The 112,324-nt window shown below is 37.6% G+C and overlaps 10 protein-coding genes across 10 annotated transcripts; 4 read left to right on the top strand and 6 right to left on the bottom strand.

The window, feature by feature from the left end:
• Nucleotides 1-728: 728 nt before the first annotated feature.
• On the bottom strand, nt 729-6,240 carry nudcd3 (NudC domain containing 3). Its single transcript, XM_067432862.1, has 6 exons — nt 5,879-6,240; nt 4,518-4,780; nt 4,036-4,168; nt 3,742-3,885; nt 2,203-2,391; nt 729-1,373 (listed from the first exon to the last, which is right to left on the bottom strand). Exons 1-6 carry the CDS (start codon nt 6,074-6,076, stop codon nt 1,263-1,265), a joined length of 1,038 nt encoding a protein of 345 aa, XP_067288963.1. The 5' UTR covers nt 6,077-6,240; the 3' UTR covers nt 729-1,262.
• A 604-nt stretch (nt 6,241-6,844) lies between these two features.
• Nucleotides 6,845-8,740, top strand: mrps24 (mitochondrial ribosomal protein S24). Its single transcript, XM_067433358.1, has 4 exons — nt 6,845-6,913; nt 7,129-7,197; nt 8,050-8,161; nt 8,340-8,740. The coding sequence occupies exons 1-4, from the start codon at nt 6,875-6,877 to the stop codon at nt 8,621-8,623; spliced, it is 504 nt and encodes a 167-aa protein (XP_067289459.1). The 5' UTR covers nt 6,845-6,874; the 3' UTR covers nt 8,624-8,740.
• Nucleotides 8,741-9,770: 1,030 nt separating this feature from the next.
• gnsb (glucosamine (N-acetyl)-6-sulfatase (Sanfilippo disease IIID), b) lies at nt 9,771-22,053 on the bottom strand. The gene is made up of 13 exons (XM_067432648.1): nt 21,728-22,053; nt 20,805-20,864; nt 20,525-20,728; nt 19,333-19,398; nt 18,907-19,005; nt 16,790-16,957; nt 13,772-13,854; nt 13,574-13,692; nt 13,393-13,496; nt 13,199-13,300; nt 11,912-12,022; nt 11,709-11,816; nt 9,771-10,851 (listed from the first exon to the last, which is right to left on the bottom strand). Exons 1-13 carry the CDS (start codon nt 21,890-21,892, stop codon nt 10,702-10,704), a joined length of 1,539 nt encoding a protein of 512 aa, XP_067288749.1. The 5' UTR covers nt 21,893-22,053; the 3' UTR covers nt 9,771-10,701.
• Nucleotides 22,054-22,953: 900 nt separating this feature from the next.
• On the top strand, nt 22,954-34,794 carry polm (polymerase (DNA directed), mu). The gene is made up of 12 exons (XM_067433564.1): nt 22,954-23,002; nt 23,243-23,489; nt 23,780-23,957; nt 24,034-24,132; nt 24,209-24,379; nt 24,755-24,826; nt 24,973-25,093; nt 27,051-27,183; nt 27,840-27,942; nt 28,075-28,368; nt 29,194-29,277; nt 32,656-34,794. Exons 1-12 carry the CDS (start codon nt 22,969-22,971, stop codon nt 32,740-32,742), a joined length of 1,623 nt encoding a protein of 540 aa, XP_067289665.1. The 5' UTR covers nt 22,954-22,968; the 3' UTR covers nt 32,743-34,794.
• Nucleotides 34,795-35,060: 266 nt separating this feature from the next.
• Nucleotides 35,061-46,247, top strand: ved (ventrally expressed dharma/bozozok antagonist). The gene is made up of 4 exons (XM_067433565.1): nt 35,061-35,903; nt 42,525-43,273; nt 43,978-44,237; nt 45,232-46,247. Exons 2-4 carry the CDS (start codon nt 42,988-42,990, stop codon nt 45,562-45,564), a joined length of 879 nt encoding a protein of 292 aa, XP_067289666.1. The 5' UTR covers nt 35,061-35,903; nt 42,525-42,987; the 3' UTR covers nt 45,565-46,247.
• A 1,590-nt stretch (nt 46,248-47,837) lies between these two features.
• Nucleotides 47,838-50,526, bottom strand: h2az2b (H2A.Z variant histone 2b). The gene is made up of 5 exons (XM_067432947.1): nt 50,387-50,526; nt 49,625-49,702; nt 48,781-48,894; nt 48,499-48,628; nt 47,838-48,397 (listed from the first exon to the last, which is right to left on the bottom strand). The coding sequence occupies exons 1-5, from the start codon at nt 50,387-50,389 to the stop codon at nt 48,336-48,338; spliced, it is 387 nt and encodes a 128-aa protein (XP_067289048.1). The 5' UTR covers nt 50,390-50,526; the 3' UTR covers nt 47,838-48,335.
• Nucleotides 50,527-54,518: 3,992 nt separating this feature from the next.
• Nucleotides 54,519-58,996, top strand: purbb (purine-rich element binding protein Bb). The gene has a single exon (XM_067432592.1). It carries the CDS (start codon nt 54,686-54,688, stop codon nt 55,577-55,579), a length of 894 nt encoding a protein of 297 aa, XP_067288693.1. The 5' UTR covers nt 54,519-54,685; the 3' UTR covers nt 55,580-58,996.
• Nucleotides 58,997-74,937: 15,941 nt separating this feature from the next.
• Nucleotides 74,938-77,047, bottom strand: LOC137062439 (interleukin-1 beta-like). Its single transcript, XM_067433302.1, has 3 exons — nt 76,943-77,047; nt 76,673-76,850; nt 74,938-75,418 (listed from the first exon to the last, which is right to left on the bottom strand). Exons 1-3 carry the CDS (start codon nt 77,045-77,047, stop codon nt 75,264-75,266), a joined length of 438 nt encoding a protein of 145 aa, XP_067289403.1. The 3' UTR covers nt 74,938-75,263.
• An 8,644-nt stretch (nt 77,048-85,691) lies between these two features.
• LOC137062011 (interleukin-1 beta-like) lies at nt 85,692-88,978 on the bottom strand. The gene is made up of 7 exons (XM_067432758.1): nt 88,695-88,978; nt 88,527-88,571; nt 88,294-88,372; nt 87,984-88,161; nt 86,564-86,728; nt 86,238-86,374; nt 85,692-86,137 (listed from the first exon to the last, which is right to left on the bottom strand). The coding sequence occupies exons 2-7, from the start codon at nt 88,565-88,567 to the stop codon at nt 85,910-85,912; spliced, it is 828 nt and encodes a 275-aa protein (XP_067288859.1). The 5' UTR covers nt 88,568-88,571; nt 88,695-88,978; the 3' UTR covers nt 85,692-85,909.
• A 5,636-nt stretch (nt 88,979-94,614) lies between these two features.
• LOC137062009 (interleukin-1 beta-like) lies at nt 94,615-97,889 on the bottom strand. The gene is made up of 7 exons (XM_067432757.1): nt 97,718-97,889; nt 97,549-97,593; nt 97,316-97,394; nt 97,006-97,183; nt 95,487-95,651; nt 95,161-95,297; nt 94,615-95,060 (listed from the first exon to the last, which is right to left on the bottom strand). The coding sequence occupies exons 2-7, from the start codon at nt 97,587-97,589 to the stop codon at nt 94,833-94,835; spliced, it is 828 nt and encodes a 275-aa protein (XP_067288858.1). The 5' UTR covers nt 97,590-97,593; nt 97,718-97,889; the 3' UTR covers nt 94,615-94,832.
• Between the last annotated feature and the right edge of the window lie 14,435 nt (nt 97,890-112,324).

Here is a 112,324-nt window from a genome sequence, read left to right as displayed (position 1 = left end):
CAGGTTGGAAACTGCTATGCTGCTTAATATTTTTTGGCAAACCTGTGATACTTTTTCAGGGTTCATTGATGAACAGCTAAACAATTTTATTCAAAATAGAAATATTTTCTAACAATGTAATAGCAATTTAACACTTCCATGGGGAATAAAAGTATCAATTTCTTTCAAAAAATGAAAGGAAAAAAAATTAATGACCCTAAACTTTTGAATGGTAGTGTATGTTGTTTTATATTTCTAATTTAGGTTAAAAAAAATAAAAAATAAAATACATTAATAAAAAATAATGTTTTGTTCATTAAAGAATACTGAAAAAGGTATTATAGGTTATAAAAATATTAAGCAGCACAAATCATCATATTAAAATGATTTCTGAAAAATCATGTGACACTGAAACCTGGGGTAATATCTGAAGAAAATGTATCTTTGAATCACAAAAAAATGAATTATATTTTAAAGTATATTAAAAAAGAAAAGCATTATTTTCAATTGTAATATTTCACGGTATTCGTTTTTTTCTGTTTTTGATCAAATGAATGCAGGCTTGATGAGCAGACTTAATGACTTTTAATCAACAAGTGTTTTGGGTTTATCATTTCAGTAAACATAGATTAACAAACTGTATGTTTGTTTGAGAAGTGTGATGGCGCCAGTATTTTGTTATCTAATGCAATGATTCTCACACATTGTCAGTGTCACACAGCATAACAATTATCAAAGAATCAATCACATTGAATGTTTGCAAAAGTTTTTAATTAGGCACAAACGAACAAAGAAATCTGATGCAAATAATGGAAATAACATCTATCAGCTGACACAATCTGAAAATGACAGAATTTCTTCCCCTTTTCTGAGCTTGAGCTGCTTAAAGACCCAGACCTTTAATGTATCTGATGAATCTTTCTTTCACTGTTGCTATTGTAGGTCACTGAAATAGCATGAAAACTATCAAATAATAAGCCCTGAATGGTCCGAAACTGGGCGAATGTAATGATCACAGACACACGCAGCCAATGAAAACCTCAGTCAACTGATTCCATAAAACACTAAAAAGTATAAATGATCAATGGCCCAATTTGCATGCCAAACACGAACAAAATACGAGACAATGATCAGTGTCAGCAAACCAGTTATATTGGCATGAATTGTGCGGTGCAGATACTGGTGATGTTCTTTTTGTAGCACCGCAAGAAAGCGCCACATCACTGTCCTTCAGCGTCTGTCACAGTAAGTGCTGACTTTACATCTGACATTGTCGTGTAAACTCAAAACTGGACAGCATTGGGTGGGATGTTGAACATGGAGGGGTCAAACTCCTGTCCTTTAAATGGAGATCCTTCAGCATCCCAGCCCTTCTTCAGCATCTCGTGGACTTTCTGAAATACAAAATAAAACATCTTTCAATGCAATAGCCACAATTTCCCAAAAGCATATGTTTTTTTGTATTGTATTGCATACTCACATACACTGATCAGGCATAACATTATGACCACCTTCCTAACAATATATATATGTGCATATAACTTATTTTACTTTTATTTTAAAAGTTTAAAACTTAAGTTAACTTTTAGATAATTTTTTTATGAATTTATACCCCCAAACAGGCGACAAAGTTTACAGACAGATTATGAAAAATGTAAAGATTTTATTTATAAAATTTCAACATAAACGTAATAAGATAATGCTTACCAACAACATTTTAAACATGCAAGCTCCCTCCAAATATTGTACATATGTGAAATATATCTACTTTTATCTGAAGGTGAGAAGATTTGCCATTATAGGTGGTCAAGTTGTTTATAAATGTTACCCGTGAGCTTAATGAAGAATGTATGAACAAAGTCACCAGATCTAAATATTTGCAACGTGAATTTCAACATGAAACCAAGAAGAGACCTACACTTTCCGTGCCTCTCCAGGAGGATACATCGCCAGTTATAGGGTTAAATCAATAATTCAAGAGATTTGTTTAACCCTAACGCAACAAGTGATGTTCTTTATGAGTGAGTCATTGAATCATTCATTCAACCCAATTCAAAATTAAATACTGTTTAAATAGACTGCAGCAATTCACTTTTTTTCCCAGCACCTCTAGTAAATTACATTATTTTGTTTAGTTGTCTATTCAGAATTGTGATCTCTGTTTTAAACAAAAAAAAATTGAGATTCTCAATTGATGCAGAATCGTGCAGCTCTAGTGCTCACCATCTCATGGCTCTGTGGTTTCCCCTGGAGCTTTTGGTGGTAATCAAACGTGAGGCGGTCCAGTACGGCATGCTCCTCTTCATCTACGGTTGCCATGGTGCGTTCCCGGTTGATCTGGTTCACATCGATCTCAGTCTCGCCCTTCAACACGGCGCTCCACCAAACTTCCCCGGTTTTACTGAGGGACAGCTGGAGGAAAAGTCTAAATGATCATCACGACTGTCTACAATTACTAACAAAATACACCAGATCGGTATCCATTTCACTCACCACAAAAATTACAATAAATATAATTATAATTATTTCATAGAATATAAAAATAAATAAATTAATTATATATTTATAAATATAAAAATAAATAATGTTTTTCCAAGTACATTTTTTTACGGATGCTTCTTTCAGTCATGGAATAAAATGTAAAAGATCATTTACTTTTTATCTCACAATTCAGACTTTTTTCCTCACAAATGTCAGTGAATATCTTGCAATTCTGACTTTACTCAGAATTGTGATTTTTATATCTAGCAAAATTGACTTTATAACACAAAATTGTGTTAAATGATCCTTCTGAAATAATTCTAATATGCTGATTTGCTGCTCAAGAAACATTTCTCATGATTATCAATGTTGAAAACTGTTGCAGCCTTGATGAGACTAAGAGACGTCTTTTAAAAACATTAAAAATCATTATCATTTCAACATTTTCACTTAAAGGAACACTCCACTGTTTTTAGAAATAGGGCTTATTCAACTTCTTTCCTACATTTAGATATGAGGGCAAATGCTTTTTTTTGTCTCAGTGCATGCTTTGTTTTAGTTTGGTAGGGTCGCCGCTAGCTTAGCTTAGCATAATGAGTGGAATCCTATGTTGCTAGCTAGCATGTCTTAAATAAAAGTGATCCAAAAAAACGAAACAAAAACACTTGGACGCAGAGACCGAGATATCTCTGCGCCCAAGTGTTATTTGTTTTTTGATCACTTTTACTCTCATCCTCACGTCCTCCGGCTGATAAGCCATCGCAATGTGTTGCGTGATATCTCTGCGCCCAAGTAGCAGTGCTTCGCCTGTGCTTCCCCATAATATAGTCCCAAGTCAACATTTGCCTAGGAAATCACCTAGTCTTAATCTGCATTGCTATTTGTATTCGTTGTGAATATGCAGGTCACAAAAAGTAATTAGGTGTTTTTTTGTGTTGTTTTTGGATCACTTTTACTCTGGACATGCTAGCTTGGCAACATAGGATTCCACTCATAACGCTAAGCTAAGCTAGCGGCGACCCTGCCAAACTAAAACAAAGCATGCACTGAGACAAAAATGCATTTGCCCTCATATCTAAATGTAGGAAAGAAGTTGAATAAGCCCCCTTTCTAAAAACAGTGGAGTGTTCTTTTAAAATGTTACAATAAATTGAAAACCAAGTGTTTATTATACACAGTCAGAAATTAAAAACCCACAGAAAAGTCTCAAAATCGCTAATAATTGTCTGATACATCAGTCTATCGACCTTTTAAATCCACTATCCAAAAAACAATGTGTACCAGAACGCAGCTGCCGGGCTCCAGACTCCACAGGGAATTCTCTGTGTTTATTTTGTGTGTGAATTCGCCCTCCATCAGGACTCTCTGAGATCCTCCCTCGTTCGCGGCCACACGTACCCGTCCCGGCTGCAGGTCCACAGACACCTGCAAGGAGAGACGGAATGGAAAGCAGACTGTTGTCAAATTCAGTTTGCTGTAATACTAGACAGCAAGATAAAATTCAATCTAAAGGACGATGCTGCCAATCTGTAAGACTGTAAGCATGATAAAATCAGAGGGCAGCAGGTTACACACCTGTCGGCCTTTAACGACGTTAGCCGGCACATGCACTCGAACTTCCACATCCGTGTAATCCTGCGACCAGGTGTAGCGGTCTCGGACGGCACCATTGTAACTGTCTGCATTGGACTGAAAGCTTTCCTGTCCACTGGAAACGCAGAACAGAACTGATTACAAGTTTGGTCAGATTTTTTATAAGAAGTCTCATGTTCCCCAAGACTGCATTTATTTAAGTGAATTTTCAGCATCATTCCTCCAGTCTTTGGTGTCACATGATCCTTCAGAAATCATTCTAATATGATGATTTGCTGCTCAAGAAACATTTATGATTATTATCAAAGTTGAAAACAGGGATTTTTCTAGGGTTATTTGATGAATAGAAAGTTCAAAACAACACCATAGAATAGATATATTTATTTGAAATAAAACCCTAAACCTTTGAACGGTAGTGTATATCAGTATTAGTATTGTCTGAGTAAATGAAAAGTCAAGCGTACGCTGTAGTGGTGTCAGAGTCTGTGTGTGATGCCGCTGTGGCTCCAGCTGCCATCTCTCCGTGTGTGTCTGCGCTCAGTGCTGAAGGTGCTGTGACAGGTGCGGACTCCTCTGTGCTTCTCTTCTCCTCCACAGGAGCTTCGGCCTCCTGCTCGGACTGAACCTCCAGCTCCTGTACTGCAGGAGGAGCAGCTTTCGTCTCCTCGACCGGCTTCATTGTCCTCTCTCTGTCCTGCTCAGCGAGCTTCTCAAATAACTTAAATGACTGATGGAAGAATGACAGTAAACACACTTACAGTAAACTGAACAGACTCTTGTTGCATATTATAAATAATATATATTTTTTATTAAATAAATAAATATTTTTATTTAATTTTTTTTTTTAGACTGCTACAGCAATTATGAAGTGGCATAATATAAATATATTAATATTTTAATAGTTTTTTATTTAATAAATCTTATTATTATTGTAATATTTTAAAAGACACTTGCAGAAATTATAAAGTGGCATGCACATAGATTAACAATTTAATTATTTTTAATTTAGTTGAAATAGTTATATAAAATTAATAATGTGGAATAATACATTTATAATTTAATTAAAATAAATAAATACATTTATTACAGAAATTTTAATATGCTGCATATTACAAATTATATAAATAATTTAATTTAATAAATTATTCTTTTTATTTTAATTCATTTGGTAGACTATTAAAAGTTACACAATATAAATAAAAAAGTAATATTTTATTTTATGAATTCATTTATTTGTAAAGACACAAACCGCAATTATAAAGCTGCAATTAATATATATTATTTAAATGTTTTATTAATTAATGAATTATTCTTTATTTTATTTATTTTTAAAGATAATAAGGGGACATAATATAAAAATATTACCACGTTTTTAATTGAATTTTACATTTATTTGTAACTAATGTAATGTTTTTAAAGACACAGCTATTATAAAGTGGCATCATATACATAGAATAATAATTAGATAACTTTAAAAAGAATAAAGTGAAAAATATAAATGAATCATTTAACTTTAAATAATTTAATTAATAATTTTGACATTTAATAAATAATATTTAATATCATTTTTTTACTACTGTCACACCCAAAACAAATCAAAACACTCACACAAGGCTAGCTGTCAGTCCCATACGTTACAGTAAAACAAGACCATACCATGTTTTTAAACTAGTAAATGACTAAATATCATAGTTCATCAATATAATCATTCAGTATCATGGCATTTCCAGCTGGTGCCATCGCTGTACCATGGTACTGCCACATTTGTACTTATTTATAAAGAATCCAGTCACTTTAATGGGTCAAAATAAAAGTCGTTCGGTACCTTGAACACCATGTTTTCAGCCACTCCGGGTGGGAAGCCCATGCGGTCCTGTGGGCCGCTGAGGAGGCGGTAGAAGTCCGTCTTTCTGTAGAGGAACCCAAAATAAACCTGCAGGAAATTCTGAATGTTTCCAACATGCTGCAGGATCCCTAACAGCGCGTTATCATACAACTCAGTCATTTCCATCGGAGAAGACATGGCTGAGTAGCTCAGCTTGATCAATTTTGACCTAAAGCTGTTTAATGTAGATGTTTGTTGATGAAAAACAAACGTAAAGCAACAGAGGACCCTCAGAGAACTTGTACAACAGCACAGCAACAACACAGATCTTTCGAGAGGACGCAGCTGCTTTGGCACTTCCGGTTCACCCAGTACAAAATAAAAGTTTGTTCAAAAATAAAGCGCTAGAAAACCCTTTTACATATATAATTATTTACAATATTTTATATATATATAATTATATATATATATATATATATATATATATATATATATATATATATATATATATATATATATATATATATATGTGTGTACAATGTATTATATAATTTTTATATATTAATACTGTATATATAATATATATTTGTATGTATTTGTGTGTACAAATATGTATTATATAATTTGTATATATTAATATTGTATATATAATATATACTACGTATATATAATATAAGAGTATAACATTATATATAGTATATTATATAAATAGTTCAACGTCAAATAAACATTAGTAGACTATTCTAATAATAGTTAGACTTAGTTAGATTTATTAGAATAACTATTCTAATAAATGCCCAATCTTGTATATATGTCTAAATAATTTTCAATATAATATTACATTAATATATTAATATTAAAGTATACTAGTATTTATTTAACGTTAAACTACATACATTTTCAATTATATTTAAATACACTAGTTTACAGGATAAAATGCTGCTCCAGTGCGGCAGGTGGCAGTAATGCGCCATATTTATATTTATCAGGCTAAACATGGCGACGTCCTTGGTCAGACAGACAAAATTGTTGTCGGTAAGATCTAATGTGTCTTTTTTAGCGTTTGTAACTAATGACCCGTTTCTAGACGTGAGGATTTTCAACATCTTATGTAACTGACGTAAAAAAATTAAAAGGCATTCTGATAAATAGAGATACTGGCACTGAACGTAATGTAGTATATAACGCATGATTTAGACCATATAATTAATAAGTACATGTTATTTATCAAATAGTCTGTGTGTTCCTAGATTGTGACCAGCCAGTTCAATTCTGCGGCATGTTTCAGGAACATTCACTGCACTGCAGCTTGTTTGAAGGTATGTGATCAGATCCAGTGCTTTCAACTAGGGTTTGTCTATTGTGTATCTTATTTATCCAAGAACATTTCGTTTAATTTATCTTCAATTTTTTTATAGTTTGTTTCGATTTCGATCTTTACTATAAAATATTTATATGAGCAAAAATACAACAGTAAAAACAGAAATATTCTGAAATATTACAAGATTTACAAATACAGACGGGGGGGGGGGGTAGATTAGGGTAAGCAAAACGAAAACAAAGTTTAATAAAGTATTCAAATAAAAACATTTTATTTACAAATATTAACAGATTTTACAACGTAATATTGCTTTTAGTTATTTTTGAACTGCTTTTAAGATAAAAAAGGCAAATTGTCCCCATATTTACATTAATGTACACTAAATTTAGCTAATAGAAGTAGAGTAATTAATTAATGTTCCTTTTGAAAACACACATCATAAGGAATGAATGAATGAATGGGGGAATGAATGAAACATTTTCAAAAACAACAAAAAATTGAAAGCTGGGCAGGATTTGATCCTTAATAAATAAAAGAAATCTGACCCAAAACAAGTTACTCCGAAATAAATTAAATGCATGCCAAAAATAAAATGTATCAATATTACAGATTGCAAGATGAGTTTTAAGAGAAATTTCATTGACTTTATCTAAGATTAAACATTTATTAATTAGTTACCACATTTTTTTCCACATCAGTCTAATCAACACAGCCATTTTAAAATGTCATAATAGTAGGTCTGCACACGATAGCTCCCAATGACACATTGAATATTATAAGGGAGAAGGAGTGAAACTGCAGTGTTTTTAAAAAGCATTTTTAAACCCAGAAGATCTCTCTTCTGTCACAGAACCGCGCAGCTCGTATTCGAGTGGGGAAAGGAGACCGGCCATTGACGTATGAGCAGGTGCATCATCCCCATCACATTGGCCACAAGAAGGGCTGGCTCTCACAACACACCAGTGAGTCACAGTCTTTATGTTACACATCCCACTCAAACAGTACGTGTTGAATTCCTGTTCGACTCCCAAAATTACGGACGCTACATGGGCTGGTAATACAGAGATTCATGGTTCAGTTTAATGTGTACTGTAGGTCACAAGTACATAAATACCAATCTTTGTCTTCCTCATCCCGTAGGTAATCTACAGGGTGAAGCTGGAGCGGCGGAGCGCGTGGTGGAGGACGTCTTCATCAGGCGCTTCATATACGGCACATTTCATGGCTGTTTAGCGGATGAGGTGGTGATCAAACGCAGAGGCAACATCCTGGTCATCTGTGCTGTGATGGTACAGAAACTCCTACCGAGTAAATTCTACTTTCTCATTGGCTACACAGAGACACTGCTCTCACACTTCTACAAATGTCCAGTTAAAATCGAGATGCAGACAGTAGAGGAAAAAGTAGTCTACAAATATCTCTAAGGCCAAATGTTGCAGCCTTAGAAAGTCGGTTATTGAAGGGGATAAACGTGTTTTTAGGTGTTTTACAATGTCCAAAAAGTGTAAATTAAGGCCTTTCATTTATTTAAATCATTAGTAAAAATATTCACATGATGGAAACATAAAAACAATTTGTAAAGATCAAATTATTTCTGCATTGCTTCATGCATTGAGTTTCTGTTGTTAATAAAGTTTTCACGCAAGAAGCAGTGAATTGTGTATTTTATAAATAGATACACACACATACATACTGATGGTGTAACATTATCATTCCTAATATGGTGTTGGCCCCCGTTTTGCCGCCAGAACAACCCTGATTCATCGAGGCATGGACTCCACTAGACCTCTGAAGGTGTACTGTGGTATCTGGCACCAAGATGTTAGCAGCAGATCTTTTAAGGTGGGACCTCCATGGATCGGACTTGTTTGTTTAGCACATCCCACAGATGTGGCCAAGTCAAAACCTCGAAAACTCATTGTGCTCCTCAAACCATTCCTGAACCATTTTTGCTTTGTGGCAGGAGCATTATCCTGCTGGAAGAGGCCACAGCCACCAGGGAATACCGTTTCCATGAAAGGCTCAAAGTAACATCCACATGGATGGCAGGACCTAAGTTTTCCCAGCAGAACATTGCCCAAAGCATCACTGACACTGCCTCCGCCGGCTTGCCTTCTTCATATAGTGAATCCTGGTGCCCCAGGATGGCACCGGCCATCCACGTGATGTAAAAGAAAAGTCATTTATCAGACCAGGCCACTTGTTCCATTGCTCCGTGGTCAAATTCTGATGCTCACAGGCCCACTGTTGGCACTTTCGGTAATGGACGGGTCAGCATGGGCACCCTGACTGACAGCCCCATACTCAACAAACTGCAATGTACCGTGCTGACACCTTTCTATCAGAACCAGCATTAACTTCTTGAACAATTTGAGTTTCTTTGAGGACAAAATGTTCACTTGCTGCATAATATATCCCACTCACTAACAGGTAGGTATATAATTATATTTTATATAAATAAATAATAGTACATTACATACATTAAATTAAACTTAATATAGATCACAGGTTATTCCAGTGCAGCAGGTGGCAGTAATCCGCTCTTACATCAAATAGACACTGCAAAGTTAATATTTTTATTTTTTGTAAATTTATTGATAGTTCAAAATTAGACATTTGTATCATACAAAGGCACAAACACTGCATTAGTGCAAAAAGGCACGATCATATTGTAGATTAAAATTGGCAAAATTCCCTTGAATAGCGGATCTTTCCCTTTATGAAGCAAAATTTCTTTTAAAATAATATCAGAGCAGGATTTCCATTGTGGCACATGAATATTTGCAGTTATGGATACACATATGGTTTAATTCACAGTATGAAGAAAACAACAAAACAACCGTGCATAACAAAAGATAATGGTCAAAAAAAAGAAGAAGAAAAAAAGCAGCTTTTAAAATGCAAAGGGTAAATGTTTTGATGATATTATATTTTAGTCATCAAAATGTAGTTTAAACATTCATTTACCATAAAAGTGCTCCAAAAAAATAACATGACGACAGTAGGAAGTAAGGAAAGCCTGAGGACAAGTAATCTTCCAGTTGAACTGGTTCAAGTCCTTAGAAGAGGTTTTCTTGGAGCTGTATTACAGCATTGAATCACGCTGTAGATACATTCACATTTAAAAGAGGGGCATGAGCGTGACTTCAACACACCAGGATTAAAGGGAGAGTTCATTTAAAAAAAATGAAAGTTCTGTAAACATTTACTCAACCTAATTCATTCGTTGACTTTCGTTCTTCCACCAATGCAAATCCACTTTCACTGTTTGGTAAAAATCTCTTTGTGTTCAAAAGAAGAAAGCAAAGGTTTGGAACAAACATAACGCTGAGTAAATAATGGCAGAGCAAGCATTTGTAAGGTGAACTCTCTCTTTAAGAATTTCAGGAGAGATCTGTGCAAGTTCAAACCCTGACACATCTTCACATTACCGACCTTGGCGTTCTGCGCTAGAGATGGGTTTTGATAGAAGGTTTGTGGTCCGGCCCTCCCTCCGGCACGGTTATTTGAGGTTTCGACAGCTGTCTCCTATGCAGGACTCCAGCTTGATCAGCCTTTCGTTCATGATCTGCAGAAGGGTAGGATCGACCTTCTTCACAATGTTCTCCAGCTGATGGGGATCTGCCGTCAGGTTGTACACCTCTACGAATGACTGCAGGAGGACATAGGGAAATTCATTGAGGCTGTGTCTACATTCATCCGGATACATTTGAAAATGTAAAAAAATGGTCTGTCATGTAAAATGAAAATGTAAAAAAATGGTCCTGTCAAAATGGTGTCCACACCGGAGGGCAGGTCTTGCCCTTCCATGTATGGTCTAAAACAAACGCAACTGTAGGAGCCTAGGATTTACACAATACATACTTAACAATACAACTTTAATGAATAATCTCACAATTATTCTTCTGTTTTAACACTAGAACTGCCACGGTGTAACATTTACCCATGGCTGTTTTTCAAATGTACATAACAGATCTCAATAAAATATCCAAGTTTCCCAGTCATTGACTTTTACTAAAATAATTTTTAACAACAAGGGATAATAAATAACACAGAAACAACCTATATAATTCCTTTATTTTTGCTTTTTTGGGCAATGTGTAGGCGTACTGTAAACAGTCACACAAGGCACGTTCAAATGAAGATAGCCTACTCATAAATGTTCATACTTTGGATTAATTATTAATTTTTGTTTAACAAGTTTCATAGCCCTAAAGAATGCAATAGTCAGGTTTCAGAAGTAAAAACGTTTTCTCTCTATGGGACCTGATTTTGATTGATTCATGAATATTTACAACACTAAACATTTTTCAATTTATTATTAATTCAGTGTGTATAGAGGTCTATGTTTGAATAAATATCTGGATTATATATGAGCCGCAGCTGCCAGGGAGTACATCAAGTAATAAAATGCATACTTCAATGTAAGTTGTTTTGGATAAAGGCGTCTGCCAAATGCATAAAAGTAAATCTGGATTAGTGTAGTCTACGTATCAGTGTAAAGCTCACCTCACTGTCTGCAAACTCACAGTACTGCAGGTTTCCATCCTTCAGAGTTCTGACGCAGGCGTACGTGTTGTTGAAGGCGTCTTCACATACACAGTCTGGGAAACAATGCTGGAAGAAAGAGGAAATCTTTACTCTGTATTCTAAGAATTCAGGAGAGGTCGATAGGAAAATGCTTCATAGGATATGATTCCCAAAACACATACAGCAAGTCCAGGGCCGAGTTTGGGGCAGCTGGGATCTTCTGAAGTATATCCCTCACCAGTGTACTCCACCAGAAAGAACGGCCGTTCGGTGCCATTGCGCAGCGATGGTGCCTACATAGAGAACATTACAAGAGAAAAGGCTCATTTTAGCACAAGAACGTGAATGATATTATTAGACAGTTCAGTTTTCATTACTGTAATCCTCATTATGAGAATTCACATTAAATATAATTCTCTTTCTCTGTATTGTAATGCAAAAAAGTCTCAACTATGGATACAAATTTGAAAATTAGCATAATAGCAGAAAGTATTGTTTTCCTCATTACTGTATTTTGTTTCTTTCTTGTAATGCAATATAAAAGAAAACGTGCTTAACTGTTGGAATCTTAATGGTCCTAAAACATGCTTGATTTTTTTTTCTTTATGCAGAATATCATTTATTTTTCTTTGCCATGCAATATTATGTGGATACGCTTTTAAAAGATTCCCTAGATCTTTACTATAAAATATTTATATGAGCAAAAATACTGTACAAATAGTAATATTCTGAAATTTTACAATTTGAAATAACTGCTTTATTTTGTAATAAGTTGTAAAATGTAATTTATTCCCGTGATCAAAGCTGAATTTTCAGCATCATTACTCAAGTCTTCAGTGTCACATGATCTTTCAGAAATCATTCTAATATGACGATTTACTGCTCAAGAAACATTTCTGATTATTATCAATGTTGAAAACAGTTGTGTAATTTTTTTTAGGATTCTTTGATTAATAGAAAGTTTAAAATATCAGAATTTATTAAATAGAAACCTTTTGTAACATTATAAATGTCTTTACTGTCACTTTTGATACATTTAATGAATTCTTGCTTAATAAAAGCATTAATTTCTTACAAAAACAAATCTTATTTTGAAATATAATGTATAATATAATGAAATAACACTGCATTGAGCTAGACATTGTAGTGAAAAGGTCATTAAAACATGCAACTGAGTAGCATAAAATGAATAATCGGTGTATAATGCGCAATGAAAAGAAACTCCTGGACCCAAAAATTGGGCCAAGCCGAAAATGGCTAAACGCCAAACTTTTAATTGTCTTAAACACAAATTATTGGGAGGAAAGTAGTTAAATTAAAGGGTTACTTCAGCGATTAGCATTAAGCTTTGTATAAGTAGAACCCAGTAGTATATTCAAATGAAGGCTTACCCAGAAGTGTATATACACAAAATAAGAATATAAATACACATGTACTGAAACAGGAAGTGAAAAACATGACCCTCTCACCATCTGCGGCAGGAAAGACTGTCCGTCCATGTTGACGGTGGAGAGATTTACTCCAGCGATGTCCAGGATAGTCATGGGAAGATCTATATTCATCACTGGAGACTAGTGGACAGTTAAAAATAGGTTACATGATTTTACATATAATAACATATCTAGACATATCGCTCAATAAATCAGTAATTCATTCCTCTAACCTGAAGTGTTTGGTTAGCTTTGATACCTGGACCACGAACCAAGAGCGGGATGCGAATGTCAAACTCGTACATTTGTCTCTTGTCAATGGGCAATGAGAACTGGCCTGAAATAGATTTTTAAAATAGGGTGTTATAAAGAGAGACAACAACAGATCGATAGAACCGTGGCTAGAGGACCCACCAGTGTGATAGCCGTGATCAGACGTGTAGAAGATGTACGTGTTGTCCAGTTCCTTCATTGAATCCAGTTTCTTAATCAGCTGTTCCACCATGTCATCCACTGACAGAAGCGTCTGCCACCTGTCAGAGATATTAAATACACATATCATATAACATTATATTATGTGATAAAACTTTTACGAAATCTGTATTTTTGTACCTCCTGCGGAATGCGTCATCAAGGTAGTCAATGGAGCTGTTTGGCATTGGATTCACAGGCTGCCGTAATAACCAATGTTTGTCCTGGGATCAGAGAAAGAGCATTTAAAACTCACGCTCACACTGAGGTCACAAACATCTGTACAGAGGAACCAAAAATCCTTTCACTGCATTCAGGGTTATCGTGGTTAACTACAACTAAACCATAAAAATAAAAATAAAACATTTCTGTTAGTTGATGCACTAAAATAACTAAAACTGAAATAAAGATTTATACACATTTAAGGCAAAAACTTAAAAAAGGCAAAAACTTATACAAAGTACAAACCACCAAACAAAATATCTAAAACTAAGTAGAATTTAAATGAAAACAAATATTAACAAAAACTATATTAGTATCACAATTACACTAAAATAAAGGACGAATCAAAATATAAGTTAGCCAAATGAAAATACAGACAAAACAAATTAAACATACATACACATGTATATATATATATATATATATATATATATATATATATATATATATATATATATATATATATATATATATATATATATATATATATGTAATATATGTAATATATATATATATATATATATATATATACATACACACACACACACACACACACACAGTGTATTCACATAATTATTTTTAAATATACAATTGATGCATAATATGAAATGTATACATTTTATTTACTTCTTATTTAGTTTTATAAATGATTCATATATTATTTACATGTATTATCGTGCTGTCTAATTGTGATTAATCGAATGTAACAAAAATTTTAAAATATATACTTATTTACAAAGTTTTATAATTATAAAAAATACTGTAAAACAGTAATGTTGTAAAATATTATTAAAATGTAAAATAACTTTTTCTGTTTGAATATACTTTAAAAAGTAATTCATTCCTGTGAATTTTCAGCATCATTAATATGCTGATTTGCTGCTCAAGAAACATTTACTGTATGATTATAATCAATATTGAAAACAGTTGTGTAATATTATACATTTACTATCTTTTATGTTAGATGCAATTTACAATTATCGATTTGACAGCACTAATTTATTAACAATGTAACCATGTAAAAAGATAAAACATGCTTTAAAGGTGCCCTAGAATGATTTGAAACAATATGTTAAATTGTTCTCTGATATCTACATATAGAGGGTATTTAAGGGCAAAAATTGTCCAGATACAGTTTTACAGGTCCATTTACAACCCTATAAATTGTCCCTAGGATGTAATGCTCTGTTTTTGCCTTATTTGGAAGAGTCATGAATATTAATGTTGAGCTCTGCTCTGACTGGCTTATTTCAGCAGCTCACAGCAGTTCAGCTGTTCAGTAAAGCGGCTCGTAAGTCCTGACAGAACACAGACCGACTGAATGACACTTTAAGCAGAACATCTCAAATGGAGATTGCTGAACTGCAGCTTACTTGTTTATTGGTGTTTTCAGATCATTCGCACGCGAGAAAGAGCTTGCTTTAGTGCAGTTGCCAGATTTCAGCAATTTACATCCCCCAAACAGAGCTTTTCTGTGAAAAAAACATATACTATCCGGTGTTTTACCTAAACATGTTCAATCTGGCCACCATATGCACGTGAGCTCTCTCTCGCGCGCGGATGATCTGAAAACACCAATAAACAAGTAAGCTGCATTTCAGCAATCTCCATTTGAGATGTTCTGCTTAAAGTGTCATTCAGTCGACATTTTAGACTTGTCTTTTTTCGTCAGTGATATTGCATGTTTATATAACGTTAGTCACAGTGTAGGCTACGCAGTGACTGTGATGTACTCTTAATACAAGCATGCAAAACATCATAGGCCTACTTCAGTTCTCAAAAATATAAATATATAACTTTTATAAATATATACTTTTACAACATGACGTTTTAACTTATATGGTGGAAAAGGTGACGTTTGCTACGGTTGTATTTTGTAATACAAAATAATAAAATAATATTACCCTTTGTCATTAGACACACTATTTAGTTTTGTATGGTACTTGGAGTTTCCTGTTGTTACTGTACTAGCATCTTGCGTTCTCTAGACAATGCGGTCTCTCTAACTTTTAATTACTCTAGAAACTTTCAATTTAATCAGAAATTGTTTAAACAGCTAGTCAATAAGTGGATAAATTACTTACTGCTTACAGGAATACAGTTAGCCCCTTTCTTCAGTTTAAGACGCCGAGCGAAGCTAGCTTGAAATGGGCCGACAAACAAACAAACGATCTTGAAATAAATTGTTGTGGCATCCGATTATAATAAACCTCAACCATGACTGTTGACATATGAAAAGTCCTCACGTCCCCAGCACAGCCTGAACATGACGTGTCATGAGAGCCGTTTTTGCTATCCTCCAGTGTCTTGTTTACCATCAGTAGATTCGGCCGTCAGTTCCGCCTGACAATACATGTTTGGACAGATGCAAATGTTGGGGGCGTGCATTTAAATGATCCCCAACGCTTGCGTCACGGTTGTGTTTATGTAAAGAATCACGTATTTTTCCGTGGTGTTTTTGATTCACAAGATTTACATAAGAAGTAGGAGGCAATGGTGTTTGAGACTCGGTATGTGATGTCCATGTACTGAACTCTTATTATTTCAATATGGCAAGGTTAATTCAATTTTTCATTCTAGGGCACCTTTAAAAAAAAAAACAGCACCATATAAAATACAACAATCACACCAATATTAGTTATAAATACAAAATAAATTTAGAATAAACCTGCTATGAATATTGTGATAAAATTGGCTGCAGAAAGTTATTCATATTTACATAGAGGTTAAATAAAATATTATTTATAAAAATATATATATAAATTACAAATCTTTTTTTCATATAAAATACTATTTATATGCCTTATTTAGACTTTTTTTCTCTAAGCTTAAAATATTGTGGAAAGACAATCTTGGTAAATCCAAACTCTCTCATCATTAATGCCTGCAGAACTTCCTCGTAACAGATGTCATGAAGGATGAAACTGAAAGTCGAACCTTTCCAGGCTTGTTGAAGCTCCCGTCACGTGGCGCTTTCACGTCACCGAAGTTCTTTATGTACTGAGGGGCGGCCGTCCACGGCGAATGAGGGGACGGCGGACACAACATCATGAAGAACGGATAATTGGGGCTCCGCTCCGACAGAAAATGCAGTGACCGATTCAACTAGAAATCCACAAAGACAGATATTATATATATATATTTTTAACTTTATGCAAACAAACCAACTTTTCCTTCATATTTTTATAACTGTATACTGCATATGCACCCTCTGTTCCTAAATATCCCTATAACTAAAACCATTTAAAAAAAAAAAACACTGTTACTTGAAATAAAACAAACATTATCATTAGACGTTACATTGTGCTGTTAAATCCATATTTTTTTATATAAAATCGTTCTATAGTCTTGAAATTATTTAAAGGTGTCGTGAACTGGCTTTTTGTCATGAACTGAGGTCAACTAATGACGTCTGTGTGGTTTTACATTCAAAAACATCATAACTAATAAGTAATAGGCTCTTTTCTACACAAGGCCATCTTCTGAACGCTGGGTTTTGATGGGCTGGAGACTTGGAAGTAAACGCCCACAGCTAGGATTGGATAAGATTTGCATATTTAATGAGCTTCAGCTCCGCTGTCAGTTCAGTTCATTAGGGAGGGATTGTTTTGAAAGCGGCGACCGTAGTGATTCTCTCACAGGGCTTCTTTATCAAACAAACACAATGATTTATTTCTCATTCACCCGGGATTGGAATTTTTTTTTTTAATTACTTGGCCTGCCGATCGGTGGACATAAGCGCAAACCGCACACACTCACACAAGTGCATGCGCACTCTTCAAATATCAAGTCAAGAGAGTGAACAACGCAGATCAAGAAAGGAATGTTATTTCACTATTTAAGATTCACAGGCCTGCCGACGGGCTAACATTTAGGTAGCCCATCTGGAAAACCCATAGCCCCGGGATGTTGGGCTTTGCGAGTCCTGGCCCATAACATGTTGTTACATGTCCAAGTCTGATCCCAAATTGCAAATGAACCAACAAATAAGGGATTCTCCAGCCTGTGACAGCATGCTACGGTATGTTCTGTTAGACACGTACACAAAATCACAACGATCTGTAACAATGCAATACTATTACATAACAAAACATGTTTTGCTCACATAAGTGTGTTGCACCATTCCATTCCGGATCCAATATAGAAGGCACAGCATTGTGTTTTAATCTTAATATGTCTACAAAAATATTCTTATATCGCGATTAACTTTATAATATAATAGGCTCAAGGGAAAGTTATTTATTTATTTATTACCCCTTTAATGCACTTGCATCAAAAGCACCTGATTCAATTACAGAAAAACTACTTTTCAAGGGTAGAGTAATTCAATTACAGTAATTAATTTCTTAGCCATGCATTACACCCAACCCAGCTAGAGAATCACTATTGTGAGTGGAGTTTAGTTTCCAGGACACCTGACCTTAGTTAAACAATAACAGAGCAAGTTTTAGTGTCAGATAGGCTATGAACCAACATTACAGCAAACAGTCAACAGTCATGAATCTCGCAGAAGTCTCATGACACACTGCTGTGTGAACGTTTCAACGTGTGGGGGCTCGATCTAACATGCAAAATTACACAGAAAGCAACGGTGTGCATATTACTCCAGATGAGGCAAACAGCTTGCCAATTGCAAGATTATTTAAAAAACCACTGTGTTAACTGATCCATCTCACACGTAAAACATGTTTAGCAGGTGATAATGGCAAATTCATTGGCTTTCACATTTACATGGTAGTAAATAGTTTCACTTCAGTACATAAGAAATACTGACAGTGGACTGTTAACATTTCATTGGATGTGACACAATGACAAGTTCCAACCTGAAGTCAAATTAAAATGGACTATTTACTTTCCAAACACACAATCCTAGTCTTACTGTAAGCTATTTTTGATTGCAACTTATTGAAAATAAGTAATAACTTGTCTTTTTCAGATTTTCAGTTTAAAACCTTACCCAAAAAAATAAAAGTCCCATCCATGTTATTCCTCACTGATCACATCACAGTATGGAAATAAAATTGGCTAGAAATAATAAAGAATTAAAGACTCACAACTAGGTCTGTGAGGTAGTCCTTCTCATAGTTGTCCCCATGTTTTTCCTCTTTTCCGTTCACAGAAAGCGTGTAATTGTAATACTGAGAGTTTCCCACCTGTGAATACACAAATTAAACCATGAGATCACACTGCATTTAACATCCGCAAAAAGAAATATCTGTCATTAAACAATCAGTAAAAGGGAGATTGAATGGTTAAAACCCGGATCTGCTTTTGAGGTGCAAGATGTGATGAAACCACATGCGGTGCAAGATGTGTTGAAACCTTGTCACATGACCAAACCATGCGTTCTGCATGAATGCTTGTCTATAGGTGACTGGAGCTATATGTCAGATTTACATACAGCTTCTCCCTACTGATCTGAATGCAGATAGAGTGAAACAGGAAGTAATGTGGGACTGTCGCTTTGGTCTGTGACTTACCAGTGCGTGCCATTGGTCCCAGCCGGGGGGCACATGAGCCACACCGCCTGCGTCTTTACTTCCGTACTGAGGACACGGAGAGGGATTTATGAAAACAGTGAAAATAGTAAAAGAATCTCACAACATTGGTCTAAACATGCTAGTCATACTTCCCCTCAAATTATACTTTTTTTATATATATTTTTACATTATTTCCATGACTATTAAGTACATCTAATCTCCCCTAATTCTCATAACTATAATCCAAAAAAAGTTTTTAAATATACATAAAAATATATTATTTCAATTGCAATGTATTTATAGATGGAAGCATTTGTTGTACTAGTGCTGATTGAAATAAAGTATTGTACTATAGCATTTTTGACTATAGAAATAAGAATTTGTGATTAAAATGTGACATTTTTATGATGATCAACACTTAAAGGAAAAAAATTAATGGTAATAAAAAAATTATCCCATTTCTCACTCAAATTTTTTTGTGAGATTTCCACAAATATGATAAAATTAGAAAACATTTTTTTCATGACAATAAAGCACTTTTTATTTACCAGTTTTCAGTATTTATACATTGTTGTATTTGTTAATGCTGATTTAAATAAAAATATTGCATTATATAGTTTTTTTTTTTATCATGGTAATCAGAATTAGCAACAAAAAAAAGGTCTGATAATAAAGTTTTATACATTTTCTTATTTTCATTTTCAGGAATTTTTGATTGCCGGTATTTTAGGTAACCAGGACAGGAAAAATACGAAATTTCTTCAAGCTCTTAAAGGGATAGTTCACCCAAAAAGGAAAATTCTGTCATCATTTACTCACCCTTAAGTTGTTCCAAACCTGTATGAATTTCTTTCTTCTGTGGAAAGATGATATTTCCCCCATAATATTAAAGTCAAAGAGGACCAACTGTTTGGTTTTTGACATTCTTCAGAATATAAGAAGAAAGAAACTCATACAGGTTTGGAACCAATTAAGGTTGAGTATATGATGACAAACCTTTCCTTTTTGGGTGAACTATCCCTTTAAGACTGCTGCTGGTTAAGAGCATTTCAAATATTTGAAGGATTTGCGAATATTTGAAGACGTTGTGGAGAGCTTCTGATATCATTGTTGGCAACTTCAAAGAACAAACATCATGCAAATAGGCCAGTGAGTTTTTACAGAGTACCAGGCAGGCGGCTCAAAGGCTAACCTGATTCAGGTATTTCCCCCCGTAGAAGGTCTGGTAGTGCATCTTAGTAAGGTAAACCGGAAAGGCCAAGGGCTCGCTCTCTTTCTGCCACGTCACGCTGCTGCAGTTACCAGAGATGGAGTTATTTCGGACCGAATGATTGTGTGGGTATTTCCCACTGAGGATGCTGCTACGACTGGGACAGCACAGAGGGGTGGCAGTGAACTAAACACAACAGGAAAGGAGAAACTTGTGATATTTGATCACCTCTATGGAAAGGTCTTTATGGCTTAGCACTCACTGCATTGGAGAAAGTCACACCAGCATCACCGATAAGTGCTTTGGTCTTCTTCATGGGTGTCTGTGGAAACAAAGAGTCAATGACACTTTTATAGTGGCAATATGATGCATCATCTGTAACACCTAAAATATCCACAGGATGTATTATTTCACACACTAATTTTAGCCTGATGAACTTAATGCTTAAAGGGTTGGTTGCATGCAATTTCACTTTTTTAACTTTAGTTAGTGTGTAATGTTGCTGCTTGAGCATAAACAGTATCCTCAAAGTTACAGCGCTGAAAGTTCAATGCAAACGGAGATATTGTCTTTTAAAGTTATGGCAGTTTATTGCCTACAAAAACAGCTGGTTTGGACTACAACAAGCTTCTTCCCGGGTTGGTGACATCATAAACCCTCGCTAGTCACCGCAGATGTGACTTCTGCCCGTAATGGGAAGGGGCGTGGCGTTTCCGGACAACCTGTGCTTAGCACTTCAGCCAATAAAAATACAGAAAACTACATTTGGCCATCTAACCAATCTAAGACCATTGTGTTTTTTGGAGAGATGGGCTTCATAGAAGCAGGAAGCAAATGAGCCGTTTAAAGGTCAGTGGAGACAGAGGTGTGGAATAAAGGTAAAATATAAGAAAAATATGGCATTTTAATTTTTTTTTAGTATTAAGACATGTCATACTGTGCCTCAAAAAAACAACCAAGCCTAGAAAAAAAACCACGGAACCACCCCTTTAAAACAATTCCAGGTTCATGACTATGTGTGTGTTTATATTTATACACATACATATACATTCTGTACCGTAGTATCAAAGTACCATTGTATTCCCATTTAAACCAATGTATTAAGTTATCAGCACAGCGGGCACAGTACTTTTGTTGTGCACGACCAATAAAAAACAAAAAAGAAGTGTACTTCTGTACACTTACCATTCCCCCCATTTCTACATCCTGGTCGTCGGTGAGAATGAGAATGACGTTGTTTCGTTTGACGCATTCTGAACACCTGAGAGTGCAGGTGAGAAGAGTGACGAGGAGACAGGTGGACACGACGCGCGCGCTGGACCTCCACTGACCGACCTGCGAGCTCGCCATGAGGCCAACGTCAGCCCAAAGTCAGCCCAAACCCTCGATGTGTCTGCCCGAGGAGAGACTGTGTTGAGCAGGCGAGGGATTCGCGTGGTGAACTGCAGCACACACGGTGGGACGAGCTGAGAAAGTTTGAGGAAGTGAGACACACAGTCAGTGTGTCATATGACTTCAGCCTGATATAACAGCTGAGCTGATACACTCACACAGTCACAGGTCAATGAAGTAATACAGTTAGAAAATAAATGTGCTCTTTTACTTAGACAAAGTTTGTGCCTGTTAAACGACTTTCTAAGTAGCTTCATCGTTGTAAAGATGTTTTATGAATAAAGCTCTGACAAAAGAAAATCTTTAATTATTTTTGTCTATTTAGGCTACATATGACACATGTAAGTTTATGCATAATTCATGACATTGTATATGCCAACATTACATACTTCTATTATTTTATTTCACATAATAAGAATTTGATATAACTCATGAGGAACAGTTCACTCTAAAATAAAAATGTTGTCATTGCTTATGCTCCCACAACTTGTTCCAACCCTGTGTGCGTTTCTTTCTTCTGCTGAACACAAAGGAAGATATTTTAAAGAATGTCAGTTACCAAAGTTGGTCACCCCATTGACTTCCATAGTATTTTTCCCCATACTATAGAAGTCAATGGGACCATCAACTGTTTGGTTACTGACATTCTTTAAAATATCTTTGTGTGTGTGTGTGTTTAGTGTCTAAAAGGATTGGAATAGGTTGAGGGACAGTAAACGATGACATAATTTTTATTTTAGGGTGAACTATTCCTTTGACAAAATACAATTTAAACAAACAAGACGATGCGCGTTTTATTGCAAGGACACGCCCCCTCATTTCCACGTGATTGTGTGTTATTGATTTATAATCGCATGTGGGTGACATGGTATTGTAAATACATTAGACGACCAAGAAAATCTTTTCTGGACCTTTAACATTTATTGTTATAATTTTATTAAATTTTTATTATGTTTTTAAATAAGAGTCGGAACTCTTTATGGGTGCACCAACATGTGCACCACTCAAAATAGTCCCCCTATACATAAGGGTCGATGTCCGTCTTCCGAGAGGTGGCGCTCGTGGAAGGTGGCAAGTGGCTATAATCTGACGTTACTTTTTAACTCGCATTAAATATGAAGATGTTTTGCGTTTTTTGGTGACGTTTGTGAACAACACGATTATGGTTTAAATACTTATTACCCATACCCACCGAGACCAATTAAAGATAACTTTCCGGCCACTGATGCTTTTTAACATTTACTTAAAAGTTTTCTCTTCCTGTGACTCTCACGTGATATCTTTTTCATCAATCTTGTGGAAATGCAGGAGGTTTGATTATATCTGCTGTGGTGGTAGATGAGGTTGTTGAAGCTGGCAGAAGGAGGATCCAACGTGTTTATATGATCCCATTAAAACGCAGGAAAGTATCTCTAATTGTAAGCCAACAGAATGACACCTGTAAATTCCCTCATGTTTCTATATTCATTTTGGAGAGAAAGATGGGGACATCTAGAAGAGCATTTCTTACCAGACTAGGACGGAGCAAAGGATTTCTTATTAAAGAAACCTACAGGTACGTTTACATTACAGGTTTACCATGTTATTGGCACAGCACTTTTTTGTAAGGGTACCATAAAACGAGTTATAAACATTTTAAATTTGATTAAAAATAAGTAATTTCTTACTGTTGTACAATACTATAATGAGCAGAAAATATATAATCATATAAACAAATTTTAGATATACTATACAATTTACAGTGTATAAATTGGGTGTTTATAAATGATAGATACCTTTTACATTTTAGGCTGCGTAAAGGATGATCGTATTTGTGGGTGGCACGTTTTTTTTTCTCTCTTACAGTTCCTCCATCACACATATTGTGTCAGAAAACAACAGCGGGGATGAAGTCCAGGCCTGGTTGGACAACCAAACAGGACGAGATTCTTCCAGTTCTGTCCATTTGTTGGACATCAGGTGGTTTACGGAGAGCATGGAGGCAGGACATCCCGTTACAGTTCAGGAGAGGCACGCATTACAGGTGCAAGAGCAGATCTCTTTTATTGACACATTACTTTAAAAAGAGCATATTAACTAAGTATGTAAATGTGTTGCAGGTTAACCCAAAACCCAACACAGACCCAACTGCAATGCTGATAAAAAGTTACGCCTGTCAAAGACGGACACCTTTGAAACACCACAATTCATTTCTAACAGTGAGTTATTTACTGCTTTCAGTTTATTCGCTTCCATTGAGCTAAAGATGAACAGTTATTTGACAATGTCCTGTAGGAAGCTCTTGAAATCTTATCTCAAAATGCTGAATATAATGACAATGAAGGACGGAGCGTCGCGTTTAGACGGGCAGCCTCAGTCCTAAAGGCACTTCCCTATCGAGTGAAGAACATGGAGGATCTGAGGTCTTTGCCCTGCCTGGGTGACCATTCACAGAGGGTTATAAAGGTGACAATTATGCTTTCTTGTAGCTTAAAGGGGATAGTTCAACCAAAAATGAAATCTGTCATCATTTACTCACCCTCAAGTTGTTCCAAACATGATGCATTTCTTTGTTCTGCTGAAGCCAAAAGAAGATATTTTGAAGAATGTTTGTAACCAAATTGTTTCTTGCCCCCATTGACTTCAATAGTATAGTATTTTTTTCCATTCCTATGAAAGTCAATCAGCTGTTTAGTTTCAAACATTCTTCAAAATATCTTTTGTTTTTCAGCAGAAAAAAAGAAATGAATAAAAGTATCTGCTGAATGCATAAATGTAAACTTCTCTCAAAAATCCATATTATCTAGATATTTCTGTTAAGAAGCTTATTTCACCATTTAGGAGATTTTAGAAGATGGATCATCAAGAGAAGTGGAATCAACAAGACGATCGGAGCAATATCAGGCCATGAAGGTAATAATGGATATGTTCAACAATAGCATACTATGTACTATTTTTGCAGAAATATTCTATTCTGACAAAAATGCCATTATAAATGAAATGCCTGATTTCTTACCTTTAGTTTGTGAATTATGACGTCACATCTTCCTTTTCTGCAGGCACTGACTGGTATTTTTGGGGTGGGTGTGCGGACGGCAGATCGCTGGTTTAGAGAGGGTTTGAGATCTCCTGATGATTTGGTTCGCACAGGACAACAGTTGAACCGTGCACAGCAAGCGGGTAATGCAAATTCACTCTGCTAAATTTCTAAAATTATATTCATAGATAAAGAAATATTTGTATCAAACAACCTATATAAGGTATGTGTGTGTTTCTCTCAAACAGCCTTTGATTGGTCATTATTTATATATAGAAATAATATAGCCATCAGAAGATGGTACACTGTGGTCATAAAGGGATGGATATGGTCAGCAACAGTACTCAGGTCAGCTGTGCTGTTTAAACAATGCTCAATTGGTACAAAAGTGCTCAAAAGTGTACTAAGAAAATATCCAACACACCGTGACACCACCAGCAGCAGTCTGAACCGTTGATACAAGGCAGGATGGATCCATGCTTTTATGTTGTTTTTGCCAAATTCTGACCCTACCATTTGAATGTCACAGCAGAAATCCACTTCGACTCATCAGACCAGGCAATATTTTCCAATCTTCTATGGTCCAGTTTTGGTGATCCCGTATGAATTTGGAGCCTCAAATTCCTGTTCCCAGCTAACAGGAGTGTATCGCGGTGTGTCTTCTGCTGTTGTAGTCCGCCTGCTTCAAGGTTGGGCATGTTGAGCATTCAGAGACGAGTGGTGCAACAAGAGATTTATTTGAGTTACTGTTGCCTTTCTATCAGCTGAACCAGTCTGGCTGTTCTTCTCTGACCTCTGGCATCAACAAGGCATTTTTGCACACAGAACTGCCGCTCACTGGATATTTTCTGTTTTCTGGATCATTCTCTGAAATCTCTACAGATGTTTGTGAAAATCCCAGTAGATCAGCAGTTTCTGAAATACTCTCAAATCACCTTTCTTCCCCATTCTGATGTTCAGTTTAAATTCATTAGATCATCTTGTTGGGGTAACAGTTTAGACCCGGAGACCAGATATGTTGAAAAGAAGACCAGGAGACATGCTGTTCAATCAAGTGAAGATTTACTGAAGAATAGTTTTCAGTTTCATCAGCAGAAGCCAGCTTCAAGTCTCACAAGGAGTTCGTAGGCTGCGCACCCTCGACCTGTCTATCATACATACAATTTCTCAACAGTTATACTGTTTTCAAGGTTTATCCAGTCATTGGATGATTCTGATTTGCTCAGAGAAAATAGACAGTCATGGTAAATTTCCACACATTGTCAGTTAATCAGGTTCACGTCTCCATAGATCACATGTTGACTTTTTCACCCCGAAATAAAGCACGTTGTGACCTTCCAGATCTGGAGCAGTCGCCAGCGTGTCCAGAACAACACACTGTCTCTCTTCCTAGGATGCCCTTTGTACACCTTCAATACTGATCTGTAACACTGAATCCTGCGCACATACACAGATACACAGTCTCTCCAAGGTTGGAGCTGATTAAGCTCCAGTTCTGATTGGAAATTTTCCCAAAACATACTGATAACATGTGCTTTCTCTCAGTGAGAGTACAGACCGTATTCACCATAATTCTTTAGTGTTTTAGTAAAAGAAAATATTAAATGAATAAAATATGACATAAAATGAAAGACCAATCCATATTTCATCTCTGAAATCCGGGCTAAGTGAGCAAGAACTGTTACCGCACTCGTGGCATGTTAGGAGTGTGTGATTTCTCCAAAATCCAAACACACACAAGTGTTTAGCGACACATCACACATCTCTAGGCCAGACCCTCAGTCACTCCGTCAGAGAACAAATACAAACTTTAGAAAACAAGAAACAATTAGTGGTTCTGTTGATTAAGTAGTAATATAACTGGAAATAAATAATAATAATATAGGAGGATGAAAATTGATTTAGGCTTTGATTATGAATTTAATTTTGATATACAGCTCTGAAAAAAATTAAGAGACCACTTAACATTTGATACATAGGTATATTGATGACTAAAAAGTCTACAAAAAAGAACATGTTGCATCGGTTGATGAGTTATGTGGTCCTTCAAAAAAAAACTTAAATCGAATTTCAAATGACCTCTGACCTCATCATTTTCAGGAGTCCAGTATTACGATGACCTCCAGAAACCCGTCACTAAGGCGGAGGCTGATGTCATCAGTGATATCGTAGAGAAGGCTGTATGCGCTGTGCTGTCCGGAGCAGAGATCCAGCTCATGGGAGGCTTCAGGAGGTCAGATCATGCCTTATTAATACTGTGTCTTTAAAGCATTTTTTAGAGTTCATGGCCATTTTAAGTCGTCAATTTTGTTTTATAGTGCTTTTCACAATACATATTGTTTCAAAGTAGCTTTACAGAAAATCATGATGCTAATGTTTATAATATCCTAATACAGTATATTTATGCTTTATAGTTGCATTTAACAGATTAGAGCAGGGTTGATAATATAGTCAAGCAGTAAAAATATTCTATATGGTATATATCGCTTTAGTTTACTGTATGTATGCAAATAAAGTTGGATTTACTATATATCTAACTTTATAAAGAACTTGATAATAATAAAGTTTATGTTTTGTGACGATATAAAACAATCAAACTGTTGAGATTTATTAAAAAATATATAGTTTATGTGAGTGTAATGTATATATGCAGATAAAGTTGGATATACTTATAAATCAAACTTTATATAGAGAGTTCAGCTATCAATTTAGTTTACATATTGTAGTTATATATAATATATTACTTTATGTGAATGTACTGTATGTATGTTGGTAAAGTTTAATCTTTTATATATCCAACTTTATAAATAGAGCTATTCGATAATAAAGTAGACATTGTTTTGATGAAATAAACAATCAAACTGCTGAGTTTTGCTGTTTATATTTAAGGGGGAAAGAAGTCGGTCATGATGTGGATTTTCTCATAACGCATCCAGAGGAAGGTAAAGAGGAAGGACTGATGCCTAAAATCACAAACTGGTTGGAGGAGCAGGTACTTGTGGCGTTCTTTAAATAGTTGAATGATCAAATCCATCCCTTTTGTCTGTTTGATGTTGTACATGTTATATAAATGTGCATTTTACTCATACAATATCTTTACAAAGGAACATGTATTTTACACCAGGGCTTACTGCTGTATCACAAGACGACCAGAAACTCTTATCTGGAAAAAATGGACGGTCCAGCTCGAGCTCCTAGTAACATGGATCGCTTTGAGAGATGTTTTTCCATATTTAAGCTTCAGGCGTCTGCTGTAAGCTGCAAATCGAATTCCAATGCTTCTGTTCAGGATGTCAGTACAGGAAGTGAAACTGAAAGAGCCAGTGAAGCGTCAGGCTGGAGAGCTGTACGGGTAGATCTGGTGGTCAGTCCCTACAGCCAGTTTGCCTTTGCTACTCTGGGATGGACCGGGTCTAAGGTGTGTGGCTTCCTTACTTTGAAATTTCACGTGTGTGTGTGTGTGTGTGTGTGTGTGTGTGTGTGTGTGTGTGTGTGTGTGTGTGTGTGTGTGTGTGTGTGTGTGTGTGTGTGTGTGTGTGTGTGTGTGTGTGTGTGTGTGTGTGTGTGTGTGTGTGTGTGTGTGTGTGTGTGTGTGTGTTATACATTTATATAAACACAAACATTCATTTTAGATGAGATATTTTGAGATTAATAAGTCAAAAAATATATATTTACAGAATGAAAGGAAAGGTTGAAGAGACAAAGCAAAAGAAACAGAAGTGACCAGCAAAATAATATGAACATATATGCAGGAAACTTGCATCCTCTTAAACTTATGTTATGGCCTAATAAGGAAAGGTCAAACAGACTTTTCCATTGTGTCATAGTTGGTGTAACGTCTAGGTCGGCGTGAGTGGTCAAATGACAGAGATAGATATATGAGGTGTTGTTTTGACACCTTTAAGACCTTTAAGAGAATACTGCAAATGGTATTATCTCATGTCTGGAGAGGTGGAAACAGACATATTTTGATACAAAGGTTCACTACGTAATAAAATCTGATGGAAAAATACACACATTCGATCTTACAGCACAGAAGAGATACCAAAGATCTTACATTTGGAAATATGTTACATTTTGACATACTTTACTGTGTACTATCTAACTTTAATGTGATGTTTTCTGGATCTCTTCATTGAAGTCCAATAATGTGATTGCTTAACTGTGTCATCACACCTGACATCAGTCTCGCAGTGTTTCGAGGTCAGTTATGTTCACTCATGATGTGCTGTTTGTTCTTCAGCTGTTTGAGAGGGAGTTGAGGCGGTGGGCTGGGCAAGAGAAGCAGATGTCTTTGAGCAGTCATGCCCTGTATGACAGCAAACAGGTGAGCCACATGGGCATGTGTCTACTAAAAGGACATCATAATAGCTATAGTATGTTAGAGTGCCCCTATTCTGCTTTTTCAGATAATAACTTTCATGTAGTGTGCAATATAGCTGTACATAAATGTAAAAGTGCGCGAAAAAATTGAGTTATTTACTCCTAGAAGAATCAATTCTAAACTGCCTGAAATGCGTCGTTAGTAATTCCAGTCTTACTTCCCTGCATGAACCTATGTAGGTTTGTAACTGATTTGCATAATGCCAGCCTGTGGTCTTCACAGGCTTCTCACAAACAATGTCTACTTTGACCTTTATCGTTGAGACTGGAAGAGTTTGATTTATATTGTCGACATGTTAAGACGCTGTTTTGTGATTCTGTGCTGATAATCCACTTCACTGCACTAATGATCCAAATGATTAGGAGTCGTGCTGGAATTGATGCAGTAAAATCTGTGTATCAGGTGCTAAAATTCAGTTATGTTAAAGGTGCACTATGCAACTTTCCGTCCGCTAGAGGGCGCCTATTCAAAACAAAGGTGTAGTTTGATGACGACAAGTTTGAGCTTAGCATCTTGGACATGTGGTCTTCACCTCACAGCCGGTGGAAAATAGGACTCGGGCAGAAATCACGTTGATGGATGTGGTTATTAAAGTTACTGTAGTGTAAAGCAGAGCAGGACCGAGTGTTGTGGAGCTGAGGACAGCTGCTGGAGCGATTGTTAATGAGATAAACAACACGTGCCTCGCTATCAGCGGGACTTTTATTATGACGGACACAGTCGCCGCGCTATTTCCACTTTTCCGGTCATGAGTATGAGGTAATGCAGCTCTGTTTATCATATTAGATACATTTAAGTGTGTTTAAAATGAGGTTATGACGTTACTCTGTGTGTTCGCTCAGCGGCTGCCGTAGGGTCACCCGTCCCGCGTAGCGTTTAAAGCCAAATTCACGCGTCCCGAAAAAAAGACCATGTCACGCATAATCAATGCTTGTTCAAAAATATTTGGTCGATCTATATCCTCGAAGAAGCCCAGGCAGCCAATCGAACATTACTCGACAGTTCAGCACGCTGCTGTTACCACACCCACCCCTCCTCAGTTGAACTGCTGACAAGGTTGTCATTTTTTTACAGTCTATGCAGAGCCATAGAAAAAGATGTTTTTCAACGGCTCTGAGTCTATGGTTGTCAACTTTGTTGTCATGACGGCGCACGCACGTGCAAGACACACTGGGAAGGAACTTTTAGATGCACGCTTTCCAACCAAAAATGGAGTCTGAGGCACCGCCATCATACAATTAAAAAGAGATGGTGTGGGTACAAGAAAGACTGGGGAAATAAATTTTTGTGGCTGAAAGGTGTTGAGGGGGATACCGAGAGGGCTTTTTGTGACCTTTGCAAAACGTCTTTCTCCATCTGAGGGGAAATACGATGTCAAACGACAGACTAACATGCAGACTTTACTAACATGCAAGTTCACCATCCTTCCTCCCCCTCTGGAGGACTAAAGTTGTGACTAAATCATTTTTTTAAACTGTTCCTGTGGTGTTGTGCAATTACAATTTTAAAGTGAGTAAATTGTAATGAAAAATAAATAAAATTAAATAGCTAAAGTAAATCTTTATTGGAAGTGCATCTGTCAATTCATTGAATGTTCAAAATATTATGAATCTTTATTAAGAAAAACAACATTTTACATTGGTTGATGAGCATACATCAGCAATTACATATGTTTAGGGGAATAGGGCATTATTAATATCATGTAAGGTGCTATGTGCTAGATATGGGTAAACCACTATCTGCCCGTCTGCCCATGGGGTGGGGCACCGCCGCGCCAGGCAGTGTCCCCCATTGTCCCTCAGAAACATACCCCTTGTCCCCCCTTGCGCCTATTAGCAGGTGGTCACCCTAGGCTACTGTGACACTTGTTGCACACTGCAATAAGAGTAAAGCGTTTCTACCAAATAAAACTGGAAACTGAGACTAACGCAGATAGGATGCAAATGACAGGCGACTTCCTCAAACGCTATGGTGAGACATCCCGGTTCCTTGGTTAAAATAGCAATTTTCTCACAATTTACCAATAGTTGGAATCGGAAACAAAATTAGGAGTCCTTAAAATAGCATATAGGGGCACTTTAACATATTTTGTGTAATTGGACATTAAATAAAATACACTATATTGCCAAAAGTATTGGGACACGACGGGGGTTATGGTGTGGTGTTGTTTTTCAGGGGTTGGGCTTGGCCCCTTAGTTCTAGTGAATCTCTTAAAGGAGTGGTTGCATGCGATTTCACTTTTTTAACTTTAGTTAGTGTGTAATGTTGCTGCTCGAGCATAAACAGTATCTGCAAAGTTACAGCGCTGAAAGTTCAATGCAAACGGAGATATTGTCTTTTAAAGTTATGGCAGTTTATTGCCTACAAAAACGGCCGGTTTGGACTACAACCAGCTTCTTCCTGGGTTGGTGACATCATAAACCCTCGCTAGTCACCGCAGATGTGACTTCTGACCGTAATGGGAAGGGGCGTGGCGTTTCCGGCAACCTGTGCTTGGCACTTCAGCCAATAAAAATACAGGAAACTACATTTGACCATCTAACCAATCTAAGACCATTGTGTTTTTCGGAGGGATGGGAAGCAGGAAGCAAATGAGCCGTTCAAAGGACAGTGGAGACAGCGGTGTGGAATAAAGGTCAAATATAAGAAAAAAAAAGTAAAAAAAAAAAAAAAGTATCAAGACATGTTAAACTGTGCCCCATAAACACAACCAAGCCTAGAAAAAAAACCCACGGAACCACTTTAGCATACCTTTACATTTTGGACAATTTTATGCTCCCAACTTTGTGGGGACAGTTCAGGGACGGCCCCTTCCCGTTTCAACATCACTGCGCACTAGTGCACAAAGCGTCGGTCCATAAAGACATGGATGAGCGAGTGTGGTGTGGAGGAACTTGACTGGCCTGCACAGAGTCCTGACCTCAGCCCAACAGAACACCTCAGGGATGAATTAGAGCGGAGACTGTGAGCCAGGCCTTCTCGTCCAACATCAGTGCCTGACCTCACAAATGTGCTTCTAGAAGAATGGTCAAAAATTCCCATAAACACACTCCTAAACCTTGTGGGAAGCCTTCCCAGAAGAGTTGAAGCTGTTAGAGCTGCGAAGGGTGGGCCAACTTCATATTAAACACTACGTCATTAAAGTTCATGTGCATGTAAAGGCAGGCGTCCCAAAACTTTTGGCAATAATGAGTACCTTTTGGCCTATATATTGTATAATTTATAGGTTGAATATGTCAACATTTAAATGTCTAACTGTAAAACTGCTCAACACTTTGCTAGAATAGCTACATTTACATCTCTTTCTGTTAAATTTTACAGAATCTGTATCTCAGAGCAAAGACGGAAGAGGAGATTTTTGCCTACCTGGGTCTGGAGTTTATTCCTCCATCTGAGCGCAATGCCTGAATCCAATCTATCCGTCTCCAGTTATCACTACAAATGTGCGAGTGCTTCAATCACAGAGCCACAGAGTCTCAGGTTTTAATGTGGTTCTTTTTAAATAAGGTAATGAGAAATAGTAATTATCTTTTATCAGATACTTGAATGTTTATAAGATGTCGTTCTTACTTTATACATTTTTTAATTAAATGTTTTAAAATGAAAATGTGTTGCTATTGTCTCCATGTTAGCGCTGCAGTAATGTGACGTGTTTGGATAAATGACCATTGGTGGTTTCTTTTTAATATCTTCTGCATATAGTGCACATATTGGTTTTGACTTGATTTTATCGTCTTAGCTGCTGGTGTGATTGACTACAATTTATATATACTTTTTGTATATACAATTTTGATAAGTTGTCATATACTAAACATATAAATATCCCACTGACATTTGTGGAGCTGTACGGAGGCTCTCAGTTTCTCAGAGAGAATATTTGATGCATGTCTACACATCATGTATGCAGATGTGTTTGTGGTTAGATTATGCCTGACATTATTCTAACCTCCTTTTTGTGCACCTGGTTCATTTTGACCCGCTTTTCCCGACCGCAAACATCGTTACGTGCTCATTATATATTTTAGAAATTTCTTTTTGAATACTGGGAGAAAACAGACAGCATGACTAAAAAAAATAAACACTCCTTCAATTCAGCAGCCATTTTGTTTTCCTGGCATTGCATTTCTAGCATTTCTAAGTAAAATTACTTAAAATTATCAAATTTAAAACTCACCAGAGCCTTCATGAAGGCTGAATTCAGTGGTGCCTACGCTTTGAAATGAAAGTTTCATAATTATCTGCGCTGACAAACAGTAAAAAAGCTGAAAGTATATAAATGTGTATTTTTCCAGTTAATTTCTTCTTTAATTAACCCCTTCTGTCAATACATAGTAGAAAAAAATATACGGTACTGTTTAAAAAGTTTGGGGTACGTATGCTTTTTTTTGTTAAAAGAAATGTATACTTTTATTCAGCTAGGATGCATTAAATTGATCAAGCTAAATCTAAAAAGGACATTTTTTATTTTATTCTACAAAAATAACTTTTCAACTTGGATGATAATCAGAAATGTTTCTTGAGCAGCAAATCATCCCATTAGAATGATTTCTGAAGGATCATGTGACTGAAGACTGGAGGAATGTTGCACATGAATACATTACATCTTAAAATAGTTTTCAAATAGAAAATAAAGTTGTAAAAATATTTCACAATGGACTGTTTTGACTGTATTTTTGATCAAATTAATGCAGTCTTGTCGAGTGTCCTCTTTCAAAAACATGAAAAAATCTTACCGCCCCCAAACTTTTGAATGGTAGTGTATGTATTTGAATATGCTGATCGTCTGTGATTGGTCTCCGAGAGGAAATGTTTCCGTTTTAACAGCTAACGGCAGGTGAAGCGAGACGGGTTTTGTCTCCGTATGTAAACAGACGTCTCTGTCTCTGTGGGGGATCTTTCAAGTATAAATTCACCTCCGCGTGTCTCCTTTCTTTCGGTGTTAATGGCAGCAGCATTTATTTAGCCTTTACAAAACAATCAAATGTGCCATGAGGGAATTAATCCATGCTTTTACTGTACATTTGCCTTGACAGTGCAGTTATCGATTATGGAGACGTAGAGTTGCTCTGTTTACGGTATAATCAAATGAATAATCTGCTTATTTAAAAGCATTTAATCATTAAAAGTCAAACCACATATTATATGTTTATTATAATAATTGTAATGCAACTGTTGCATTAAGATAAATTGTTTTTTATTTCCCAATATAATTTTTTTTTAAGTATGAATTTTGGTAACACTTTATTTTACAGCCTCCTTGTTACATGTACTTACCATAGTAATAACAGTAAATTATGCATAATTGCATGAAACTAATCCTCAACCAAACCCTAACCATACAGTAAGTACATGTTGTTAATTAATATAACTCAGTACTTCAATATATAATTACACTGTGACAATGACACCTTAAAGTAAAATGTAACCTGATTAGTTTTTTTCTTTAAAGGGACAGTTCACCCACAAATGAAGTCATCATTTAATCACCCTCAAGTTGTTCAAAACCTGCATGAATTTCTTTCTTCTGCTGAACACAATGAGATATTTGGAAGAATGTCGACACCCAAATAGTTAATGCAACCCGTTGATTTCCATAGCATTTCCCCGTTCTATGGAAGTCAATGGGCCCATCAACTGTTTGGTTACCAACATTTTTTCAAAGTATCTTCTTTTGTGTTCAACAGACATTCGTACAGGTTTACAACAATTGGAGGGTCAGTAAATGATGACCGAAATTACATTTTTGAATGAACCATCCCTTTAAGATTGTTTTTTAGACAGGATGCTATGGTAATGCTCCAGTATTGCCCCAGTGTAAATGTTATGATATATGAAAATGATTATCAGTCATCTTTTAAATCAACACTCAAAAAATACGACGAACAATGTTTTGACTTCTCATATTCTTTGCCTAGTCTTCTTTATGATATTTTGTTTTGATGTTCCGAGTCGCAGATGTGTGTTTTATCTCTGATGCTGTTGGTTCGCAGCCTCTTTAAGTGGCGCGTCTTCGGGTTTGACAGGACATAAACCGACGCGTTTCGTTTTATCTACCTTTAAGCTGTATTTTATGGCGGTTTCAAACCGGCAGACACCTTCTGCTAACAACATAATTGACCTCTAAATGTCATTTTAACTTCAAAGGGCAAGTCTAGGTTCACACCTCACATCAGCCTTTACATTACACTCTTAACAGGAAAAGGAAAGGCCCAAATGTAGCGTTCCCTCCTCCCTTGTCTTTCTCGGCGAGGACGCTCCTTTCAGTCAAGTGTCCATGATGTGAAAGCATTCACAAACATGGCGATCTGGCCCCGGCTCTTCAGTGATGAGCGTCGTAAGAGACGGGGTGGGAGGGTATCGGCAGTTATGCTCAATAGGGCTTAATGCCTCCTTCACACTTCCCCTCCCCGGTTCCAGGTGTGAAACAAAAGTGCCCTGAATGGGCCGGCGGAGCGTCCGGGACACCTCTGGCCTCCGCGAGGAGCAGATCCCTGGAGACGGCGGGGCAGCTCTAAACCTAATCAGACCTGATTTTCCAACCGGGCCGGTTCCGCGGGTCGTTCTTTGAGGTCAGTTCCTCTGATTGGAGTCAATGAGGGATTACTGGATGTGTTGCAATCAGGTTGATGGGATTAACCGGATTAGTGACTTTCATGGACATTCCCTGCATAACAAACAAGACCAGAACACACTAACATTAAAGTCATTAAACATCGGCCAATCACAATTTCATGTTATAATGTGGTGATTGACACCTAACGTACAATATCACAGAAATGTAGAAATAAACCGAGAGAAAGTAAACCCTAGAAATAAAAGATAATATTGGCACACTAAAAGAAGAGCAAGGTCCTATAGGATTAACAAATATTCTTAACATAAAGAAAACAGATTTGAGTAAAATTCAGGTTTTACCATGATATTTAATAACTTTATTATATTGTGTGTGTGTGTATATATATATATATATATATATATATATATATATTATACATATTATATACACCCACACGTGTTCAAAATCAGTCATGTATTTATTTATTTTAACAGTGACTGTTATTTATATATATATATATACACAAATAATAATAATGTCTCCAACTGAAATTTTTAAGTGGCTGATCACATTAAAAATGTTCAGTTGGCCTAATTTAATTTCTGTGAATTAAATTGCAAAATTTAGATGTGATCAATCACTAGAAATTTTTCAATTGGAGACATTACTTTTTTTTTAAAGTGTGTGAACTAAAATAAAAAAAAATTCAAAACATATATTTTAGCTTTTTGTCCTCTTTCTAATTTTGTTTAACTTGATGTATAACTCAAACTGAAATTTATTTATTTTTTAAATAATTAAATATTTTTTTAAAAACGAATAAAAAAACCAAAACAAGATTACTAAAACTTTAAAATTAAAATGAATACAGAAAATAAAGATATTCTAAATAATAAAACCAATAATAGCATCTCGATACTAAAATCACTGATGTATTATATTTAATATTATGTACAGTATATAACATTAAAATGAAAAGACTATATATATATATATATATATATATATATATATATATATATATATATATATATATATATATATAAAATATGTATTTGTTTAATTGAAACCTTAATAGATGTTATTGTATTAGATTTCAACATCAGCATGTTTCTAAATAAAGTACAGTGCACAAATCTTGTCAATAGACGCTCAGCATGAGGATAAAATCGTGTACAGATGTTGATGCTGGGTTTATTTTGTAGTGGCGCGATGCTTTTGGTGCCGGTGTTGATTTTGCACAGCTGGTTGTTTCACTCTCGGGCTCCTGCAGCTCTGCTGAGGAACAATACCTGAGCAGTCATAACAGAGCAGCAAACAGCCCTATTAGAGATGAAAGAGGCTCAATGAGGACAATCAAAGGCCGTCACCGCCGGGGGCCATTACTCTGAGAGACTGCCGTCTGTAGCAGCACTTCAGGCTGACTGTGAGGGAGGAGCGCTCCCTGACGGACACTTCCACTGATCCTCTCGAACACACACACATTACACCAACAGAGGCAGATAGACGCTTAACTGGACTCATCAGCACTAATAAATATGATAACAGAACAGTACTATGGGCTGAGGGTCTTCTCTTGGTGATCAAAACGTTTCTATCAATACAAAAAGCTGACAGTATCCAACACGAGCCTTATCAGACTGATAAGAAATGACATTTAAGAGAGGAGAGACTGCTGAAATAAATGTGAAAACGGCAACACATTACCTAAAATACCAGATTAAGAAAAAAAATGACACCTAACCTAAAAAAGTACCAGATTTAGACCTAATACATGCATGACAAAAAAGAAAAGAAATACATTTTAAGTAAATATATATAAATATAAGTACATGTATGACACATAACCTGAAAAAATACCTTATTTAATCACTGATTTATTAAATAAGGCCTTTTTTTCAGGTTGTGTGTCATACATCTGTTTGTTTGTTTATTTATTTTATTTATAAGTCATGCATTTACTTATTTATTAAGTAAAACCTGGAAAAAAATACCTGATTTAATAAATAATGCTTGACACATGACCTGAAAAAAATAAATACCTAATTTAGAACTATATATATATATATATATATATATATATATATATATATATATATATATATATATATATATATATATATATATATATATATATATATATATATATATATATATATATATATATTAAATCAGGTATTTCTTCAGGTTATGTGTCATGCATTTATTTATTTATTCATTTATCAAATCAGGTATTTTTTAGGTTATAAGTTGTGCATTTACTTAAGAAAAAAACAGATTTAATAAATAAATAAATGTATAACACACAACCTGAAAAATAGCTGATTTAATCAATAAATAAATAAATAAATGCACGGCATATCTAGAAAAATACCTGATTTAATAAATAAATGCTTAACATAACCTGAAAAAATATATCTGATTTAATGAATAAATAAATAAATGCACAACACATAACCTAAGAAATACCTGATTTAGAACTTAAAAATAGAAATAAATAAATGCATGAAACATAATGCAACTTGTATGCTTTTAAAAGAAAATGCTCTTGCAAAGATCAATCTTTGGCTGTGAATGGTCAATTCTGTACGGTTCTTTGGAGGCTAAACCCGTACATAGGGTCTTCAGTTCAGTGTTTTGGATTCTGATGCACACGTAGCTGAATCCAGGTTGACATGGAACACATTTCCCAGTCATCTCAATGGCAAAAGGTGTCCCAATCAACCTGAATCCATCCTATATTGATGTTTTTCCACACAAAAAACAAAATCAGATGGCTGCTATCACCTCAGGAACATTATTACAGAATAGGCTCTCTCTCACACACACACAATCACACACACACACTGTAATCTGTGCTTTAATGATATGAGATGAGAAGTGGACCTGCCGTCTCCAACCCCTCCCGTCTGTCATCCATAAAAACAGGCTCCTGTCTGTACTTCAGCCTGATTCCTCTCCGCTGACACACACATCAAAGTCAGCCCCGGGTTTATCACATATCAGGGCCCGGGGCCAGCGGAAACGAGACGGGACCGTCCCCTAACACTGATCCTTAGTGGAATATAGAAACCTACAATACAATTACAGAGAGATCAGTGACAGATAAGAGAGGAATGAGATCGGGTGTTTGTTTGGCCTCTCGCTGAAAGAGAGAGACAGATAGAAATGAAGATATGATGAGAGAGTGTAAACAAATCATCTGCCCTTTGAACCTTTAAATGATCTCCAGTCCACTCATTTTATTCTCATCATTTCATTAGCTGAGATTCTGAATGAACGTTATATCATCTTTGTAAAGGAGCTGCTTCCATTCATAATGTTATCATATTTTAAATATTTCCAAACAACTGTAAAATGCCTTTTCCTTGACACCCAGAAACATGTTTAAAAATATAATGCAAAATATAGTTATTTTAGAAAATGATAAGAATTTTTTGCATAACAACAATGCATAATATTGACTGTTATTTTATGTGGTATTTGATTTAGTGCACCGTTAAGATACATTATCAGCTTTTAATAATCCAGAAACAAAAAAATGTTTGTCCTTTTTTTAAAATAAATGTTTATTTTAAAAAAAGCAATCAAGCACCTATCCAACAAACAAATATCAATATCTATATATAGATAGTGTGGCTATCTTGATATTTGTTTGTTGGAAACAAACAGTATGTGTGTGTGTGTGTGTGTGTGTATATATATATATATAATAACTAATGACCAAAAATAAATAAATACATGCATACCAAGACAACCACACTATATATGACACATAAAAATGACTGATTTCGGAAAATAAATAAAATAATAATAAATACAGCCGCTCTATATGACAAATAACTTAAAAAATGCCAGATTTAAAAAAATAGTTAAATAAATACATAAATAAAAATATATACAATACAGTCAGTACATATATACAAAATATATACAATAAAAAACAATACAGCCACACTGTGACACAGAACAAAAATAGTAAGCAAAAAATTAAATAAGTAAATAAGAAATGAAAGATTTGCAGGATCTATCCGGCAGGTAATAAATCCTCTAGTGGACCTTTGTATGCATAAAATCTCCACCCTTGGCGCCGTCTTTCTGTTTTTTTCTGTTTTTTCTTTCTTCATTGAACCCAAAAGGGATCAAACCCTTCAGATCCTTTAGAAACAATAATGGGACCATCTGAGTGTGTTTTATTTGCTCATCTGATAATCAGAAGTGTCTGGCGGGCTTTGAAATTACGTATTCTTCAATAGTGGGACTGATCAACTTAATCTCAAGCAAGCCGCTGATAAAGCAGATCACCTATGCGTAATGATCCCGTGTGTGTGTGTGTGTGTGTGTGTGTGTGTGTATGGGGGGGGTAGATCCAAGGCCCGGCAGTTATCTCCATCAGTAGTTGTTCTCTGCAGACTACTGTCTCCATACTCGTGTAGTGTTTCTAAAACAGCCCATTAACCTCTACCTGCCACTTCAAAAGAGCCGCGTGCTTTGATACCAATACCTGCTGAAAAGGGCATAAACAAGAGCTCAATGACCCCCGTTTGCAGACACTCACAGGAACATTAAGTGTGTATGAGAGAGACGGAGAACATTTGTGTTGGTGACAGAGAGACATTTTCACAAAAGTTTTGTTCTGTTGTCATATCTGAGAAACTACAGTAATAAACAAACACACAATCATTTTTATTCTAAAGACACTGAATAAACGTTTGTGCTTATTGTTAAAAGCAGTAAAATAAATAAATATATATTAAAAAACTATATGTATAAAAAACCAACAAAGTGATTCTCTCATCTGACACTAAGAAATGTGTCAGCTTAATTTTGTTGTGCAGGACTGGCAATTAAGTAAATAAATAAATATTTAATAAATAAGTAACACAACCTAAGAAACACTTGATTTAAAAAAATAAATGACACAATATAAAAAAATACATGATTTAGAACTTAATAAATGACACAAAAACAAAATAATATATGGTTTAGAAAATAAATAAATAAATATCTTACTACCTAAAAAATACACCGAATTTAGAACTTCAATAAATGAATAAATGAAAAATAACCTAAAAATACCGGATTGGAACTTAAGTAAGTAAGTAAATAAATAAATAAACAAACAAACAAATGACACAATCTAAAAAAAATACCGAATTTAGAACTTAAATAAATAAATAAATAAATAAATGACACATAACCAAAATAATATAAGATTTTGAAAATGATAAATAAATAATAAATATATATATATATATATATATATATATATATATATATATATATATATATATATATATATATATATATATATATATATATATATATATATATATATATATATATATATACACTGTAAAAAATTATTTAGAAAAAAAGTTACCTGGTTGCCTTAAAATTTTGAGTTCATTGAAATTAAAATTTTGAGTTAATACAATGACATATTTTTGAGATTTGACAACCTTTATTAAAAGATTATTAAAAGATTTTGTAAGCATATTGGGTAATTGTGTGTGTTATTTCTGATGACGCAGTGAAACATGCCAAATTTAGCTATTTTCATGATGTATCATGTGGTGTTTTTTATGTGGTTCAGATACAAAAATATTTTGAGTTTCTATTTATTAAACTAATTTCCTTCATTGTATCAAATCAAATTTTTAATTCCAATAAACTCAAAATTTTAAGGCCACCAGGTTACTTACTTTTTTAAGTTAAACCAACAAAAACCAACACAAATTTTTTACAGTGTATATATATATATAAACTGATTTAGAACTTAAATAAATAAATATATAAATAAATGACACATGACCAAAACAATATATCATTTAGAAAATAATAAATAAATAAATTATTTATTTATAACCTTAAAAAAGATTTAGAGCTTAAATAAATAAATAAATAAAGGGAAAATAACCTAAAAAAACACCGGATTGGAACTTAAGAACGGTAAGTAAGTAAGTAAATAAATAACACAATCTAAAAAATACCGGATTTAGAACTTAAATAAATAAATAAATGTCACATAACCAAAATAGTATATGATTTAGAAAATAATACATTCAAATAAAAAATAAAAAAAGATTTAAAACTTAAATAAGTAAATGGCACATAACACAAATAATATATGATTTAGAAAATAAATAAAGGACACATAACCTTAAAGGGATAGTTCAATTTAAAATGAAAATTCTGTCATCCTTTACTCTCCCTCAAGTTGTTTCAAACCTGTATGAATTTCTCTTAAAACTTAAATAAATAAATGACACACAACACAAATATATGATTTAGTACTTAAATAAACTAACTGGTTGGCCTTTTTGAAAGTTCTTTTTCACAATTAGTTCATAATTTCTGAAAGAAAGAAAGAAAGAAAGAAAGAAAGAAAGAAAGAAAGAAAGAAAGAAAGAAAGAAAGAAAGAAAGAAAGAAAGAAAGAAAGAAAGAAAGAAAGAAAGACATTGTATAATAAAGTAATACAAGGATGCTTTTGAAACATTTTTCAGTCCGTTTGAAGAGCTTTTCATTGGTTTCTCATTAAGGACTAAAACCATTTCAATTTTACGAATATTGCTGTTGGTTATGAATTCCATGACTCAGACTCTGTTTTTAACCTTGAACTTCCACCTCAGACTCCTTCTAGCGTGGACATATGAAATCCCGAACATACACACACACACACACACACCTCGGTGAGGAGACGGGATCAGAGATGGTTTTAGGGAGGGGATTACATCTCCAGACTTACTGGTGCCAGGAGTTAATGGGTTCACTCAAGGCCGATTGAGACGTCTTCATTACCACACTTGTGAAAACTGAAGGGGTGGAGATCAGGACAGGGGAGGATGTTTCCTTTGATCCGGGCCAAGTGAATTGTAAATGAGCTGGGATTAGCCCTATAAATACTTGAGCCTCATGCTGGAGGTGTTGATCAGTGAACCCAAAGCCACACTTATCAGAGCACAAACACAGATCGCACCCGCTCGCTCACGGGACTTCACTTCTGGAAACTCACCCTGAAGAAGAACAACCGCATTGCCTTGTTTCATACCGGATATTTGTCTTTTACTGCTGGATTTGGACACGTTCTCCAAGATGAAGGGGCATTTTTCCATCGAGTGGCTTTCTCAGAGCAGCCAGGCCTTGTGTAGCTCGGCATCCACACGTCCCTCAAACTCTTGGGACTCTCCCGGACGGGGCGGCCCGAGCACCTCTGGTACTGCCTCAGAGAGCCTTCCGGGCTTCTACAGCAGATGGAGACCGGAAAACACGGAGGGTCAGGAGAAACATACGGAGCCAGCACAGCCGGGAAACAGTTTGTGTACATCTACGCAAGAGACCGAGCCAAATGACAACAATATCATCCAACAACACACTCACGGTAAAAATGCTTTTTTTAATAATCCATGAGATATTTCTATACATGTTTTCATGGTTAAATGTAAAAAAAAGTTTTTCTTCCATTTAATTAGAAATTTTAAAATCATAAAAAGAATTCTTTAACAGAGCTTTATTTAATCTTTAACAGCTTTTTTGTTTTAAATAATTTAATGTACAAAACAGACCTAAAAATACTATCATTTTAATTTGATTAACAGTAAAATAGTATAAATTATTCTTTAACTTGCTCCATACATTTCTCCTGATTCTCCATGTTTTCCAAATCATGTTATAGTACCAAAAATTTAAATAAAAACTAAAGAGTAAAGCGTTGCCAAAACATAAATCAATTCATTAAAAGAAATGAAATAACCATTTGTTTGTTTTTATTTTATTAAATCAGTAGTTAAAATGGTAGAAATATTCTTTAACATGGTAACAACGGTTAAAAGTACTATTAAAATACTGTTATAATAATAAATATATAGCCATTTCATGTCATTTTGTTAGTATCTTAAATTTAAATGTGCTTATGAAAATCTACTTTAATTTAATTTTGTGATTTTCTCCTAAATTTCCTAATAGTATTTATTTTTCAGTTGAGCATTTTCAGTTTAAATGAAAATGTATATTTTCTATAGTATTTTTTTGTGACCTTACCTCCTGTTTCCATCTGTACATTAAACTGTCTTTGTTTTGTCACAGTATCGGAGCCAGGTTTCAGCAGCAGCAGCACGGAGGAGGAGGAGACGTCAGGGTACGAGAGCGAGGGCAGCCGTTCTCTCTCACCTGGGGCCCCTAAAGAAGCGGCTCCATCTGCATCTCCCTCTACTGGCCGCAGACCCCGAACGGCTTTCACCGCAGAGCAGATCAACAGCCTGGAGAAAGCCTTCAAGAGAAACGCCTATCTGGGAGCCCAGGACAAAGCTGAGCTCTGCAAAAGACTAAATCTGTCTGATAAACAGGTATGAGGTTGATTATTATACATGTATATTTTTGTAACACTTCACAATGAGGGTTCAATTTGTTAACATCGGTTAGTTAACATGAACTAACAATGAAAAATACTTCTAAAGCATTTATCCACCTCAGGGTACATTTACACGACAGCAATGAGCTAAAAACGTTTTTGTGTTTTCAAAAAGTTTGATATAAAGATTGTAAAAACGATCCCCATTTACATGGGTCCGCACACAAAGCCTGTATTATGCATGCCAGGCCAGTAGATGGCGATGTCACTTTGTAAAGAAACTCTACACCAGGTGCATGATGTCAGCATTTTCACACATTTCTTGTAGTTTACACAGAAACGATATAGGTATCGTTTTCAAAAACTTGCACTTTGCACAAAAGTTTGTATTTTCAGGCTCCGTAAATGAATGGACAAAACACATAAAAGCATTTTCCGTTTGAAAACGCTGTTGTGTAAACGCCACTCTTTGTTAGCGTTAATTTAAACATTCACTAATGCATTATTAAAACAAAAAGTTGTATGTCTTAACATTGGTTAATGCACTGTGAATGTAAGGGCCGTTTACACCAACATTTTCAACTAAAAAAGTAATTTTCTTTTGCACGTTTTGGTGTCCTGAAAACGCAAACTTTTGAAAATGAGGTTTCAAAGTGCACGTTTTTGAAAACGATAGCATTATTGTCTCAGTGTAATGTCCAAAAAAACGTGTTGTTTTGAAAACTGACATCATGCATATTACAGGTTCCTTTTTTTAATAGGCTACGTCGTGTAAAACGTATCAAAACATTAAAAAAACACAATTTTATTTTTATTAACATTAAAAAAACTTATAGTAAAGCGTTACCATATTTTAAAAACGGACCAGAGCTTAACATGAACTAACAATGGTGTTTATTAACTAATGTTAACAAATACTGTAACGCATGTTAACTGCACAACTTCTTGCTGTGCCAAATGTAAACTTCCGTTATGCTTTTCTCCATCAGATCAGAAACTGGTTCCAGAACCGACGCATGAAGCTGAAACGGACCGTTCAGGACAGCCTCGCTCAGGCCTGCCAGGCCAAGGTGGCCTCCCACATGATGCATTACTCCGATCTGCACGGTTTCCGCGCCGCTCCGTATCCCAGCTTCTACCCGGGGGTCCAGGAGAGCCTGACACCTTACGGTTCAGGATTCCACTACGGTCCTGCCACCGCAGGAAGCCTGCCTGTGGACGCCCTGTATCAGTACAGCACCCTCCAGAGCCTTCCCGCCCATCCCAGCAACCCTTCCATGATGTACCCGCCGTACCACTCTCACTACTACAGCTCACAGTGAGAGAGAGAGGAGACACCGGCAACAAAACATTCATTTCTGCCTGTTAGTCAAGACGTTACGTCTTGGGCTTTGTTTACATCTTTGCATTTGTGAATACAGGGTGAAGTGCAATAACAAATGTCATTTTTAATTTGTTTTATTATTATTTAAATATGTTTGTAAATCTTGAAAAGGTTCTATTTCATTCATGTCTATATGTACAAGAGGAGTGTATAAATAAATCATTTTCTATTTGACTACACTATTTTTTCATGCTTCATTATTACATAATACATAAAAAAAGAAGAATACTTTTATTCAGCAAGGATGCAATAAATTGATTGAAAAGTTTTTTGCCCCATTGACCTCCATTATAACCACATTTTTTTATTGCAAAGCCATGACCATATAATCATGCATTCTTTATTGTTGGTGGTTTTCCTTGTTGGGAAGAGGTAAAATGTGTATTTTTTACAGTTGATAATCAGGTGGCATCATTAACCCTTTAGATAGGCCTGTGCTAAAAAAAAGAGGCTAGTTTCTGGCTTTTGTATAAAGTATAATAACAGCATATAAATGAGGGAGGAAAAAATGTAAATCTGATGCTGGACAAGAACTAACAATGCATCAAAGCCAGTGTTTTTACTAATCTTTGAAATGCCCAAGACTGTGATCAAAGGTAATAAAAAATATCTGTCAACAATCACTGTATATTGAAAATAAGTTCTTTTGTGTGTGTTTTTTTTCCAAATCATTTTTGAACTTGGCAATTAAAGAGTGATAGAGTGACAATTAAACAATGACCACAGCTCAACAATAAACATGGAATCAAGTATGTAAACTTGCAATAGAACACATTTTATTTTACATTTGATTATTGTATTTATTTCTAAAGAACTCTTTAGTAGCCTATATTGGTGCACTTTAAAGGAATGGCCACCAAAAATAAAAATTGTGTCATCATTTACTCGCCCTCATTATGTTCCAAACCTGTGTGTGTTTCTTTCTTCTGCTGAACACAAAAGAAGATACTTTGAAGAAAGTTTGTAACCAGGCTGCTTTGGGGGCACCATTGACTTCCATGTTAGGAATGTGTCTTCCTATGTATTCAACATAAAGAAATGCATACAGGTTTGGAACAACTTGAGTGTGAGGAAATTATGACAGATTTTTCATTTTTGGGTGCACTGTCTCTTTAAGCCATCACTCTGAACCTGTAACCATTTTACTGATAATTCTAAAATTCAAAAATGTTTAATTTTCTTTATTAATTTACTATTATGACTATATTATGTAATTATTTGTCCCATTTTTATCTAAATATTTTTTAAATGTCAAACTTTATATGACAGAATTATGTATTATTAATATAGCCTGCCTATAGCTAAACGAATAACATTAATTTGGCTATAATCTATTAATTAACCAGTCTAATGTCTAGAAAAATAAGTCTGCTAAGCTTTGATAATGTATGGAATATTATAATATATTATCCATTAAAAAAAGGCCTACCTTTAGAAGCAAGGATGTGTCTGTCAGCACTGCTGCTTTAAGTCAGTCTGAGCGCAGTTCGCCATAGGTTCATCGTAAGTTACTGGACAGACCCACTGATACCGTTTTTCCCTATTCAGCCCTATATTTGGAAATCCTATTGCGTTCAAACGGTGGACGCGAGCTCGATATGTTTTTTAAACACGCGCAAGTTTCCAGCGCATGCTCCCCTTGCCTCCGTCGCTATGGCAGCAAAGCCGCTAAACCGCAATCCTGTGCATCGCTAAAATATTGGTGGGGACAATTTTGCCATCTTAAATTATTGATCGGGACTAGCACCCAACGCTAGGGAAATTTTTCCATATTTTAATTCTCAATCCCTTGTCAGATCCAAGAATGACTAGTATCAGCCTATATTTTTAATGTCAATGTCACTGATTGAGATGGCCAATCAAATCAAAGAAGGCAGGGCTTACGGTTTACAGAAAGCACCAACACAACATTTTAGTGTTTATGGTGAAAGTGTGGGAAGATTTAAATAGCTAATATTTAATATTTGACACCCATCTGTGCTGGAAACTACCAAACTTCATTTGGAAATTTTAAAAGAGGCAATTTTTTTTTGCATGTAATTCATGACTGAATGCAACATTTTGTTTTCTACGTGTGCATATTTTAAAATAAAATCATTATTTGCAGCCTTGGTATCAGCATTCATTTATCAATATCCGCTGCAGCAATTAGCACAGCATAAAGCTAATATACAGAATATGCATCAAATGAAATCACAGAAAAGCATAACATTTAGAAAAAAAAAGGTGTTTTATTGTATAAAACAAACTTTAAAAAGCCAATAATGAAACCCACACCTCAGAAAACCCCTTAACCCAGAAGTCTTCGACCCTGCTCCTGGTGACCCACTGACCTGCAGAGTTTAGTTCCAACCCTTATCAAACACACCTGAAGCGGCTAATCCAGCTCTTAAGGATCCCCTGAAGACACACAGGCAGGTGTGCTGAAGTACGTTGGAAATAAACTTTGCAGGACAGTGGGTCGCCAGGAGCACAGTTTAAGACCTCTGCCATAACCCAACTAAACAAAAAGGCAGGATTAGTTTTCCTTTACCCCAAAACAAGTAACAGCCCCCCCCATTATAATCATGGATACAGTACGTCAAACTCTAACCGCGGTTATGTTAAACTACACTTACCAAGCATAACCAAACAAATGGGGAAACATAAAAACAACTGCTTTCTCAATGCTGATTGCCGTTACTATACAGAGTCGAAAATCAATGCATTTTATACAGTTTTCTGCTGGCCCTTCTTTCCGATCAGAGACTTGTGGATGTGTGGAATCACACCTGTAAGGAAAGACGGAAAGAAATGGATTAACATAATATCTGCACTACATTTTTAAAAACCCACCACAGTTGAAAAAGCATGTTACACAAAATAAACTCACCTCCGCCGGCAATGGTAGCTTTGATAAGCGAGTCCAACTCCTCATCACCACGAATGGCCAGCTGTAAATGCCTTGGAGTGATACGCTTCACCTTCAGATCCTTGGAGGCATTTCCAGCCAACTCCAACACCTGCCGATATGACAAGCACTGGGTTTTAATTTGCTTTACAGATGCACTGGAGACGATTCATGTATTACAGAAACATCACATCCAGCCAACAAACTGTCACCATGACATCCAACAGGCTTGTTTAACAAACCGGGCCAAAATTAAACCATTACCTCAGCAGTCAGGTACTCCAAGATGGCTGCACTGTACACGGCTGCTGTGGCTCCAACACGACCGTGGCTGGTAGTTCGGGTCTTCAGGTGCCTGTGGATACGACCTACAGGGAACTGAAACAAACCAAAGAAACGGTCAACATCAAACAGTTAAAGGGAGAGTTCACCCAAAAATAAAAATTCTGTCATTATTTACTTGCCCTTATGTTGTTCCCAACCCCTAAAGACCATCGCTCATTTTTGGAGCAATTTTTTTTTTTTTTTTTATGAAATCAGAGCTCTCATGCCCCTCCATAGACAGCTATTTAATTAACACTTTCAAGACCCAGAAAGGTAGTAAAGACAATGTTAAAATAGGCCATGTGACTCCAGTGGTTCAACCTTAATTTTGTGAAGCGATGAGAATACAATTGTGCGCAAAAACAAACAAAAATAACTTCATTCAAAAATTCCATCTCGTCTGCGTCAGTCTCCTACACTGTTGACGAAATACAGTACTTTTGTTTGGCCGATGCGGTTCACGTGAGCATGACGCATGCGTGTGACAGACAAGAAGAAATTGTTGAATAAAGATATTTTTGTTTGTTCTTTCGCACAAAAAGTACTCGTTGCTTCATAAAGTTAAGTTTGAACCACTGGAATCACATGGACTATTTTAACAATGTCTTTACTTCCTTTCCGGGCCTTGAAAGTGTTCATTAAATTACAGTCTATGGAGGAGCCAGAGAGCTCTCGGATTTCATCAAAAACATCTTAATTTATGTTCCCAAGTTTTTACGGGTTGGGAACTATTTTTTTGGGTGACTTAACCCTTTGAAGTTAACATTAGGCCATTTATACATACTTGCAGACCAGCTCTTTGTGATCTGGAGACTGCTTTCGCCTTGGCTTTTCCACTGTCCTTTCCAGCCTTTCCTCCTGCCTGTAGAAGTACAAGAAAAAGGAAATACGTGTTACTCAAAAGTCCCACCAAGGCTCATTGAAATTACATTGTGCTCAATGTAAATGAGCCATTTTTTCTTCTAAACAATCACAACAAAATTCATCAGGTGAATCTTAATTTTGTGAGTTGTGTATGCAACAGGTATTTTCCTACACTATTTTCAGCAATGAAGTGATAAGATAAAAACAAAACAACAAGACTGGTAATATTTTTTGCTTGGAATCCTTAAAAATAGCTTCCGCTTATTTAACGTTAGTTCACTTGCACCAAGATTGAACAAAGACGAGGGAATGCCTTTAAAAGATGTGACTCTTATAAACACCACGTTAGCGCTAACGTTAACGTACTCGACTAACTTAAACGATTGATAACGTGCTACATTTAGATTAAAGCCAGGAAACGTCGCCCTGCGTTATAAATATTAAAATTACCCAAATTATCGGGCTTTTTTCATATTCCTTTTTAAGAATACACCAGATTCACTTCATTTCCATGGTCGGCGCTTTTTACCAAAACACTGCAAACCCACAAACACTCCAAGCTTATTAAAAGCCATCACGTGCACAGAATTAAAGCACTGCACAATCACGGTTTATACAGAACACATCGATCCGAGAAAGGATCTATTAGAGCATTTAGACAAATAAAAACTTATTTTTTTACCATATCGACCGACGAGCTTCTTCTCTTTTCGCTTGAAACGGAGGGAAAACACAATGATGCCCACTTCAGCGATAGCGCGCTACAGTCCAGCGTTATAACCAATCAGCGAGCTCCGTCTTGGTTTGAAATGCTGATTTCGTCCAATCATAGAGCGTTTCTTTATGTGGGTGTTTTTTAGTTCTCTTTTTTCCACGGACCACCAGCGCACTAGTATTGTGCGCATGCGTGTCGCCGTCATCATTCATTACATTAGAATCGATTAAAGAAATTAAAGTATGTTATTATTGTTATTTTGATGTGTCGGGAATGTTTCAATCACAATAAAATATATAGACTATGGCTAATTTAGTGTATCGTATTCTGTTGTCAAACCTACAATGCAAAACAAATAAATATTGAGTACGTTTAGTCACTTAACGTTATCTGATTTATTAAGGCCTCTTTTTTATCACCTACTCCCTCTCAACACCCCTAAGACTAAAATTGTAAAAGGGCCCTCGTGAATGTCTTTCATTTTCTTGACTTCAGACGAGAACATGAGGTTTAAACTATAAAGCAACTAAATAAAACAAACAGGGTTTTGAATTTTCCCTCTTTGCAACACTAGAAAACTGAGGAAGTGAGGAACACAGTTTGTTATTCTTAAGTCCTTTGTATTTACTTATTATTGAATGGCTCTTCCCAGTCTTTCTCTTTCAGTTCTTCTTTCTATCGTTTACATGATGGTCAGTCTTTACATGCAGTTGTGGGAATTTATCTCGTTTAATATTTTAATTGCTGCTAAATGCTCATAGAAGAGCGTTTATTTCACCGGTCCGCGTTCTAATAATATTTTGCCTCTCTGCATTTCCTACGCAAATATGTGCGCATGCGCGATACTTTTGCCTTTTCAAGACTGCCTGGTCAATAAATTCATGAATTAGGCTACCACAACACAACAACAACGAGGAACATAGTAAAACAAGTCAAACAAAAAGTGCTGAATGATAATACAAATATGATTACGCTGTTGTTACAAAATACCACCATGGACAAAAATCACCTACCTAGACCAATCAAAATCATGAAGTCTGATACTATTTCGGCAAAAGTATTGAAAAATCCCTCCAAATCATTGAATTCAGATGTTCCAATCACTTCCATGGCCATGTTAAAAAAAAAAAGAAAAAGACAAAGAAAAAAAGAAGGACCTAGTCATGCAGACGCTTCTACAAAATGAAATAATGGATCACTCTCAGGAGTTTAGTGAATTCAAGCGTGGTACCATGAGAAATTGCAATAACTCCAGTGAAATTTCCTCACTACTAAATATTCCACGGTCAACTGTTCGTGGTATTATAACAAAGTAGAAGCAATTGGGAACAACAGCAAAAAAAAAAAAAAAAGGCCATGTTAAATAACAGAGCGGGGTCAGCACAAGGCACACAGTGCGCAGACGTTGCCAACTTTCTGCTGAGTCAGTAACTACAGACCTCCAAACTTTGTGTGGCCTTCAGATTAGCTTGAAAACAGTGTGTAGAGAGCTTCATGGAATGGGTTTCCATGGCCAAGCAGCTGCATCAAAGTCTTACATCACCAAGAGCAATGCAAAGCATCGGATGCAGTGGTGTAAAGCACGCCGCTGGACTCTAGAGTAGTGGAGACATGTTCTCTAGAGTGACCAATCACACATCTCTCTCTGGCAATCCGATGGATGAGTCTGGGATTGGCTGTTGCCAGGAGAAGGGAACTTGCCTGACTGCATTGTGCCAAGTGTAAAGTTTGGTGGAGAGGGGATTATGGTGTGGTGTTGTTTTTCAGGGGTTGGGCTTAGTTCCAGTGAAAATAACTCTTAATGTTGACGTTTTGGACAATTCATGTCATTTTGTCCGTTTAGGGCTACTGTAGAAACATGGCGGCACAAAATGCTGTCTTCACAGTATGGGGACCTGTGTTGTATGTAGATAGAAACGGCGCATTGTAAGGTAATAAAAACATAGTGGTTCATTATGTAGGGTTTTTATGCACCACTGAAAACATACTTATGTATATTATATTGCTTTTTTGTAAATAGATCCTCAATATAAATATTACACACTGCACCTTTAATTCGTTTAAATAAATCTTTTAAAAAACGGTTTGAATGACTTCTTGCAATGCTAAATGACCTATACATCTTTTTAACAGACATTTGTCGCCACCTACTGGCATAACAATGATATTGTTGAAGCATCAAGTTATTTCAAAATAGATTTATTCTATTTTGATCACTAGGCTACTGTAGACATCAGTTTAAACTTTAATTTTTGTTTTTTTCCCCAAAATAGTCAAAATTAAAATCATTTAAAAAAAAAAGTTGTGTTATGCTTTCTTGGAAATTATTTCTTGCTAATTAGTTCTTAGTAACCTTTTTTTTTTTTTTTTTTTTTTAAATATGAAATATAGACATGGGCAGACTATGTAAAACGTTAAAGTTATTTTACCTCAGACATCCAAGTATAAAAGGCAGACTGTAATTATGCTGCCGTCATGAACGGCAGCCAGTAGCCATATCAACTTGTAGCCCAAGACTGGTTTCCCACTGAAGCAAAGCAGGGCTGAGCCTGGTCAGTAGCTGGATGGGAGACACACTGGTTGCTGCTGGTAGAGGTGTTAGTGAGGCCAGCAGGAGGTGCTCACCCTGTGTGGGTCCTAACACCCCAGTCACAGTTAGGTTTTCATTCAAAAATGTTCATTAATGTCAGTGTTCATTAAAAATCCCATAGCACTTCTCATAAAGAGGGGTGTATCCCTCATGTCCTGGCCAAATTCCCTCAATTGGCCCTTACTAATCCTGGCCTCCTAATAATCCCCATCCACCGAATTGGCTCCATCACCCTCTCTCCTCCCCACTATCTCTGGTGTGTGGTGAGTTATACTGTGACTGCGTCACATCATCCAAGTGGAGCTGCACACTGCTGGGGGTTGAGGAGAGACCCCTGACATGAGTGTAAAGCGCTGTGGGTGTACAGTAGTACATATGAAAGTGCTATATAAATGCCTCGTTCATTTATGAACATGGCATGAGGTTTGATGTTGATATCAAGCTTAAGATGTGATGAGTGTTCATGAGTGGCAATAATTTGAGAATTAGTCAGAAATACCTTTTGAGACAAATGGAATATGTTTTGCTCATATTGATTACTATAATATTCAATATTTGTTTAAATACTATAATTATGATATATTAGACTAATATAATTAATTCTCAGTTTCACAGTGATTTATTAGGAAGCCCATGCGAACAGCAAAATGAAAACAATTTGCAATAATTATAGTAGGCTATGAATAAAAATGAATCTTATTTAACCAGTTACGTGCTGTTTGATTTACTAACGTGTGTATTGTTTAGCCCTCCTTTTACGTTTAAAAGCGATTGCAGAGTAATAATAATTCATGTGCGCAACACACTGACCTCGGGAATTAGAGCTCGACGTCACGATTGACGTCATCGCGCACATGAAGGCGGAAGTTCAGCAGCAGCTGATCTACAGTCAGTTTTTACGTCATTTCGTAAATAGCTCATAATCCAAGCGTGGGAAAACGGCTGATCCTGAGTCAGATCTTAAAAGGGTGCTGCTCTACTTTAGAAAATAGCTATGTTGATCATTTATAAATAGATGATCGTATCTACATTTATATATAGGATTAGCCTATAGAATTTAATTGAATGTATTAATATTAGGATATATAGCATATACAATACTTAGTATTTATAGCCTACATATATCCGAGTAGGCTATTAATCGGCTACAGAAGAAATACGTTAATGCATCTCTTACATCTAGTTTTATATCTGATAATAAATTGTTTTCTGTACAAAAGTCCAATAATATAATGCTATATAAAATATAATTGAATTATATTTTAGCCTACATCAACGGCCCATCATATTTGTATTTATTTTCTTCTCGGACATTTTTATTGCATTGCATATGCATTGGCAAAACAAAACAATCGAATACTTTGATACAAATATGATTATTTAAAAAAAATATGATGATATTTATTAGTTCTCCTTCAAAGCTTCAGCTGAGCCCCAGAAGGACAGGAAATGCCTGCACAGGAGGAGGAAATGTCTCGAACCAATGGAGCCCGAGCGCACCTCCCTTACGCTCCGAATGACAGGCGCGCGGACCTATGAGTGACCCCGCGGTCGCGCGCCGCCTGTTATTGGCAGATGTGAGGCCAATGCTGTGGTGCTGAGAGCCGTGCGTGCGTGCTGGAGCAGGGCAGAGAGGAGCGTTTCTCTGAGGGAGAAGTTGGCTGGAGGTGCTGAAGATGGCGGATGGAGACAGCGGGAGCGAGCGCGGTGGCAGTAGCGGTGGACTCCAGCACTTCCAGCGGGAGCAAGAGACCCAGGAGCTGGCGTCCAAGCGCTTGGACATCCAGAACAAGCGCTTCTACCTGGATGTCAAGCAGAACGCGAAGGGACGCTTTATCAAGATAGCGGAGGTGGGCGCTGGGGGCTCCAAGAGCCGCCTGACTCTCTCCATGTCCGTGGCGGCCGAGTTCCGCGACTACCTCGGGGATTTCATCGAGCACTACGCCCAGCTGGGGCCAAGCAGCCCGGAGCAGATCGCCCAATCGTCCGGCGGGGATGACGGCGGCCCGCGGCGGGCGCTCAAGAGCGAGTTCTTGGTGCGCGAGAACCGCAAATACTACCTCGACCTGAAGGAGAACCAGCGCGGGAGGTTCCTGCGCATCCGCCAGACCGTCAACCGAGGTCCCGGCTTCGGCGTCGGCGGAGGGGGCGGTCCGGGAGGCAGCGTGCAGTCCGGCCAGACCATCGCGCTACCGGCGCAGGGCTTGATCGAGTTCCGAGACGCCCTGGCCAAGCTCATCGACGACTACGGCGGGGAGGACGAGGAGCTGAGCGGGGGGCCCGGAGCCGCGGGGGGCTACGGCGAGCTTCCCGAAGGCACCTCCATCATGGTGGACTCCAAGAGGTTCTTTTTCGACGTCGGCTCCAACAAGTACGGCGTGTTCCTGCGGGTCAGCGAGGTCAAGCCCAGTTACAGGAACTCCATCACCATCCCCTTCAAGGCCTGGGGGAAATTCGGTGGAGCCTTCTGCCGTTACGCCGAGGAGATGAAGGAGATCCAGGAGAGACACCGGGATAAGATGTACGAGAGGAGAGAGGAGTCCGAGGGCGAGGATGTGGACGACGACTGACACCAGCTTCGCCAGGAGATGACCACACGTGTGAAACAATAACTGCATGAACTGAACTCAAATAGCCTACTAAAATATTCATGGGACAGAAAACTAGATCTGTGAAGTTTCAATGTGGTGAGGGTTTGGGGAGGGGGGTTATCTGTATTGAAGCCATGGGGCGAAGGATGTCTCGTGGGGTATGACTTATTCCTGATGCTGCCCTGTCCTGTTAAACCAGCAAGTTTAATTGTCTTAGCTAACAATTAAACCTTTGTTACATCAACGGCAAGGCTGCTGAATTTCAGAAGCGGCCCATATATGATAATACCAGGCTATAAGGGTTCATACTGTCCAACATGTTTTTAGAGGGGAGATATTTAGTATATATGTATGTATAGAGCGTCACTGGTCTTCATGGTGTGTTTCCTGCCCAGGCAGCATGGGACTTTCACAACTGTTATCATCAGAGGTTGTGTTCTCAGATTCTTTTTATTTCCTTTTATAGACAAATGTTCCCTAAGTTATTGTCTTAGGGTTTTCGTTCTAGCATCAATGTGACTTTTATGGGTTGGCCAATCTGAGCGATGAAATTCAAATTTGGAGGGGAATGTTTTGACCCCTGATTTTGCGTTGACACGTCTCAGCTGTTCACAGCCAGACTTTTTAAATCAGAAGTCATAGGACTTCCTCGAGGCGTTAGTGATGAAAATGATTGCTTTATCATTCCACCGGTGTTATAAAATAACACTAAAGGACCGGTGGGATATTTTGGTTTTGGGGTCAACATACAAAGAGCTTCGTCTTTTTCTAACTAGGGTCCAAGTCCCCTCTGATTATTTAAGGACAGATTGCTTAATAGACGCATGATATTAGTTAATATAAAGCGACACGGGCGAGTGTATTTTCACCCCGTCCCCTTTGGCGTTGTCATTTTGTTTTATGTAAGATTGTTCTTTATGAGAGAATACGTAAACAAACCAGCATATTTTTCAATACACAAAGTAAAAATTATATATAAACTACAGAATTATTAGGGCTCAAGAAGCTAATTTTGTAATAAAAAAATATATATAAATAAGCTGGGATTTAAATATTGGATTTGTTTTGTAGAAGAGTATACGAGATTATCCTTGAGAAACACCCCCCCCCCCCCCCCCAAGCTCCTTCCACAACCCGTTTGAGTTTACAGCACGCATACGCTTTCTTTCTACGTGATTAATATCAAACGTCTTTCCTTTGGTATCGTGCGCCCATTTCTGTGCATGCCCCATCCCGCATTTGCCTTTTTATTTAATTTATTGCTTTCTCTTGCGTAGTAACTGCAGCTATATTAATGCAAGATTTTTGTTTAGCCTTTCACCAAAAATATTATAAAAGATAACCAAGTAGACCAGTGTGTTATGATGGAGAAAGATTGTTAATGTTGGGAATATTATATCCGTGCACTTTAGCAAAAACATAAACTATCCTCGGCAACGAATTGAACAACCTTTTTTCCCCTTCTTGGGAGCTACAGTGTTCTGTGCTGGTGTGTAAAGCCTCCTTCCGTACTGTTTTGTGTTAAATGGCAGCTGTCGAAGTCATGTGTACTGCTGTGATCCTTTCTAAAATGCAAGACAGACGAATTGCATCGATAGTCCATGAGATCTTTTCACACGCTCTTATCTATTGGCCGCGGGATTGTTAACGGATGCCAATCTCTGCACTCGTTTTCTGTACGTTCACGATCGCAGCAGCTGTTTCTCCTCAACAGCGAGCTGACTAGGCAGGCCGGCTATTTTAATGCGAGGAGCATGAAGAGGGTGAGCATTCCTGCCCTGGTGGCCGTGGATTCAGCTGTGCCGTTTGCTCTGAAGTGCGTAGAGGCACAAGGGCCCGATTGTTGAGCCGTCCGCACGCCACTGCAAATGTTATTACATCAGCAGACTGCATTTGCTGCACGTGATCGGGAGCTGCAGCCACACGGTGGAGAAAACTGATGTTGTAGCTTGCAGGATGGTGTTTTCTGCGTAGCTGTTGGGCTGAATTTCTAAAACAGGCCCCGATTTGGCAGCCGGGCCTGAGCGGTGATAGAAAGCGTGACACAGCAGCTGTTGGCAGGACATTCTTGCGTTTCCCCTCCGCCCCTCCTCAGCTGCTGTTCAGGGGAGCGTTTGTAGACGGGAGGCACCATTCGGGACTCGAGGGGGCCTGAGCGGGCTCGTTTTACAAACTCGCTCTAGGAAGGAGATTTGCCATGTTCTTGCGGTTCTTCGTGGCGATGCTGGCGCGTCTAAATCAGCAGCGTTTGTAGATCACGTGTGTGTTCGTTTTGATTGTATGATCCATCATTACTATAAAAGAAGTGAATGTGTCATGTTAAAAAAACCATGGTTGACTAATTTTGTTTAAAAAAATTCAAACGACTGACAAAAAGCCATTTTTCCCTTCACTTTAGCGTGTATACATGCATAAAAAAACCTTTAGGCTGCTAAATGTCAACAGCACTTTTTCCCCCAATGACCTGTCCATTTAAGATATGGAATCAGGCACAAATCTCTTGCAAAACACCAGAAATGGACTTTCTTTCGACTGAACTTGGCTGTGTTTATTTCAAGTGTGTGTGTATATGTATACAATACATATAATATATATATATATATACATACATATAATATGTACTGTAAAGATTTGTGTTTTGTTTCCGCCTTATTGTCACTAAACATCAGGGACAGGAAGCTATACTCATCCATAGGGATGACATTGAGTTCATTTCCTGTCAGGCTCTCCGCCGACTCTCACAATTGGCCGATTTGTCTTCCTGTTTCCTGCGGTTGGGATTTGTGCAAAGTTCTGTGGGGCGTCCGCATACTTTTCAAATGAACAATACCTCTGTTCCACTGTACGAAAGATTGGAAAACCTCTGACAGAATGTTCTGTTATTTCAGGCGACTCACCCGAGCTCTTAACAGCATCCATGTGTCAACCACTGTTTGTGTTTGTTTTGGACATTGTACGCACAAGAGCATACATTCATAGAACAATCTTTATTGAAAGGTAGCTATTTTTCCAATATATCGTATGTTTTCAGCAGAGATTTTAACGTCGGAATGCCCTCGTCTGGTTTCAACTCAGGTTCTTGGCGTTCTCCGTATATATATTTGCTCAGTTCATTTTCTATCTGTTACTTGATACTGACGTTACAGAGTGAGTTCACGGCTACTGCAGGACACTGTCAAGAGCTCAGGTCTCAGATACTCAAAGTATCTCCACCCATCCCATCATGCACCGCCCCCATGCTAGACTGCCTCTGTCAGATCGGGCAGCCATCCGTTTTTCCCATGGCTGAATTTTATTTCTCTTTTTTTTTCCTCTGAGATTTACAAGTCTATATTTAGAAAATGCTATGTATGTTTGTAACAGAATAAAGGAAATTATAAATGATGGAAAGCAAAATCCTGGCCTGGTGTGGTTGAGTTTATGTACATTGGTAGTTTTCTCCAGTTCAGTGTAATTTTAGTAATAGCATTGTAGCCTTTATTTAGAATTAGCTTTTATTTTTATATTTTCATTTTTTTGTTAATTTTAGTTGAAGTTTTAGTACATTTGATGTTGCTTTTAAATATAACTATTTAGGTTTATTTTATTTTTAGTTGATTTTCATTTTAATTTCCTTTATAATTTTAATGGTTCAACTCAGCATTTCTAATTTTTACTTGTTAATATTTATATTTAATATATTGTCACCTTGTGTATAAGGTTCTATCTGCATTCTGAGCAGTTTTGATTTATAGTTATATTCTTATTCTGTGAGAACTTTTTGTATGTTGTGCACATTTTGAGACTTTTTATTTAGAAAACAAAACCTGTTCTATCTACAAAAGTTGAATGGAATGCAAAAACTTTAAAGCTCCGTAATCTCAAAACTGCTCAGAATGCAGATAGAACCTTCTAAACCCAAGGTGACGAGATGTGTGACCCTGGACCACAAAATCAGTAAGTCACACGGGTATATTTGTGGCAAGCTACAGTGATATAGAGTCAGTGTACAGGTCAAAATTATCCATTTTTTTAATGCCAAAAATCATTAGGATGTTAAGTAAAGATCATGTCCCATGAAGATATTTTGTAAATGTCCTACTGTAAATATATCATACATTTTTTATCATTAGTAGTAATGCTAAGGACTTCATTTGCGCAACTTAAAATGTGATTTTCTCAATATTTAGATTTTTCTTTTCTTTGCGCCCTCAGATTCCAGATTTTCAAATAGTTGTATCTCGGTCAAATATTGTCCTATCCTAACAAACCATCCATCAATGAAAAGCTTATTGATTCAGTCTCAATAAAAAAATACACTCATGATTGGTTTTGTGGTCTAGGGTCACATAAAAGCTATAACCATTTGTCTTATAATAAAAATATGGCTTTTGTTTCAGTCCCAGCTTTATTTTCAGCTGCTCTCCTCCAACCACCTTTCTCTGGCATGTAAGACCCACTTTTTTTGAATGATCCAGGCGGGTGGTTGAAATCTGGTTTAACTCTGAAATAACAACACATTAATGGAGTAAAATAGAAAATTTAAAATGGAGAAAATAAAATTAAAAATGGAGCCTTTATCTTTTCTTAGTTCAGGTTTGGTGGATCTCATTAAAGAAAAAAATGCTTTACTTCTAAAATGACTTTACTTGATTGATTGTCACCTGACCGCACAGACTTTTGATTAATATTAACATATTAATGTTAGCTATAACAGTTTATTCATTTTAAGCTACTGTTTTGTAAAATGCATTTTGATTCCACTTAATATATTATAAATGAATTCACTAAAGCAAACAACAATAGATTTTCTTTAAGAGAAAAAAGCATTACTTGTGAATTCTTGTTTTCGAGGGTGACCTTGACCTTCAGCTTATTCCACCGTACATTAAGCTGAATATCTTCTTTTATTTAAAATATGTAAAATAACATACAATTCCCTTCAACTTTTTTTTATAAGTCACCAAGTCTGCTGACCAAGACTGTAACACTGAAAAAAAAGTGTTGGATTTACATGATTTTATTTTGCGCATCGCTCCCAGATCCATCAATTAAGTTAAACAAACATAATTTGTCCATGTAACTTCAACATCATGGAATGACATCATTTTAAGTGACCCAATTAAGTAACCTCAAAGTGAATTTTAAATGACTCCCTGACATGATTCCGGCATTGAATTTCATTTATTATTAAAGCCACAACAGAATTAATACTACACTTCACTCTTTAAAAAATAAAGGTTCTTAAATGATTCTTTGGCAGGGTGTATGGTTCCATGAAGAACCTTTAATATCCAAAGAACCTTTCCATTGCACAAACTGTTATTTGTAAGGTTCTTTAGTCTATAAAATGGTTAGAACATTTTTTTTTTCTTTAAAGAACCTTTCACAAAACGGTTCTTTGGGGAACCAAAAATGGTTCTTCAATGGCATCACTGTGAAAACCCATTTTTAGTTTTTCCAGTCATCTTTATTTTTAAGGGTGTAGCTGACAAACTTTTAGCTAGCATTAGATTCTATATATTAGAATCTATATATTCTATGTAATTTATTCCTGTGATCCATTCTTCAGTGTCACATGACCCTTCCAAAATCATTATGATATGATGAATTGCTGCTCAAAAAACCCTCGATTATTATCATTGTTGATATTTATTATGGAAACCATGAAACAAAGTTTCAAGATTCTTTGAAAAATGGAAAGTTTAAACAACATATATTTTGCAATATTATAAAAGAAATCATCCCTTTCAGAGTAAAACTGGTTTGAAATAGTTTAACTTTAATGCATGACTTGTGTTAAAAGGGCAGTGTTGCCATGTGTAATTCGCCAACATTGCAGCAACTCTAGCCACACAAGCCCGCGGCCTATGATGCCAGTCATTCTCACAGGATTGAGGATGACGGGTACAAATATGCTCCGTGTCCCGGCTGACCCTTTGAAAGTGACCCCGGCGTACCTAAGGAATTAGACAGGGTGGCACTGCAGACAGTGAAGTGAAGCTACGCTGAGGTCTCTGCCAGATCAGGCCGGGATTATTGGAAATGCAATGAGCTCCTGCTGAGATCACACGAACATTCATTGGTTACAAAGAGCCGTCGCTGTCTCTCAGCATTAAATAACTGGATAGTCTGTCGTTATTCCGATCTAGGTCACGGTGGGTGGAGTCATGTGACATCATAACAGCAAAAAGCCAACACATTTGCATAGCTTGAAACCATGAAAATTCAGTTTGGGCTTAGATTGTTCCCTGAATAAATGAAAGGGAAATGTGCAACACTTTACAATAGGGTTTCATTAGTTAACATGAACTAAAAATATTTCCACAGCATTTATTATTAATGTTAATTTATACATTTACTAATACATTTTTTAAATTAAAAAGTTGTGAACATCATAGGTAATGGATTGTGATTGAACATGAACAAACAATGACGAATTATGTTTCATACAAAAAAGAGAAGAAAAAAAGATAGCTCATTGTTTATTCATGTTAGCTAATGCATATTGAGAACATTTTGTTTGCTTATGTATAATTTGGTCACGCTTGGTGGTGTAGCCTATGATTTTTTTCTGTTGAAATGCATCCCTTTTCAAGATTAATAATGCGTTTTTCATTTAAATGTAATTATACATGTATCCAAGCAAATAGGATATATTTTTGAGCCGCTGATTGCAAACACCATTTTGAAGGAAAAAATGCAATTCATTTGATTTAATTTAATTTCAATGGATTGAAAGCATAAAGCTCCATCCATGTCTGAGTCATTATTACAATTATTTAAAAAAAATTGTAATATCTGTGAACATGTATTATGTTTTTGATGGATGTCCTTCTAACATTCAAAAGTAACAAACCTACAATGTTTGCCAAATATAATGTTCACTTAAGGGATAGTTCACAGTTAAAAATCTTAAAGGGTTAGTTCACCCAAAAATGATGTCATTAACGACTCACCCTAATGTCGTTCCACACCCGTGAGACCTCCGTTCATCTTCAGAACACAGTTTAAGATATTTTATATTTAGTCCGAGAGCGTATGCAAGTGTATCACTATACTGTCCATGTCCAGAAAGGGAATAAAAACATCATCACAGTAGTCCATATGTGACATCAGTTAGTTCATTAGAATCTCTTGAAGCATCGAAAATACATTTTGGTCCCAAAATAACAAAATCTAAAAATGTATTCAGCATTGTCTTCTCTTCCTTTGTTTTCAATCTGCAAACAAAGATTCAAAGGGTTATGAATTAGCCGATTGATTCGTGATTCGGATCGCCAATGTCACGTGATTTCAGCAGTTTGACACACGATCCGAATCATGAATCAATACGATGATTCATAACCGTTCGAATCTTTGTTTGCAGATCATGCTTCAAGAGATTCTAATGAACTAACTGATGTCACATATGGACTACTGTGATGATGTTTTTATTCCCTTTCTGGACATGGACAGTGTGCATACACTTTCATTGGAGGAACAGAAAAGCTCTCGGACTAAATATAAAATATCTTAAACTGTGTAATGAAGATGAAAGGAGCTCTTACGGGTGTGGACAAGTCATTAATGACATAATTTTCATTTTTGGGTGAACTTACTCTTTAATTTGTGCTCTGCTGAAAAAACAAAGTCACCTACATCATGGATACCCTGGGGGTAAGCAGATAAACATCACATTTTCATTTTTGGGTGAACTAGCTTTAAAGTGTCTTTAGTGTTTCCATGTTTTTTACAAAATAAAAACGGAAATTGAGGCTAACCAGGTATGATGTCATTGATAGGCGACGGACACGGTCCATGTCCTGGTAAAAATTGCTTATTTATCTGGATTTAAACATTCTTGGAAACATTTGGGATAATGTAAGGCTACACAAGTCAACAAAATATGGCTAACACTGTTCTGTTTTTTGGATATTTTAATCCAAAAATCGTACATATTTTTGTGCCTTTAAACGTCAGAGAAGATTTAAAAATAACGTCTTCATTACTTAACGGGAACATTAGCAAAACAAATTTTTGTTTTGGTAGTTTTTTCGCTGGTAGTTTTGTCCATTTTGCAGTAGCTATCCTCTGCTGAAACATAGCTACACAACAAACAGCAAATAACGAGTTTTTGTGCAGAAAGCTTTCGGCATCGGTTTGAGGTGAAGTCCTCAGGGAGCGACACAGCACACACACACACCGCTTGACACCGTAAATGAACTGCTTTCGAAACCAGCTCGAGTTCCCCGGTGAGACGCGCCCGCACGAGAAGGCAGCGTAAAGAGGAGGAGGGAGGGGGCGTTCCCTTTCGAGAGAGGTTCCTCGTATTACGTATACGTACGGGAAAAACTCCTTTTCTCGAGAATGTGAAGCAAAACTTTTAATAAAGGTATCTATGTAAAGCGCAGTGAGCTGCACGGCCATAGCCCAGCGCGAGGAGCGCTCTGATTGGCCGGGCTGCGGCAACTGCAGGAACCTATGGTGAGGCGGCTGAGAGGAACGAACCAATGGGGGGCGTTCCAGAAGCCCGCCGAAAAAGGTGCTTATATTTGCATACAGGAGGCTATATAAGACCCTAATTCGCCATAGGTGTCAGATTTTATCTCCTTCAGCGATACCTTCGCTGGTCTCCGGAAGAAGCACCGCCGTTGAAAAGGCACCAGCGGAACCTGCAGCTGAGGACGACGGACTCCCTCTCCGCCTTCTCTGCCGTTCCAGCTACGCCATCCGGCGTTATATATCCTTTAAACTGTGTCTATGTTGAGTGTTATATGTGTTTGTGTGTGTGTGTTGCCGCTGCAACGCCACTTCTAGAGCTTACAGGCTTGTTCTACTCGAGGACTCTCTCGTTCCGCCGCGTCGTTAAGCGCCGCGGAAAGACGGAGCTCTTCTCACTCTCCCTCTGCTCTCGTCCCGTCGCGCTGAATAGCGCCGCGGAAAGAGAGAATGTTAGAGGACATGAGCACACTCAAGCCGAAGCTCTCTTCACTCTTCCGCCGCCGCGGCTCTTCTTCCGCCGCTGCCACAGAGTTGTTCCCACTGTTCTCTCATTCCGTCGCGCTACAGCCGCGGACAGAGAATACTAGAGTGAATAGGCGAACTCGAGCCGAAGCTCTCGTCACTATACCGTCGCGCTGAGGAGGCGCCGCGGACAGACGGAGTTTTTCCTCAGTCTTCCTCTTCTCTAGTTCAGTCGCGATATCGCCGCGGACAGAGAATACTAGAGTGAATAAACAAACTCGAGCCGAAGCTCTCGCCGTGCTAGAAGCGCCGCGGACAGAGTTTTACCTCACGCTTCCAATTCTCTCGTCCTGTCGCTCTATCGCCGCGGACAGAGAATACTAGAGTGAATAAACAAACTCGAGCCGAAGCTCTCGTCGTGCTAGAAGCGCCGCGGACAGAGTTTTACCTCACGCTTCCAATTCTCTCGTCCTGTCGCTCTATCGCCGCGGACAGAGAATACTAGAGTGAATAAACAAACTCGAGCCGAAGCTCTCGCCGTGCTAGAAGCGCCGCGGACAGAGTTTTACCTCACGCTTCCAATTCTCTCGTCCTGTCGCTCTATCGCCGCGGACAGAGAATACTAGAGTGAATAAACAAACTCGAGCCGAAGCTCTCGTCGTGCTAGAAGCGCCGCGGACAGAGTTTTACCTCACGCTTCCAATTCTCTCGTCCTGTCGCTCTATCGCCGCGGACAGAGAATACTAGAGTGAATAAACAAACTCGAGCCGAAGCTCTCGCCGTGCTAGAAGCGCCGCGGACAGAGTTTTACCTCACGCTTCCAATTCTCTCGTCCTGTCGCTCTATCGCCGCGGACAGAGAATACTAGAGTGAATAAACAAACTCGAGCCGAAGCTCTCGCCGTGCTAGAAGCGCCGCGGACAGAGTTTTACCTCACGCTTCCAATTCTCTCGTCCTGTCGCTCTATCGCCGCGGACAGAGAATACTAGAGTGAATAAACAAACTCGAGCCGAAGCTCTCGCCGTGCTAGAAGTGCCGCGGACAGAGTTTTACCTCACGCTTCCAATTCTCTCGTCCTGTCGCTCTATCGCCGCGGACAGAGAATACTAGAGTGAATAAACAAACTCGAGCCGAAGCTCTCGCCGTGCTAGAAGCGCCGCGGACAGAGTTTTACCTCACGCTTCCAATTCTCTCGTCCTGTCGCTCTATCGCCGCGGACAGAGAATACTAGAGTGATTAAACAAACTCGAGCCGAAGCTCTCGCCGTGCTAGAAGCGCCGCGGACAGAGTTTTACCTCACGCTTCCAATTCTCTCGTCCTGTCGCTCTATCGCCGCGGACAGAGAATACTAGAGTGAATAAACAAACTCGAGCCGAAGCTCTCGCCGTGCTAGAAGTGCCGCGGACAGAGTTTTACCTCACGCTTCCAATTCTCTCGTCCTGTCGCTCTATCGCCGCGGACAGAGAATACTAGAGTGATTAAACAAACTCGAGCCGAAGCTCTCGCCGTGCTAGAAGCGCCGCGGACAGAGTTTTACCTCACGCTTCCAATTCTCTCGTCCTGTCGCTCTATCGCCGCGGACAGAGAATACTAGAGTGAATAAACAAACTCGAGCCGAAGCTCTCGCCGTGCTAGAAGCGCCGCGGACAGAGTTTTACCTCACGCTTCCAATTCTCTCGTCCTGTCGCTCTATCGCCGCGGACAGAGAATACTAGAGTGAATAAACAAACTCGAGCCGAAGCTCTCGCCGTGCTCATTCTACCGCCGCCGTGCTGAAGCGCTGCGGACAGAGAATACTAGAGTAAGTCAGACGAGCGAGCTCGGGCTGTTGGGTATGTCAAGAACAATGTCGCTGCAGCGCGCGCTTACTGCCAAGGAAGTTGTAATGGCTGCCTTGTCATGATAGCGCGCGCCCCTTCCACAGCGCGTTGCTGACTAGAGCGCGGCTTACGTCATAGCACGCGCTCACTGTCAGAGCATAAGGGCGTCGGAAAATGGCTGCCAAGCTAAGCCCTTTTTTCACTCTATCACTTCCAGTCCCCTTTATTCAGGCGGCTGGAAAGGTTTTTACACTGTAGACAAAGTGTCCACTACACAGTGTGCACCCCTACATAAGCACTGTTAATTCAGCCTCACAAAATCACAAATAAATCCCGCCGCGGCCGGATTACACCATATAAAGTCAACTAGCCTTATTGCAGTCAACTAGCCTGTGGTCAAACACGCTTGTCTGCATGCGCGCTTTCAGTCTAGACTAGAGCATAACGGCATTGTGGAATGGCTCACATACCACCCGCACTTCCTTACATTCTCCCAGTTCCCTTAAGTTAAGTGACTGGAGATGAAATATTGCAGTCAACTAGCCTGTGTTAAACACGCTCGTCTGCACACTATGCTGTGTGCGTTTACCCCTGTGGATTTGCTCACTGGTTTGCACCGTGGGTATTCTACGTAGGTTGTGCGCCACTGCACATTGTTTACACTACACACAAAAGAGCTTTCTATGTAGGAAATGTGCCCACTTTACAGTCTGCACTCCTGCACCCAAGCACTTTTCACAAAGTTCACTCTCGCACACACAATATAAATGTGAGGCGTGCGCCCACTGCAAAGCCTGCACCGCCAAAACTAACACTATCCCCACAGTGTTACAAGCAGTGTTACAGCACAAGCAACCCGGCTAACAGGCCCCTATTACTAAGCGGCCAGCCCCCGAATCTAATTCAACCCCTGGCTTTACGAGCCCAGGCCTGGCAGGCCATTCCTGGTATATAATATTGGGTGTTGAACATATAAAACGAGGTTCTCGCTACAGTTTTGCTCGCAGACCCCGCGATTCAAGCCGTGGTCGAGCCCTCTGTAAGAAGCAGTGTCAGTCACGTGCTTCTCGCTGAGGCATTGAGACTGTTAAAGGAGAGAGCGGCGAAAACAGTACACCCGACGCTAGCGAGTCAGGTTTTTACTGTCGCTAATTCCTCATGCCGAAAATGGGTGGCGGTCTCAGGCCCATTTTCCAGGCATCTGAACAAAGCACTTATGACACGCTCGTTTCAAGGTGCTGACGGTGAAACAAATCCTCGCGCACATTCGCCCCGGGGATTGGGTTTTCTCAATAGATCTGAAAAACGCATACTTCACGTTACGATAACCCCCCACCCCCACTACAGGCCATTCTTGAGATTCGCCTTCGAGGGGCAGGCTTATCAGTACAGTCATTGTCATAGACTCAAGACTTACGGCATAAGAACCGTGCATGGCTAAGCATCTCCTTTTATGGGCAGAGCACAATCTGAGCTCCCTAAGGGCGGCTTACGTGCCAGGTATTCTGAATCAGGGTCTGGACATGTTATCCAGAGGACCCATGTCCCCAGGGGGATGGTCCCTTTACCCGCAAACAATTCAGCTCGCACAGCACACGCTGCCCAATATTTTTTTTCTGCAAACGCAGGGATGCCCTGGCCCATGTTGGCCCAGACTCCCTCTATTTGTTCCCTCCGATCGCGATCCAGCTGCAGCCTGTGCTTTTTAATAGCCCCACTTTGGAAGAACCGTACATGGTTCTCCATACTGTTTCAGCTGTCAGACACAGCCCCATGCCTATTCTGCCAATGAAAGGGAAGGTCTGGCATCCCAATCCCGAGCTGTGGGCCCTCCACGTATGGCCCATCAACGGTATCCGGGAACCTCTCTGACAAGTTATGAACACTATTTCGGAAGCTAGAGCCCCTGCTATCTGGCAGCTCTGCTTTGAAGTGGTCAGTGGTTTTCTAACCAATGTGCTACGCGAAACATCGACGCACACTCATGCGAACTGGCGGAACCGCTCGCTTTCTCCAAGAGCTAATGGATGCGGGTCGTCCCCCCTCCATACTCGGGGTGTGTGTCTCCGCCATAGCAGCTAGCCACGCTCCGATCGCGGCACATTCACTAGGGAAAAGTGATCTTATTGTGTGTTTTCTTAAAGGGGCCAGGAGATTCAGCCCGCCTTGCCCCTACCTCGGTCCCTATTTGGGACCTCGCCATGGTTTTGGAGGCCGTGAAGGGTTCCCCCTCCTAACCACTTCAGAACACGAGCTTGAAGCACATATCACTCAAAACCGTTTTTCTGCTGGCTGTGGCCTCGGTTAACCGAGTGGGTGGCTTACCTGCACTCTCCATGAGCCCTTCCTGTCTTGAGTTTGGGTCCAGCAACTTCAAGGTTGTGCTCAAACCGAGGCATGGTTTTATGCTGAAAGTGCTATCAACCCCTTCAGTATGCAGGTCTTTGCACTGCTTAACCCGCGTCTCAGAGAGAATAAGACGCAAACCTATTCTGCCCAGTCAGAGCATTGAGATTGTATCTAGAGCGCTCCGCCCCCTTCAGGCAGTCGGATCAGCTCTTCATTGCTTCGGTGGCCGCACTAAAGTTTGTGCTGTCATGAAACAGTCTCTCACACTGGATAGTGGATGCAGTCCCACTAGCATATAGGTCCAGGACCTAACCTGTCCTACAGGCATTTAAGCCCACTCCTCTAGAGGCATGGCCTCATCTTGGGCTTGGTCGTGTGACATTTCTTTGGAAGATATCTGTGCGGCGGCAGGCTGGGCCTCTCCGTCCACTTTTATCAGATTCTACAAGTTGGAGGTTCCAGCTCTACAAGCAGGGCTTCTCTCCATCTAGGCTCTATCTTGACCCTGGCAAACAGATTGCCTTACATTTTGGCCTGTACACATTAGTCCTTAAGCACTATTCATTCATCATAAGATCCGACTATGTCCGATCAGCTGTTCAAACGAACCGACTCTTCCGGTTCTTCATTCCCCTTATAAGCCGCCTCTGTCGGTGTCTCGGGGGTTTATAACATGTGCTTTGGGTATACTGGGTCAGTCAGCACACACGGCGCTTTACATTGTGTTCCCATACGTAATACGAGGAACCTCTCTCGAAAGGGAACGTACTCGGTTACTTTCGTAACCTCGGTTCCCTGAGAGAGAGGAACGAGTATTACGTTCCGTGCCGTGTTTATGCTTCTCAGGTATCGCTTCAGTCGATCTTAAAACCTGACACCTATGGCGAATTAGGGTCTTATATAGCCTCCTGTATGCAAATATAAGCACCTTTTTCGGCGGGCTTCTGGAACGCCCCCCATTGGTTCGTTCCTCTCAGCCGCCTCACCATAGGTTCCTGCAGTTGCCGCAGCCCGGCCAATCAGAGCGCTCCTCGCGCTGGGCTATGGCCGTGCAGCTCACTGCGCTTTACATAGATACCTTTATTAAAAGTTTTGCTTCACATTCTCGAGAAAAGGAGTTTTTCCCGTACGTATACGTAATACTCGTTCCTCTCTCTCAGGGAACCGAGGTTACGAAAGTAACCGAGTACGTTACGTGATGGGGATTCTGCGTTGCGTTCGCAGGAAGAAACCCTGATCTCAGCGTGCTCTGCTGGGCTGCCAGGCTATATTTAGCTGGTGTTGCCATGTGCCCGGAATGTGAGACATACATTCTGCAGCATGCGCATGCGAGCGTGCAAACGGATTATGTTTTCAATCCCTTGAAAATAAGTTGAATGATGAATAGCATTTATGCTCTCCTGCTGTTGTTTTTTAATGCAATCTGCGACTCAAAAACATATCACATTCACTTAGATTAAATTAAAAATTGTAAACACTATTCCATTTGAATCAAAAAAGCATTAGCAATATTGAACAGGAAGTAGCATGTTATTGTAATATAGCCTAATTCAATTATAGGCCTACCACCTTAATGTTTGACCAAAAAACACCTATTCAGGTAACACATTAGTACCATGAATTTGCCAGATCATGTGTTTCAGTTTTTATTCGATCAGCGGCTCAGAATGACCTGAAACATCTTTAATGACACTGTCCTTTGTATGTATGGGTTCGGCTTGTGCAATTCAATGCAGCCACTGTGTGAAAAGGGAATCGGGTTGCTGCAGTGGGACTTGTAATGGAGAGATGCGGTAATGCTGTTTCTTTGGAGAGCTGTTTGTGGGTGAGGGATTCTTGAGATTTGGCATAACCACCTGATTTAAATCATTCCTCATGGAACCGCAGGACTGTTTCATCCAATCACACAAGGCGTAAAAACCCCAACTGAATAATCCCTCTGCTGCTGCTAAAGAATTTGTATAGTGTTATTATAATGATAGATTCATGCAGGGATTATTTTTTTTTTATTATTATTATTATTATTTTTATTTTTTTTGTACCCTGGACTTATTTAGGTGTTTTATTAAAAAAAATCCATCTGAACATTTGTAAAAAAAAAAACGAACAATTTTTTTTTTCGACATTTAATGGAGTTCCTTAATGGAAATCTGTCGTTCATGACTTCGATTTTAAATCTCACAATCGTGTATTTGTTTCAGGGATGAGTGCAACCAATTGGGACAAACCTCTGCTGCAAAGAACCCGGCAGGACGCCATCTGGTGGCAGCAGGAATCTCTTTACAAACAGGACCATGGTACAGGGATGCATGCATCAGATGGCAAAACAACAGCATGCACAACATTTACTATGGTACTCCAAGGTATTTTAATGAGGATCCACGATGAATGTGTTATGTTTCTGGATCATCATGTTTGTTGATTCTGGAACAACATCCCAATCAACCAATCAGATTTTAGGCACACGTTTAGTCTCACAGAGGGTTAGGTGCTTCTACGTCAGTGTTATTCAGCTATCATTTCCCGCTGAGTTTAGGGAGGGTTGTTTAGGGGTACTCAGCAAAATCAGAACGTACCTACTAAGCACTTTTTTAATCTCTTGGATATATTAGTATGAAGCGCCAGTCCACAAATAAATTAGCCAGCTATTTTTATTGTGTGAATTATACTAGGTTACTTTTTAGTTGCTTACCTGAATTGACTTTACTCTAAAAAGTAATTCAGGGGAACAAATAAATGCATGGTTTTAAAGGAATAGTTCACCCAAAAATAAAAATGTGATGTTTATCTACCCCCAGTGCATCCAAGATGTTGGTGTGTTTGTTTCTTCAGTAGAACACAAATGCAGATTTTTTAACTTCAACTGTTTCAGTCTCCCAGTTATAATGCATGTGAGTGGCTAACAACTCTATCAGAGTAAAAAAAAAAACATGCTCAGACAACATGCACAAAAACCCTGCTGCTCATGACGACACATTGATGTCTTAAGACACAAACTGATCGGTTTCTGTGAGAAACCGAACAGTATTTATGTTAATTATTATTATTTATGTTTACTTTATATCCAGACGAATCTCATCTAGTGTTCCCATCTGCTATTAATTCTGTCTTGTAAGGTCAAACTGGCGCGATCATATATATATATATATATATATATATATATATATATATATATATATATATATATATATATATATATATATATATATATATATATATATATATATATCTTCAATGCTCTAACTGAGGGAAGGGGGGTTGTTACCCAAAACCTTGCAATGCATGGCCCTGGTCATCCTCTCCTTAATACAGTGCAGTCGCCCTGTCCCATGTGCAGAAAAACACCCACAAAGCATGATGCTGCCACCCCCATGCTTCACAGTAGGGATGGAGTTCTTGGGATGGTATTCATCATTCTTCTTCCTCCAAACACGTTTAGTGGAATTATGACCAAAAATTTATATTTTGGTCTCATCTGACCACATGACTTTCTCCCATGACACCTCTGGATCATCCAAATGGTCATTGGCAAACTTAAGAAGGGCCTGGACATGTGCTGGTTTAAGCAGGGGAAACTTCTGTGCCATGCATGATTTCAAACCATGAAGTCTTAGTGTATTACCAACAGTAACCTTGGAAACGGTTGTCCCAGCTCTTTTCAGGTCATTGACCAGCTCCTCCCGTGTAGTTCTGGGCTGATTTCTCACCTTTCTTAGGATCATTGGGACCCCACGAGGTGAGATCTTGCATTGAGCCCCAGTTCGAGGGAGATTGACAGTCATGTTTTGCTTCTTCCATTTTCTAATGATTGCTCCAAGTGGACCTTTTTTTTCACCAAGCTGCTTGGCAATTTCCAGCCTTGTGGAGGTGTACAATTTTGTCTGTAGTGTCTTTGGACAGCTCTTTGGTCTTGGCCATGTTAGTAGTTGGATTCTTAATGATTGTATGGGGTGGACAGGTGTCTTTATGCAGCTAACGACCTCAAACAGCAGCATCTAATGTAGGATAATAAATGGAGTGGAGGTGGACATTTTAAAGGCAGACTAACGGGTCTTTGAGGGTCAGAATTCTAGCTGATAGACAGGTGTTCAAATACTTATTTGCAGCTGTATCATACAAATAAATAGTTAAAAAATCATATATTGTGATTTCTGGATATTTTTTTTAGATTATGTCTCTCACAGTGGACATGCCCCTACAATGACAATTTCAGACCCCTCCATGATTTCCAAATGGGAGAGCTTGCAAAATAGCAGGGTGTTCAAATACTTATTTTCCTCACTGTATATATATATTCCACTTGGTAACTCAAATGAATTGTGGGTCAAATGTCCTCTATGCTGTCTCTGGGCCCAACACTATAGTTGATGACATTCATTTGTCACCATTGTGGCTCTGATTGAGAATATTCACTGTTGGGGAAAAAATGTACAAATCACTGATTAAGAATATTGATTATTTAAAGTGCGTTTGCATTCATACAGGAGCTAATATGTGTCTCTGCCACACAGGACACTTCTGTGCTATGTTTAACACTCTTACCATGTGTGGAAAACTACTGAGAGGGGTTGTTTTGACACTAGGGGTATAAGAGATTGTGACTTCTGTTATGTCTTCAGTTCACACTCGATGCAGGCACTGATGACTGTGTTGATTGTGGCTCTTTCTTGCAAGAAATAAACCTTTATAAAGATAATTGGCTAATGTTGGTCTCTTATTCAGTAAAGCGACGGAGTACTTTTTTTTGCCATTACATTCATACGATAGAATATTCCGTTGTTTTTGTTAGACCTACATGTTCTTTCCACAGGTACATTGCAGTCGAGTATTAAGCCTTAATACCGTTAAATACTGTAAATACCGTTAATCAATGCCATTAATCAAGTTTGTTCTAGTAGTAATTTACATACATGCACACACTCCAGCATCAAACAGAACGTGGATTTGACTTATAGTCAGTCACAGAAAGAGAGACATTTGGCTTCTTTTATCTAATTGTAACAATTTACTCCAGTAGTGGCAGAAGTGGTCTATTCAGGACTTTTTTGTCAAACGTAAATTTATAATGAAGTGATAATAACTGTATTTTTATGAAAATATTGTTGAAATGTTATTTAAATTTGATTGTGGACAGGTTTTGCTATAGGCCTATGGCAATGAAAATATAGACATTTGAGCTCTGTTTGAAAAACTCATAAATCAGTCAAATCATGGTTTTCTTTAAATCTGATATCGACAGGTTCAAGCTCATTGAGATGACTACATTTGAGATTTGTCACATCAATGGATCACCAGGAGAATTTTTTTGGGGACCACAGATTTAATGGACAACAATGAGTTGTCAGTTATGCTTACAGTCAACCCAAGATTTATTCAGACATTTTCTCACATTTATTCGCTATAGTTTAGAAAATGGTAATAAAATACGACCCATACCATAACATATGACACTTTGAGTTAAACTGTGTCAGAACAAATTATTCTTGATAATGTCATATAAGTTTGATTGAAAGGGATATAATGGATTACAAACAAACAATCAGCTGTTCAATTTAAGTACAGTTAGATAATAGCAGTTTAGGTCAACCAATGACCAAGGAATGCTTCATTTTGTTCAGTGTGAGGTGTCAAAGGTCACATTAGCAAAAGCAAAAACACTTCAGAAAAACATGGTCAGGTCAAAATGTGGTCCGTAATTATCCATTTTTAGTCCACTGTATGAAGGATTTTGGGGTATAATGTCATAATTTACTTTATTTTGCTATCTCACTTACATAAATGAACTAAAGTGTCCTGCACCCACTAGTAAAAAAGAATATCTGGTGTCTGAATAATTTCTGGTTTGACTGTATAGAAAGCGATGAACTGTGTTTGTGCAGTGATTATTTCTGTCACATGGGGGCGCTCAAGTTTTATTTTCTAATTCTGTAGGCCCAGAGCAGATACCAATAGGGTACTCAAACCATACTCAAATTTCGTTAACCAATACAATAATATATCTATTTTATTATGATTCATTCAATAAATATGGATTTTTAAGTGATTAAAATGTATGCTTGGAAAACCATCTGGCAAAATCTATCTTTACATGTTTGGAAGGGAGTAAATTATCATTCTTTATCATGTCATTTTTTTTGCCTCCCAACTTCGAATAAAGACCACCAGCTCTGAGATCAACTCGAACACCATGTAACGGATTATTTCATAGGTTTATTTCATAAGACAAATCCAGTACAAAACAAGTTTGATTGAAATTACATAATTTAAAATAAATATTAAATAAAATATAATAAATGATGGATATAGATGAACATTTATACTTACTAATACTAAAATAATTCAATGTGAATTTACCATTACCACAATAAATTTTTCACATAGTGCAAAAAGATGTGCAGTCTAACAGCTGACAGAACACATCAAGTCTTAAAAGGTTTGGAACAATAAATAAATAAATCCAGATTATAAACTGTACTCGGTACATACTCTCTTAAAATAGTTAAGGAATCAAATTTGACTCTTAATTCTGGATTAATTATTTCTTCTCCAGCGTGAAGCTTGTGTATCTGCTACTCTGCATCTGGCACATGAGGAGCCAGCAAATGAGGAGATCCGGGGCTTTGCACCAGAGTCTTCTTGAACTGATCACAAACGTTGCACTGCAAGGTCTTGCTGAGCTTGGTGTAAAATGGTATCGTTACCTCAGCCCGATTAATCCGACGCTCTGTGGAAGTAAAAAGACATTAGTGAACATCAACAACCAAAAAAAGAGAGCAAATGCTTAAACATTTTGCTTATCAATCCCCTTTTAGGTCAAGTTGATATTCAAGTCAAGTCACAAAGTTACTTTATACAGTACAGAAACTTTCAAAGCAGCTTTAAACAAGAGGACAAATGAAGCATCCTTCATAATGGGACTGTAATGAGATTGAGGAAATAGTAATTAGTGTGAAGCTTTACCTCATGTAAACAGATTGATCAATTTGATGCGTATTAAACTCATAATCGAAGTAAATGGGGTTTTATTCGCAATTAAAATGCATTTAACTGTAAATGCTTTGGAAATCGCACACTTCCTTACTATATAGTAGGTGAAAAACAATATGTGATAAGAGTAGTATGTCCGAATTCAAAGTACTCATAAACAGGATTACCTATGAATCTGCGAGTTTTTGAAGTGTGTATATGATGTACACTTAACTATCCCATGAGGCCACAGGAGAGGACTTGTGAATGATAGTGACATAAGGGTCCCATGGCGAATGTAGTACGTCATACTATATAGAACCTAAGTTTTTTTTTTTTTTGCGGTAATAAAGTAATTATTTAAAAGTACCTGCTCGAGAGTATTTGACTTCAGATGCAGCCTACAAATCACATCTATTCCACTCTGACTGTATCATGCGGAGACTAGTAAACATAATGGTATAGACGGCATCACATTTTTGGGTTCTGAAGAAACCGAGTACGTGTTGACATTGTGCGACATGGATATAACGCAATACACCATGTTTTATGTTTTCGTAATACACCTGCTATATGCCAATTCATCATTTGTAAAGTTAATAGAGGCATGTGAATAAATGGCAGTAAAAATAACCAGACTACATAATAATTGCTTGTATTGTGTCTTACTCTGATTATTGGAAACAGTCAACAAATATTAGACACATTCAAATGTTGTTCTAAAACTTCTTGACAATAGTCATGATTCAGCTCAAGTCAGTTCAGTTTTTTAGTAAATGTTCATTAGTTCCACAATTATAGTTTAGTATGGTATTGCAAATTTCATAATATTATTGTGGTTTTACTGGACAAACTAGGTCATATGGTAACTGGAACGCAGAATCTGGTTTGTTGTGGACTTCAAGCTCTAACCATCTTGACCAGATGTGGTTTACCAGTTCTACCAGTCAGTCAATGTAAAATCAAACCACCAGATGCTAGTTTTAGTTGCATAGAAGTTTGGTAGTAGTACCTTGGATCACACGGTCCATGATGAAGTCAAGCACCTCTTCTTCACCAAACTCTGAAGACTTGGGCTTGACGTTCTTCATCCTCTTCAGAGCAATGATGATGTTCACCACATGCTTCATTCTGGAGGAATGCCTCCACATTTCCAATTTGATGCCTTCGGGCATGTTGCATTGGCAGCTCTGAAGAGAAATTATTTTTAGAGTTATGTTTTAGATGAATTAAGTTACTTTTAATTTAACCTCATCTATAAGCATATTTAATAGCAACTCACGATGGGTGGGGCATCAGGGCAGTCCATCTCATCCGACTCGGCACTGTCAGAGTAAACCGCACTGTCTGTCTCAGATAAGCTGTTTAGGAAGTAAATCAAATACATAATCAGACGAGTTCAAAATGAAAACCAAAGCTAATTCAATAAGTAAACGACGTATCATTGCGTCATCGACAGCTGAGTGCTGCAATAATACAAATAATAATATAAAAAACGTTTGGTCTGATCAGGGGCGTAGCCATCTTTTCAGAAGTGAGGGGGACAGAAATGTCGTAATACCCCCCCCCCCCCCCCCCCTTTTGGACCAATATAATTTATCACATCTCTTGCTTTTAATTGGGCAAGATATCAAATACACTGCTGAACAATAACCACTAATTAATATCTATAATATTATTCTCCTATTTTTTATGCCAATTTTATGATTGGTTTATATACTACAAACAATTGTGCATTAAGATTCCATAGATTTTATGCAATGTAAAAAAATATAGATATATTCTGATGTAAACCATGCTGTTCTCCATGTGAAGATATAGTAAAGTGTGATATATCAAAGCTGAATTTATCATCATTACTTCAGTCTTCAGTGTCACATGATCCTTCACTAATCATTCTCAGATGAGGATCTGATGATCAACACACATTTATGATTATTATCAGTTTTGCTGCTCAAGGTGCTGCTTAATTTTTGTGGAAACCATCTAAACATTTGTGGTAAAATTAAAAAAGAGAGAAATTAATACTTTTATTGATCAGGCATGCATTAAATTGATCACAAGTGATATTTTTAATATTAAAAAAGATAATGTATTTAATAAATGCAAATAAATGCTGTCCATTGAACTTTCTATTCATTAAAGAATCCTGAAAAATAACATGTAGGCTATCGTGGTTTCCACAACATTTTTAAGCAGCACAACTGTTTTCAACACAGATAATAATTATAAATGTTTCTTGATTATAAAATTATTTTTTATATCTTATATCTTGATTATATCTTGATTATTATATCTTGGTTATAACGATTAGTAAAGGATCTTGTGACACTGAAGACTGGAGTAATGATTATAAATTCAGCTTTGATCACAGGAATAAATTACTATATATATTCACATAGAAAAAAAGCTGTTTTAATTTGTAATAATATTTAAAAATAGTACTGTTTTAACTATTTTTGATTACATAAATGCAGCCTTGGTGAGCAGAAGATACTAAACATTAAAAGCTGCATTATTCATATAGCCTACTTTATTGTCAATAAATAGCCTACATTGAGATGACTTGAAAAACACACATAAAGCATATATTGTCGCAATCGTCTGATTGTCGTCGTCACGTTTCATCTCTCATAACGATTGTTTTCCTTCAGCTCAGCTACAGCTCCAGAGGTATTACCTCTACGAATCCGCTTTTGGATTTTCTGTGAGAGCGCCCTCCTCATATTTAGATTCGAATAAAATTACAGGTCCTGCATAGATAATTTTTTGTCTCTGAATTTAAATCTTGATGTATTCACTTTGGTTTCTATGTAAATACATTTGCCCGTGACCTCAAGAAGCGCGCTCTCAACCGAGATTAGAGAAAGCTGTTTTTAGCGTCCCTGTTAACTTGCCCGCCCTCGCGCAGGTTCGAATCCCGCTCGGAGCAGGTCGACTAGGATCGGTGAGACCCAGTAAAAGTGCGGGGGACGAAAATACATTTTATTAAAAGTGAGGGGGACACGTCCCCCGCGTCCCCCGCGTAATCTACGCCCATGGGTCTGATACTTACTCATCAGAGGCGAAAGTTATGTCATATCGGTCGCATGCCATCGTTCTAAAATAAAGCACAAAACATTCAAACAGTTAAAACATTGAGAAAATAATCATCGTTATCTGTTAAAAAACCGGACTTTGCCAAGATAGCAAAGATGCCAAGATGCAAATGCCCGCAACATACCAGTCGTTCAGTCGAGTATCTCTCTGGAATTCTGAATGGGTTGTTTCTCTTGTGAGAGTCTTTGGTTTAATGTCTAGTGACAGTAGAAGTGCGACTTTTATATCATTCTCCTAAAACGGGAATTTCCGAATTTCCCCATGACGAGGAAGTCGAGTTAACAGTTTTTCGACATACCGGACAAATCAGAGCAGGTGAGGCACTTTTTTTATGGCGCAAATCCCTGTAAGGCGCATTTGAACTAACGTAAACTTTTCTTTGTTAGATTACTGTCCAGACAGAAAACTATTAAACATAATTATTTTACCTTTTTTCTACGAAAAAGAATTTCAGGACGCTAGGTTGTGCTCAAGCTGCACTCACAATGACGCAATGCTTGTTGACCGGATCTATTAATTCGTTCAAAATTACATGCTATCAAACATAGAATAACTTCAATACAACCATTATATAATGATCTTGTTTTCACCTAATTCACCTAATTAAAGGCCAATTTAATATATTTTGTGTGGCGCAAATTACAGTCTAGTGTAAAAGGAAAAGAAATGCGGACTGACTTAGACTGAAAAAAACTAAACTGACTTAATAGTTAATATTCTTTAAAAATAAGATGCATTCTATTTTATTATAATTTCTTTAAAATAAGAAGAGAATCATTTGTTTTAATAATAATTAAAAGCTTTTGTTTTGCAAGTAGAATTTTAATGTGACACAAAAAGTATGAAATAAAGTTGTTTTTAATAGGCCTAAATACTAATAAAAAAGATTACATTCAAAACGTCAGGCAAGTTACTTATATTTGGGTTGTTGACTTGACAGGGCAGTCAGTCACACAAGATACAAATGAGTATAATTAGTATTGTCATAATTTAAAATGCAGTAAATGGTTAAACATCTCTTTGTGTTAAAAATGCTGTCTTTATTTACATTTTTTAAATTGTCCTGTGGTGTGAATGTCTCAAGCATGGTTCAATAAATTATAATTTTTTACAAAATTACAATTTCACAGACAAGTTTAATTAGTTGAAGGACCCCGATTCAAGGTTATGTTACTGTGAAGAAGTCCATGACGTGAGCACATGGTAAGATTTTGTCTCAGCATTGTTCAGCTATTTATCTTTTTTGGATCCACTGTAAAAGTGTTAATTTGTGTTGTCCTTTGGTGCAAAACCTTAGGAAACATTTCAGTAAAAATGTTAAAAAAACGGTGAAAGAATTGACAGAGTTAGTGACCCCTTATATTTACTCAAACAGTAAAATTCACACTACATAACAGTATGTGTTTTTCCTCAAGTGGTGTTTTATTTAAAAAAAACGATTTTTGTCAACTACCCATTTGCATGTTGGGTAGTTAAATATTAAGTAACATTTTCTAGGCATTATGCAATAAGAGCAAAACTCTGTGAGGAATTTATGTGAATATTTCTTAGAAAGAGTTCATTTAAAATCTTAATATGTCCCTCATCCAGGATAAAAATACAGTTTATGTTGTCATTCTATATGAGGTAAGTTGTAATGAAAACCTGCCATTAAACAGCCTATTACATGCTTTATTTATTTACTTTTTAATATTTTTTTTAGCAAAAACATTACAGTAAAACTATTTAAAAACATAAAACGGCAAAAATGTAAAAGGTAAAATACAAAAACTTAAACCCATTGTTTTTATCAGCAACAAAAATGTGTAATTACGCCAGTTGGTTGTTTTCTTCACTTTTGTGGTCATTTGTTTCCCCAACAGCTTTAGCAATAATATGAAGTAACTTAAGTTTTAGTTTATAAAGAGGGGGGAAAATAAATCACAAAAATTATCCTAATTTGCAACAGTTTTAAACTATGCATCACCAACTTGAAGACAAGTACTGAAACTGAAAACATTAGATTAGACCATAGCCTATAACCTATGTGACAACTAGCCCTGGGCTGTGGCAAAATGAGCAAACACTTGTACACTCATTTTTTTAGATTTACTAGTATGTGAAAGAAATCTTGGCTTTTGGCATGGCCTAAAAATGCTGGGTTAAAAACAACCCAGGTTGGGTTGAAAATGGGCAAACCCAAGCGGTTGGGTTAAATGTTTGCTTAAAGGGATACTTCACCGCTTTTTCATATTAAACTATATTATTCCCTTAACTAAAACGAGTGTATACATCCCTCTCTCGTCTGAGTGTGTGCACTTAATCTCCCTGATGGTACCAAACAGAGATCAAGTTAGAAGCGACCGAACACCTCCATGTTTTCCCATGATCCTCACATCTCCCCCTCCCCCCTATTGACAGAAATGAGAGAGGGAGGAGGAGATGTGAGGGAGGATGTTTCAGCCGTGACTTTTTACTGCGCCGAGTCGAAGTACTCTCAGAAGTGCTATTCTGCCATACATTAGAGTTCTCATTTTTAATCCGTTTAGAAAAGCGCCACGTTTTATTTTGTGTCACCACCATACTAGATTGTTCAACTATTCGTGTAACTGTATTTAAATAGGGAAAATATGGAGGTGTTTGGTCGCTTCTAACTTGATCTCTGTTTGGTACCATAGTGAATGAACTGGGCTTAGCGGGCTAAGCTAAATGCTATCAGATCGTCACCGCGCGTCAGAGCGATTAAGTGCACGCACTCAGACGAGAGAGGGATGTATCAACTCGTCTTAGTTAAGGGAATAACAGTTTAATATGAAAAAGCGGTGAAGTATCCCTTTAAAACAACCCATTCGTTGGGTTTCTCCATTTTCAACCCAACTTGGGTTGTTTTTAACCCAGCATTTTTTAGTGTACTATGATTTGCAGAGACCCACACTTGGACTAACTCAGGCTTCCTTCGGGCTTGAGCTGCATGGTGGCTGAAGTTTGCACCGGGCTAGCGTCATCGGCGTCCGGTGTCATGGCAAATCCTGTCCACTATGAAATTGTGTCCGCAAGGACCCCCAGAGCGATTCTATTGGCTGAAAGAAATTTTAATAGGTAATCTTTTGAGAGCCTGATTACAATTCTTACAAAATCGCGTTATGATTTTTGCTGTTTAAATTGTGTTAAAATAGTCTTTAATGTCTTACAAAGCATATGTTTCATATGTAGTATAGTATATAACTGAAGCTATAAGTGCTTATATAAGTATATAAGATATATACAAGCATATCTCGTATATAATCTATTTATTTTGTGCACCTGTTCTGTATATTGCTGTTTTTTTTGTTTAATTCTTTATTATTTACATTATAGGTACATTACTATGTCATGATTTTGTATTGGTACTTAGTTTATCAGTCAAAATAATTCAGAATTTTTTTTTGCTCCCATTATAGCAATCAATTACATATTTCAAATAGATGTTTTGTGTGTGTATGTGTGTACTTAGTATGGCAATGAATTCATAGTTTATTTTTAAACAATTGCTTGTCCAGAACCATGTATAACAACTTTTGATCAGGCATTTAAAACCGCTACCAGCAGACACGATTTCCCAGGCGGACAGGATTTGTCATGACACCGGCATGATGTTGGGCTGTTCCATCTTGCATTGCGGCCGTGGAGCGGCTTGGACTTCTGCGCGGACCCCAGTGTGTCCACAGAAGTGCCCAGAAAAATGTTCTGCCTCCTGCATGGTGCTGTGGCGATCCCAATCGTCTAAATCGTCATGAAGACCCATCATCTGGTCTTCAGCTGTCATGCCTCGACGACATCATCAGGACACTGCCGCTAGGAGAAATCTGAAACATGGAGTGGACCACAATGTGCTGCGGAGCTAACAGAGACTTCCACCATCAGCTCTGTTTTCTGTTCACCATCAGCTCTGTTTTCTGTTCACCATCAACTCTGTTTCTGTTCACCATCAGCTCTGTTTTCTGTTCACCATTAGCTCTGTTTCTGTTCACCATCAGCTCTGTTTCTGTTCACCATCAGCTCTGTTTCTGTTCACCATCAGCTCTGTTTTCTGTTCACCATCAGCTCTGTTTCTGTTCACCATCAGCTCTGTTTTCTGTTCACCATCAGCTCTGTTTCTGTTCACCATCAGCTCTGTTTCTGTTCACCATCAGCTCTGTTTCTGTTCACCATCAGCTCTGTTTTCTGTTCACCATCAGCTCTGTTTTCTGTTCACCATCAGCTCTGTTTTCTGTTCACCATCAGCTCTGTTTCTGTTCACCATCAGCTCTGTTTTCTGTTCACCATCAGCTCTGTTTTCTGTTCACCATCAGCTCTGTTTCGGTTCACCATCAGCTCTGTTTTCTGTTCACCATCAGCTCTGTTTTCTGTTCACCATCAGCTCTGTTTCTGTTCACCATCAGCTCTGTTTTCTGTTCACCATCAGCTCTGTTTTCTGTTCACCATCAGCTCTGTTTTCTGTTCACCATCAGCTCTGTTTCTGTTCACCATCAGCTCTGTTTTCTGTTCACCATCAGCTCTGTTTTCTGTTCACCATCAGCTCTGTTTTCTGTTCACCATCAGCTGTTTTCTGTTCACCATCAGCTCTGTTTCTGTTCACCATCAGCTCTGTTTTCTGTTCACCATCAGCTCTGTTTTCTGTTCACCATCAGCTCTGTTTTCTGTTCACCATCAGCTCTGTTTTCTGTTCACCATCAGCTCTGTTTCTGTTCACCATCAGCTCTGTTTTCTGTTCACCATCAGCTCTGTTTTCTGTTCACCATCAGCTCTGTTTCTGTTCACCATCAGCTCTGTTTTCTGTTCACCATCAGCTCTGTTTCTGTTCACCATCAGCTCTGTTTTCTGTTCACCATCAGCTCTGTTTTCTGTTCACCATCAGCTCTGTTTCTGTTCACCATCAGCTCTGTTTTCTGTTCACCATCAGCTCTGTTTTCTGTTCACCATCAGCTCTGTTTCTGTTCACCATCAGCTCTGTTTTCTGTTCACCATCAGCTCTGTTTCTGTTCACCATCAGCTCTGTTTTCTGTTCACCATCAGCTCTGTTTTCTGTTCACCATCAGCTCTGTTTCTGTTCACCATCAGCTCTGTTTTCTGTTCACCATCAACTCTGTTTCTGTTCACCATCAGCTCTGTTTCTGTTCACCATCAACTCTGTTTTCTGTTCACCATCAGCTCTGTTTCTGTTCACCATCAACTCTGTTTCTGTTCACCATCAGCTCTGTTTCTGTTCACCATCAGCTCTGCTTCTGTTCACCATCAGCTCTGTTTTCTGTTCACCATCAGCTCTGTTTTCTGTTCACCATCAGCTCTGTTTCTGTTCACCATCAGCTCTGTTTTCTGTTCACCATCAGCTCTGTTTTCTGTTCACCATCAGCTCGGTTTTCTGTTCATCATCAGCTCTGTATCTGTTCACCCTCAGCTCTGTTTTCTGTTCACCATCAGCTCTGTTTCTGTTCACCATCAGCTCTGTTTCTGTTCACCATCAGCTCTGTTTTCTGTTCACCATCAGCTCTGTTTTCTGTTCACCATCAGCTCTGTTTTCTGTTCACCATCAGCTCTGTTTCTGTTCTGTTTTCTGTGTTGGTTGATTGTTTGTAGTATTCTATATTTTTACTTGTCATTCATTTTTTTCTTCCTTTGTTGCACTTTGAGATTCTTCGGAATGAAAAGTGCATTATAAATAAAATCTATTATTATTATTATTATTATTAAAAAGCTCAGTATGCACGAAACAGCATTTCACCCCCCCATAAAATTGTCATGTTGTCTTACAGTGGGGTTTTGCATGTTTATATAAAATATATAATCTGCACAACAGTATGAGTGAAAAGTTGAACTGAAACATTTTCAAGAATTTTGCACATTTATGACCAATGTGGATATTTGTAGCATTATTTAGTTTATTCTAATGTGTGTTTTTTCATTTTTTATTTTCTTCCTTTGCATTGTCTAGTGTAGTGTTGGGAAAGTGACTCTAAAAAAAGTAATTCGTTACTAGCTACTAATACAATTTTCAAGTGTAATTAGATGACTAATTACTCTCTCTAAAAAGTATTGCATTACTAATTACTTTCTAACTCAGACAGAAATAGTGTTGGCCCAGATCCGGCCCACATCTGGATGTGTACCAGATGTGGCCTGGATCTGGGCCGACACTATTTCTGTCTGGGAAATCTAATATCCACCTCGACTAGTGGAACAATACATGAAACTGCTCTTTTAATACTTTCAAATAAATACTGATCTTTCAAGTATTTAAACGAAGTTAACTTTAAAAACATACATTTTATTATTAGATGTTTTGTAAGCGCATGCATGCTCACTGTCTAGTGGACTTTTGGTTTCAAATGCTCAATTATCTACACAAAAATTGGGCTGACACAATGCAGATGGTATGCTGATGATGAAAAATATGTGGAGATTTTTGGATCAGATCTTTTATTTCAAGACATAAAATTAAAAATGATTATAGAAAGTGATGAACTGTGTTTGTGCAGTGATTATTTCTGTCACATGGGGGCGCTCAAGTTTTATTTTCTAATTCTGTAGGCCCAGAGCAGATACCAATAGGGTACTCAAACCATACTCAAATTTCGTTAACCAATACAATAATATATCTATTTTATTATTATTCATTCAATAAATATGGATTTTTAAGTGATTAAAATGTTTGCTTGGAAAACCATCTGGCAAAATCTATCCCTACATGTTTGGAAGGGAGTAAATTATCATTCTTTATCATGTCATTTTTTTGTTGTTGAAAATTTTGCATCCCAAGTTCGAAAAAAAAAGCACCAGCTCTGAAATCAACTCGAACACCATGTAACGGATTATTTCATAGGTTTATTTGATAAGACAAATCCAGTACAAAACAAGTTTGATTTAAATTACATAATTTAAAATAAATATTAAATAAAATATAATAAATTATGGATATAGATGAACATTTATACTTACTCATACTAAAATAATTCAATGTGAATTTACCATTACCACAATAAATTCTTCACATAGTGCAAAAAGATGTGCAGTCTAACAGCTGCCAGAACACATCAAGTCTTAAAAGGTTTGGAACAATAAATAAATAAATCCAGATTATAAACTGTACTCGGTACATACACTCTTAAAATAGTTAAGGAATCAAATTTGACTCTTAATTCTGGATTAATTCTTTCTTCTCCAGCGTGAAGCTTGTGTATCTGCTACTCTGCATCTGGCACATTTCCACCGGCTCGTAGTCCTCATAAGCAGTGCTAATGAACCATCCAGGATATTTAACAGATTCAAAAGTGTTATTGGCCACGCCGGTCTCTTTCCTGAAGAACAAGAGGTTGTCATTCTGGTCACCGACTTTAATGTTGTTTAGGGTTCCATTGATCTCCTAAAAATAAAAAGAAGGGGATTAAATCCTTACTTTATAATGAGGGGGAAACAGTGGGGGAGAGAGGGGAAGGTTGTGGAACTTGGTGTGGTGAACAAACCTTCAAGATCAGGTGGGGGGAAGAACCAACCAGGGTACAAGCAAGGTAGAGATTGCTCTTGGAAATGGCCAGGCACACAGGCTGGGATGCATTCGGCCCGGAACTCGGAGATGCATACATCGACAGACTGAATTGAACTGGAGAAAAAAAAAGTGTAGGTTAAGAAGGAAATGTCAAAAGGATCATTTCTGAAGTTGTGTTTAAATGTGAAAGCTCAGAACGGACGTATCATGCAATCAGACTCTTCTCCCTTATACAGAACTTTTTTGCCATTAAATCAGTCAAGAACCCCATTCAACTTTTATTCTAAGAGTGTTGAGATTTACCTTTGTATTGACTGCTTCCCTCTCTCAGCGTCACAGCCAGCAAATGAGGAGATCCGGGGCTTTGCACCAGAGTCTTCTTGAACTGATCACAAACGTTGCACTGCAAGGTCTTGCTGAGCTTGGTGTAAGATGGTATCGTTACCTCAGCCCGATTAATCCGACGCTCTGTGGAAGTAAAAAGACATTAGTGAACATCAACAACCAAAAAAAGAGAGCAAATGCTTAAACATTTTGCTTATCAATCCCCTTTTAGGTCAAGTTGATATTCAAGTCAAGTCACAAAGTTACTTTATACAGTACAGAAACTTTCAAAGCAGCTTTAAACAAGAGGACAAATGAAGCATCCTTCATAATGGGACTGTAATGAGATTGAGGAAATAGTAATTAGTGTGAAGCTTTACCTCATGTAAACAGATTGATCAATTTGATGCGTATTAAACTCATAATCGAAGTAAATGGGGTTTTATTCGCAATTAAAATGCATGTAACTGTAAATGCTTTGGAAATCGCACACTTCCTTACTATATAGTAGGTGAAAAACAATATGTGATAAGAGTAGTATGTCCGAATTCAAAGTACTCATAAACAGGATTACCTATGGATCTGCGAGATTTTGAAGTGTGTATATGATGGACACTTAACTATCCCATGAGGCCACAGGAGAGGACTTGTGAATGATAGTGACATAAGGGTCCCATGGCGAATGTAGTACGTCATACTATATAGAACCTACGTTTTTTTTTTTTTTGCGGTAATAAAGTAATTATTTAAAAGTACCTGCTCGAGAGTATTTGACTTCAGATGCAGCCTACAAATCACATCTATTCCACTCTGACTGTATCATGCGGAGACTAGTAAACATAATGGTATAGACGGCATCACATTTTTGGGTTCTGAAGAAACCGAGTACATGTTGACATTGTGCGACATGGATATAACGCAATACACCATGTTTTATGTTTTCGTAATACACCTGCTATATGCCAGTTCATCATTTGTAAAGTTAATAGAGGCATGTGAATAAATGGCGGTAAAAAATAACCAGACTACATAATAATTGCTTGTATTGTGTCTTACTCTGATTATTGGAAACAGTCAGCAAATATTAGACACATTCAAATGTTGTTCTAAAACTTCTTGACAATAGTCATGATTCAGCTCAAGTCAGTTCAGTTTTTTAGTAAATGTTCATTAGTTCCACAATTATAGTTTAGTATGGTATTGCAAATTTCATAATATTATTGTGGTTTTACTGGACAAACTAGGTCATATGGTAACTGGAACGCAGAATCTGGTTTGTTGTGGACTTCAAGCTCTAACCATCTTGACCAGATGTGGTTTACCAGTTCTACCAGTCAGTCAATGTAAAATCAAACCACCAGATGCTAGTTTTAGTTGCATAGAAGTTTGGTAGTAGTACCTTGGATCACACGGTCCATGATGAAGTCAAGCACCTCTTCTTTACCAAACTCTGAAGACTTGGGCTTGACGTTCTCCATCCTCTTCAGAGCAATGATGATGTTCACCACATGCTTCATTCTGGAGGAATGCCTCCACATTTCCAATTTGATGCCTTCGGGCATGTTGCATTGGCAGCTCTGAAGAGAAATTATTTTTAGAGTTATGTTTTAAGTTATGAATGATAACTTAAGTTATGAATGATAACTTAGTGATGAATTAAGTTACTTTTAATTTAACCTCATCTATAAGCATATTTAATAGCAACTCACGATGGGTGGGGCATCAGGGCAGTCCATCTCATCCGACTCGGCACTGTCAGAGTAAACCGCACTGTCTGTCTCAGATAAGCTGTTTAGGAAGTAAATCAAATACATAATCAGACGAGTTCAAAATGAAAACCAAAGCTAATTCAATAAGTAAACGACGTATCATTGCGTCATCGACAGCTGAGTGCTGCAATAATACAAATAATAATATAAAAAACGTTTGGTCTGATACTTACTCATCAGAGGCGAAAGTTATGTCATATCGGTCGCATGCCATCGTTCTAAAATAAAGCACAAAACATTCAAACAGTTAAAACATTGAGAAAATAATCATCGTTATCTGTTAAAAAACCGGACTTTGCCAAGATAGCAAAGATGCCAAGATGCAAATGCCCGCAACATACCAGTCGTTCAGTCGAGTATCTCTCTGGAATTCTGAATGGGTTGTTTCTCTTGTGAGAGTCTTTGGTTTAATGTCTAGTGACAGTAGAAGTGCGACTTTTATATCATTCTCCTAAAACGGGAATTTCCGAATTTCCCCATGACGAGGAAGTCGAGTTAACAGTTTTTCGACATACCGGACAAATCAGAGCAGGTGAGGCACTTTTTTTATGGCGCAAATCCCTGTAAGGCGCATTTGAACTAACGTAAACTTTTCTTTGTTAGATTACTGTCCAGACAGAAAACTATTAAACATAATTATTTTACCTTTTTTCTACGAAAAAGAATTTCAGGACGCTAGGTTGTGCTCAAGCTGCACTCACAATGACGCAATGCTTGTTGACCGGATCTATTAATTCGTTCAAAATTACATGCTATCAACATAGAATAACTTCAATACAACCATTATATAATGATCTTGTTTTCACCTAATTCACCTAGTAATTAAAGGCCAATTTAATATATTTTGTGTGGCGCAAATTACAGTCTAGTGTAAAAGGAAAAGAAATGCGGACTGACTTAGACTGAAAAAAACTAAACTGACTTAATAGTTAATATTCTTTAAAAATAAGATGCATTCTATTTTATTATAATTTCTTTAAAATAAGAAGAGAATCATTTGTTTTAATAATAATTAAAAGCTTTTGTTTTGCAAGTAGAATTTTAATGTGACACAAAAAATATGAAATAAAGTTGTTTTTAATAGGCCTAACTACTAATAAAAAAGATTACATTCAAAACGTCAGGCAAGTTACTTATATTTGGGTTGTTGACTTGACAGGGCAGTCAGTCACACAAGATACAAATGAGTATAATTAGTATTGTCATAATTTAAAATGCAGTAAATGGTTAAACATCTCTTTGTGTTAAAAATGCTGTCTTTATTTACATTTTTTAAATTGTCCTGTGGTGTGAATGTCTCAAGCATGGTTCAATAAATTATAATTTTTTACAAAATTACAATTTCACAGACAAGTTTAATTAGTTGAAGGACCCCGATTCAAGGTTATGTTACTGTGAAGAAGTCCATGACGTGAGCACATGGTAAGATTTTGTCTCAGCATTGTTCAGCTATTTATCTTTTTTGGATCCACTGTAAAAGTGTTAATTTGTGTTGTCCTTTGGTGCAAAACCTTAGGAAACATTTCAGTAAAAATGTTAAAAAAACGGTGAAAGAATTGACAGAGTTAGTGACCCCTTTATATTTACTCAAACAGTAAAATTCACACTACATAACAGTATGTGTTTTTCCTCAAGTGGTGTTTTATTTAAAAAAAACGATTTTTGTCAACTACCCATTTGCATGTTGGGTAGTTAAATATTAAGTAACATTTTCTAGGCATTATGCAATAAGAGCAAAACTCTGTGAGGAATTTATGTGAATATTTCTTAGAAAGAGTTCATTTAAAATCTTAATATGTCCCTCATCCAGGATAAAAATACAGTTTATGTTGTCATTCTATATGAGGTAAGTTGTAATGAAAACCTGCCATTAAACAGCCTATTACATGCTTTATTTATTTACTTTTTAATATTTTTTTTTAGCAAAAACATCACAGTAAAACTATTTAAAAACATAAAACGGCAAAAATGTAAAAGGTAAAATACAAAAACTTAAACCCATTGTTTTTATCAGCAACAAAAATGTGTAATTACGCCAGTTGGTTGTTTTCTTCACTTTTGTGGTCATTTGTTTCCCCAACAGCTTTAGCAATAATATGAAGTAACTTAAGTTTTAGTTTATAAAGAGGGGGGGAAAAAATCACAAAAATTATCCTAATTTGCAACAGTTTTAAACTATGCATCACCAACTTGAAGACAAGTACTGAAACTGAAAACATTAGATTAGACTATAGCCTATAACCTATGTGACAACTAGCCCTGGGCTGTGGCAAAATGAGCAAACACTTGTACACTCATTTTTTTAGATTTACTAGTATGTGAAAGAAATCTTGGCTTTTGGCATGGCCTAAAAATGCTGGGTTAAAAACAACCCAAGTTGGGTTGAAAATGGGCAAACCCAGCGGTTGGGTTAAATGTTTGCTTAAAGGGATACTTCACCGCTTTTTCATATTAAACTATATTATTCCCTTAACTAAAACGAGTGTATACATCCCTCTCTCGTCTGAGTGTGTGCACTTAATCTCCCTGATGGTACCAAACAGAGATCAAGTTAGAAGCGACCGAACACCTCCATGTTTTCCCATGATCCTCACATCTCCCCCTCCCCCCTATTGACAGAAATGAGAGAGGGAGGAGGAGATGTGAGGGAGGATGTTTCAGCCGTGACTTTTTACTGCGTCGAGTCGAAGTACTCTCAGAAGTGCTATTCTGCCATACATTATAGTTCTCATTTTTAATCCGTTTAGAAAAGCGCCACGTTTTATTTTGTGTCACCATATTTGATCGTTCAACTATTCGTGTAACTGTATTTAAATAGGGAAAATGTGGAGGTGTTTGGTCGCTTCTAACTTGATCTCTGTTTGGTACCATAGTGAATGAACTGGGCTTAGTGGGCTAAGCTAAAAGCTATCAGATCGTCACCGCGCGTCAGAGCGATTAAGTGCACGCACTCAGACGAGAGAGGGATGTATCAACTCGTTTTAGTTAAGGGAATAACAGTTTAATATGAAAAAGCGGTGAAGTATCCCTTTAAAACAACCCATTCGTTGGGTTTCTCCATTTTCAACCCAACTTGGGTTGTTTTTAACCCAGCATTTTTTAGTGTACTATGATTTGCAGAGACCCACACTTGGACTAACTCAGGCTTCCTTCGGGCTTGAGCTGCATGGTGGCTGAAGTTTGCACCGGGCTAGCGTCATCGGCGTCCGGTGTCATGGCAAATCCTGTCCACTATGAAATTGTGTCCGCAAGGACCCCCAGAGCGATTCTACTGGCTGAAAGAAATTTTAATAGGTAATCTTTTGAGAGCCTGATTACAATTCTTACAAATCGCGTTTTGATTTTTGCTGTTTAATTGTGTTAAAATAGTCTTTAATGTCTTACAAAGCATATGTTTCATATGTAGTATAGTATATAACTGAAGCTATAAGTGCTTATATAAGTATATAAGATATATACAAGCATATCTCGTATATAATCTATTTATTTTGTGCACCTGTTCTGTATATTGCTGTTTTTTTAATTTAAATTCTTTATTATTTACATTATAGGTACATTACTATGTCATGATTTTGTATTGGTACTTAGTTTATCAGTCAAAATAATTCAGAACATGTTTTTGCTCCCATTATAGCAATCAATTACATATTTCAAATAGATGTTTTGTGTGTGTATGTGTGTACTTAGTATGGCAATGAATTCATAGTTTATTTTTAAACAATTGCTTGTCCAGAACCATGTATAACAACTTTTGATCAGGCATTTAAAACCGCTACCAGCAGACACGATTTCCCAGGCGGACAGGATTTGTCATGACACCGGCATGATGTTGGGCTGTTCCATCTTGCATTGCGGCCGTGGAGCAGCTTGGACTTCTGCGCGGACCCCAGTGTGTCCACAGAAGTGCCCAGAAAAATGTTCTGCCTCCTGCATGGTGCTGTGGCGATCCCAATCGTCTAAATCGTCATGAAGACCCATCATCTGGTCTTCAGCTGTCATGCCTCGACGACATCATCAGGACACTGCCGCTAGGAGAAATCTGAAACATGGAGTGGACCACAATGTGCTGCGGAGCTAACAGAGACTTCCACCATCAGCTCTGTTTTCTGTTCACCATCAGCTCTGTTTTCTGTTCACCATCAACTCTGTTTCTGTTCACCATCAGCTCTGTTTTCTGTTCATCATCAGCTCTGTTTTCTGTTCACCAGCAGCTCTGTTTCTGTTCACCATCAGCTCTGTTTTCTGTTCACCATCAGCTCTGTTTTCTGTTCACCATCAGCTCTGTTTTCTGTTCACCATCAGCTCTGTTTTCTGTTCACCATCAGCTCTGTTTCTGTTCACCATCAGCTCTGTTTCTGTTCACCATCAGCTCTGTTTTCTGTTCACCATCAGCTCTGTTTCTGTTCACCATCAGCTCTGTTTCTGTTCACCATCAACTCTGTTTCTGTTCACCATCAGCTCTGTTTCTGTTCACCATCAGCTCTGTTTTCTGTTCACCATCAGCTCTGTGTCTGTTCATCATCAGCTCTGTTTTCTGTTCACCATCAGCTCTGTTTCTGTTCACCATCAGCTCTGTTTCTGTTCACCATCAGCTCTGTTTCTGTTCACCATCAGCTCTGTTTTCTGTTCACCATCAGCTCTGTTTTCTGTTCACCATCAGCTCTGTTTTCTGTTCACCATCAGCTCTGTTTCTGTTCACCATCAGCTCTGTTTTCTGTTCACCATCAACTCTGTTTTCTGTTCACCATCAGCTCTGTTTCTGTTCACCATCAGCTCTGTTTTCTGTTCACCATCAGCTCTGTTTCTGTTCACCATCAGCTCTGTTTCTGTTCACCATCAGCTCTGTTTTCTGTTCACCATCAGCTCTGTTTTCTGTTCACCATCAGCTCTGTTTCTGTTCTGTTTTCTGTGTTGGTTGATTGTTTGTAGTATTCTATATTTTTACTTGTCATTCATTTTTTTTCTTCCTTTGTTGCACTTTGAGATTCTTCGGAATGAAAAGTGCATTATAAATAAAATCTATTATTATTAAAAAGCTCAGTATGCACGAAACAGCATTTCACCCCCCCCCCCCCCTTAAATTGTCATGTTGTCTTACAGTGGGGTTTTGCATGTTTATATAAAATATATAATCTGCACAACAGTATGAGTGAAAAGTTGAACTGAAACATTTTCAAGAATTTTGCACATTTATGACCAATGTGGATATTTGTAGCATTATTTAGTTTATTCTAATGTGTGTTTTTTCATTTTTTATTTTTTTCCTTTGCATTGTCTAGTGTAGTGTTGGGAAAGTGACTCTAAAAAAAGTAATTCGTTACTAGCTACTAATACAATTTTCAAGTGTAATTAGATGACTAATTACTCTCTCTAAAAAGTATTGCATTACTAATTACTTTCTAACTCAGACAGAAATAGTGTTGGCCCAGATCCGGCCCACATCTGGATGTGTACCAGATGTGGCCTGGATCTGGGCCGACACTATTTCTGTCTGGGAAATCTAATATCCACCTCGACTAGTGGAACAATACATGAAACTGCTCTTTTAATACTTTCAAATAAATACTGATCTTTCAAGTATTTAAACGAAGTTAACTTTAAAAACATACATTTTATTATTAGATGTTTTGTAAGCGCATGCATGCTCACTGTCTAGTGGACTTTTGGTTTCAAATGCTCAATTATCTACACAAAAATTGGGCTGACACAATGCAGATGGTATGCTGATGATGAAAAATATGTGGAGATTTTTGGATCAGATCTTTTATTTCAAGTCATAAAATTAAAAATGATTATAGAAAGCGATGAACTGTGTTTGTGCAGTGATTATTTCTGTCACATGGGGGCGCTCAAGTTTTATTTTCTAATTCTGTAGGCCCAGAGCAGATACCAATAGGGTACTCAAACCATACTCAAATTTCGTTAACCAATACAATAATATATCTATTTTATTATTATTCATTCAATAAATATGGATTTTTAAGTGATTAAAATGTTTGCTTGGAAAACCATCTGGCAAAATCTATCCCTACATGTTTGGAAGGGAGTAAATTATCATTCTTTATCATGTCATTTTTTTGTTGTTGAAAATTTTGCATCCCAAGTTCGAAAAAAAAAGCACCAGCTCTGAAATCAACTCGAACACCATGTAACGGATTATTTCATAGGTTTATTTGATAAGACAAATCCAGTACAAAACAAGTTTGATTTAAATTACATAATTTAAAATAAATATTAAATAAAATATAATAAATTATGGATATAGATGAACATTTATACTTACTCATACTAAAATAATTCAATGTGAATTTACCATTACCACAATAAATTCTTCACATAGTGCAAAAAGATGTGCAGTCTAACAGCTGCCAGAACACATCAAGTCTTAAAAGGTTTGGAACAATAAATAAATAAATCCAGATTATAAACTGTACTCGGTACATACACTCTTAAAATAGTTAAGGAATCAAATTTGACTCTTAATTCTGGATTAATTCTTTCTTCTCCAGCGTGAAGCTTGTGTATCTGCTACTCTGCATCTGGCACATTTCCACCGGCTCGTAGTCCTCATAAGCAGTGCTAATGAACCATCCAGGATATTTAACAGATTCAAAAGTGTTATTGGCCACGCCGGTCTCTTTCCTGAAGAACAAGAGGTTGTCATTCTGGTCACCGACTTTAATGTTGTTTAGGGTTCCATTGATCTCCTAAAAATAAAAAGAAGGGGATTAAATCCTTACTTTATAATGAGGGGGAAACAGTGGGGGAGAGAGGGGAAGGTTGTGGAACTTGGTGTGGTGAACAAACCTTCAAGATCAGGTGGGGGGAAGAACCAACCAGGGTACAAGCAAGGTAGAGATTGCTCTTGGAAATGGCCAGGCACACAGGCTGGGATGCATTCGGCCCGGAACTCGGAGATGCATACATCGACAGACTGAATTGAACTGGAGAAAAAAAAAGTGTAGGTTAAGAAGGAAATGTCAAAAGGATCATTTCTGAATTTGTGTTTAAATGTGAAAGCTCAGAACGGACGTATCATGCAATCAGACTCTTCTCCCTTATACAGAACTTTTTTGCCATTAAATCAGTCAAGAACCCCATTCAACTTTTATTCTAAGAGTGTTGAGATTTACCTTTGTATTGACTGCTTCCCTCTCTCAGCGTCACAGCCAGCAAATGAGGAGATCCGGGGCTTTGCACCAGAGTCTTCTTGAACTGATCACAAACGTTGCACTGCAAGGTCTTGCTGAGCTTGGTGTAAGATGGTATCGTTACCTCAGCCCGATTAATCCGACGCTCTGTGGAAGTAAAAAGACATTAGTGAACATCAACAACCAAAAAAAGAGAGCAAATGCTTAAACATTTTGCTTATCAATCCCCTTTTAGGTCAAGTTGATATTCAAGTCAAGTCACAAAGTTACTTTATACAGTACAGAAACTTTCAAAGCAGCTTTAAACAAGAGGACAAATGAAGCATCCTTCATAATGGGACTGTAATGAGATTGAGGAAATAGTAATTAGTGTGAAGCTTTACCTCATGTAAACAGATTAGATCAATTTGATGCGTATTAAACTCATAATCGAAGTAAATGGGGTTTTATTCGCAATTAAAATGCATTTAACTGTAAATGCTTTGGAAATCGCACACTTCCTTACTATATAGTAGGTGAAAAACAATGTGATAACAGTTGTATGTCCGAATTCAAAGTACTCATAAACAGGATTACCTATGAATCTGCGAGTTTTTGAAGTGTGTATATGATGTACACTTTTAGGCAAGGCAAGCCAAGTTTATTTGTATAGCACATTTCATACCTAATGGCAATTTAAAGTGCTTTACATAGAAATTATTTTTTTAATTACTTTACTATCCCATGAGGCCACAGGAGAGGACTATTAGATAGTGACATAAGGGCAACATGGCGAATGTAGTACGTCATACCATATAGAACGTACGTTTTTTTTTTAGCGGTAATGAAGTAATTACTTAAAAGTACCTGCTCAAGAGAGTATTTGACTTCAGATTCAGCCTACAAATCACATCTATTCCACTCTGACTGTAGACGTTATCATGCGGAGACTAGTAAACATAATGGTATAGACGGCATCACATTTTTGGGTTCTGAAGAAACCGAGTACGTGTTGACATTGTGCGACATGGATATAACGCAATACACCTGCCATGTTTTATGTTTTCGTAATACACCTGCTATATGCCAGTTCATCATTTGTAAAGTTAATAGAGGCATGTGAAAAAATGGCGGTAAAAATAACCAGACTACATAATAATTGCTTGTATTGTGTCTTACTCTGATTATTGGAAACAGTCAGCAAATATTAGACACATTCAAATGTTGTTCTAAAACTTCTTGACAATAGTCATGATTCAGCTCAAGTCAGTTCAGTTTTTTAGTAAATGTTCATTAGTTCCACAATTATAGTTTAGTATGGTATTGCAAATTTCATAATATTATTGTGGTTTTACTGGACAAACTAGGTCATATGGTAACTGGAACGCAGAATCTGGTTTGTTGTGGACTTCAAGCTCTAACCATCTTGACCAGATGTGGTTTACCAGTTCTACCAGTCAGTCAATGTAAAATTAAACCACCAGATGCTAGTTTTAGTTGCATAGAAGTTTGGTAGTAGTACCTTGGATCACACGGTCCATGATGAAGTCAAGCACCTCTTCTTCACCAAACTCTGAAGACTTGGGCTTGACGTTCTTCATCCTCTTCAGAGCAATGATGATGTTCACCACATGCTTCATTCTGGAGGAATGCCTCCACATTTCCAATTTGATGCCTTCGGGCATGTTGCATTGGCAGCTCTGAAGAGAAATTATTTTTAGAGTTATGTTTTAAGTTATGAATGATAACTTAAGTTATGAATGATAACTTAGTGATGAATTAAGTTACTTTTAATTTAACCTCATCTATAAGCATATTTAATAGCAACTCACGATGGGTGGGGCATCAGGGCAGTCCATCTCATCCGACTCGGCACTGTCAGAGTAAACCGCACTGTCTGTCTCAGATAAGCTGTTTAGGAAGTAAATCAAATATATAATCAGACGAGTTCAAAATGAAAACCAAAGCTAATTCAATAAGTAAACGACGTATCATTGCGTCATCGACAGCTGACTGCTGCAACAATACAAATAATATAAAAAACGTTTGGTCTGATAATACTTACTCATCAGAGGCGAAAGTTATGTCATATCGGTCGCATGCCATCGTTCTAAAATAAAGCACAAAACATTCAAACAGTTAAAACATTGAGAAAATAATCATCGTTATCTGTTTAAAAAAACGGACTTTGCCAAGATAGCAAAGATGCCAAGATGCAAATGCCCGCAACATACCAGTCGTTCAGTCGAGTATCTCTCTGGAATTCTGAATGGGTTGTTTCTCTTGTGAGAGTCTTTGGTTTAATGTCTAGTGACAGTAGAAGTGCGACTTTTATATCATTCTCCTAAAGCGGGAATTTCCCCATGATGAGGAAGTCGAGTTAACAGTTTTTCGACATACCGGACAAATCAGAGCAGGTGAGGCACTTTTTTTATGGCGCAAATCCCTTTAAGGCGCATTTGAACTAACGTAAACTTTTCTTTGTTAGATTACTGTCCAGACAGAAAACTATTAAACATAATTATTTTACCTTTTTTCTACGAAAAAGAATTTCAGGACGCTAGGTTGTGCTCAAGCTGCACTCACAATGACGCAATGCTTGTTGACCGGATCTATTAATTCGTTCAAAATTACATGCTATCAACATAGAATAACTTCAATACAACCATTATATAATGATCTTGTTTTCACCTAAGTAAAGGCCAATTTGATATATTTTGTGTGGCGCAAATTACAGTCTACTGTAAAAGGAAAAGAAATGCGGAAAATAGTTAAAATTCTTTAAAAATAAGATGCATTCTATTTTATTATAATTTCTTTCAAATAAGAAGAGAATCATTTGTTTTAATAATAATTAAAATCTTTTGTTTTGCAAGTAGCATTTTAATGTAACACAAAAAGTATAAATAAAGTTGTTTAATAATTACTAATAAAAAATATTACATTCAAAAGTTACTTATATTTCAGCAGGGCATAGTCAGTCACACAATAAAAATTAGTTTAATTATTATTGTCATTATTTAAAATGCAGTGAATGGTTAAACATTTCTTTGTCTTAAATGCTGTCTTTATTTAAAAAATTGTCCTGTGGTGTGAATGTCTCAAGCATGGTTCAATAAATTATACATTTTAAATCAGGCAATTTCACAGACAAGTTTAATTAGTTGAAGGACCCCGATTCAAGGTTATGTTACTGTGAAGAAGTCCATGACGTGAGCACATGGTAAGATTTTGTCTCAGCATTGTTCAGATATTTAACTTTTTTGGATCCACTGTAAAAGTGTTAATTTGTGTTGTCCTTTGGTGCGAAACCTTAGGAAACATTTCAGTAAAAATGTTCAAAAAACGGTGAAAGAATTGACAGAGTTAGTGACCCCTTATATTTACTCAAACAGTAAAATTCACACTACATAACAGTATGTGTTTTTCCTCAAGTGGTGTTTTATTTAAAAAAACAAAAACGATTTTTGTCCACTACCCATTTGCATGTTGGGTAGTTAAATATTACATTTTCTAGGCATTATGCAATACGAGCAAAACTCTGTGAGGAATTTATGTGAATATTTCTTAGAAAGAGTTCATTTAAAATCTTAATATGTCCCTCATCCAGGATAAAAATACAGTTTATGTTGTCATTCTATATGAGGTAAGTTGTAATGAAAACCTGCCATTAAACAGCCTATTACATGCTTTATTTATTTACTTTTTAATATTTTTTTTTAGCAAAAACATCACAGTAAAACTATTTAAAAACATAAAACGGCAAAAATGTAAAAGGTAAAATACAAAAACTTAAACCCATTGTTTTTATCAGCAACAAAAATGTGTAATTACGCCAGTTGGTTGTTTTCTTCACTTTTGTGGTCATTTGTTTCCCCAACAGCTTTAGCAATAATATGAAGTAACTTAAGTTTTAGTTTATAAAGAGGGGGGAAAAAAATCACAAAAATTATCCTAATTTGCAACAGTTTTTAACTATGCATCACCAACTTGAAAACAAGTACTGAAACTGAAAACATTAGATTAGACTATAGCCTATAACCTATGTGACAACTAGCCCTGGGCTGTGGCAAAATGAGCAAACACTTGTACACTCATTTTTTAGATTTACTTTCGGCATGGTCTAAAAATGCTGGGTTAAAAACAACCCAAGCGGTTGGGTTAAATGTTTGCTTAAAGGGATACTTCACCGCTTTTTCATATTAAACTATATTATTCCCTTAACTAAAACGAGTGTATACATCCCTCTCTCGTCTGAGTGTGTGCACTTAATCTCCCTGATGGTACCAAACAGAGATCAAGTTAGAAGCGACCGAACACCTCCATGTTTTCCCATGATCCTCACATCTCCCCCTCCCCCCTATTGACAGAAATGAGAGAGGGAGGAGGAGATGTGAGGGAGGATGTTTCAGCCGTGACTTTTTACTGCGCCGAGTCGAAGTACTCTCAGAAGTGCTATTCTGCCATACATTATAGTTCTCATTTTTAATCCGTTTAGAAAAGCGCCACGTTTTATTTTGTGTCACCACCATACTAGATTGTTCAGCTATTCGTGTAACTGTATTTAAATAGGGAAAATATGGAGGTGTTTGGTTGCTTCTAACTTGATCTCTGTTTGGTACCATAGTGAATGAACTGGGCTTAGTGGGCTAAGCTAAAAGCTATCAGATCGTCACCGCGCGTCAGAGCGATTAAGTGCACGCACTCAGACGAGAGAGGGATGTATCAACTCGTTTTAGTTAAGGGAATAACAGTTTAATATGAAAAAGCGGTGAAGTATCCCTTTAAAACAACCCATTTGTTGGGTTTCTCCATTTTCAACCCAACTTGGGTTTTTTGGGTTTTTAACCCAGCATTTTTTAGTGTACTATGACTTGCAGAGACCCACACTTGGACTCACTCAGGCCCTGCTGCGAGAATGTGATAACATCCCATAATATCACATTCAGAGGTCAAACAGCAGAAAGTGTCCATGAGAGAAAAAGATGACTGTTTTTTAAATTGTCATGTTGTCTTACAGTGGGGTTTTGCATGTTTATATAAAATATATAATCTGCACAACAGTATGAGTGAAAAGATGAACTGAAACATTTACAAGAATTTCGCACATTTATGACCAATGTGGATATTTGTAGCATTTAGTTTATTCTAATGCGTGTTTTTTCATTTTTTATTTTCTTCCTTTGCATTGTCTAGTGTAGTTTTGGGAAGGTGACTAAAAAAAGTAATTCATTACTAGCAACTAATTACATTTTCAACAGTGTAATTAGATTAATTACTCTCTCTAAAAAGTATTGTATTACTAATTACTTTCTAACTCAGACAGAAATAGTGTCGGCCCAGATCTGGCCCACATCTGGAATCCACATGTACCAGATGTGGCCTGGATCTGGGCTGACACTATTTCTGTCTGGGAAATCTAATATCCACCTCGACTAGTGGAACAATACATGAAACTTTCAAGTATTTAAACAAAGTTAACTTTAAAAACATACATTTTATTATTAGATGTTTTGTAAGCGCATGCATGCTCACTGTCTAGTGGACTTTTGGTTTTAAATGCTTAATATCTACACAAAACACAAAAATTGGGCTGACACAATGCAGATGGTATGCTGATTATGAAAAACGTGGAGATTTTAGGATCAGATCTTTTATTTGAAGACAAAATTACAAAACACCTTTTTGTTTTTTTAAACGCTTCCTAAATAACTGCGCAAACAAAACAATGGCAAAGAAATATTATTAGCAATAGTGCTTAAAGTTGCCATTAAAGGCATTATATGTAAGATTTCCAAGAATGTTTAAATCTAGAGAAATGAGCAGTTTTAACCAGGACATGGACTGCCTATCATACCGCGTTACCCTCGATTTCCGGTTTTATTTTGTAAAAACCATGGAAACACCAAGGACACTTTAAACTCTTTCACTGCCAGCGTCACCGCTGCCAGCCACCGCGCTAGGGTTTTTGACCATTTTCACAAAAATCTAATAGCTCTAGAATATTTTGTTTTATGAATATTTGAGCATGATATCAAAAGAAAGAGCCGACCCACTTCTCTTAAACAAAAAACAAAATTTTCTAGCTTTGTGCATTCCTCTTTTATCAGACTGATCTCATGAAATGGCGTATGTATGACACGCCAATTCGTATGCCATTTTGGCGTTCTATAAAGACGCATAATCGCATTTTAGTGTGTTTATCAACGCCATTTCTTTCTACCCCCCTACACTGCCCCTACCCCTAAACCTACCCATCACACACACACACACACACACACACACACACACAGCCCCTAAACCTACCCATCATACACACACAGCCCCTAAACCTACCCATCACACACACACAGCCCCTAAACCTACCCATCACACACACACACACACACAGCCCCTAAACCTACCCATCACACACACACACACAGCCCCTAAACCTACCCATCACACACACACACACACAGCCCCTAAACCTACCCATCACACACACAGACACACACAGCCCCTAAACCTACCCATCACACACACAGCCCCTAAACCTACCCATCACACACACACACACACACACACACACACACACACACACACACACACACACACACACACACACACACACACACACACAGCCCCTAAACCTACTCATCACACACACACACACACACACACACACACACACACAGCCCCTAAACCTACCCATCACACACACAGCCCCTAAACCTACCCATCACACACACACACACACACACACACACACACACACACACACACACACACACACACACACAGCCCCTAAACCTACTCATCACACACACACACACACACACAGCCCCTAAACCTACCCATCATACACACACAGCCCCTAAACCTACCCATCATACACACACAGCCCCTAAACCTACCCATCACACACACAGCCCCTAAACCTACCCATCACACACACACACACACACACACACACACACACACACACACACACACACACACACACACACACACACACACACACACACACACACAGCCCCTAAACCTACCCATCACACACACAGCCCCTAAACCTACCCTCCACACACACACACACACACACACACACACACACACACACAGCCCCTAAACCTACCCATCATACACACACAGCCCCTAAACCTACCCATCATACACACACAGCCCCTAAACCTACCCATCACACACACACACACACAGCCCCTAAACCTACCCATCACACACACACACACACACACACACACACACACACACACACACACACACACACACACACACACACACACACACACACACACACACACAGCCCCTAAACCTACCCATCATACACACACAGCCCCTAAACCTACCCATCACACACACACACACACACACACAGCCCCTAAACCTACCCTCCACACACACACACACACACACACACACACACACACACACAGCCCCTAAACCTACCCATCATACACACACAGCCCCTAAACCTACCCATCACACACACACACACAGCCCCTAAACCTACCCATCACACACACACACACACACACACACACACACACACACAGCCCCTAAACATACCCATCACACACACAGCCCCTAAACCTACACAAGAAACATTCTGCATTTTTACATTTTCAAAAAAAACATATTAAATTTAGTATGTTTATAAATCCATTTACCTTGTGGACACACATATTCAGACACATTTTGAACACGTAACTCAAACGCTTCCCTAAACCTACCCATTTGTGTATTATAAAAAACAGGATAACAGGCAGATACGACTGCAGGCACAATTTATTCAGAAAGTACAAATACTCCAAGTGTTCCGAGGCCAAACGATTGATTTGTGTGAAGAAAATCCCTAAAAGCGATCAGTAACGTCGAGTCCATCCGCCAAAGATTAATACATTTCAAATATTGCCACCGGAAGAAACGTCAGGTCAGCTTTGACAGCATTGGCTGTCGTGTGTCTTGTGACCAATTGCGTCACTACGTCAGCTTTGATTGTAAAATGCCATTGGCTCACGAGTGTGTCTCGTGACCGATAGCATCATTCTCATCATTGTCGTCTCGTGTATCATTTGAATCAGAAATATTAACGAGTGCGTGTGTTCTGTTCACGAAGGGGCGCGATCATCATTTCAACGACTAAAACATTAACATCAACTCTGTTCTTCACATGGAGATATCGTCTGACTTCAGAAGACTTGGAATAAAAAAAGCAACATTTTGAACAAAAATAGTGGTTCCTGTGTCCTTCCTACTTCATCCTGGGTCCACATTTCATTCAGTAACATTAGATAGTTTTGATTTTTTATGATGTTTAATATGGATAATCACGTTATTTTGCATATGTATATGTTTACATGCGATCGCTTGTTTTTCTGCGTCTTCCTCACGTGTGTTTTGATCATGGACTGTAAAAAAATATGGATGTAGTGTCTGTGACGTCACCCATAGGATTCTGATAATCCGTTCTGAAGCTTAAAGTAAAGGCGAGCTGGCAGTTGCCATCTTACCAGCGCATCATTGTGCGTCTTGCCCGGATAACAGAAAATGGGCAAAGAGGCGGGATGTGGGCAGAGCTTAGGTGACGCAATGACTATAGACGGCGGATAAATGGCTATCCACCTGCCACTTAAAGTAAGCATGCCCTTAATTATGCAGAACTTAAAGGCTTTATATAACGTAAACGATTGAGTTATAAAAAAATACACCCCCCTCACAGATGTCATGAAGGTCAAAATTAGCCGTATAGACCAAAACCACAATTTGTACCAGGCTGTAAACATGTTTTTTTTTTCTGCTGTAAAGTTGGGCTTTTTAACATGGGGCTCAATGGGATTCTGCTCCTTCTGGAGCCTGCCCCTAGTGGCCAGTCGAGGATTGCAGTTTACATTACTTCCGTATTGACTTCAAGAGAGATCGCGGGATGTTGACTCTTTGTTTTGATCAGGAGATTCTGTACTCATTCAGAAGATGCATAATAGCACCCCCTAGCGTCTGACAGTGAAAACACAGAAATAGACAATTCTATTTTTGGCCGGGAAGCGTTTTTCTCATGAATAACGGAAAATTCTGTGTTTGGCGGGGAAAGAGTTAATATATGATGTGTTTTATTAGACAGATGAGCAACTGTTTGTAAACATTTATTGGCAGAAAACGAATCATTGTTATATATCAACACAGTTAGTCTTATTGTTTAAATCTAATATGCTTGACTTACCGTGAGTACCATGTTTTACCGTGCCTAATATCACTCTAGCTTACTGCAGTGTGAACAAGTGTCTCATACATTTACATTTACATTTAATCATTCAGCAGACGCTTTTATCCAAAGCGACTTACAAAAAAGGGTAGAGCAATAGAAGCAACGAAACAAACAAGGCCAACAACCTGTAAGAGCTGTAAGAAAATCTCAATTAATTAGCACAGTACACAACATTTTTTTTTTTTTTTTTTTTATAGCCAGCTACAACAAATACTCATGTACGGAAAATACAGAACACTGGATTTTGATAGCTATGATAACAACCCATTAGGACTAAGGCTGATGCCCCAACTGTTGTCGTTAATGCGGATTCAGTGGCCCAATGGGTTGGTTTTGTATGGCATTCTAGCTAAACGCGCAGCAATAGCCATCGACAGCAAAAACTCACGTACACAAAATACAGAACACTGGATTTTGGTAGCTATGATTACTATGTAACATACCCGCCTGAAGGCACAAATCCGGATGAGAGACGTAGATATGATATCATAGTAGCCGCTGAGCGAATGCACAGAGTAGCATTATAACATAACTTTCTACACACTCAAATGTTTATTGTATGATAAAACAGCGCTGCGCTAGCTCACACACATGACTGGAAAAAGCAGGAGCAGTCGTCTGCGGCAGAATAAAAAAGATCTGCTGCAGAATAAATTAGATGTGCTGCTATCCTCATTCCCTGAGGACTTGTAATCCTTGGTGATTTCAACATCTACCTGGACAAACCGTATTCTACAGATTTTCACTCCCTTCTATCCTCATAGCATGAAATCCCTCACTAGAACTTTTTCTTTCATTGTTCCCGGTTGGTGGAACGATCTTTCATCCTCCATACGCACGACAGAATCACTCGCTTCATTTAAAAGACTCATCTCTTCCATGAGCACTTAATCTTACATTTAAAAAAACCAAATAAAACCCCAAACCTCTTTCCTCCTCTATTTCTCTTTTCTTCTTCCCTTTTCTGGTTTTTGCTACTCTGAGCGGTATACAAATCTTGGTATTTAGGGCACTTTTTGTGTTTGTTTGCCTCCTCTTGACGGATCGCTTCCTGTACTCCTGAGTTGTAAGTTGCTTTGGATAAAAGCGTCTGCTAAATGCATAAATGTAAATTTAAATCTGCAAAATCCAGGCGTCATCAAGTCACGACTTCTAGCAGTGAAAAATAACATATTGTGGCTTTAACTGGAGGTTGTGTCTCGTCTACCCTACTGTGACGTATATTCAGGTGAAACGGCTTCTCAAACAAGAAAAACTCTAGGGTGGGACTTGATTTTGTCCATGAGGAATTGATTGGATGGTTGTGGTTTGCTATTGGTGGATCTCATGTGAGTGACAGGTTGCCCCGCCCTCACGCCAGTAAACACGCCATCAGAGAAAAGATGTTGCTGAAAGAGGGAGGGGAAGATATTGTGATAAAAGATTATGTACATAATCTAAAAGATTAGGTACATGAATAAAAAAATGATGTACATGGGTAAATCATAATCAATTCTGAATGCACCGATATGAACATTTTAGCTGATATGATAAGTCTTTATATTTGCCGTTAACCGATATATTAGCAGATAAATCAAAAATGTTACATAATTTTTGAGAGCCTAATTACAAAAACAAATGTCTCACTTTAAAAGTCCCACACTTATGATGTTCTCATCATAGCCTATATGACAGACTTCCTTTTTTGAAGGGATTACATTCATATTTTAAGCTATTCAAAATCATCATGATGAACAGTGCATTTCTGAAGTGTGTCAGCTGAAAGAAATCATACATTATCTATCGGCTTTAGCATTAAAAATAAACATATATCACCGATATATCGAGCATTCCTATAATAAATACTGCAATATTCCATATCACATGATCAATTTTGATTTCATGGTGACTTTAATTAGGCCTACTTGTAAAATATCTGATCCAACAAAGATGTTAATGTAAGGGACACATGATCTTACGCACTTTCATTTTCAGAGGTCAAAAACAGGAAAAGTTCAAGATTAATTAATTGTCTATTCCAGTGAAAGAATATCCACAATTGGGTTATTAGGAAAATATATTATTCAGAAGTGAGGATTTTAGTTTGGCAATCCCCATTCACCCGCTGAGAGCAGACGCTGGTTTGCGGCGCCGGAGTGTACAGCAGAATTTCTGCACTTATGCAACTTCACAACTTCCTCATTGAGGTTCTTTAACAATGCTGGTAGACATGTAAAACATTACACAAGACGCAATAACCTCACACTGAGGGGAACACACTAGCTCATAAACATCTGTGCTGTTTTAGTAGATAATATGACTGTATGTTTATTAACTTGCTAGGTCAGACAGCAGTGACTCACACAGTTTGTAAACAGTAGTAGGAAAATGCACAGGAAATTGTGCAAGACATAAACAGTGTCCACACCTGTTTTACCCAGTCTAGCAAGTTTGCCCCTTTCTTGTAAGTAAGGCCTTCCTGTGATCACATGGCTCAATCTTTATGCTGTGCGTGTTGGTTGAAGTATCGGAAGCATAACCGGTGTTGCATCAGGTAGGCTGTATAGCAGCAAACTATATGGTCACATAGTATCAGCCAGATTCAAATGGGTGTGTACTGGAAGAAAGAGGGATAAAATAACATGATAATAACAGTGTTGTTATCAGCTATAATATTTGATATTAATGTTACTGTTGAAATGCTGCCATTCATAAGTATGGGGGTCAGGATTTCTTTTATTTTTATTTTTGAAAGAAATAATAACGTTTGTTCAGCAAATATGCATTCAATTAATCAAAAGTGACAGTAAAGACATTTATAATGTCAAAAGATTTGTCATATAATAAAATAAATGATATTCATCAAAGAATCCTGGAAAAAACATTTTCCACAAAAATATTAAACAGCACAACTGTTTACCACATTGATAAAAATAAATGTTTCATAAGCAGCAGATTAGCATACACTGAAAAAAAATATTGTTGGTTTAACTTAAAAAAGTAAGTAACCTGGTTGCCTTAACTTTGAGTTTATTGAAATTAAAAATATGAGTTCATACAATGAATACAATTGGTTTAATAAATAGAAACTCAAAATATTATTGTATCTGAACCACATCAAAAATTATGATAAATCATGAAAATGGCACAATTTGGCATGTTTGCGTCTTCACAAATAAAACACACACAATTACCCAATATGCTTACAAAATATTTTAATAATATTTTTAAAGGGGGGGTGAAACACTGTTTCAGTCAATCTCATGTCAATCTTGAGTACCTATAGAGTAGTATTACATCCTTCATATCTCCGAAAAGTCTTTAGTTTTATTATATTTATAAAAGAAATATAGGCTGTACCGAGTCTTTCCGGAAAAAACGAGCGCCTGGAGGCGTATCGAGTGGGCGGAGCTAAAGAATGACGATCGCGAACAAAGCGGTGATGTCCTCAAGCGTGGAGAAACCCATCGCTATCGATCAGATTCAGCTAATACAGATATGATCCAAAATCAGATCCGGAGGCTGAAATAAATTGAACAGGAGAAACAGCAACAGCAGGACGTCCGTCTCTGTGGTATGTACTGTATTTAGTGGCCTGTCAACATTTGTGTGTGTTTACTCGCAGTTTATGAGGACATGATTCGGTTTATGGACTATTGTATTCGACTAAACCTTAGCAGTAGCAAGCAAAACGGTTTTGCACGTCAGACTAGTGTAACGTTATACAGAGAACAGCAATGGAGTAACCGTGAGCGCATTTGAATGACGAAGCACGCGATCGTATCGTTTACTGATGTTTACTCACGCGACGATAGCCAACAGCAGAGACATTTGATGCAGTTTTACTCACCGACTGTGAACCTGTATCGCTGGGACCCCTCCGTCAAAAACACACTTCTTTGGTATGATTTGGTGAAGTCTTGTGACAGCAGTGACCGTGGAAATCCACTTTGCGATGCGACTGAAGCGATGTTGTGAAGCTTCCCGTCATTTCTGCGTTCAAATCGGTTCAAATGCAGCGCTGCCTTCCCGGAATGCTGTGCTGAAGCGCTGAAGTCGCTTGACGTCACCCATAGGAATAAAGTGGAGCGCGGCGCGGACTATAACCGACATAAGTGTTCACAGACGACTGGATCTTCACCGGAGAGCAGTGTTTATGGGCGTGCATTTCCTCTCTCGCTCTAGTCACGCGTGCGCGCACTCTACCGCGAGAAGAGCCTGTACAGCCCATACAAGGACCTTCCGCTCTATCGACGTCATGCCGACCCATACTCGAAAAAAACTCTCCGAAACTTGTGAGAAACCGGAAGGAGTATTTTTGACACAGAAATACTCCACCAAACGTCCAACATTAGTTTTTGAAACTTTGTCTATGTTTAGGATGGGAATCCAAGTCTTTAACAGTGTAAAAAGCTCAGTAAGCATGAAACAGCATTTCACCCCCCCTTTAATAAAAGTTGTCGATTCTCAAAAATTTTCACTTTTTACACTGTAGAATAATTTCTGCAGGATCATGTGGCATTAAAGAATGGAGCACTTTATTTCAGGATAGGAGATTGATATGACCATATATGTACTTCCACTTCCAAATATGGCCTTATGTCATCTGCGTGCTGTTAAAGGAAGTTGCATTGGTCATAAGGCTGAACAAAAAAAAAAAAACAGCCACACCACAACTACTCATAGATAAATAATGCATAATAACCCATAATGCATTCAGATTAAATAATCATCCATAAAAAGTATTATTTTAATGTTGACTGCATCTTCCTTGAAATAAAGTTAATTCATGCTCTGAAACATTGTAACAAAAATACAGAAACATGTATTATGTTTTAAAAAAAACGAGAAAAAACTCTTGCTTAATGTTACAGGTGTACAGCAACCCATCTTGACAATGTCTTTCTTGTGAAAAACAAGAACATGCCAACCACAAATAAGCAATGTAGTGGGTTTTTGAGCAACTTCCTTGGTAATGTAACTTTCTTGACCAGTAATGTGTGATTTCTTATTCTTCTAAACATCGCAAGACATAAGAAGTATTTCTTCTAACAAATAATTGAAAGTGCTGTGCACAATAATGGTGATCATTTGGACATTAAATCACACTGACATGCAACATCATCACATTAGATCTGCTCAAATGATTCAGGATCTTTCCTCAGAAGTTGAACTCTCTTCATTGGCATTCAGACAGTGTTTACGTGTCCAACACTTTATATTGAAACTGCAGAGATTTATTCAGAATTGCATTTATGTTCCTCAGTGATTATGACCTAATTCAAGAGGCTATTAGACTGTTCATGAATTAATCACCAATGTTTGAACGGCTTGTACCAAAACTTAACAAACAAGATATTCCCAGGTTGTCTGTTTGTGAAAGCCTCAGGACATTTTTGCCGGGAAATTCTAAAGTATGTGATGTTTACACGCATTAGAGAGCCTCTCTTCCTTTCAAAGACGTATGAATTTAATGACAGGATAATGTGATGTTAGTGCGTCATGCATGAAAGGGATTAAGTCAAACTAGTATCACATAGCCAGATCTATATATTCTTTAAACCTATTGTGTGTTTGAAAACATTGATGATGTGTTTTGCGGGCGGAGTCTATCTGCTGGCAGAAAATGACAGTTCTGCAATCCGCTTAAGTCGTGACGTAAGGAACACCGTTTCTGGGTCCAAGCCTCAACTCGTTTCACTTGAGAATGCCATCGACGGCTGTTGTATGAGCGCTATTAATTCATATTAAACATCAAACATTTAAAAAGTTAAACATTTTAAATACTTACAGTCTACACAAAAGTGTCTGTGCTCACAGCATCACATACATTAATATCTTAACGATTTATATGAATCACTAATATGATATGAATGATATGAGTGATATGAATCACTGTCTGACCATCTGGAATTTTGGTCTGGAGATAAAGGTTATGATTATATTTATTATGATTAATTTTTTTTGTAGTATTACCCCACATTGTGTGTTTATGTTAGCTCCGTTTGTTGTTTTGACCCGGAAGCTCTGCCGTGTGATGTCGGACTTAACAACCGGATAGCCACGTAATAAGCCACGTCTTTTCTTTTTCTTGCATTTCCGAGTTTATATTTCACAATTCTAAGAAGAAATATCAGAAATGCAAAATATAAACTCGATATCCTGTCTTTTTCCCCTCAGAATTGTGATATCAACTTGCAATTGCAAGGAAAAAAGTCAGAATTGTGAGATAGGCTTAAATATAGTATGTTTAAAGGGGTGATGAATTGAGAAATCAACTTTCCCTTAAGCTTTTGATATATAAAAGGTCATGGTAATATAAGAATATCCTGTAGGTTTCAGAGCTGAAAACTTCCTTGTTAGTAAAAGAAAAGCTTTTATAGACACCAGGCCCAGCAAACGGTCCTGTGTTCATACTGACGACAGTGTGCGGCGAAACACCGCCTCTACAGCGCGTCTAATCCAGTCGAAACACACACCTCTACAGCGCGTCTAATCCAGTCGAAACACACACCTCTACAGCGCGTCTAATCCAGTCGAAACACACACCTCTACAGCGCGTCTAATCCAGTCGAAACACACACCTCTACAGCGCGTCTAATCCAGTCGAAACACACACCTCTACAGCGCGTCTAATCCAGTCGAAACACACACCTCTACAGCGCGTCTAATCCAGTCGAAACACGCACCTCTACAGCGCGTCTAATCCAGTCGAAACACGCACCTCTACAGCGTGTCTAATCCAGTCGAAACACACACCTCTACAGCGTGTCTAATCCAGTCGAAACACACACCTCTACAGCGTGTCTAATCCAGTCGAAACACACACCTCTACAGCGCGTCTAATCCAGTCAATAACACACACATCTACAGCGTGTCTAATCCAGTCGAAACACACACCTCTACAGCGTGTCTAATCCAGTCGAAACACGCACCTCTACAGCGCGTCTAATCCAGTCGAAACACACACATCTACAGCGCGTCTAATCCAGTCAATAACACACACATCTACAGCGTGTCTAATCCAGTCGAAACACACACATCTACAGCGTGTCTAATCCAGTCGAAACACACACCTCTACAGCGCGTCTAATCCAGTCGAAACACACACCTCTACAGCGGGTCTAATCCAGTCGAAACACGCACCTCTACAGCGCGTCTAATCCAGTCGAAACACACACCTCTACAGCGCGTCTAATCCAGTCGAAACACACACCTCTACAGCGCGTCTAATCCAGTCGAAACACACACATCTACAGCGCGTCTAATCCAGTCAATAACACACACATCTACAGCGTGTCTAATCCAGTCGAAACACACACCTCTACAGCGTGTCTAATCCAGTCGAAACACACACCTCTACAGCGCGTCTAATCCAGTCGAAACACACACCTCTACAGCGCGTCTAATCCAGTCGAAACACACCTCTACAGCGCGTCTAATCCAGTCGAAACACACACCTCTACAGCGCGTCTAATCCAGTCGAAACACACACCTCTACAGCGTGTCTAATCCAGTCGAAACACACACCTCTACAGCGCGTCTAATCCAGTCGAAACACACACCTCTACAGCGCGTCTAATCCAGTCGAAACACACAC

This window comes from Pseudorasbora parva, chromosome 23 (assembly GCF_024679245.1).
Source record: "Pseudorasbora parva isolate DD20220531a chromosome 23, ASM2467924v1, whole genome shotgun sequence".
NCBI lineage: Eukaryota > Metazoa > Chordata > Actinopteri > Cypriniformes > Gobionidae > Pseudorasbora > Pseudorasbora parva.
This window is presented reverse-complemented; position numbering and strand designations above follow the sequence as displayed.

Coding starts and splice junctions, on each gene's coding strand:
- nudcd3 (XM_067432862.1), bottom strand. CDS start 6,076: ATGTCTTCTCCGATGGAAATGACTGAGTTGTATGATAACGCGCTGTTA. Junction 3,886..4,035: donor ACGTCGTTAAAGGCCGACAG/GTGTGTAACCTG, acceptor CTCTCCTTGCAG/GTGTCTGTGGACCTGCAGCC. Junction 1,374..2,202: donor AACCACAGAGCCATGAGATG/GTGAGCACTAGA, acceptor TTTGTATTTCAG/AAAGTCCACGAGATGCTGAA.
- mrps24 (XM_067433358.1), top strand. CDS start 6,875: ATGGCGACGTCCTTGGTCAGACAGACAAAATTGTTGTCG. Junction 7,198..8,049: donor GCACTGCAGCTTGTTTGAAG/GTATGTGATCAG, acceptor CTTCTGTCACAG/AACCGCGCAGCTCGTATTCG. Junction 8,162..8,339: donor CTGGCTCTCACAACACACCA/GTGAGTCACAGT, acceptor CTCATCCCGTAG/GTAATCTACAGGGTGAAGCT.
- gnsb (XM_067432648.1), bottom strand. CDS start 21,892: ATGGCGAGCTCGCAGGTCGGTCAGTGGAGGTCCAGCGCGCGCGTCGTG. Junction 13,855..16,789: donor GCTTCAACAAGCCTGGAAAG/GTTCGACTTTCA, acceptor CTCTGATCCCAG/GACAAACATTGGTTATTACG. Junction 10,852..11,708: donor GTGAGTTTGCAGACAGTGAG/GTGAGCTTTACA, acceptor GTCCTCCTGCAG/TCATTCGTAGAGGTGTACAA.
- polm (XM_067433564.1), top strand. CDS start 22,969: ATGTCCGTCTTCCGAGAGGTGGCGCTCGTGGAAG. Junction 23,003..23,242: donor AGAGGTGGCGCTCGTGGAAG/GTGGCAAGTGGC, acceptor GTGGAAATGCAG/GAGGTTTGATTATATCTGCT. Junction 24,827..24,972: donor AGCAATATCAGGCCATGAAG/GTAATAATGGAT, acceptor CCTTTTCTGCAG/GCACTGACTGGTATTTTTGG.
- ved (XM_067433565.1), top strand. CDS start 42,988: ATGAAGGGGCATTTTTCCATCGAGTGGCTTTCTCAGAGCAGCCAGGCC. Junction 43,274..43,977: donor CATCCAACAACACACTCACG/GTAAAAATGCTT, acceptor GTTTTGTCACAG/TATCGGAGCCAGGTTTCAGC. Junction 44,238..45,231: donor TAAATCTGTCTGATAAACAG/GTATGAGGTTGA, acceptor TTTCTCCATCAG/ATCAGAAACTGGTTCCAGAA.
- h2az2b (XM_067432947.1), bottom strand. Junction 48,895..49,624: donor CACAAAGAGCTGGTCTGCAA/GTATGTATAAAT, acceptor GGTTTGTTTCAG/TTCCCTGTAGGTCGTATCCA. Junction 48,629..48,780: donor TGGAGTACCTGACTGCTGAG/GTAATGGTTTAA, acceptor TCATATCGGCAG/GTGTTGGAGTTGGCTGGAAA.
- purbb (XM_067432592.1), top strand. CDS start 54,686: ATGGCGGATGGAGACAGCGGGAGCGAGCGCGGTGGCAGTAGCGGTGGA.
- LOC137062439 (XM_067433302.1), bottom strand. CDS start 77,047: ATGTATTTGATTTACTTCCTAAACAGCTTATCTGAGACAGACAGTGCG. Junction 76,851..76,942: donor GCCCTGATGCCCCACCCATC/GTGAGTTGCTAT, acceptor ATTTCTCTTCAG/AGCTGCCAATGCAACATGCC. Junction 75,419..76,672: donor CATGGACCGTGTGATCCAAG/GTACTACTACCA, acceptor TTACTTCCACAG/AGCGTCGGATTAATCGGGCT.
- LOC137062011 (XM_067432758.1), bottom strand. CDS start 88,567: ATGGCATGCGACCGATATGACATAACTTTCGCCTCTGATGA. Junction 88,373..88,526: donor ATAACTTTCGCCTCTGATGA/GTAAGTATCAGA, acceptor CTTCCTAAACAG/CTTATCTGAGACAGACAGTG. Junction 86,729..87,983: donor CATGGACCGTGTGATCCAAG/GTACTACTACCA, acceptor TTACTTCCACAG/AGCGTCGGATTAATCGGGCT.
- LOC137062009 (XM_067432757.1), bottom strand. CDS start 97,589: ATGGCATGCGACCGATATGACATAACTTTCGCCTCTGATGA. Junction 95,652..97,005: donor CATGGACCGTGTGATCCAAG/GTACTACTACCA, acceptor TTACTTCCACAG/AGCGTCGGATTAATCGGGCT. Junction 95,298..95,486: donor GGGAAGCAGTCAATACAAAG/GTAAATCTCAAC, acceptor TTTTTTCTCCAG/TTCAATTCAGTCTGTCGATG.